Genomic DNA, 144179 nt, shown 5'->3' on the forward strand with positions numbered 1-144179 from the left:
AGGATTGATGAATATGTATGTAAATTGGTTGTGGAAATTGTATGTAATAATTAGGAGTGTTTATGTGAATATATTGTTGTATTTGGACTTTGTGAATTAGAGTTTCATTTGGTGTATTGAGAATATTTGTATTCTGCCCAAAGTGACTTTAAAGTGAAGTGATATATGGTTTTGGTAATGTACCAAATCAGAATTAGTAAGAGAAGTGGATTTATGGCAAGTAAATGTGCAATTGATAGATGTTAAGCAATATATTTAAGAGCAGTATGCATTTTAGCCTATAACTCTAAATGTGTAACTCCAATTGGTATGAGACCAATTGGAGGTGAAACTAGGCACAAAATATGCCAACTTTCATTAAGGAAGCATACCAAAATTCTGTTTGCAAGGTAGCTTGAAAAATGACCAAATCCGGATTAAGTGCAAGTGAGGCCTGAAAACTGACCATTTGGGCAGCAGTTAGTGTTTAGGCCATAACTCACTCAAAACAGGTCCAATTGACCTGCAATTTTAACCATGAATAGTTAAGACCCATATCTACAAGTCTTATGAAGACACCAAAGCCCAGAAATGACCATAAGTAAGTCAAAAAGCTTGCACAAGTTTAGGTCCAAAAACTGGCCGAACCAAAGTTGACCAAAATTAACCTAAAATGACCAAATTTGATGCCATTTGACCAGAAATAGTAAAATGACCATAACTTAGTCTACATAACTCGGAATGATCTGAAATTTTGCCCCGCGTGCAATAAGACATAGATCTACAAGTTTGTAGTTTTGACCAAAACCCGAAAATCGAGGGAACCAGGTCGTCCGGCTAGGTCAAACTAGTATCCCGGAATCCAGCAAGTTTCAATAAAATGCACTAAACAAGGAAATGAGTTTGGTAAAACGTACCAACCCTAAAATACTATCAAATGTGACATATTAATAACGATAAAACCTAATTTACCTAAAACGCATCGAGGGTCGATATATTGAGTTGATTAAGTAAATAATAGTATTCAGTGAATTATTTATCAAACATTATCGTTAGAGACAGTTTAATTAAGTACTGAAACACTTCATGTAACGATCGGGAACCAGCCACTAGAGGAATTGTCCGCTTTGGCCATAAGCCTCACGGTTTTGTCCCATAGGTGGAATGGAGAACTTCCCAGGAGGTCACCCATCCTAGGATTTCTCTCAAACGAGCACGTTTAACCCTGGAGTTCTTCCAACTCTCCAGGCCATTCCACCAAAAGGCGCCTCTAGTGATTAGTTCCCCCATCTTATATATCATTACTTTTGAACCCAAGACCATCTCCGTGCTTTGCCGATGTGGGATTTGCCTAAGGGATCATCCTTTCGCAGGACCTATTTCCCCCCCTTTCGGGACTCGTTTGCCCCATCATCGCCCAAGAGGACACGCGATACCAATTGTAACGATCGGAACCAGCCACTAGAGGAATTGTCCGCTGGCCATAAGCCTCACGGTTTTGTCCCATAGGTGGAATGGAGAACTTCCCAGAGGTCACCCATCCTAGGATTTCTCTCAAACGAGCACGTTTAACCACAGAGTTCTTCCAACTCTCGTGCCATTCCACCAAAAGGTGCCTCTAGTGATTAGTTCCCCCATCTTATATATCATTACTTTTGAACCCAAGACCATCTCCGTGCTTTGCCGATGTGGGATTTGCCTGGATCATCCTTTCGCAGACCTATTTCCCTTTCGACTCGGCGTCCCTCGAGGTTTGCCCCATCATCGCCCAAGAGGACACGCGGATACCACTAAATGTGACACCCCTACCCGTAGTATACCAGTAAGTAATGCCACCACACTCTAATATTCCTCAATTAATTTAGACAATGCTTTTGCATATAATTTATGAAATATAATCTGTTTAAGCCATTTATCAAAAGTATTATTCATTTAAGGTTCCAAAATTTTAAAGAAAATCCTAAAAATGGAGAAAACTGTTCTTGAACTGTTAAAAACACTTCCAATATTTTTATTTCATCATCTCAAACTCCAATATCCCAAAATCTCAACAATATTTCTCAAACATCCATTATCAACACCAAATTCAATATCATGATTTCCACATTTCAATTTCCATTTTCATTCATCATTCACATGTGATGTTCGCATGTAAATCACAAGTAAACATCTACTTTTCCATTAACAAAAACAATTTTCATAATTTAAATATACATCAAAATATATTACATGAGTTCCAATACATATGAGAAAATACAAATCTGTACAAAATATCAAAATGACAAAATGACACCTAGTGCCCTACCGATGCAATAGTGAGGTGACACGGACAGATAGACTCACCGGTCTGGCTCACGATCGGGATCTCCGGTACCTACGTGGCAAAGCAACGCGCTAAGCAATAATGCTTAGTGGTGCAATAATATAATAGAAGAAAATAGCAAGAAAATAAATGTGTATACAATGTGTATGCTTTCTTTGTTTGGTCTTGGTATATTCATTAAATCATTAGCTTTATTCACTTTTATTCATTTGGTTGCCCCAAGTAACCTACACTAGACATAACGGGTAAATCGGGTACCTAGTACCTCGGGCACACCATCGGTCACATATGTATCTCCGTGTGCAATAGAATAATATCGAGCACAAGGCCAAGTCTCAATACAAAGCCAGAATGGCTAAAAGCCATGAAATCACAGAATGGCATTTTTGCCATGTGCGATCGCTAACGGAACCCTATTGGCATGCCAAACTATCCAAACCAATCTTGTTAGGTATACTAGGGCATTTGAAACTTTTAAATTCTTCAATTTGTGAATTTCAACTTTTTTGGTGTCACTATTCATCATTGGTCAACCAAAAATGTTGACTTTTAGCATAAAAATGTGTACATCAACTTTGGCACTCCCAACATACCACATTTGGTGTTTAAAACTTGTTGGCATTAAGTGTTTTTGCAATTTCAAAGTGCAACCCACACTAGCAGAAAATTTCAGTTTTGGTGCCCTTACTTCACTGTTCCATTGGACACTGTTACTGTTGGAATTTGAAGAAATGTAAAACATGAAAGTTGTTCCTTATTTTGTCTAGTTGAATTTCCTTTTTTTAATCACTCCATTTGGAGTTTTTTAGCTCAGATATGGCTCAAAACCCAAGCTGTCCGGATTGCATTCTGCAGAAATTTACCATATCTACAGTGCAGGAACAGTAACTTGAGTCACTTGGTTGGTTGGGTTCTGGCCATAATTTGGGGTAGGTTCCTTCATGAAAGTTGTTTGTCTATGTCTTAAATTATTGCTGTAAAAATTTCAGACCAATTGACCAAATCTACAGTGAGTTATGGCCAAATGAACAGTTACTGTTCATTTGGTCAAATTCTGCAGAATTCAGTGCAGGGAATCCGGATTGGAGCTGGGTTTTGACCCTTTTGCTTTGGTCTTTTGGGCATGGTTTCTTCAGCAAAAATGTGCCATTATAAGCCTAGTTTCATGTCCAATTGGCCAAACTTCAATTGGACTACCACTGCCCAAGTTATGGCAGTGCAAAGGGACTGAAATTTCAGTCCCTATGCTGCTGTCCATAGGGCAGAATTTTACTTTCACTTTGCCATTCTATTTTTAAGTTCTAATTATGGTCAACATACCTAAAATGGTCACTAATTGACCCTTATAATGTTCACTTACCACTTCATAAGCCAAAACCAAATTTCACTCTCCAAAACCCTAGCTTCACATTATGTTTCCTACATAATGCCTTAGTTAGCATGCCAAATTATTATTCTTATGATTATAAACTTTCAACTTAATTCTAGTTCACTTCAAGCTCATCAAAAACACTCCTTACTATTTCTCCACTAGGGCAGCCAAAAATTCATGTACACACACACATGAATTTTGTTCATTTAAATGACATTTTCTTACTAAATTCAAGTGCTCATTCATGAAATTAAGGAGTTTTAGGTATATAGTGCACTAACCTTGTTGTATGCCAATCCAAGCTTGAGAAAGCTTCACTTTCTTTCTTCTTCTTGGCTGCCAAAAGCTTTAGCAAGGTGCTAGGGCAAATTTTTGTGAAGATGACTAAAGGTTTTATGGTGATTTGGTGGGTTGTCTCAAGCTTCCATTAAGCTCCCATGGAAGAATAGGGTTTTGGGAGAGAATGTAACGTTTTTGGGTGAGGAAGATGGCTGCTGAAATTTTGTTATTTTGGTCTTATTTAGTCTCTTTTAATAGTTAGTCAAACAATGGCTTAAGTGTGATTGGTCCAACTCCCTTAATGACATCACCATGATGCCATAATTGATCTTTTTCTTCATTTTCTTTCCTTTCCTTCACTACTCATTTTAAATTTCATTTCTAGTAATATTTCTTTATATTTTATGTCATATTAATTATTTACTCAACTGGGCAAGTCGGCCAAAAATCACCTCGGAAGGCGAAATGACCAAAATGCCCTCCGTTTGACTTAACGGGCTAAAATTGTCTGTACCGATAGAAAAATTTTTCTAGGTATTTTCTTGGCATTCTAATGCCATAGGAACCTCAATGACCCTTCTCTGGAGTCCCAAAAATTATATATTGTAATGATCGGGAACCAGCCACTAGAGGAATTGTCCGCTTTGGCCATAAGCCTCACGGTTTTGTCCCATAGGTGGAATGGAGAACTTCAGAGGTCACCATCCTAGATTTCTCTCAACGAGCACGTTTAACCAGTTCTTCCAACTCTCCCATTCCACCAAAAGGCGCCTCTAGTGATTAGTTCCCCATCTTATATATCATTACTTTTGAACCCAAGACCATCTCAGTGCTTTGCCGTGTGGGATTTGCCTGATCATCCTTTCGCAGACCTATTTCCTTTCGGGACTCCATCATCGCCCAAGAGGACACCACTAGAGGAATTGTCGCTTTGGCCATAAGCCTCACGGTTTTGTCCCATAGGTGGAATGGAGAACTTAGGTCACCCATCCTAGATTTCTCTCAAGCGAGCACGTTTAACCAGTTCTTCCAACTCCGTGCCATTCCACCAAGCGCCTCTAGTGATTAGTTCCCCATCTTATATATCATTACTTTTGAACCCAAGACCATCTCGATTTGGATCATCCTTTCGCAGACCTCTGCGAAAGGATGATCCTCAAATCCCACATCGGCAAAGAGATGGTCTTGGGTTCAAAAGTAATGATATATAAGATGGGGAACTAATCACTAGAGGCGCCTTTGGAATGGCCGAGAGTTGGAAGAACTCCAGGTTAAACGTGCTCGCTTGAGAGAAATCCTAGGATGGGTGACCTGAAGTTCTCCATTCCACCTATGGGACAAACCGTGAGGCTTATGGCCAAAGCGACAATTCCTCTAGTGGCTGGTTCCCGATCGTTACAATTGGTATCGAGCTCTTGGGCGAAAGGATGATCCTCAGGCAAATCCCGAGATGGTCTTGGGTTCAAAAGTAATGATATATAAGATGGGGAACTAATCACTAGAGGCGCCTGGAATGGCACGAGAGTTGGAAGAACTCGAGTTAAACGTGCTCGCTTGAGAGAAATCCTAGGATGGGTGACCTGAAGTTCTCCATTCCACCTATGGGACAAAACCGTGAGGCTTATGGCCAAAGCGGACAATTCCTCTAGTGGCTGGTTCCCGATCGTTACAATTGGTATCAGAGCCGCTCGCGTGTCCTCTTGGGCGATGATGGGGCAAACCTCAGCGAGGACGCTGAGTCCCGAAAGGGGGGGAAATAGGTCCTGCGAAAGGATGATCCCTTAGGCAAATCCCACATCGGCAAAGCACGGAGATGGTCTTGGGTTCAAAAGTAATGATATATAAGATGGGGGAACTAATCACTAGAGGCGCCTTTTGGTGGAATGGCCTGGAGAGTTGGAAGAACTCCAGGGTTAAACGTGCTCGTTTGAGAGAAATCCTAGGATGGGTGACCTCCTGGGAAGTTCTCCATTCCACCTATGGGACAAAACCGTGAGGCTTATGGCCAAAGCGGACAATTCCTCTAGTGGCTGGTTCCCGATCGTTACACTTCAAATTATGTTTCTCAGTTAGCAAAGACTCAGCAAAAGGGAAGGAAATACTGAGTCAAGACCAGGAGACAAATATCAGAGGTTTGTATACAACAACTATTTCTTTTGAATTATTTTCAATTGAAATAAATTATGACTATTTGTATATTGTTGTTTTAAATTATGAAACTGTGAAAAATTGTTTGAATGATATTTGATGGATACTTATTGATTGAAAAGCACTGTAAATGATTTGAAACCACAGCTATCATGTATATTGATCGTATTCCTCGCTAGCTTGTCTAGTGGGATGAATTGAATTCCCTCTCTGGCTGAAGTGTTGAGGTGTGTGCCTGTTGAGGACGAATAGAATGAGTACTCATATTTTTGCTAGCTAGCTATGTTATACCTCATTAGCCATCGGCTTTTGGGACGAATTGAATACCTCATTAGTCATTGACTTTTGGGATGAATTGAACTTTGGAACATGATTAAGCTGTGTGTGATTTATTGATATGTATTGTGAGATTGTGAAATGAATTTCAACTCTTATTGACATATACTGTCTTTTAAATTCAACCATGATCTGACTTATTGAAATTTATTGTGATATTGAGAAATGGAGTTTAAATTCTTGTTGACAATTATTGTCTTGAAATTAACTATGATTTTAAGTATCCACTATTTATATGATTTATAAATTGTGATTTAAAGTTGTATTTGGTTAATGTTGTGCACCACTGAGACATTGTCTCAGCGATAGCTTTTTATTGCTGTCGCAGGTAGAGAGACGGACAGGGCAGCAGGCTAGGCTGCTAGTATATCTAGCGAGAGATTTTCGGGTATAACGAGTATACCACATTTTGCATTTTGTACTGTAATGTATATTCACTGTATGTATATTTTGTTCTTGGTTTTGAGCAGTTGTAAATTCAAATTGTACCTTGAAGTTGTAAAATAATTATGAGTTGTTTTGGCTTGTAAAAATTGTATTATATTTCTTGTATCTTAGTATTTGAAAAATCACTGTGGATTTGAGTTGAGAAAAATGTTGTGTTGAGAAAAATGTTGGAGTTGAGATTTGGAAATATATTGAAGTGCTTTTTACAGGTTTTCTGAAGAACTGTTTTATCCAAAATACAGATGGTATTCTGCCAAAATTTTTACAGAAATTCCAAATAATTCAAATGCATTAGTTCTATCACTTCAGTTCAAAAAGGTTTTTAACACCTGTAAATAGTGCTCACCACTGTAAAAGAAGTAAGAAAAGTTTTTAAAATCCCTTGTAGTGTATTTAATGGGTTATCAGTAGATGGAGTTGGTAATTCATTAGGTATACTACGAGATCATGTTATGCCTTACAGAGGGGTAAGGTGTGACATCTTGCAACTACTCGATCCTCACATCAGAAATCTAACAATCAACTCTGTAAGAATTGTAATCAAATTGGTCATGCTTTTGCATATTTTCCTACTATAGAATGTAGATATTGTCATGGTTACGGTCATATTGTTGAATATTTTCCCACACACCCTCCAAGACCAAAAGGAGGGCATTCTAAATTCAAGAATGTCTCAAAGCCTGGATCTTCCTCTATCATTGCTATTACTGCTACTGAGGGTTCTACTGCCATCACCATGAGTGATCTTGAGGCACTATTCAAATAGGTTATCTCTTCTAATTCTCCTGCTGCCATGTTTACCACTCCAGGTAATTCTTATTGGCTTTTTGACTTTGCATGTTGTAATCATATGACCACTAATCTTAAATTCTTGTTTTCTGCAAAACCTGTATCTTCCTTACCACCAATCCATACTGCAAATGGTACTAAAATGAACATCACACATACTGGTCATGTGTCTACCTCAAATTTTCATCTCCCTGACACCTATTATATCCCTAATTTAGCACTCAATCTTATTTCTGTTGGTCAGTTGTGTGAAAAAGGACTAAATGTTACTTTTTCTTCCCATGGTGTCCAGGTACAGGATCCACAAACGGGACAGACTCTTGGGGAGGGTCGCAAAGTGGGTCGATTATTTGAGCTTGCATCTTTACATCTTCCTCAGAGATTTGTGTCTTCAGCTATAATCCCTAATTCCTCCATTCACCAATGGCATCTTCCTCTTGGCCATGCTTCTGCCAGTAAAATTCAACCTTTAATTTCTCGTGGATTATTAGGATCTACTAAGTTTGAGTCATTTAATTGTTTAAATTGTCAGCTTGCAAAACAACCTGCATTATCTTTTTCTCATAATAATACTACTTCAGACACTCCTTTTCGTTTAATTCATTCTGACATTTGGGGTCCTTCTCCTATTTCTTCAATAAATGGTTTTCGTTATTTTGTGATATTTATTGATGATTATTCTTGATTTACTTGGATATATTTTTTGAAACATCGATCTGAGTTATCACAAATTTACATCACATTTGCAAAAATGATTAAAACTCAGTTCTCTTGTGACATTAAAATTCTCTGAACAAACAATGCCATGGAATATCGGGATTCTTCTTTACTTCAATTTCTTAGTCAACAAGGCACTATTGTTCAACGTTCTTATCCTCACACCTCTCAACAGAATGGGCGAGCCGAACGCAAGCATCGCCATATTCTTGATTCTGTACGTACTCTTCTTCTTTCTGTCTCATGTCCAGAAAAATTTTGGGCAGAAGTAGCTCTTCATGCTGTTTATATTATTAACCGTCTTCCTACCTTGGTTCTTTATAATTTATCTCCTTTTGAAAAGTTGTTTGGACAACCTCCTGACTATTCCATCCTTAAACCTTTTGGATGTGTTTCTTTTGTTCTTTTACAACCTCATGAGCATACCAAATTAGAAACCCGTGCTCGTCTATGTTGTTTTCTTGGTTATGGCATTGAACACAAAGGGTATAATTGTTGGGATCCTGTTTCTAATAAGTTACGCATCTCTCGTCATGTTACCTTTTGGGACAATACTATGTTCTCTTCTCTTTCCAAATTTCATCACTCTGTCAATACTGACTCTCTATTTTTCTCTGACTCCTCCAAAGAGCTATTTCCAAGTCCTGATCCAAGTGATTGTGATGTGCTCAATATTAGCCCAACTACACCTGCCCCTGTTGAATCTGCACCAATTATTGATCTAGTATCTGCGCCTGCATCTCCTCCTAGCACTACTCTTCGTTGTTCTACCCGTCTAAGAGAAACTCCTCATTATCTTTCTTATTTTCACTGTTACTCTACTATTGCAACCCTTCATGAGAGTACTGACCCTCTTTGGCAGTAAGCTATGACTGACGAACTTCAGGCTTTAGAGAAAACTCATACTTGGGATTTAGTTGATCTTCCAACAAACAAGACCCCTATTGGTTGCAAATGGATTTACAAAATCAAGACCCATTCTGATGGAACTATTGAACACTACAAAGCTCACTTAGTAGCCAAAGGGTACACTCAAGAGTATGTTATCGACTATGAAGAAATTTTTGCTCCAGTGGCCCGATTAATATCTATTCGCAGTCTCTTAGCTATTGCTGCAGTTCGTAAATGGAAACTTTTCCAGATGGATGTCTAAAATGCTTTTCTTCATGGTGATTTAACAGAAGAGGTTTATATGCATCCTCCTCCTGGTTATCATTCTCCTCATAAGGTTTGCAAACTTTGGCGAGCCTTATATGGATTAAAACAAGCTCCCAGGGCCTGGTTTACCAGATTTAGTTCCACTCTTGCTCAACTTGGTTTTCTCTCTAGTACACATGATTCTGCATTATTCACTCACTAAACTGACAGTGGTATTGTTCTTCTGTTGCTTTATGTTGATGATATGATAATAATAGGAGATGATTCATCTGGTATTTTAGAGTTACAACATTATCTCAATCAGCATTTTGAAATGAAAGACTTAGGTTCTCTCAGCTATTTTTTTGGTCTTGAAGTTTCTCAAAATTCTGATGGCTATTATCTATCTCAAGCCAAGTATGCATCCGACTTACTTTCTCGAGCAGGCATCACTGATAGCAAAACAGTATTAACCCCATTGGAGCTCAATTGTAAGCTTACACCTCTTGATGGCACTCCTCTTGATGATCCTACTTTATATCGACAGCTTATCGGAAGTCTTGTTTATCTCACAGTTACTCGACCTGATATTTCATATGCTGTTCATCTGGTCAGCTAGTTTATGTCTGCTCCTCACTCAACTCATTTTTCTGCAGTACTTCGAATCCTTCGTTATATCAAAGGCACTCTTTTTCATGGTTTGCACTTTTCCGCTACCTCCTCCCTAATATTATCTGGCTACTCTGATGCTGATTGGGCCGGTGATCTGACAGATGGTTGCTCTACAACTGGTTATTGTTTCTTCTTGGATAATTCTCTTATCTCTTGGCGTAGCAAAAAGAAAACTGTTATTTCACGTTCTAGCATAGAATCTGAATATCATGCTCTTGCTGATGCTACATCTGAATTACTTTGGTTACGGTGGTTATTAACTGATTTGGGTGTCACTCATTCTTCTGCCACAATGCTTCATTGCGATAATAGAAGTGCCATATAGATTTCTCATAATCATGTATTTCATGAGCGTACCAAACACATCGAAATTGATTGTCATTTTGTACGTCATCATGTTGCTTATGGCACCATATGTTTGATTCCTGTCTCCTCTATCAGCCAAACCGCTGATATATTCACCAAAACACATCCAAGGGCCCAAAAATCAAAGGGAAATTAAAAGTCATTTTAAAATGTCTAAAATTATTTAGATATTGTTCTAAATTATTTTCATTCACCCAAAATATTTTTACCAACATTTTTGTTAATATTATTTATTTTTGAGAAAATAAATATTTTATTTTGGACTTTAAATTCTTTCTATCTGTGTAAAGAAATATTTCAAAACAAATATTATTCATATAATTAGAAAAGTAAATGTTTTTATAAGAATTTTTTATAATAATAAACATAATAATTTTTTAAAAAATTTACTATATTTAAAAAATAATTTGTAAAACACTTGCGTTTTATATAAGCTTATTATATTTTAGTTATAAAAGTTTTCTTGATACATTTCCTTAAATTTTTCATAATGAAAAACATAACTGTGATGGCAGTGGAATAATTAAACAAATTATAAAAACGATCATTTATGTATATATATATGACAAAATGTATAATGGCAAAGATATTAAAAATCATAAGCAGATATGTTTTTGTGTTTTAGAGCCTGTTTGATATTGTAATTGAAGAGTTAGAGTTGCTTTTCAATAATAGAAAAAAATCAGTTTATCTGTTGAAAAAATTAATTTGAAAAAGATAATTTTGTTATTTAATGTTTTATAACTAAAATTTATTAAATTTAATTTTAAATTATTTTTTAATATTATCTAAATAATATATTTAAAAATATATTTTTCTCAACAGATCCTTAATTTATAAGAATTTTAATTCGTAACTCTTAGTACTTCAGTTCTATTAATAATGATTGATAAAATATTTAAAATAATTATAATTAATTAACTAATATTGAATTTTAAATGCTATAAAATTAATTAATGAGTCATAAATTACCATGATTTAAATGAAATTTTTTAAATTCCAAACTTTTTCAAACTTATAGATGGTGAAATGACCCAAAAAAGAAATAATGGGGGAATAAAAAAATACTTCTGAGAATTATTTATTAGTAAAATTATTATATATACAATAAATATGTTTATATTTTTAATATATATATATATTAATTAGCATACTCGATTCATTATGCACGGGTGAATCATTGATTATATATAATATATATCCTAATTAAAAAAACTAATTTTGATAATTTAACATATAATTTTTGTCATAACAAAATTAAAAATGAAAAAAGAAATTATATACATTAGAGCATCAAGGTGGGCCCAAGTCACTGTCAGAAAAAGGTCCGGCTAAACTGGCCCAACAAGAGCCTGTTAATTTATAATTCTTAGAACCAATAATGTCAGCAAATTTTCATGTCCAACTCCGGAAAGGAAACCACAAAACTTCACCACCGCCCCAAGCATAGGAATCAGTTTCCAACTAGGATCTTAAATCCTATTGCTTCAATGTTAAAGTTTCCTTCAATTCTATATATATGTGCATTAATCCCTGACCTCTCTCCTTCCATTAGAAACAAGTAAGAGCAATTTCAAGAATGGAGAAACAGCATTTGAAACCCTTTGGTTCTTTCTATGCTTCCACCACTCAGGAAGCAAAGAAAGATCAATTTCTTGCAGCTGAGCCATCTGAAAAGAAGCGGAAGTACCAGCATAACTCAGACGGTGAAAAGAATAGTGGAGTTTCGACTGAGTTGACCCTTTCTTGCGGGGTTCCAAGCAAGATCAACAAGCCAAGAATCAAAGAAATCAATTCTTTTCCTGATAATGAGATCAATGCTATCGTTGTTTCAACTCGACTTGCAAATGAAGTTTCAACTGAGCTAAAACTAATTGATGAATCTTGGTTTACTGCCTTTGCTGCAACGAGAGAGGAACCTGTTGTATCCAAAGAATCATCGGATTCAGAATCGAAATCATTGGTTCAAAATATTGCGGAGACAACATCCAGCCCTGATGATGAGAGAAAAGAGAGTCCGATGCATGACGTTCCGACAATACTGATGCTTTCTGATCCATGGAAGATTAAGAAGAAGCTCACTGGTAGTGATCTTGGTAACCTGTGCAGACTTTTGGTGGCATCATTATCAGTCAGAAATCATATTTTGCCATTATTGAGCGGTGAAACGGTTGAGCAGATTGAAAAAGGTGGTGCTCCAGTTCCTATATGGGATTGCGATACTAATACCGAACAACATATGGTTTTGAAGCACTGGCGTTCATCGAAGAGTTATGTTTTCATTAAAGGCTGGATGATTCAATTTGTGAAGAGAAGGATTTTAGTTGAAGGAGATCTTATTGGGATTTATTGGGATCCATCAAATTCAAGATTCAATTTTTCTGTGCTTGAAAGAGCTTAGCAGCAGCAGAGGCTGATTATTCTTCTTATAATTTTTCATTTATTTACATTTTTTTTTCAATTATAGTATTGTTTGAATCTCATATCTATATATGTATCTAAAACTATTTCTCATTTTTTGTTAGCGTTGTTAAGAAAATTTTATTTTTATTCTATTTTTGTGACTATTAAAATTTCTCAAGTTACTGATGCTTCTGTTATTAAGATTTTCGATATCACCAAATATGGTGCTAAGGGAGATGAGAAGGCTGATTGCACAATGGTGGGTTAATTTCTTTTTACACTGCACATTTATTTATTAAAAATTCATATCTAGATTGGTTTATTATCGATTCTACAATGATGCATGATAAGACCTACATGTAAAATAAGTGATACTCACATGCAAAATGGGTGAAATTCATGTGTCTTGAATCGAAAATAAACTAACTTTTCAATGATTGACAAGGCCTTACTATAACGAAAATTTAATAATAACTTTAATAACGAAACTTTAAAAATCTCCAAAAATAATAGTTAACAGACTGCACTACCTTTTCGACCAATAATGCCAATATAGTTACTCTTAATGAGAGTCCTAACTAATAAGAAATTATTCAATACAATTGTCGTATGTACAACGTATAGATTTTGAACTTTGATTATATTGGGATTCATCACAATTAATGACTATAATAAACCTATTGTACATGCAATCATGAAAAGGAAAATTTATCTTAACTTACGTAAATATTGTTGGATTTACAAGCACCTGATTTCATTTCATATTTAGCTATAGTCCTGGAAAATTAGTATCTTAACCTTGGGAAAATTGGCAATAATAGAAAGATCCTATTAATCACTTCCACGTATAATTGTTTTCGTAAGAAGCACACCTATTATTGATCAATCTCAATAATCTTAAAGAAAATAAATAAGGAGGGAATATAGAAAAAACAAATCCAAATTAAATTCATGATTTAAAGTCGTTAATTAAATGAGATATATTAATAAGTCTCACTTTTTCTCATATTTACTCATGGATTTATAATCTTTTATTTGATATAATTCCATTTTTGTTAACTTACATAAGAGCAATTATAAAAAAATGTATCTTGTTATCATTTAAAAGATAACATTTTCATTAAATTAGTACCTTGAGATTTTACGCCATTAGATTCTTCTTCCATCCATTAGAGGAATGCAGACCAGATATTAATACTAATTGAAATAAGAAATCACTACAAGATATTAATACTAATTGACACAAGAAATTACCACATATCAACATTTTTTCTAACGAATGCAAGAATAATATGTTACATCATAAAATCTTATGGTACTAATTTATTGAAAATAAAAGTGGTCTCTTAATGCGCTAAACTAGGTGTAATTTTAAAATTACTTATAATTTCTAATTTTATAAAGAATATTCTTCTATGTTAACTAATTAGCTAATCTGATGTCATTATACAAAGAAATCAACACCAGTTTTAAATTATTAAACAAATATTAAAATATAACCAAACCAAAAACTTATTTTTTAAAAAAAAAATAAAAGAGAATAGAATTTGAACCGGCCTAATACCATGAGTCGATTTGCATGCAAAATTAATTTCTCACTTTGAATTTTAAACAGTATCTTTACTTATTCATATTTTTTTAAAACTTATTATTCTATTATATTTTTATTTTATTACATTTAAGTTAATAATTAAATTATTATTATTATATATTAACAGTTAAATTAATTATAACATATAAATTTTTGTAAAAATATAATCTAATCAAAATATAATAATTTCAAAATTAATATATATTTTTATTTATAGAATTAAACTAACCTTAAAATTACCATTTCAATATAAACAATTATATTAATATTCAATATTTAAATAATAAAATAACTGTGTTATTGCACGTGTTTCAAAGGCTAGTATTGATAAATGTATGAAAGGAGGAAATATTAGCATTGCCGATAATGTTCTTCATGATTTATATTATTTATACCATTAAAAAGTATCTATGGTGTCAATTGTATAAATTTGTTGCTACTAATATAAATTAATAACAAATTTCGCTATTACTTTTAGTAATGACAAGTGATTTTATATAAAGTCATTGCTAATAATTTTTAGTGAGAAGCTATTCCATACGAATATATTATTTATAATTTTTAGCAAGAAGTTATTCATCACCAAATATTTTTAATACAAATTTATCGCTAATAATTTTTAGCAATAAATTTATCCATTGCTAAATCTATAGATAATTTTAATTTTTAAATATTACTATAATTAATATTAATTAAAATATTAATATTATTTTAATAGTAATTATACTTATACTAAAAATCTTATTATAATTCTATATTTTTAATTCTATATGTATTATTAATTCATTAAAAATTATTTAGTTTATTACAATAAAATCAATAAACAACATTATACACCGAATCTATCTTATATTAATTTTTTTTTAATTTTTGTTAATATTTACAAATTTATAATATTAAATTATAAAATCACTATTAAAAAGTAACTATTTAATTAACATAATTATAAAATTATTGTTAAAAATAACTATTTAATTAAATAAAATTTTATATTTATATCAATAGATATAAAATTATAATCTTATACAATGAAAAATAATTGTTATAAATTTGCAGCTATTTGTTTTTAAAATATTAGTAACAGATAGTTTTATATTTACACACTATATTTTTGTATAAGAAGACTCAAGTTTAATTAATTTTGATTTATAATATGATTTTTTTCTTTTTTTCACTCGATTTTTGTGTATTTTTTTCTTTAACAGGTAAAATCTATTTGTAAGTTTTTAAATTTTTAAGTTTTTGTATGTCATAGATATCATTCCTATAAATGTAATTGCACGTGAATGTGATCACTTGAATTTTATTATCATTGCCATTATCGAATGAAACCACTATCCTCACGAATTCTAATATTTGTATAGGGTAAGATAGATTAATTTTCATTTTTAACATATTTAATATTGATGCATCCTATAATATTTGGGACTATTATTATCATTTTTACATAAAAAAATATATTTTATATGTGATTGTCTAAGATTTTAATTTTTATGGATCTATTTAGTCTAAATATAGATTAATTATAATTTATTAATATCCTTATATGCATGAATATATTTTTTTTTATTTTTAATTGATTAGTAAATCTTAGTTAAATTGTTGATTTTGACCATAAGGTTATAAAAAAGCCTAATTATATTTTTACACATATTTATATGAAAAGTTATGCTCCTCTCAATAATAATGTTAAGTTGTTATGTTTTAAAATTTTAAAATAATAAAAATAAGAGGAAGATACAAAAAGAAAAAGAAAAAAAAACAATTTGATTACTTAAGAGTTGAGAGTACTAATTATAATATTAATATGAATTATTTAAAAATGCATGATTAAATTTATATTTATATTTATATTTATAATGTATTTATAACATATATAGATATAAGTTAAAATAAACAAAAATACTTGTTAAATATATTAAATAGGATTTAAAATTATTTGTATTAAACGATATGAATCACAAATAATGTTACTAATTACATTTAGACGATGGAATGGTTTATATGAATATAGACTTACATAAGAGTTGAACCAATCTGAAAATCTTTGTTCTATTAATTCATTAGCTTTTGCATCACTGATATTACGTGATGTCTATTGTAATTCAGTATGGTACATCTTACACATAAATAAATTAGTCGATTGTCAGTGGAAAAGGCAAATTCACAGATGACTTTTAAGAGAATTAACCTATATTTAGGGTTTTTATAAACTTACTTTATATATGCGTCAATTTCAAGGCAATTTAGAAAGACGTAGATATGGGCAATCTTATATTCATCATCTCCTAACCATCTTGTTTTAGCTCTGCCATACGATCGACTAGGATACTTGAATATTGATAAATTTCCTTTGATTTCATCACTGTCTCCACCATCATCATTACGGGGAACTTGCCGATCCCGCATTATGACATGAGGCTTAAAATAATGCGTACAAAAATTAGATGCTTCAACTAAGAATGAATTACACATTGAACCTTCAACTTTTGCTTTGTTCTTTACATTTTTCTTTAGGTGTCCCAGAAATCTGAAAATATAAAACACCATATTCAAATGCAAGCTCTAGGGAAAGTTTATGATGAATTTTACAACACAAAAAGAAAATAATGATTCTCTATTACCTCTTAAAAGGATACATCCATCGATATTATACTGGTCATGCGATTTTTGCCTCATATGGTAGATGGATGGGAATATGTTCCATTGAGTCAAAAAAGGCAGGAGGAAATATACGCTCTAACTTGCAAATAATTATGGAAATTTCTGCTTTTAGACGCTCCATGTCTTACACCTTAATATTTGTAGCAGTAGGATTTTTAAAAAACAAGCTCAACTCAGTTAATGCTTGCCAAACTGTATTTGGAAGGAACTCATGAAATGCAATTGGTAATAATCTTTGCATAAACACATGACAATCATGGCTCTTCATACCAAAAAGCTTATACTTTTGCATATCAACAAATAGCCGTATTTTTGCTTTTTCTATTTATCAAGAGTATAATAAGCCTTAAGGTATTTACCTGTTCGCACATCTTTCTCTAACTCTTTTTTACAACATAAATGTGTTATATCTTCTCTTGCTTTTGCATTATCCTTTATCTTCCCTTTAATATTCATCACTATGTTAAAAGTATTCTCAAAGACATTTTTCTCGATGTGTATGACATCTAAGTAACCATCTCTCCAAAAAAACTTTTATTGCATTTCACTATTAGTACAATTTCACTGTTAATAGATAGTGAGATATCCCAATTGGTTTATCTTTAACTTTATTACGTACCTAGGGAGATCTTCTATCAATTATGCAGAAAAACCGTTTAGGTTACTCTAGAATGATAGCTCTCCCATTATACGTTAGCTTTGTAGAGTTTATATGCGTCGATCTAACATGTTTAATTTTATTAGAATTTTTTTTAAATTTCACAAGTGGCATGAGGTGCAGATTCATTTATAAGAATTGAATATGCGCAAGCTCTCTAAAAATAAGATAATTATTTATACATCAGGGTAAAAAATAGTGTTACCTTCGATATAAAAATTTAATTTTCCTTAATTTTAGAAAGAAGAGGCCATGTAATTAGAGAGATGATGCATGTGCACTAGATATAATCTCTCCTAAAAATTCACATAAGATTTGCTGAAAATTTTTTTCTTATAATATGATCCATTCAATACGGAATGTTAATGGGAATTGAAAATGAGACTTCTTGATAAAAACTTTAAATGGTTACAATAGAACAAGTAACTAAACATGTTTTATCTTGAATCCCTTATGAGAACTAATGTTTTTCCCCCGCATAGAGCATAACCAACATAGAGCATAACCAACATTTTTAATGGAGGATGAAGCATTTCTGTGAGCAGATCAACGTATGTGTATTTCTAATTAAAGCAAACTTAGGTTAAAAAAAAACTTATTGATATCAGTGAACTCATTTGGCCTTTTTTTTTTTTTCATTTCATAAACCAAAATGAATTTCATTTATATAATGAACAATATCAAATTACAACATTTTAGTAGAGAATTGGTTACATAGAAAAGTAAAATGTAACATTGTAGCAGCAATGCTCTAGCCTAGCAGCTTCCTTATCAAAAGCAATAGAGCCTTTAATAAATGGAGAAGATCACAGTAGCTTTTCCAAATGAACGCTAATTCCACTTTGTTCTTAAAACCAACTGGCACATTTTGGAGAAGATCAGACATCATTAATGATGGATCTCCTCCAGGCCAGACCTGCACCACTTTTTTAGGTTTCAAATAAGAAACCTACAAGTGAGCAGGGATGAAACTTCATTGCTGGCAGAATTAGCATCTTCAGAGCAGGAATGAGTCCATGCACCCCTAATCCACAATCTCCCCAAATTCGCTGCTTTTTGTGTCATCTATTCCGGATACAAAAGGATGAATTAATAACATCTCAATGGTGAATCTGAACTGATGATTCTTCACTAGACATCCTTTCAAGAAATCCTTGCCATCCTTTGAAATCCAAGAAGGAATTTTTGGCAATTCATATATATCAGCAATCCTCTCGCAAGCTTTTTCAGTTGTTTCATTAGGGTTCGAACCCCAAAGTGATTTCCCAATAAACATCTCAAAAACCATACATCCAAGAGCCCAAATATCAGATGGAAATTCCTGAATATATTATCAATGAGAGTCTCTGGTGCCATATATAAAGCAGTCCCAACAATAAAACAATCAAGCTTCCTCTTTTTGGTCTTCTGAACTTTCTTGGCCAATCCAAAATCCCCAATCTTGGGCACAAAGTCACCATCCCCACTAGGCACGAGCAGCACATTGTCTGGCTTCAAATCACAATGAACATAATCGTGACTGTGGATGTAATTAATACCTTTAAGAATAGGCCTTGTGTATCTCTTCACATCCGATTCAGGTAACCCACAACACCCGACCTCTTTTTAAGATTAGCTAGGGTTCCTCCAGAAGCGTACTCCAACAACAGATTGTAAAGCATCTTTCCATCCTTACTCATAGTAGTTTCTTCGCCTAACACTCAAGAATGTAGGGACAGTCACGAAGATGGTTGAAAGTCTCTTTCTCCTTCTGAAGTGAACTTGAGGAAGAGACCTCCGCTGATTTAATAGCCATAAGTGGTGGATAAAACGCTCTTCTTGATTTGAGTTTCTTCAAAAAAGCGAGATAAACAGACGCAAACCCTCCTTTGCCAAGCAACGACCCTCTCCACCATGCGACTCCATGATTATCCGAGCTATCTTCTTCGACTGCCATAACCTTTCTCTTCATTGCTTAGGTTCAAAGCAATGTAATCTCCAATGCTTCAACGATACTTGGTTACACAAAAGAAGGGATTTTACCACCATATATCATCAACGTGAAATTAAAGCTTTATTTTTCTAGTTGCCACTAGTTTGAAACCTAACTTAAACTAATAACTAATTTAATATCTTTTGACCCATAAGATAACCAAGTAGTTAATGTTAAATTACCAAAAATGAAATAATTATAAATAAAAATTATATAACATGCTAAAAATTTTATCTCGACTTTTTATTTTAAATTAAAAAAAATATCAAAAATTTTAGTCCCATGAATTTAAAAATAAAAATTTAATATAGTCAGCATGCCTAGCTAGTCAACATGCCACATTAACTAATCACTTTAACTATTAATTGGTTTATTGCTAAGTGTGAAAATAATAATAAAATTTTAAATTAAATTATTAAAATTAGAAGATTTGATTAAATTTAAAAAAATATAAAAGATTTTGACTTTTTAAGTTAATTCTGCTGTAACTAAAAGATATTTCGTATAAGAAATTATTGATAAATTTTTTCTTTTATTATTATAATAATAATAATAATAATAATAATAATAATAATAATAATAATAATAATAATAATAATAATAATAATAATAATAATAATAATAATAATTAGCTTTGAGCTGATTCAATCATCTTCAATCTAAGAGATTTAATAGTGTCATTATTCATGAGTTATTATGATGCATTGCTATTGAAGAATGTGACATTAATTGTTTCCATTCTTTCTTATAAAACATACTTGTACAGAATGTCATACATGTGTGTGTATTTGTTATCAGTTAATGCAATAATAATAGAAATTTGTCAATGGATGCCATTAGATTCTAGAAAAATAGGTTTAAATCAGTTATCTTTTGAGAGCTTTTGTTTTTCCATGCATAAATAGAACATAAGCAACATTTTTTAATGGAGGAAGCTTATTCATTTCTATGTGCAAATTTATGGATGTGTTATTAATTCATAGCAGTGAACTCATAAGGCCACCTTTTTGAGAAATTATATAGTGAAGCAGTTATATCATGTCAATACTTTACATAGAATGGCAAAGCAATTGTTGATGGACAAATATACAAATTCAGTTACTAAAATTAAAAAAATATATATAATTTTTTCAGACCCACTCAATATACATGCTTATTTTTGCTATTCTATGTAAATTATCCTACATAGAATAATTGACATATAACAAGCTCTGACATGTTATAAGTTATCCTCAGTAATCAAGGAGATCTCAGTTCTCATTTAAGCCTTGCCGTCAATTCATTTTATTCATACTTTTCGGGAGGGCAATTTGATCTTTGTTTCACTTGCAAAGCACAGGCCGATACGCTTTGAAGGCATTATTGCTTTCTTTTACTTTTAGGGTTATTGTCTATATTGTCCCCATCTGAGTTCTGCTTTCTATTTGCTTTTGGACTATTCTCCTTTATTCTTGAATTGTTTGACTCTATTTTGTTATCTTTGTTGTTCTTCGGTATCCAGGTTTTCTCTTAACATGCCTTGTCCTAGGTCGGATTAGGTGTATGGGGCAGTCTGCCGATCGAAGATAGTTGGATGAGCTCATGTAAAGTTTTTCATACCTTATGTTACTAAAATTTCCTACTTATAAAAAAAAAAGGAACCGAATGTGTGTAGGCTTTCTAAAAATAAGCTTCACAAGACTTGTTGAAAAGTTTCTTTTATAAAACATACTTGTACATAGGTTCATGTGTGTGTATCTATTATCAGTTAGTGCAATAATACTAGTAAATTTTCAAAACTAGCTACCTAAGGATGCCATATTAGTAAATTTTCAAAACTAGCTACTTAAAGATGCCATTAGATTCTATAAAAATAGTTTTCCTCCATGTTTAAGTCATTTATCTTTATTTAGTTTGCTCTTTAATACATGCAATGATCCATTCAATAGGGATTTCCCATTAGTCCTTTTGCACTGATCTTAATGGGAATTGAATTTGAGATTTCTTGATGAACACTTTAAACGGTTACAGTAAATCACGCAAGTAAACATGTTTTATCTTGAATCTATCATGAGAATTAATGTTTTTCCCTGCATAGAACATAATGCAGGATGATGCATTTTTGTGCCCAAATGAATGCATGTGTTACTAATTAAAGCAAACTTAGCTTATCAAAAAAGAAAAAAAAGCAAACTTATTCATAGCAGTGAACTCATATGGCCACCATTTTTCATTCCATAAACCAAAAAGGACTTTTATTTATATAATGAACAATATCAAATTACAACCACCATTTACTAGAGAATTGGTTGCACAGAATGTAAAATGTGTAGGCAGCGAGTCCCTGGCTTAGCAGCTTTCATGGCATAAGCAATAGAGCCTTGAATAAACAGGAGAAGATCACATAAGCTTTCCTAAATGGATGCCAATTCCACATTTATTCTGGAAACCAACCATCACATTTTGGATAAAATCAGATATCACTAATGATGGACCTCTTACGGGCCCATAGGTAGCAGAATTAGCATCTTCCTGGCCCATGGATAGCACTTTTTTAGGTCTCAAATAAGAAACCTGCAAGTGAGCAGGGATAAAAACTTCTTAGGTAGCAGAACTAGCATCTTCGTCACTCAGCAACTTGCTGCATATCATATAATATCATTATAGGCTCCAATTCACTAGGTAATTAATTCTCTTGGGGAACAATATTACGGGTAACGTTAAATAACAAGGTCAGTCATGAGCACAATATAGAGCAATTCAGAGCCATTGTTTTCCTTCCAGAGTTGCACAGAGGACAGCATTCTGATCCCAGCTCCATTGACCAACTTGGATCATATTGTTTGCGGTTGCAAGAAAATCATATCTACAATTCAATTCCTTCACATGACCAAATCTTTTCAATTCCAATTGTGTACCGCTGAAGTTGTTGTCCTGGTCTACAAATGATATAGTTAACTAAAGATCAAATTGCTGCTTAACTTGGAATTCCGCATAACAATGTTGAAAGAGTTAACATTGGTTTGAAGTTAAAAATGATATCAATGCATACCTGTAGGAATGGTGAATATAGTAGGACATTTCTCCACCATATGTGAAGAAACATATGCTGGTGAATGAATTGCAAAGAACACCTTTGCCAATGATAGCAGAGATTGGAGTACTAACTTCATTGGACTCCTGATTCTGTGGATTTAGGAAAACTTCAAAACACCCCACCATTGCTCTCTTCCACTATAGCTGACCAACAACAAGAAGAAGATCCCCATTCAAATATAGAATGCCACTATTCAGAACAGCTCGAATCGCAATGTTCATTACCTGTGACAGATGAGTTCACGCACCCTTAATCCACAATCTCCCCAAATTCACTGCTTTCTATATCATCTATTCCGGATACAAAAGGATGAATTAATAACATCTCAATGGTGAATCTGAACTGATGATTCTTCACTAGACATCCTTTCAAGAAATCCTTACTATCCTTTGAAATCCAAGAAGGAATTTTAGGCAATTCATATCTATCAGCAATCCTCTCGCAAGCTTTTTTAGTTGTTTCATTAGGGTTCGTGTAACAGCCTCCCGGTAGCAACTCCGTACATTCTACTGTTCCGGTGACCGGTGTCAGTCCGGACAGCTAGAACGTCCGGAAAAATATTTAAACTAAAGTCAGGAACCATAATTAACTCAAATATTAATAAGAAAAATTTAGAAAAAGTTTTAGAAATAAAATACAACCAAGTTAAATGAGCCGGTGCCCTAGCGATGGGTAACCTAGTGAGAAGTTGCGGTTCTCGCAACTTCAGACCCTAGACCAGGAAAAATTCATAAAATAATTTTTGGGACTCCAGAGAAGGGTCATTGAGGTTCCTATGGCATTAGAATGCCAAGAAAATATTTAGAAAAATTTTTCAATCGGTGCAGACAATTTTGACCCGTTAAGCCAAATGGAGGGCATTTTGGTCATTTCGCCTTCAGAGGCGATTTTTGGCCGACTTGTCCAGTTGAGTAAATAATTATTATGACATAAAATATGAATTAATGTTGATGAAAAATTAATTTAAAGTTAGTAGAAAAGAAAAGAAAAGAAAAATAAGGGAAATTAGGGATAATGACATCACATGATGTCATTTACTTACTCCCAACCAATCAAAATTTAACAAGCCTTCTTAAATCACTTAAAAGAGTCAAAATGGACCAAAAAAATTCTGGTCTTCTTCTTCTTCTTCAGCAGCCGAAAATCCCCTCCCTTTTCCTCCATAGATCTTATTCTCTTATACCTTAAAACCTTTGATTTCTCACCCCAAAATCTATAAAGTCATTCACTAAAATTGGTCACCCAACCTTGCTAAAGTGTTTGGCAGCCTAGAAAAGGAAAGAAAGTGAAGTTTAAGCTTGAGAAAATTCTGCCCTATTTAAGGTTAGTGCCTATTTATACACATATCTCTCTCTTTCCATGTTAGAGACCTAAAATGAGTAAGAATTTGTAAATTAAATGAATAAAATCTATGTGTATGTCCACCATAGAATTCGGCAGCCCTAAGGAAGGAATAAGATTGAGTGTTTTTGATGGACTTGGAGTGAACTAGAGATCATGTTTAAAGTATATATATATATAAGGATAATGAATTAGTTAGTTTAACTAAGGTAACTTGTGTGAACCTTGAATCTGAGCTAGGGTTTTGGGAGAGAAACTTGGACTTTGCTTATGAAATGGTGAATGAACATTTTAATGGTCAATTAGTGACCATTTGAGGGAAGTTGACCATAACTTGAAGTGAATTATGGCATTGCAAACTGGTTTGGTATGCTGCCTAGTGTAACCAGCAGGGTGGCTGTGAGTCCAGCCTGTTTGGACAGCCATAATTTTGGCTGTGTAGGTTCAATTGGTGTTTGGCCAATTGGACATGAAACTAGACACATAATGGCACAATTTTTCTGAAGAAACCATGCCCAAAAGACCAAAGCAAGTGGACTAAAAACTGGCCCAAATCTGGATGTCCTGCAACCAGATTCTGCAGAATGACCAAATGAACAGTAATTGTTCATTTGGCCATAACTCATTGTAGAATGGCCTAATTGACCTGAAATTTTTACAGCAATAAGTTAAGATATAGAAAAACAACTTTCATGAAGAAACCTACCCCAAATTATGACCAGAACCTATCCAACAAGGCAGTTGTAATCACTGTTCACTGCACTATAGATATGGTCAGTTCTGCAATTTTTCAATCTGGCCAGTTGTGGTTTTTAGACCATAACTTGAGTTACAAAACTCCAAATGGAGTGATTCAAAAAAGGAAATTCAACTAGACAAAATAAGTAACAACTTTCATGTTATCATTTTCTCAAATTCCCACTGTAACAGTCACTAATAGAACAGTAAAATTAGGGTACAAAAACTAAAAATTCTGCTCCCTTAGTTTTAAGCTTAGAAATGGTATTGGTGATTAATTCCAACAAGTTTTGAATGCAAAATGTGGTACATTGGGAGTGTTAAAACCAATGTACCTATTTTCTATGCAAAAGTCAACATTTTTGTTGACCAATGAAATGAATAGTGACACCAAAACTTGAAATTCAAAAATTGAAGAATTCAAAAGTATCAAATGCCCTAGTATACCTAACAAGATTGGTTTGGATAGTTTGGCATGCCAATAGGGTTCGATTAGCGATCGCACATGGCATTATGCCATTCTCGTGATTTCATGGCTTTTAGCCATTCGACCTTGTGTTGATATTTGGCCTTGTGCCTATTGTCATTACACTTATTAGCTGCTGCCTGCCGGGAGATGCACATGTGACCGATGGTGTGACGGCCCGAGGTACTAGATACCCAGTGCCAGTTTACCCGTTTATCCAGTCCAGTCGTCCAGTATAGGTTACTTGGGCAACCAAAAGAATGAAAGTGGATAAAGTTAACGAAATAAATGATTATAACAAGTACAAAACAAGTAAAACATCGATACATTCAATGCATATTTATTTCTGTTATTTCTTTCTATTTTATTATTTGCACCACTAAGCATTATTGCTTAGCGCGTTGCTTTTGCCACGCATAGGTTCTGGAGATACTGATCGAGAGCCCAGTAGACCGCAGACTGGGTGAGACCATCCTACAGCTCTGCATAGTATCCGTGTCACCTCACCACCTACAGTGCATTGGTAGGATACTAGGTTTCATTTTGGTATTTTGTAACTAACTTTTATTTTCTCATATGTAATTGAACTTATGTAATATATTTTGATGTTCATGTCACACCCTACCCCTCTGTAAGGCATAACATGATCCCGTAGTATACCTAATGAATTACCAACTCCGTCTACTGATAATCCATTAATTACACTACAAGGGATTTTAAAAACTTTTCTTACTTCTTTTACAGTGGTGAGCACTATTTACAGTGTGAAAGACTTTGGTGAATCAAGTGAAACAACTAACTCATTTGATTTATTTGGAATATCTGTAAAAATTTTGGCAAGGTGCCATTTGTATTTTGGACAAAACAGTTCTTCAGAAAACCTGTAAAAAGCACTTCAATATATTTTCAAATCTCAACTCCAACATTTTTATCAACACAACACATTTCTCAAGTCAAATCCACAGTGATTTTCAAAGACTAAGATAGAAAGATATAACACAATTTTTACAAGCCAAATAACTCATAATTATTTTACAACTTTACTGTACAACTTAAATTTACAACTGCTCAAAACCAAGAACAAAATATACATACAGTGAATATACATTACAGTACAAAATGCCACATGTGGTATACTCACTATACCCAAAAATCTCTCACTGGCGATACTAGCGACCTAACTGCTCGCCTGTCTATCTCTCTACTGCGACAAGAATAAAGCTATCATTGAGACAATGTCTCGATGGTGCACACCCATTACCAAATACCACATTTAAATCACAATTCATAAATCATATCAATAGTGGATACTTAAAACCATAGTTAAATTCAAGACAATAAATGTCAACAAGAATTTAAACTCCATTTGTTAATATCACAATAATTTTCAATAAGTCAGATCATGGTTGAATTCAATAGACAATATATGTCAATAAGAGTTTAAATCAATTTCACAATCTCACAATACATAATAACACAATTCGATCAAATAATCAAGAATACAGTGTTGCCAATCTATAACACAATTTAGGCCATGACACAATTTTTCCATATATGCCGTGTTGTACACCACGACAAGACATGCTCACCCCAATAATCGAAATCAATGAGGAGGAAGCTAGCTATATAATGAGAACTCATCCATACTCACCTCGGTGGGAAGTCAAAGAGGAGGAACATAATCATACTCACCCGGACTAATAAGTCAAAGAGGGAGGAATAATCACACTCACCCCATTAATGGAGGAGGAACATATTATCGATGTCATGCCAATTGTGAGTCAAAACAATTCCAAACATTTTATTCAAATGATCCGTAAGAATCCAATAAATTTCCAAAGTTATAATTTCATTCACAAAATGGCAACACAATTCGTAATTCACTTCAATTTCCACAAAACCATTTACATGCTTTTCAATCAATAAGTATCCATCAAATACCATTCAAACAATTTTTCACAGTTTCAAACCATTCACAATGTTTTTCAATCAATAAGTGTCCACCAAACACATTTCCACAATTTAAAACAATGATATGCAAATAGTCAATATTTATTTCCATTGAAAATAATTCAAAAGAAACAGTTGTTGTGCACAAACCTCGATGGTACTCCCCCGATCCGACTCGTGTTTCCTTCCCTTTTCTGAGTCTTTGGTAATCGAGAAACACAATTTGAAGTGTTTGATTACTAATTTAAACTGTCTCTATCGATGGTGTTTGGTAAATAATGCACTGAACTCAATTATTCACTTAATCACCTAATATACCGACCCTCGTTGCGTTTTAGGTAAATTAGGTTTTAGTGTCGTTAATATGTCACATTCGATAGGGTTTTAGGGTTGGTACGTGTTACCAAAGTCATTTCCTTGCTTAGTGCATTTTAATGCAAATTGCTGGATTCCGGGACACTGGTTTGACCTAACCGGACGATCTAGTTCCCTCGATTTTCGGGTCTCGGTCGAAACTACAAATTTGTAGATCTAGGTCTTATTGCACGCGGTGCAAAATTTCAGGTCAATCCGAGTTAAGTAGACCAAGTTATGGTCATTACACTATTGCTGGTCAAGTGGTACCATTTTAGGTCAATTTTAGGTCAAATTGGTCAATTCTGGTTCGGCCAGTTTTTGGACCCGAACTTGTGCAAGTTGTTTGACTTGCTTATGGTCATTTCTGGGCTTTGGTGGCTTCATAAGACTTGTAGGTATGGGTCTTAACTATTCTTGGTCAAAATTTCAGGTCAATTGGACCTGGTTTGAGTGAGTTATGGCCTAAACACTCACTGCTGCCCAATTGGTCATTTTTCAGGTCCTAATTGCACCTAATCCGAATTGGTCATTTTTAGGTCACCTTGCAAGCAGAATTTTGGCATGGTTTCTCAATGAAAGTTGGCACATTTTGTGCCTAGTTTCACCTCAAATTGGTCTCATACCAATTGAGGTTACACATTCAAGGTTATAGGCTAAAATATACACTGCCCTCAATATGCAATTCACATCCCAACTTCAAACACACACTTACCTTTGCAAGGTTTACTTCCATACCCTACCAAACTGTTTTGGCACATTACCAACAACATTTTCTACATAACATTAGCATTATTTTGGGCAGATTCCAATCACCCTCAACACATCAAATATCATTCACAATTACAATTTCTAAGTACCATTACAAACACACCTAAACATTACAAACTTTACATACACTTTACAATGTAAATTGACATACATATCATCAATCCTTCTAGGTCAATATGCTGCCCACACTCCCTTCAATATACACCATTATTCAAGTGTCCACAAGCTGCCACAATTCATTCATCAACATCACATTGCCGTACCATATGCCAATTCCCATCAAAGTGCATCATTCACCATATATACATGCATTAAATCACTAGGTTACTAAATCACCATGATTAACATTATTTCTCATCAATTATATACACAAATACCTCATCAAAAACGTGACCCATGGCTGTCCAAAATGGCAACAACAATAACCCTTCAAACTCAAAATTTTCCTTCACCAAACCAATACCCATAACATGCATAAAAACTTTAACAAAGGATTTCTCAAAAATGCAAACTTACCTTTATTTGTAACTTGCTAAACCTTGATTAAACTTCTTGATTTTGGTATCAAGTTCTTCCTTATGATGTGTAGACAATTTTTGATGAAGAAATCTAAGTGATTGGAGGTGGAATGGAGGGGTGGATCAAGCTTGAATGAAAATGGCCATGGTGATTTCTTCACTTCTTCAATTCGGCAATGTTGAGGAACCTTGGAGAAGATGAAGTTTGATGGAAGAAATCTGCCCACTTAGCATATATTTTAATCCCATAGTGCCCCACTTACTTAAGAAAAATGATTTAATAAGATTTAAGTGCTAATTACACAATTTTCACTCCACTTTTGGCTATTTACATTAGGTACCACTAAACTAATTTTTCATTTTATTTTCTAAGTGTAATGTTATTTATTTTTAATGGACATTTAGGTCAAAAGACAATTCGGGATGTCAAATGACCATAATGCCCCTGTTCGGTTTGCATTCCCGATTTTTCAGTAACACCTGGTTTTGTCCGTTTTTCGATTTCTCACTTTTCTTTGTACTAATTATTTAATTTTTCTTTGATTTTCTAATGATATTTATACTTCAATAAGGGTCTATTTAAGTCCTAAAAATATTTTCCAGGGTTCCCCGCAGTCCAGGGCTAGTCAACGGTCCATGCCGTGACTTCTCGGTGCGGTCACCCATCGCTAGGGTTTCCGGCTCGCTTAACTTGGTTACATTTCTTTGCTATGATTTTTCCTTTTTTTTTCTTGTATTTTCTTTTCTTGTATTTCATTATTTTATGTCTCCTCACTCATATTAAAGTGTGGTTCTAGGCATCCTAGCTGTCCGGACAGCATTGGTCACCGGGACAGCAGAACGCACTACTGAACTTAGGGGTGTTACAGTTCATGTAAATAATGAAAATTGTGTTTGTGAATGGAAAAGTGAATATTTATCTGTGACTTGTACATGACTATCACATGAGCTGAATGATTGAGAAATGAAATTGAAAAATATTGAGATTTTGATAATGGAGCCTGAGAAGATTGAATGTGATTTTTGGAAGTGTTTTTCACAGGTTCCGAAGAACTGTTTTCTCTATTTACAGCCGGTACTCTGCCAGATTTTTTTTTTTTAAATTTTCGGAACCTCAAATAAATTATAATTTTAATAAATGGCTTAACTAAATTATATTCCACAAGTTATATTCAAAACTATTATAAAAATTAATTAAGATAAAATAGAGTGTTCCGGATACACCGTGTGACATAGCTTACTCGAATATACTGTACACGGGTAAGGGGTGTCACATTTAGTGGTATCAGAGCACGGTTTAGGCATTTCTGGACCTAGATTGAGTCCATACCATACATTGCATTTGAAAGAGTCGAGGTGACACTAATGCAGATCTGTTTGTCTTTGTTATTTTGAATAGGATATGGACCCTACATCTCAGAGGGCAATTGAGGAGGAAGTGGAAAGTCATGCTCCACCTGCAGCAGCTGAGACTGGGGGCATGGGAGAACCTGCTCCGCCAGCTCAAGCAGAGCCTGCTCAGCCTCCACAGGCCGTGTTTCAACAAATGGCCGAATTCTTCAAACAAATGGCTGGGGTAATGCCACCACCACCACCACCTCCACAACCAAAATCACACCTGGAAAAATTGAGAAAGTTTGGAGCAGTGGACTTCTTTGGCAGGAGAGAAGATGATTCTGTTGCAGCCGAAAATTGGTTGAACAGAACAGGCAGAGTTTTAAAACAACTCCACTGCACCCCAGAGCAAAATCTAGAAGCTGCTGTATCTCTGCTACAAGATGATGCATATGAATGGTGGGATACTGTGTCCAGTGAAGTACAACCAGAAATAGTAACTTGGGACTTCTTTCTCTCAGAATTCAAGAAGAAATATGTGGGTAGTGTATACCTAGAAGAGAGAAGAAGAGAGTTCATTAATCTGAGGCAGAGACAACTGTTAGTGGCCGAGTATGAGAAGGAATTTGTCAGATTGAGCCGCTATGGAAGGGAGATAGTCCCTAATGAGGTCGAGAGGTGTAAGAGATTTGAAGAAGAATTAAATGACAATATAAAGATCATGATCACTGCCTTGGGAATCACCGACTTCACCAAGTTAGTGGAAGCTGCAATAAAAGTTGAAAAGGTTAGAATAAGTGAGCAGACCAGAAGAGAGAAACAGCAGAAGAGGGGCCCAGGTCAGTTTAGTTCATCTCCTATATTTGGAAAGAAGTTCAAGGGTCCACCTGCACAGAGTTCAGGTCAACCACAAGGTCAAGGTCAGTCTCAGGGGCCCAGGCCACAGTTTACCCCTAGGAGAGGTCAGTCCACACCATCAGTGGGCAGCTCTCTAGGGATGGGGTTCAGGGGACCAGCCCCAGCATCTTCTGCATGTCCACACTGCCTGAAGTGGCACAAGAGGGAGTGTTGGAGAGTGACTGGTGCCTGCTTAAGGTGTGGGTCAATAGAGCATCAGCTGAAGAACTGTCCACGCAGAACTACTACAGCTGCTCCAACACAAGTAGACAGACCTACTCCTGCATCACAAAGGGGTAGGAAATCTGGCAAATCTGAGGCAGTGGGACCATCTCAAAGGCCTGCATCTGAGCCAGCAGAGAGGCCAGATAACAGACCACCTGCCAGAGCCTATGCCATTCGAGCCCAGGAGGAGCAAGATGCCCCGGACATCATCAGGGGTACGTTCTCCCTCTACAATACATCTGTGCATGCATTGGTGGATCCAGGATCCACTCATTCATACATCTGCATCAACCTACCCGTAGAAAGGGGGATACTAGTAGGGGAGAGTGACCAAGACATTCTGGTCACTAATCCATTGGGCCACAGTGTAGTGGTGAACAAAGTGCACAAGGGTTGCCCGTTAAAGATTCAGGGGTATGAATTCTTGGCAGACTTAATTGAGTTGCCTTTTTATGAGTTTGACGTGATTTTGGGAATGGACTGGTTGTCACGTCATCAGGCAATAGTTGATTGCAAATTGAAGAGAATTTCTCTGAAAACTTCTGAGGGTAATGAGATCACGGTTGTGGGTGAAAGGACAGATTTCCTGTCCAATGTTATCTCAGCCACAGTTGCAAGAATAATGATGAGAAAAGGCTGTGAAGCCTACCTAGCACATGTGGTGGATACTAGGCAGGCTAAGCCAGATCTGTGTGACATATCCACAGTAAAGGACTTCCCAGACGTGTTCCCTGAAGAGTTGCCTGGTTTGCCACCAGAAAGGGAAGTTGAATTTGCTATTGAGACACTGCCGGGTACAACACCCATTTCCATTGCTCCTTATAGGATGGCACCCACTGAATTGAGGGAGTTAAAAACTCAGTTGCAAGAGTTGCTTGATAAGGGGTTCATACGCCCCAGTGTGTCACCATAGAGAGCTCCAGTGCTATTTGTAAAGAAGAATGATGGGACTTTGAGGCTTTGCATTGATTACCGGCAGTTGAATAAAGTGATTGTGAAGAACAAATATCCGTTGCCTAGAATTGATGATCTGTTTGATCAGTTGAAGGGAGCAGGAGTATTTTCTAAGATTGATCTCAGATCAGGGTATCATCAGTTGAGGGTGAAGGATGCAGATGTTCCAAAGACTGCATTCAGGACCCGATATGGGCATTATGAGTTCCTAGTGATGCCCTTTGGCCTAACAAATGCACCAGCAGCATTCATGGACCTTATGAACCGTATCTTCCATCCATACCTAGATCGGTTCGTAGTGGTCTTTATTGATGATATTTTGGTGTATTCCAAGACCAGGAAAGAACATGATGAGCATTTGAGGATTGTTCTGCAAACCCTGAGAGAAAAGAAGCTGTATGCTAAGTTGTCCAAGTGTGACTTTTGGTTGAATGAGATTGCATTCCTTGGACAAATAGTGTCAGCTGATGGGATTAGGGTGGATCCCAAGAAAATAGAAGCAATGATGGAATGGAAGCCTCCCAGGAATACAACTGAGGTCAGAAGCTTCTTGGGGCTAGCTGGGTATTACAGAAGATTTGTGAAGGGATTTTCCTTAATAGTTGCTCCAATGACCAAGTTGTTACACAAGAATGTCAGATTTGACTGGAATGACAAGTGTCAGACCAGTTTTGAGAAGTTGAAGGCTATGTTGACAGAGGCACCGTGCTAACACGATGTCGTGAAAGGACTTTGTTGTCTACAGTGATGCCTCTCATAATGGGTTAGGGTGTGTATTGATGCAAGAGGGGAAGGTGGTCGCTTATGCTTCCAGGCAGCTAAGGCCACATGAACAGAATTACCCTACCCATGATCTAGAGCTTGCAGCAATTATCTTCGCACTGAAGATATGGAGGCATTACTTATATGGTGAAAAGTGCTACATTTACACAGACCACAAAAGCCTGAAATACTTGCCAACCCAGAAGGAGCTCAACCTTAGACAGAGACGATGAATTGAGTTCCTGAAGGACTATGATTGTGTAATTGACTACCATCCTGGGAAGGCAAATGTAGTTGCTGATGCTTTGAGCAGAAAATCCATGATAACTTTGAGATCATTGAATGCCCGTCTATCTTTGGTTCGAAATGGAGCTATTTTGGCTGAGTTGCAAGTGAGGCCAAACCTGCTACAGCAGATTTTAGATGGACAAAAGGCAGATGAAAAGTTAATGGCTATTATGAGTAAATTCTCAGAGGGAAAAGCAACTGACTATGAGGTGAAAGCAGATGGGTGTCTGTACTACCAAGGAAGAATATGTGTACCAAATAATGGGGAATTAAAAGCCAGTATTCTGAAAGAGGCGCATGCCAGTGTTTATGCTATGCACCCAGGAAGTACAAAAATGTATCACGATCCAAGCTTGATATTGGTGGCACAGTATGAAGAAAGACATAGTGACTATGTGACTAAATGCTTGACATGTCGGCAAGTCAAGGCGAACATCAAGTTCCATCAGTTTGCTATAGCCTATACGCATACCGAATGGAAATGGGATCGGTCACCATGGATTTTGTAAGTGGTCTACCTCTCACCCGGAAGAAACATGATGCGAGATGGGTGATAGTGGATAGATTGACGGTCGACACACTTCTGCCGATTAGGACTAACTACTCACCGGAGAAGTTAGCGATTGTATATCGGTGAGATAGTTAGATCGCATGGAATTCCACTTTCCATCATATCCGATCGAGACCCAAGGTTTACATCGAGATTCTGGAAGAAGTTGCATGAGTCCTTGGGTACACAACTCCACTTCAGCACAGCTTTCCATCCTCAGACGGATGGGCAATCAGAAAGAGTAATCTAGGTAAACAATTGAAACCAATGAAATTGATACGAATATTGAATTAAAATGATAATAATAACATGAAATATATGTCAGGTCCTTGAGGATATGCTGAGGAGTTGTGTCATTGAATTTGAGGAAGTTAGGATAGATACCTCCCATTTGCGTAATTTGCATACAACAATAGCTACTAAGCTAGTATCCAAATGGCCCCGTATGAAGCCTTGTATGGGAGGAAATGTAGAACTCGGTGTCTTTGGGTGAATTGGGCGAAGACAAGCTGGTAGGGCTGGACACAGTGAAACAGACTGAGGAGAAAGTAAAACTAATCAAAGCCAATCTGAAGGTTGCCTCAGACAGACAGAAATCTTATGCCGACTTGAAGAGAAAACAAATAGAATATGTGGTTGGCGACAAAGTGTTCCTCAAGGTGTCACCGTGGAAGAAGGTATTGAGATTTGGAAGAAAAGGTAAGTTAAGCCCTAGGTTCATTGGTCCATATGAAGTCATTGAACGTGTGGGTCCAGTGGCCTACAGGCTAGCTTTACCACCAAAGCTAGACAAGATCCACAATGTGTTCCATGTATCTATGTTAAGAAGATACCGCTCAGATCCTTCACATGTCATCTCCAGGGAAGAAATTGAAATACAACCGGATTTGACATATGAAGAAGAACCTCTACGGATCCTGGCTCGGGAAGTAAAAGAATTGAGGAATAAGCAGATTCCACTGGTGAAAGTGCTTTGGAGGCACCACAACACCGAGGAGGCAACTAGGGAAAGTGAAGAAACTATGAGGCAACAGTTCCCTCAACTGTTTGCATCAGGTAAATTTCGAGGACGAAATTTAAATTAGAGGGGAAGAGTTGTAACACCCTCCTGGTAGCAACTCCGTACATTCTACTGTTCCGGTGACCGGTGTCGGTCCGGACAGCTAGAACGTCCGGAAAAATATTTAAACTAAAGTCAGGAACCATAATTAACTCAAATATTAATAAGAAAAATTTAGAAAAAATTTTAGAAATAAAATACAACCAAGTTAAATGAGCCGGTGCCCTAGCGATGGGTAACCTAGTGAGAAGTTGCGGTTCTCGCAACTAGGAGCCCTAGACCCGGAGAAAAATTCATAAAATAATTTTTGAGACTCCAGAGAAGGGTCATTGAGGTTCCTATGGCATTAGAATGCCAGAAAATATTTAGAAAAATTTTTCAATCAGTACAGACAATTTTGACCCGTTAAGCCAAACGGAGGGCATTTTGGTCATTTCGCCGTCAGAGGCGATTTTTGGCCGACTTGTCCAGTTGAGTAAATAATTATTATGACATAAAATATGAATTAATGTTAATGAAAAATTAATTTAAAGTTAGTAGAAAAGAAAAGAAAAGAAAAATAAGGGAAATTAGGGATAATGACATCACATGATGTCATTTACTTACTCCCAACCAATCAAAATTTAACAAGCCTTCTTAAATCACTTAAAAGAGTCAAAATGGACCAAAAAAATTATGGTCTTCTTCTTCTTCTTCAGCCAGCCGAAAATCCCCTCCCTTTTCCTCCATAGATCTTATTCTCTTATACTTTAAAACCTTTGATTTCTCACCCCAAAATCTATAAAGTCATTCACTAAAATTGGTCACCCAACCTTGCTAAAGTATTTGGCAGCCTAGAAAAGGAAAGAAAGTGAAGTTTAAGCTTGAGAAAATTCTGCCCTATTCAAGGTTAGTGCCTATTTATACACATATCTCTCTCTTTCCATGTTAGAGACCTAAAATGAGTAAGAATTTGTAAATTAAATGAATAAAATCTATGTGTATGTCCACCATAGAATTCGGCAGCCCTAAGGAAGGAATAAGATTGAGTGTTTTTGATGGACTTGGAGTGAACTAGAGATCATGTTTAAAGTATATATATATATAAGGATAATGAATTAGTTAGTTTAACTAAGGTAACTTGTGTGAACCTTGAATTTGAGCTAGGGTTTTGGGAGAGAAACTTGGACTTTGCTTATGAAATGGTGAATGAACATTTTAATGGTCAATTAGTGACCATTTGAGGGAAGTTGACCATAACTTGAAGTGAATTATGGCATTGCAAACTGGTTTGGTATGCTGCCTAGTGTAACCAGCAGGGTGGCTGTGAGTCCAGCCTGTTTGGACAGCCATAATTTTGGCTGTGTAGGTTCAATTGGTGTTTGGCCAATTGGACATGAAACTAGACACATAATGGCACAATTTTGCTGAAGAAACCATGCCCAAAAGACCAAAGCAAGTGGACCAAAAACTGGCCCCAATCCGGATGTCCTGCAACCAGATTCTGCAGAATGACCAAATGAACAGTAATTGTTCATTTGGCCATAACTCATTGTAGAATGGCCCAATTGACCTGAAATTTTTACAGCAACAAGTTAAGATATAGACAAACAACTTTCATGAAGAAACCTACCCCAACTTATGACCAGAACCTATCCAACAAGCCAGTTGTAGTCACTGTTTACTGCACTGTAGATATGGTCAGTTCTGCAATTTTTCAATCCGGCCAGTTGTGGTTTTTGGACCATAACTTGAGCTACAAAACTCTAAATGGAGTGATTCAAAAAAGGAAATTCAACTAGACAAAATAAGTAACAACTTTCATGTTTATCATTTTCTCAAATTCCCACTGTAACAGTCACTAATGGAACAGTAAATTTAGGGTAGAAAAATTGAAAATTCTGCTCCCTTAGTTTTAAGCTTAGAAATGGTATTGGTGATTAATTCCAACAAGTTTTGAATGCAAAATGTGGTACATTGGGAGTGTTAAAACCAATGTACCTATTTTCTATGCAAAAGTCAACATTTTTGTTGACCAATGAAGTGAATAGTGACACCAAAACTTGAAATTCAAAAATTGAAGAATTCAAAAGTATCAAATGCCCTAGTATACCTAACAAGATTGGTTTGGATAGTTTGGCATGCCAATAGGGTTCGATTAGCGATCGCACATGGCATTATGCCATTACGTGATTTCATGGCTTTTAGCCATTCGACCTTGTGTTGATATTTGGCCTTGTGCCTATTGTCATTACACTTATTAGGCATTACATTTGCCTGGAGATGCACATGTGACCGATGGTGTGACGGCTCGAGGCACTAGATACCCAGTGCCAGTTTACCCGTTTATCCAGTCCAGTCATCCAGTATAGGTTACTTGGGCAACCAAAAGAATGAAAGTGGATAAAGTTAACGAAATAAATGATTATAACAAGTACAAAACAAGTAAAATATCGATACATTCAATGCATATTTATTTCTGTTATTTCTTTCTATTTTATTATTTGCACCACTAAGCATTATTGCTTAGCGCGTTGCTTTTGCCACGCGTAGGTTCTGGAGATACTGATCGAGAGCCCAGTAGACCGAAGACTGGGTGAGACCATCCTGCAGCTCTGCATAGTGTCCGTGTCACCTCACCACCTACAGTGCATTGGTAGGACACTAGGTTTCATTTTGGTATTTTGTAACAAACTTTTATTTTCTCATATGTAATTGAACTTATGTAATATATTTTGATGTTCATGTAAATAATGAAAATTGTGTTTGTGAATGGAAAAGTGAATATTTATCTGTGACTTGTACATGACTATCACATGAGCTGAATGATTGAGAAATGAAATTGAAAAATATTGAGATTTTGATATTGGAGTTTGTGAAGATTGAATGTGATTATTGGAAGTTTTTTTCATAGGTTCCGAAGAACTGTTTTCTCCATTTATAGCCGGTACTCTGCCGGATTTTTTTTTTTTAATTTTCGGAACCTCAAATAAATTATAATTTTAATAAATGGCTTAACTAAATTATATTCCACAAGTTATATTCAAAACTATTATAAAAATTAATTAAGATAAAATAGAGTGTTCCGGATACACCATGTGACATAGCTTACTCGAATATACTGTACACGGGTAAGGGGTGTCACAGTTCGAACCTCAAAGTGATTTTCCAGTAAACATCTCGAAAACCATACATCCAGGAGCCCAAATATCCGAGGGAAATTCCTTAATATTATGAACGAGAGTCTCTAGTGCCATATGGAAAGCAGTCCTAGTAATAGAACAATCAAACTTCCTCTTCTTGGTCTTCTGAACTTTCTTGGCCAATCCAAAATCCCCAATCTTGGGCACAAAGTCACCATCACCACTAGGCACGAGCAGCACATTATCTGGCTTCAAGTCACAATGAGCATAATCATGACTGTGGATATAATCAATACCCTTAAGAATAGACCTTGTGAGTCTCTTCACATTCAATTCAGGCCACCCACAACCATCCGATCTCTTTATAAGATCAGCAAGGGTTCCTCTAGAAGTGTACTCCAACAACAGATTGTAAAGCATCTTTTCATCCTTACTCATAGTGGTTTCTTCACCATAACACTCAAGAACGTAGGGACAGTTACGAAGATGGTTGAAAACCTCTTTCTCCTTCTGAAGCGAACTTGAGGAAGAGACCTCCGCTGATTTAACAGCCATAAGTGGTGGATACAATGCTCTTCTTGATTTGGGTTTCTTCATGTTAGCATAATTATAGCAATTATCATGATTATAGGAGATTTGTGTAGCATAATTAGAGCATTAGCATGATTATAGGAGATTTGTATAGCATAATTACAACAATTATTTTTCTTGTCTAAATTAGCTCATATTCTCATGTATAAATAAATGTAATATCTCTGTAAATAAATCACAGACAAATACACAATCCTTTCCTTCATTACTTGTATTCTTTCTTCTAACATGGTATCAGAGCCGTAAAGCTTTTATTTCTAGTTTATGGGGTTTCTCTTCTCTCTCTACAACCTGTTCTAGTTCATTCTTTCATTCCTGTTATTATACCATTTTTTTTTCCTCCTCATCTTGTTATCAATGGAGAAATCTGATATTTCAAAACCTATTGCAACAGTTCTAACTGGTTCCAACTATAATCTTTGGGTTCAAGGAATGAAAAGTTTTTTAATAGGTCGCAAGCTTTAGCGTATTGTTATCAGAGATATCACTACGCCGACAAGAGAGAACAATGAAACTGATGCAAAATTTGTTGACCGTCTTGAGGATTGGGATAGTAAAAATCATCAGATCATCACCTGGTTTCGCAATACCTCTGTCTCGTCCATCCACATCCAATTTGCTAATTATAAATCTGTAAAAGAAATCTGGGATATTTTGGCTAATCGATATCAGACCACTGGACTTGCCCACTATTATCAGTTGTGGACTATTCTTCATAATCTGAAACAAGAAGTAGGTCAATCTATGAATGATTTTCTTGCCCAGGTCCAACCCATTTGGAATGAAATATCTCAGGCCAAAATCAATGAAGATCATCTTCATCTCATTTAAGTTCTAATGGCTCTTTGATCAGAATACGAGGCCGTTCGAGCGTCCCTGCTACATTGAAATCAACTCCCATCATTGGATACTGCTATTCAAGAGATTATTTTTGAAGAGACTCGTCTCACTTTGGATAAAATTCCTCAATTTGAAACTGCTCTTGCAACTACTCGATCCTCACATCAGAAATCTAGCAATCAACTCTGTAAGAATTGTAATCAAATTGGTCATGCTTTTGCATATTTTCCTACTATAGAATGTAGATATTGTCATGGTTACGGTCATATTCTTGAATATTTTCCCACACGCCCTCCAAGACCAAAAGGAGGGCATTCTAAATTCAAAAATGTCTCAAAGCCTAGATCTTCCTCTATCATTGCTATTACTGCTACTGAGGGTTCTACTGCCATCACCATGAGTGATCTTGAGGCACTATTCAAATAGGTTATCTCTTCTAATTCTCCTGTTGCCATGTCTGCCACTCCAGGTAATTATTATTGGCTTTTTGACTTTGCATGTTGTAATCATATGACCACTAATCTTAAATTCTTGTCTTCTGCAAAACCTGTATCTTCCTTACCACCAATCCATACTGCAAATGGTACTAAAATGAACATCACACATACTGGTCATGTGTCTACCTCAAATTTTCATCTCCCTGACACCTATTATATCCCTAATTTAGCACTCAATCTTATTTATGTTGGTCAGTTGTGTGAAAAAGGACTAAATGTTATTTTTTCTTCCCATGGTGTCCAGGTACAGGATCCACAAGCGGGACAGATTCTTGGGGAGGGTCGCAAAGTGGGTCGATTATTTGAGCTTGCATCTTTACATCTTCCTCAGAGATTTGTGTCTGCAGCTACAATCCCTAATTCCTCCATTCACCAATGGCATCTTCCTCTTGGCCATGCTTATGCCAGTAAAATTCAACCTTTAATTTCTCGTGGATTATTAGGATCTACTAAGTTTGAGTCATTTAATTGTTTAAATTGTCAGCTTGCAAAACAACCTGCATTATCTTCTTCTCATAATAATACTACTTCAGACACTCCTTTTCGTTTAATTCATTCTGACATTTGGGGTCCTTCTCCTATTTCTTCAATAAATGGTTTTCGTTGTTTTGTGATATTTATTGATGATTATTCTTGATTTACTTGGATATATTTTTTGAAACATCGATCTGAGTTATCACAAATTTACATCACATTTGCAAAAATGATTAAAACTCAGTTCTCTTATGACATTAAAATTCTCTGATCAAACAATGCCATGGAATATCGGGATTCTTCTTTACTTCAATTTGTTAGTCAACAAGGCACTATTGTTCAACGTTCTTATCCTCACACCTCTCAACAGAATGGGCGAGCCGAACGCAAGCATCGCCATATTCTTGATTCTGTACGTACTCTTCTTCTTTCTGCCTCATGTCCAAAAAAATTTTGGGGAGAAGTAGCTCTTCATGCTGTTTATATTATTAACCATCTTCCTACCTTGGTTCTTTATAATTTATCTCCTTTTGAAAAGTTGTTTGGACAACCTCCTGACTATTCCATCCTTAAACCTTTTGGATGTGTTTCTTTTGTTCTTTTACAACCTCATGAGCATACCAAATTAGAAACCCGTGCTCGTCTATGTTATTTTCTTGGTTATGGCATTGAACACAAAGGGTATCATTGTTGGGATCCTGTTTCTAATAAGTTACGTGTCTCTCGTCATATTACCTTTTGGGACAATACTATGTTCTCTTCTCTTTCCAAATTTCATCACTCTGTCAATACTGACTCTCTATTTTTCTCTGACTCCTCCAAAGAGCTATTTCCAAGTCCTGATCCAGGTGATTGTGATGTGCTCAATATTAGCCCAACTACACCTGCCCCTGTTGAATCTGCACCAATTATTGATCTAGTATCTGCGCCTGCATCTCCTCCTAGCACTACTCTTCGTTGTTCTACCCGTGTAAGAGAAACTCCTCATTATCTTTCTTATTTTCACTGTTACTCTACTATTGCAACCCTTCATGAGAGTACTGACCCTCTTTGGCAGTAAGCTATGACTGACGAACTTCAGGCTTTAGAGAGAACTCATACTTAGGATTTAGTTGATCTTCCACCAAACAAGACCCCTATTGGTTGCAAATGGATTTACAAAATCAAGACCCATTCTGATGGAACTATTGAACACTACAAAGCTCACTTAGTAGCCAAAGGGTACACTCAAGAGTATGTTATCGACTATGAAGAAATTTTTGCTCTAGTGGCCCGATTAATATCTATTCGCAGTCTCTTAGCCATTGCTGCAGTTCGTAAATGGAAACTTTTCCAGATGGATGTCTAAAATGCTTTTCTTCATGGTGATTTAACAGAAGAGGTTTATATGCATCCTCCTCCTGGTTATCATTCTCCTCATAAGGTTTGCAAACTTTGGCGAGCCTTATATGGATTAAAACAAGCTCCCAGGGCCTGGTTTACCAAATTTAGTTCCACTCTTGCTCAACTTGGTTTTGTAACACCCTCCCGGTAGCAACTCCGTACATTCAACTGTTCCGGTGACTGGTGACGGTCCGGACAGCTAGAACGTCCGGAAAAATATTTAAACTAAAGTAAAGAACCATAATTAACTCAACTATTAATAAGAAAAATTTAGTAAAAATTTTAGAAATAAAATACAACCAAGTTAAATGAGCCGGTGCCCAAGCGATGGGTAACCAGAGGGAAGTTGCGGTTCTCGCAACGAGGAGCCCTAGACCCTCCCGGTAGCAACTCCGTACATTCTACTGTTCCGGTGACCGGTGACGGTCCGGACAGCTAGAACGTCCGCAAAAATATTTAAACTAAAGTAAAGAACCATAATTAACTCAACTATTAATAAGAAAAATTTAGTAAAAATTTTAGAAATAAAATACAACCAAGTTAAATGAGCCGGTGCCCAAGCGATGGGTAACTAGAGGGAAGTTGCGGTTCTCGTAACGAGGAGCCCTAGACCCTGGGAAAAATTCATAAAATAATTTTTGGGACTCCAGAGAAGGGTCATTGAGGTTCCTATGGCATTAGAATGCCAAGAAAATATTTAGAAAAATTTTTCCATCGGTATAGACAATTTTGACCCGTTAAGCCAAACGGAGGGCATTTTGGTCATTTCGCCTTCAGAGACGATTTTTGGCCGACTTGTCCAGTTAAGTAAATAATTATTATGATATAAAATATGAATAAACATTACTAAAAATTAAATTGAAAATGAGTAGTGATGAAAAGAAAAGAAAAATGAAATAAAAAGCAAATTATGACATATGATGATGTCATTTAAAAAGCTACCACCAATCACATTTAAACAAACATTCAATTAACAAATAAAAAGAGATAAATATGGCCAAAAAATTAAAGAAAGCAGCAGCCTTCTTCTTCCCCAAAATCAGCCGAAACCCATTCCCATAGCCACCCACCATTAAAGCTTTTTCAAGCTTTAGATTTCCATCATTTCCACCATATTTCCCTACCCTCTAAGTACAAAAATTAATTATTTCACCTTGAGAAGAAGATTGATAGTAAGAAGAAGAGAAGAAAGTGAAGAATTGAGCTCTTGAAAAGCTCTCAAGAGAGGTTAGTGCACCTATCTACTTAAAACCCTTATTTTCCATGTTAGGGACTAGAAATCAACATGAATTTGTGAATTAAATGAACCAAATTTGTGTGTATGCCTACCATGAATTTCGGCAGCCCTAAGGAAGGAACAATGATGGAGTGTTTTTTATGGTTTTAATGGACTTATAATGAATTAGAGATTATGTTTAAGGTGTATATACACATATATAATGAATGAAAGTGCTTAACTAGGTGTATGGGTGAATTGAAAGGGAAAATTAGGGTTTTGGGAGTGAAAAATTGGACTTGGCTTATGAAATGATTAATGGACATTCTAATGATTAATTAGTGACCATTTGAGGCAAGTTAATCATAATTTGAAGTGAACTAATGCATGGCAAAGTGAAATGTGTAGGCTGCCTAATGACAAGAAAGAATGAGGTGTGATTCCAATTTCACTTAGACAGCCATATCTTTGGCTGTGTTGGTCCAATTGGTGTTTGGCCAATTGGACATGAAACTAGACTTATAATGGCACATTTTTTCTGAAGAAACCATGCCCAAAAGACCAAAGCAAGAGGACTAAAAGTTAGCCCCAATCCGGGTACCCTGTAAGCCAATTCTGCAGAATGACCAAATGAACAGTTCATTTGGCCATAATTCACTGTAGATTTGGTCAATTGACCTGAAATTTTTACAGCAACAAGTTAAGACATAGACAAACAACTTTCATGAGGAAACCTACTCGAAATTATGACCAGAACCTAACCCAAATGGCAGTCACAGTCACTGTTCATGGTACTATAGATTTGGTAATTCTGCAGTTTTTCCAATCCGGCCAGTTGTGGTTTTTGGACCATATCTGGAGCTACAAAACTCCAAATGGAGTGATTCAAAAAAGGAAATTCAACTAGACAAAATAAGGAACAACTTTCATGTTTTCCATTTCCTCAAATTCCCACTGCAACAGTGCCCAATGGAACAGTAAAGTTGGGCTACAAAAACTGAAAATTCTTCTTCCCTTGGTTTAAGCTTAGAAATGGTATTAATGCTTAATGCCAACAAGTTTTAAATGCAAAATGTGGTACAATGGGAGTGTTAAAACCAATGCACCTATTTTCTATCCAAAAGTCAACATTTTTGTTGACTAATGAAGTGAATAGTGACACTAAAACTTGAAATATAAAATTTGTAATTACATAAATAGATTCTTGAATGTATAAATGAGAAAAGAAAAATATTTTGAATACAATGGTACATGTGAACCTTTGTTTAGAATTGTGATCAATATGAATAACATAATGAATGAATAAATGAACCATATTAATGTATGAATGAGACATTAGTTCTCATTATTGTAGAGAGGAGAAGTATTTTGAGTACAATGATATAAAAAGATAATTGATGTGAATTGTGATCATATAAATGATCAAATGAATGTATGAAGTATAATTGAAATTTATAATGAAATAATAATGTCATAAAACACAATATATTAATATTTAATGATATTATGTGCCCTTGTATTGCCTAGACATGTGTGTCAGATTGGATAGTTTGGCATGCCAATAGGGTATTGTTTTAGCAGTACTGCGAAAGGCTTTATGCCTGTATTCATGGCTTTATGCCCGCATTCATGGCTTTATGCCCGCACTCATGGCTTAATGCCCGATTATGTGTTATCATGGCTTTTTAGCCATATTGACTGCATACGTGGTTGACGTTTTGCGTCCCATAGTATGACGGCCCGAGGCACCGCGGTGTCCAGTGCCAACGACCCGTTATCCAGTTTAGTCAGCCTGTCATAGGTTACTTGGGCAGTGTAATTTATTGAAATAAATTAAGACTATTAGTAATTAAAAATTGTTAAGTAAAATAATAAAAGAGTTGCAAAAATAGGTATAACTTAACTAAATATTTTAAATGTACCTTCTATTGCCATATGAATATAAACTGAGTATTTTTATTAATTCTGTATATTGTACATTATCACTGTGCTTTATTTGTATATTTTATTTTCTTGTTCTATTATTGCACCACTAAGCAGCAATGCTTAGCGCGATGGATTTGTTTCCTCGCGCAGGTACTTTGACTAAGATTTTTGGAGTCTAGATCTGCAGAAGTGCCTGAAGTATTCAAGGTTGTCACCTCCTCAGCAATGCATGTAGATAGGGCCTATATAGATCATATTTTGTATTTAGTATAAAATATTAGATATTGTATTATAATGTAGATTATGAGCAGGTAATTAATAGAAATGTAATGTAATTTAATAAATTAGCTTTTTCATATATAATTAATTTATATATCATGTAAATTATAAAATTATGTAAATTAAAGAAATTTGAAAAGTTTACTTATGTGATTTGAGCATGAATGAGATTGTATGGATTCGAAGACAGATTTGAAATATATAGATAATGCATGGAAATGAATATGAAATTGAGATATATGAATGAGATGGTTATGAAAATAATTGATGAGATTTTATTTGTAAAATATTATTGAAATTTTCAAACAGGTAAAATACGTCAACTGGTAATAAAATAGGGGAAACTTCGCTGGCACCATATGTTTGATTCCTGTCTCCTCTATCAGCCAAACCGCTGATATATTCACCAAAACACATCCAAGGGCCCAAAAATCAAAGGGAAATTAAAAATCATTTTAAAATGTCTAAAATTATTTAGATATTGTTCTAAATTATTTTCATTCACCCAAAATATTTTTACCAACATTTTTGTTAATATTATTTATTTTTGAGAAAATAAATATTTTATTTTGGACTTTAAATTCTTTCTATCTGTGTAAAGAAATATTTCAAAACAAATATTATTCATATAATTAGAAAAGTAAATGTTTTTATAAGAATTTTTTATAATAATAAACATAATAATTTTTTAAAAAATTTACTATATTTAAAAAATAATTTGTAAAACACTTGCGTTTTATATAAGCTTATTATATTTTAGTTATAAAAGTTTTCTTGATACATTTCCTTAAATTTTTCATAATGAAAAACATAACTGTGATGGCAGTGGAATAATTAAACAAATTATAAAAATGATCATTTATGTATATATATATGACAAAATGTATAATGGCAAAGATATTAAAAATCATAAGCAGATATGTTTTCGTGTTTTAGAGCCTGTTTGATATTGTAATTGAAGAGTTAGAGTTGCTTTTCAATAATAGAAAAAAATCAGTTTATCTGTTGAAAAAATTAATTTGAAAAAGATAATTTTGTTATTTAATGTTTTATAACTAAAATTTATTAAATTTAATTTTAAATTATTTTTTAATATTATCTAAATAATATATTTAAAAATATATTTTTCTCAACATATCCTTAATTTATAAGAATTTTAATTCGTAACTCTTAGTACTTCAGTTCTATTAATAATGATTGATAAAATATTTAAAATAATTATAATTAATTAACTAATATTGAATTTTAAATGCAATAAAATTAATTAATGAGTCATAAATTGCCATGATTTAAATGAAATTTTTTAAATTCCAAACTTTTTCAAGCTTATAGATGGTGAAATGACCCAAAAAAGAAATAATGGGGGAATAAAAAAATACTTCTGAGAATTATTTATTAGTAAAATTATTATATATATAATAAATATGTTTATATTTTTAATATATATATATATATATTAATTAGCATACTCGATTCATTATGCACGGGTGAATCATTGATTATATATAATATATATCCTAATTAAAAAAACTAATTTTGATAATTTAACATATAATTTTTGTCATAACAAAATTAAAAATGAAAAAAGAAATTATATACATTAGAGCATCAAGGTGGGCCCAAGTCACTGTCAGAAAAAGGTCCGGCTAAATTGGCCCAACAAGAGCCTGTTAATTTATAATTCTTAGAACCAATAATGTCAGCAAATTTTCATGTCCAACTCCGGAAAGGAAACCGCAACACTTCACCACCGCCCCAAGCATAGGAATCAGTTTCCAACTAGGATCTTAAATCCTATTGCTTCAATGTTAAAGTTTCCTTCAATTCTATATATATGTGCATTAATCCCTGACCTCTCTCCTTCCATTAGAAACAAGTAAGAGCAATTTCAAGAATGGAGAAACAGCATTTGAAACCCTTTGGTTCTTTCTATGCTTCCACCACTCAGGAAGCAAAGAAAGATCAATTTCTTGCAGCTGAGCCATCTGAAAAGAAGCGGAAGTACCAGCATAACTCAGACGGTGAAAAGAATAGTGGAGTTTCGACTGAGTTGACCCTTTCTTGCGGGGTTCCAAGCAAGATCAACAAGCCAAGAATCAAAGAAATCAATTCTTTTCCTGATAATGAGATCAATGCTATCGTTGTTTCAACTCGACTTGCAAATGAAGTTTCAACTGAGCTAAAACTAATTGATGAATCTTGGTTTACTGCCTTTGCTGCAACGAGAGAGGAACCTGTTGTATCCAAAGAATCATCGGATTCAGAATCGAAATCATTGGTTCAAAATATTGCGGAGACAACATCCAGCCCTGATGATGAGAGAAAAGAGAGTCCGATGCATGACGTTCCGACAACACTGATGCTTTCTGATCCATGGAAGATTAAGAAGAAGCTCACTGGTAGTGATCTTGGTAACCTGTGCAGACTTTTGGTGGCATCATTATCAGTCAGAAATCATATTTTGCCATTATTGAGCGGTGAAACGGTTGAGCAGATTGAAAAAGGTGGTGCTCCAGTTCCTATATGGGATTGCGATACTAATACCGAACAACATATGGTTTTGAAGCACTGGCGTTCATCGAAGAGTTATGTTTTCATCAAAGGCTGGATGATTCAATTTGTGAAGAGAAGGAATTTAGTTGAAGGAGATCTTATTGGGATTTATTGGGATCCATCAAATTCAAGATTCAATTTTTCTGTGCTTGAAAGAGCTTAGCAGCAGCAGAGGCTGATTATTCTTCTTATAATTTTTCATTTATTTACATTTTTTTTTCAATTATAGTATTGTTTGAATCTCACATCTATATATGTATCTAAAACTATTTCTCATTTTTTGTTAGCTTTGTTAAGAAAATTTTATTTTTATTCTATTTTTGTGACTATTAAAATTTCTCAAGTTACTGATGCTTCTGTTATTAAGATTTTCGATATCACCAAATATGGTGCTAAGGGAGATGAGAAGGCTGATTGCACAATGGTGGGTTAATTTCTTTTTACACTGCACATTTATTTATTAAAAATTCATATCTAGATTAGTTTATTATCGATTATACAATGATGCATGATAAGACCTACATGTAAAATAAGTGATACTCACATGCAAAATGGGTGAAATTCATCTGTGTCTTGAATCGAAAATAAACTAACTTTTCAATGATTGACAAGGCCTTACTATAACGAAAATTTAATAATAACTTTAATAACGAAACTTTAAAAATCTCCAAAAATAATAGTTAACAGACTGCACTACCTTTTCGACCAATAATGCCAATATAGTTACTCTTAATGAGAGTCCTAACTAATAAGAAATTATTCAATACAATTGTCGTATGTACAACGTATAGATTTTGAACTTTGATTATATTGGGATTCATCACAATTAATGACTATAATAAACCTATTGTACATGCAATCATGAAAAGGAAAATTTATCTTAACTTACGTAAATATTGTTGGATTTACAAGCACCTGATTTCATTTCATATTTAGCTATAGTCCTGGAAAATTAGTATCTTAACCTTGGGAAAATTGGCAATAATAGAAAGATCCTATTAATCACTTCCACGTATAATTGTTTTCGTAAGAAGCACACCTATTATTGATCAATCTCAATAATCTTAAAGAAAATAAATAAGGAGGGAATATAGAAAAAACAAATCCAAATTAAATTCATGATTTAAAGCTGTTAATTAAATGAGATATATTAATAAGTCTCACTTTTTCTCATATTTACTCATGGATTTATAATCTTTTATTTGATATAATTCCATTTTTGTTAACTTACATAAGAGCAATTATAAAAAAATGTATCTTGTTATCATTTAAAAGATAACATTTTCATTAAATTAGTACCTTGAGATTTTACGCCATTAGATTCTTCTTCCATCCATTAGAGGAATGCAGACCAGATATTAATACTAATTGAAATAAGAAATCACTACAAGATATTAATACTAATTGACACAAGAAATTACCACATATCAACATTTTTTCTAACGAATGCAAGAATAATATGTTACATCATAAAATCTTATGGTACTAATTTATTGAAAATAAAAGTGGTCTCTTAATGCGCTAAACTAGGTGTAATTTTAAAATTACTTATAATTTCTAATTTTATAAAGAATATTCTTCTATGTTAACTAATTAGCTAATCTGATGTCATTATACAAAGAAATCAACACCAGTTTTAAATTATTAAACAAATATTAAAATATAACCAAACCAAAAACTTATTTTTTAAAAAAAAAATAAAAGAGAATAGAATTTGAACCGGCCTAATACCATGAGTCGATTTGCATGCAAAATTAATTTCTCACTTTGAATTTTAAAAGATCTTTACTTATTCATATTTTTTTAAAACTTATTATTCTATTATATTTTTATTTTATTACATTTAAGTTAATAATTAAATTATTATTATTATATATTAACAGTTAAATTAATTATAACATATAAATTTTTGTAAAAATATAATCTAATCAAAATATAATAATTTCAAAATTAATATATATTTTTATTTATAGAATTAAACTAACCTTAAAATTACCATTTCAATATAAACAATTATATTAATATTCAATATTTAAATAATAAAATAACTGTGTTATTGCACGTGTTTCAAAGGCTAGTATTGATAAATGTATGAAAGGAGGAAATATTAGCATTGCCGATAATGTTCTTCATGATTTATATTATTTATACCATTAAAAAGTATCTATGGTGTCAATTGTATAAATTTGTTGCTACTAATATAAATTAATAACAAATTTCGCTACTACTTTTAGTAATGACAAGTGATTTTATATAAAGTCATTGCTAATAATTTTTAGTGAGAAGCTATTCCATACGAATATATTATTTATAATTTTTAGCAAGAAGTTATTCATCACCAAATATTTTTAATACAAATTTATCGCTAATAATTTTTAGCAATAAATTTATCCATTGCTAAATCTATAGATAATTTTAATTTTTAAATATTACTATAATTAATATTAATTAAAATATTAATATTATTTTAATAGTAATTATACTTATACTAAAAATCTTATTATAATTCTATATTTTTAATTCTATATGTATTATTAATTCATTAAAAATTATTTAGTTTATTACAATAAAATCAATAAACAACATTATACACCGTATCTATCTTATATTAATTTTTTTTAATTTTTGTTAATATTTACAAATTTATAATATTAAATTATAAAATCACTATTAAAAAGTAACTATTTAATTAACATAATTATAAAATTATTGTTAAAAATAACTATTTAATTAAATAAAATTTTATATTTATATCAATAGATATAAAATTATAATCTTATACAATGAAAAATAATTGTTATAAATTTGCAGCTATTCGTTTTTAAAATATTAGTAACAGATAGTTTTATATTTACACACTATATTTTTGTATAATAAGATTCAAGTTTAATTAATTTTGATTTATAATATGATTTTTTTTCTTTTTTTCACTCGATTTTTGTGTATTTTTTTCTTTAACAGGTAAAATCTATTTGTAAGTTTTTAAATTTTTAAGTTTTTGTATGTCATAGATATCATTCCTATAAATGTAATTGCACGTGAATGTGATCACTTGAATTTTATTATCATTGCCATTATCGAATGAAACCACTATCCTCACGAATTCTAATATTTGTATAGGGTAAGATAGATTAATTTTCATTTTTAACATATTTAATATTGATGCATCCTATAATATTTGGGACTATTAATATCATTTTTACATAAAAAAATATATTTTATATGTGATTGTCTAAGATTTTAATTTTTATGGATCTATTTAGTCTAAATATAGATTAATTATAATTTATTAATATCCTTATATGCATGAATATATATTTTTTTTATTTTTAATTGATTAGTAAATCTTAGTTAAATTGTTGATTTTGACCATAAGGTTATAAAAAAGCCTAATTATATTTTTACACATATTTATATGAAAAGTTTTGCTCCTCTCAATAATAATGTTAAGTTGTTATGTTTTAAAATTTTAAAATAATAAAAATAAGAGGAAGATACAAAAAGAAAAAGAAAAAAAAAACAATTTGATTACTTAAGAGTTGACAGTACTAATTATAATATTAATATGAATTATTTAAAAATGCATGATTAAATTTATATTTATATTTATATTTATAATGTATTTATAACATATATAGATATAAGTTAAAATAAACAAAAATACTTGTTAAATATATTAAATAGGATTTAAAATTATTTGTATTAAACGATATGAATCACAAATAATGTTACTAATTACATTTAGACGATGGAATGGTTTATATGAATATAGACTTACATAAGAGTTGAACCAATCTGAAAATCTTTGTTCTATTAATTCATTAGCTTTTGCATCACTGATATTACGTGATGTCTATTGTAATTCAGTATGGTACATCTTACACATAAATAAATTAGTCGATTGTCAGTGGAAAAGGCAAATTCACAGATGACTTTTAAGAGAATTAACCTATATTTAGGGTTTTTATAAACTTACTTTATATATGCGTCAATTTCAAGGCAATTTAGAAAGACGTAGATATGGGCAATCTTATATTCATCATCTCCTAACCATCTTGTTTTAGCTCTGCCATACGATTGACTAGGATACTTGAATATTGATAAATTTCCTTTGATTTCATCACTGTCTCCACCATCATCATTACGGGGAACTTGCCGATCCCGCATTATGACATGAGGCTTAAAATAATGCGTACAAAAATTAGATGCTTCAACTAAGAATGAATTACACATTGAACCTTCAACTTTTGCTTTGTTCTTTACATTTTTCTTTAGGTGTCCCAGAAATCTGAAAATACAAAACACCATATTCAAATGCAAGCTCTAGGGAAAGTTTATGATGAATTTTACAACACAAAAAGAAAATAATGATTCTCTATTACCTCTTAAAAGGATACATCCATCGATATTATACTGGTCATGCGATTTTTGCCTCATATGGTAGATGGATGGGAATATGTTCCATTGAGTCAAAAAAGGCAGGAGGAAATATACGCTCTAACTTGCAAATAATTATGGAAATTTCTGCTTTTAGACGCTCCATGTCTTACACCTTAATATTTGTAGCAGTAGGATTTTTGAAAAACAAGCTCAACTCAGTTAATGCTTGCCAAACTGTATTTGGAAGGAACTCATGAAATGCAATTGGTAATAATCTTTGCATAAACACATGACAATCATGGCTCTTCATACCAAAAAGCTTATACTTTTGCATATCAACAAATAGCCGTATTTTTGCTTTTTCTATTTATCAAGAGTATAATAAGCCTTAAGGTATTTACCTGTTCGCACATCTTTCTCTAACTCTTTTTTACAACATAAATGTGTTATATCTTCTCTTGCTTTTGCATTATCCTTTATCTTCCCTTTAATATTCATCACTATGTTAAAAGTATTCTCAAAGACATTTTTCTCGATGTGTATGACATCTAAGTAACCATCTCTCCAAAAAAACTTTTATTGCATTTCACTATTAGTACAATTTCACTGTTAATAGATAGTGAGATATCCCAATTGGTTTATCTTTAACTTTATTACGTACCTAGGGAGATCTTCTATCAATTATGCAGAAAAACCGTTTAGGTTACTCTAGAATGATAGCTCTCCCATTATACGTTAGCTTTGTAGAGTTTATATGCGTCGATCTAACATGTTTAATTTTATTAGAATTTTTTTTAAATTTCACAAGTGGCATGAGGCTGCAGTATTCATTTATAAGAATTGAATATGCGCAAGCTCTCTAAAAATAAGATAATTATTTATACATCAGGGTAAAAAATAGTGTTACCTTCGATATAAAAATTTAATTTTCCTTAATTTTAGAAAGAAGAGGCCATGTAATTAGAGAGATGATGCATGTGCACTAGATATAATCTCTCCTAAAAATTCACATAAGATTTGCTGAAAATTTTTTTCTTATAATATGATCCATTCAATGCGGAATGTTAATGGGAATTGAAAATGAGACTTCTTGATAAAAACTTTAAATGGTTACAATAGAACAAGTAACTAAACATGTTTTATCTTGAATCCCTTATGAGAACTAATGTTTTTCCCCCGCATAGAGCATAACCAACATAGAGCATAACCAACATTTTTAATGGAGGATGAAGCATTTCTGTGAGCAGATCAACGTATGTGTATTTCTAATTAAAGCAAACTTAGGTTAAAAAAAAACTTATTCATATCAGTGAACTCATTTGGCCTTTTTTTTTTTTCATTTCATAAACCAAAATGAATTTCATTTATATAATGAACAATATCAAATTACAACATTTTAGTAGAGAATTGGTTACATAGAAAAGTAAAATGTAACATTGTAGCAGCAATGCTCTAGCCTAGCAGCTTCCTTATCAAAAGCAATAGAGCCTTTAATAAATGGAGAAGATCACAGTAGCTTTTCCAAATGAATGCTAATTCCACTTTGTTCTTAAAACCAACTGGCACATTTTGGAGAAGATCAGACATCATTAATGATGGATCTCCTCCAGGCCAGACCTGCACCACTTTTTTAGGTTTCAAATAAGAAACCTACAAGTGAGCAGGGATGAAACTTCATTGCTGGCAGAATTAGCATCTTCGGAGCAGGAATGAGTCCATGCACCCCTAATCCACAATCTCCCCAAATTCGCTGCTTTTTGTGTCATCTATTTCGGATACAAAAGGATGAATTAATAACATCTCAATGGTGAATCTGAACTGATGATTCTTCACTAGACATCCTTTCAAGAAATCCTTGCCATCCTTTGAAATCCAAGAAGGAATTTTTGGCAATTCATATATATCAGCAATCCTCTCGCAAGCTTTTTTAGTTGTTTCATTAGGGTTCGAACCCCAAAGTGATTTCCCAATAAACATCTCAAAAACCATACATCCAAGAGCCCAAATATCAGAAGGAAATTCCTGAATATATTATCAATGAGAGTCTCTGGTGCCATATATAATGCAGTCCCAACAATAAAACAATCAAGCTTCCTCTTTTTGGTCTTCTGAACTTTCTTGGCCAATCCAAAATCCCCAATCTTGGGCACAAAGTCACCATCCCCACTAGGCACGAGCAGCACATTGTCTGGCTTCAAATCACAATGAACATAATCGTGACTGTGGATGTAATTAATACCTTTAAGAATAGGCCTTGTGTATCTCTTCACATCCGATTCAGGCAACCCACAACATCCGACCTCTTTTTAAGATTAGCTAGGGTTCCTCCAGAAGCGTACTCCAACAATAGATTGTAAAGCATCTTTCCATCCTTACTCATAGTAGTTTCTTCGCCTAACACTCAAGAATGTAGGGACAGTCACGAAGATGGTTGAAAGTCTCTTTCTCCTTCTGAAGTGAACTTGAGGAAGAGACCTCCGCTGATTTAATAGCCATAAGTGGTGGATAAAACGCTCTTCTTGATTTGAGTTTCTTCAAAAAAGCGAGATAAACAGACGCAAACCCTCCTTTGCCAAGCAACGGCCCTCTCCACCATGCGACTCCATGATTATCCGAGCTATCTTCTTCGACTGCCATAACCTTTCTCTTAATTGCTTAGGTTCAAAGCAATGTAATCTCCAATGCTTCAACGATACTTGGTTACACAAAAGAAGGGATTTTACCACCATATATCATCAACGTGAAATTAAAGCTTTATTTTTCTAGTTGCCACTAGTTTGAAACCTAACTTAAACTAATAACTAATTTAATATCTTTTGACCCATAAGATAGCTAAGTAGTTAATGTTAAATTACCAAAAATGAAATAATTATAAATAAAAATTATATAACATGCTAAAAATTTTATCTCGACTTTTTATTTTAAATTAAAAAAAATATCAAAAATTTTAATCCCATGAATTTAAAAATAAAAATTTAATATAGTCAGCATGCCTAGCTAGTCAACATGCCACATTAACTAATCACTTTAACTATTAATTGGTTTATTGCTAAGTGTGAAAATAATAATAAAATTTTAAATTAGATTATTAAAATTAGAAGATTTGATTAAATTTAAAAAAATATAAAAGATTTTGACTTTTTAAGTTAATTCTGCTGTAACTAAAAGATATTTCGTATAATAAATTATTGATAAATTTTTTCTTTTATTATTATTATAATAATAATAATAATAATAATAATAATAATAATAATAATAATAATAATAATAATAATAATAATTAGCTTTGAGCTGATTCAATCATCTTCAATCTAAGAGATTTAATAGTGTCATTATTCATGAGTTATTATGATGCATTGCTATTGAAGAATGTGACATTAATTGTTTCCATTCTTTCTTATAAAACATACTTGTACAGAATGTCATACATGTGTGTGTATTTGTTATCAGTTAATGCAATAATAATAGAAATTTGTCATTGGATGCCATTAGATTCTAGAAAAATAGGTTTAAATCAGTTATCTTTTGAGAGCTTTTATTTTTCCATGCATACATAGAACATAAGCAACATTTTTTAATGGAGGAAGCTTATTCATTTCTATATGCAAATTTATGGATGTGTTATTAATTCATAGCAGTGAACTCATAAGGCCACCTTTTTGAGAAATTATATAGTGAAGCAGTTATATCATGTCAATACTTTACATATAATGGCAAAGCAATTGTTGATGGACAAATATACAAATTCAGTTACTAAAATTAAAAAAATATATATAATTTTTTCAGACCCACTCAATATACATGCTTATTTTTGCTATTCTATGTAAATTATCCTACATAGAATAATTGACATATAACAAGCTCTGACATGTTATAAGTTATCCTCAGTAATAAAGGAGATCTCAGTTCTCATTTAAGCCTTGCCGTCAATTCATTTTATTCATACTTTTTGGGAGGGCAATTTGATCTTTGTTTCACTTGCAAAGCACAGGCCGATACGCTTTGAAGGCATTATTGCTTTCTTTTACTTTTAGGGTTATTGTCTATATTGTCCCCATCTGAGTTCTGCTTTCTATTTGCTTTTGGACTATTCTCCTTTATTCTTGAATTGTTTGATTCTATTTTGTTATCTTTGTTGTTCTTCGGTATCCAGGTTTTCTCTTAACATGCCTTGTCCTAGGTCGGATTGGGTGTATGGGGCAGTCTGCTGATCGAAGATAGTTAGATGAGCTCATGTAAAGTTTTTCATACCTTATGTTACTAAAATTTCCTACTTATAAAAAAAAAAAGGAACCGAATGTGTGTAGGCTTTCTAAAAATAAGCTTCACAAGACTTGTTGAAAAGTTTCTTTTATAAAACATACTTGTACATAGGTTCATGTGTGTGTATCTATTATCAGTTAGTGCAATAATACTAGTAAATTTTCAAAACTAGCTACCTAAGGATGCCATATTAGTAAATTTTCAAAACTAGCTACTTAAAGATGCCATTAGATTCTATAAAAATAGTTTTCCTCCATGTTTAAGTCATTTATCTTTATTTAGTTTGCTCTTTGATACATGCAATGATCCATTCAATAGGGATTTCCCATTAGTCCTTTTGCACTGATCTTAATGGGAATTGAATTTGAGATTTCTTGATGAACACTTTAAACGGTTACAGTAAATCACGCAAGTAAACATGTTTTATCTTGAATCTGTCATGAGAATTAATGTTTTTCCCTGCATAGAACATAATGCAGGATGATGCATTTTTGTGCCCAAATGAATGCATGTGTTACTAATTAAAGCAAACTTAGCTTATCAAAAAAGAAAAAAAAGCAAACTTATTCATAGCAGTGAACTCATATGGCCACCATTTTTCATTCCATAAACCAAAAAGGACTTTTATTTATATAATGAACAATATCAAATTACAACCACCATTTACTAGAGAATTGGTTGCACAGAATGTAAAATGTGTAGGCAGCGAGTCCCTGGCTTAGCAGCTTTCGTGGCATAAGCAATAGAGCCTTGAATAAACAGGAGAAGATCACATAAGCTTTCCTAAATGGATGCCAATTCCACATTTATTCTGGAAACCAACCATCACATTTTGGATAAAATCAGATATCACTAATGATGGACCTCTTACGGGCCCATAGGTAGCAGAATTAGCATCTTCCTGGCCCATGGATAGCACTTTTTTAGGTCTCAAATAAGAAACCTGCAAGTGAGCAGGGATAAAAACTTCTTAGGTAGCAGAACTAGCATCTTCGTCACTCAAAGAACTTCTTTGCATATCATATAACATCATTATAGGCTCCAATTCACTAGGTAATTAATTCTCTTGGGGAACAATATTACGGGTAACGTTAAATAACAAGGTCAGTCATGAGCACAATATAGAGCAATTCAGAGCCATTGTTTTCCTTCCAGAGTTGCACAGAGGACAGCATTCTGATCCCAGCTCCATTGACCAACTTGGATCATATTGTTTGCGGTTGCAAGAAAATCATATCTACAATTCAATTCCTTCACATGACCAAATCTTTTCAATTCCAATTGTGTACCGCTGAAGTTGTTGTCCTGGTCTACAAATGATATAGTTAACTAAAGATCAAATTGCTGCTTAACTTGGAATTCCGCATAACAATGTTGAAAGAGTTAACATTGGTTTGAAGTTAAAAATGATATCAATGCATACCTGTAGGAATGGTGAATATAGTAGGACATTTCTCCACCATATGTGAAGAAACATGTGCTGGTGAATGAATTGCAAAGAACACCTTTGCCAATGATAGCAGAGATTGGAGTACTAACTTCATTAGACTCCTGATTCTGTGGATTTAGGAAAACTTCAAAACACCCCACCATTACTCTCTTCCACTATAGCTGACCAACAACAAGAAGAAGATCCCCATTCAAATATAGAATGCCACTATTCAGAACAGCTCGAATCGCAATGTTCATTGCCTGTGACAGATGAGTTCACGCACCCTTAATCCACAATCTCCCCAAATTCACTGCTTTCTATATCATCTATTCCGGATACAAAAGGATGAATTAATAACATCTCAATGGTGAATCTGAACTGATGATTCTTCACTAGACATCCTTTCAAGAAATCCTTACTATCCTTTGAAATCCAAGAAGGAATTTTAGGCAATTCATATCTATCAGCAATCCTCTCGCAAGCTTTTTTAGTTGTTTCATTAGGGTTCGTGTAACACCCTCCCGGTAGCAACTCCGTACATTCTACTGTTCCGGTGACCGGTGTCGGTCCGGACAGCTAGAAGGTCCGGAAAAATATTTAAACTAAAGTCAGGAACCATAATTAACTCAAATATTAATAAGAAAAATTTAGGAAAAGTTTTAGAAATAAAATACAACCAAGTTAAATGAGCCGGTGCCCTAGCGATGGGTAACCTAGTGAGAAGTTGCGGTTCTCGCAACTCGGAGCCCTAGACCCGGGGAAAAATTCATAAAATAATTTTTGGGACTCCAGAGAAGGGTCATTGAGGTTCCTATGGCATTAGAATGCCAAGAAAATATTTAGAAAAATTTTTCAATCGGTACAGACAATTTTGACCCGTTAAGCCAAACGGAGGGCATTTTGGTCATTTCGCCTTCAGAGGCGATTTTTGGCCGACTTGTCCAGTTGAGTAAATAATTATTATTACATAAAATATGAATTAATGTTGATGAAAAATTAATTTAAAGTTAGTAGAAAAGAAAAGAAAAGAAAAATAGGGGAAATTAGGGATAATGACATCACATGATGTCATTTACTTACTCCCAACCAATCAAAATTTAACAAGCCTTCTTAAATCACTTAAAAGAGTCAAAATGGACCAAAAAAATTCTGGTCTTCTTCTTCTTCTTCAGCAGCCGAAAATCCCCTCCCCTTTCCTCCATAGATCTTATTCTCTTATACCTTAAAACCTTTGATTTCTCACCCCAAAATCTATAAAGTCATTCACTAAAATTGGTCACCCAACCTTGCTAAAGTGTTTGGCAGCCTAGAAAAGGAAAGAAAGTGAAGTTTAAGCTTGAGAAAATTCTGCCCTATTCAAGGTTAGTGCCTATTTATACACATATCTCTCTCTTTCCATGTTAGAGACCTAAAATGAGTAAGAATTTGTAAATTAAATGAATAAAATCTATGTGTATGTCCACCATAGAATTCGGCAGCCCTAAGGAAGGAATAAGATTGAGTGTTTTTGATGGACTTGGAGTGAACTAGAGATCATGTTTAAAGTATATATATATATATAAGGATAATGAATTAGTTAGTTTAACTATGGTAACTTGTGTGAACCTTGAATTTGAGCTAGGGTTTTGGGAGAGAAACTTGGACTTTGCTTATGAAATGGTGAATGAACATTTTAATGGTCAATTAGTGACCATTTGAGGGAAGTTGACCATAACTTGAAGTGAATTATGGCATTGCAAACTGGTTTGGTATGCTGCCTAGTGTAACCAGCAGGGTGGCTGTGAGTCCAGCCTGTTTGGACAGCCATAATTTTGGCTGTGTAGGTTCAATTGGTGTTTGGCCAATTGGACATGAAACTAGACACATAATGGCACAATTTTGCTGAAGAAACCATGCCCAAAAGACCAAAGCAAGTGGACCAAAAACTGGCCCCAATCCGGATGTCCTGCAACCAGATTCTGCAGAATGACCAAATGAACAGTAATTGTTCATTTGGCCATAACTCATTGTAGAATGGCCCAATTGACCTGAAATGTTTACAGCAACAAGTTAAGATATAGACAAACAACTTTCATGAAGAAACCTACCCCAAATTATGACCAGAACCTATCCAACAAGGCAGTTGTAATTATTGTTCACTGCACTATAGATATGGTCAGTTCTGCAATTTTTCAATCCGGCCAGTTGTGGTTTTTGGACCATAACTTGAGTTACAAAACTCCAAATGGAGTGATTCAAAAAAGGAAATTCAACTAGACAAAATAAGTAACAACTTTCATGTTTATCATTTTCTCAAATTCCCACTGTAAGAGTCACTAATGGAACAGTAAAATTAGGGTACAAAAACTAAAAATTCTGCTCCCTTAGTTTTAAGCTTAGAAATGGTATTGGTGATTAATTCCAACAAGTTTTGAATGCAAAATGTGGTACATTGGGAGTGTTAAAACCAATGTACCTATTTTCTATGCAAAAGTCAACATTTTTGTTGACCAATGAAATGAATAGTGACACCAAAACTTGAAATTCAAAAATTAAAGAATTCAAAAGTATCAAATGCCCTAGTATACTTAACAAGATTGGTTTGGATAGTTTGGCATGCCAATAGGGTTCAGTTAGCAGTACTGCACATGGCATTATGCCATTCTGTGATTTCATGGCTTTTAGCCATTCTGACCTTGTGTTGATATTTGGCCTTGTGCCTATTGTCATTACAGCTTATTAGCTGTTCTGTTGCACACCGGGAGATGCACATGTGACCGATGGTGTGACGGCCCGAGGTACTAGATACCCAGTGCCAGTTTACCCGTTTATCCAGTCCAGTCGTCCAGTATAGGTTACTTGGGCAACCAAAAGAATGAAAGTGGATAAAGTTAACGAAATAAATGATTATAACAAGTACAAAACAAGTAAAACATCGATACATTCAATGCATATTTATTTCTGTTATTTCTTTCTATTTTATTATTTGCACCACTAAGCATTATTGCTTAGCGCGTTGCTTTTGCCACGCATAGGTTCTGGAGATACTGATCGAGAGCCCAGTAGACCGCAGACTGGGTGAGACCATCCTGCAGCTCTGCATAGTATCCGTGTCACCTCACCACCTACAGTGCATTGGTAGGACACTAGGTTTCATTTTGGTATTTTGTAACTAACTTTTATTTTCTCATATGTAATTGAACTTATGTAATATATTTTGATGTTCATGTAAATAATGAAAATTGTGTTTGTGAATGGAAAAGTGAATATTTATCTGTGACTTGTACATGACTATCACATGAGCTGAATGATTGAGAAATGAAATTGAAAAATATTGAGATTTTGATAATGGAGCTTGAGAAGATTGAATGTGATTTTTGGAAGTGTTTTTCACAAGTTCCGAAGAACTGTTTTCTCTATTTATAGCCGGTACTCTGCCGGATTTTTTTTTTTTAAATTTTCGGAACCTCAAATAAATTATAATTTTAATAAATGGCTTAACTAAATTATATTCCACAAGTTACATTCAAAACTATTATAAAAATTAATTAAGATAAAATAGAGTGTTCCGGATACACCGTGTGACATAGCTTACTCGAATATACTGTACACGGGTAAGGGGTGTCACATTTAGTGGTATCAGAGCACGGTTTAGGCGTTTCTGGACCTAGATTGAGTCCATACCATACATTGCATTTGAAAGAGTTGAGGTGACACTAATGCAGATCTGTTTGTCTTTGTTATTTTGAATAGGATATGGACCCTACATCTCAGAGGGTAGTTGAGGAGGAAGTGAAGAGTCATGCTCCACCTGCAGCAGCTGAGACTGGGGGCATGAGAGAACCTGCTCCGCCAGCTCAAGCAGAGCCTGCTCAGCCTCCACAGGCCGTGTTTCAACAAATGGCCGAATTCTTCAAACAAATGGCTGGGGTAATGCCACCACCACCACCACCTCCACAACCAAAATCACACCTGGAAAAATTGAGAAAGTTTGGAGCAGTGGACTTCTTTGGCAGGAGAGAAGATGATTATGTTGCAGCCGAAAATTGGTTGAACAGAACAGGCAGAGTTTTAAAACAACTCCACTGCACTCCAGAGTAAAATCTAGAAGCTGCTGTATCTCTGCTGCAAGATGTTGCATATGAATGGTGGGATACTGTGTCCAGTGAAGTACAACCAGAAATAGTAACTTGGGACTTCTTTCTCTCAGAATTCAAGAAGAAATATGTGGGTAATGTATACCTAGAAGAGAGAAGAAGAGAGTTCATTAATCTGAGGCAGAGACAGCTGTTAGTGGCCGAGTGTGAGAAGGAATTCGTCAGATTGAGCCGCTATGGAAGGGAGATAGTCCCTAATGAGGTCGAGATGTGTAAGAGATTTGAAGAAGGATTAAATGACAATATAAAGATCATGATCACTGCCTTGGGAATCACCGACTTCACCAAGTTAGTGGAAGCTGCAATAAAAGTTGAAAAGGTTAGAATAAGTGAGCAGACCAGAAGAGAGAAACAGCAGAACAGGGGCCCAGGTCAGTTTAGTTCATCTCCTGTATTTGGAAAGAAGTTCAAGGGTCCACCTGCACAGAGTTTAGGTCAACCACAAGGTCAAGGTCAGTCTCAGGGGCCCAGGCCACAGTTTACCCCTAGGAGAGGTCAGTCCACACCATCAGTGGGCAGCTCTCCAGGGATGGGGTTCAGGGGACCAGCCCCAGCATCTTCTGCATGTCCACACTGCCTGAAGTGGCACAAGGGGGAGTGTTGGAGAGTGACTGGTGCCTGCTTAAGGTGTGGGTCAACAGAGCATCAGCTGAAGAACTGTCCATGCAGAACTACTACAGCTGCTCCAACACAAGCAGACAGACCTACTCCTGCATCACAAAGGGGTAGGAAATCTGGCAAATCTGAGGCAGTGGGACCATCTCAGAGGCCTGCATCTGAGCCAGCAGAGAGGCCAGATAACAGACCACCTGCCAGAGCCTATGCCATTCGAGCCCAGGAGGAGCAAGATGCCCCGGACATCATCAGGGGTACGTTCTCCCTCTACAATACATCTGTGCATGCATTGGTGGATCCAGGATCCACTCATTCATACATCTGCATCAACCTACCCGTAGAAAGGGGGATACTAGTAGGGGAGAGTGACCAAGACATTCTGGTCACTAATCCATTGGGCCACAGTGTAGTGGTGAACAAAGTGTACAAGGGTTGCCCGTTAAAGATTCAGGGGTATGAATTCTTGGCAGACTTAATTGAGTTGCCTTTTCATGAGTTTGACGTGATTTTGGGAATGGACTGGTTGTCACGTCATCAGGCAATAGTTGATTGCAAATTGAAGAGAATTTCTCTGAAAACTTCTGAGGGTAATGAGATCACGGTTGTGGGTGAAAGGACAGATTTCCTGTCCAATGTTATCTCAGCCACAGTTGCAAGAATAATGATGAGAAAAGGCTGTGAAGCCTACCTAGCACATGTGGTGGATACTAGGCAGGCTAAGCCAGATCTGTGTGACATATCCACGATGAGACTTCCCAGACTTGTTCACTGAAGAGTAGACATGTTTGACACCAGAAATGGAAGTTGAATTTGCTATTGAGACACTGCCGGGTACAGCACCCATTTCCATTGCTCCTTATAGGATGGCACCCAGAATTGAGGGAGTTAAAACTTCGATTACAAGAGTTGCTTGATAAGGGGTTCATACGCCCCAGTGTGTCACCATGGGGAGCCCCAGTGCTGTTTGTAAAGAAGAAGGATGGGACTTTGAGGCTTTGCATTGATTACCGGCAGTTGAATAAAGTGACTGTGAAGAACAAATATCCGTTGCCTAGAATTGATGATCTGTTTGATCAGTTGAAGGGAGCAGGAGTATTTTCTAAGATTGATCTCAGATCAGGGTATCATCAGTTGAGGGTGAAGGATGCAGATGTGCCAAAGACTGCATTCAGGACCCGATATGGGCATTATGAGTTCCTAGTGATGCCCTTTGGCCTAACAAATGCACCAGCAGCATTCATGGACCTTATGAACCGTATCTTCCATCCATACCTAGATCGGTTCGTAGTGGTCTTTATTGATGATATTTTGGTGTATTCCAAGACCAGGGAAGAACATGATGAGCATTTGAGGATTGTTCTGCAAACCCTGAGAGAAAAGAAGCTGTATGCTAAGTTGTCCAAATGTGACTTTTGGTTGAATGAGATTGCATTCCTTGGACACATAGTGTCAGCTGATGGGATTAGGGTGGATCCCAAGAAAATAGAAGCAGTGATGGAATGGAAGCCTCCCAGAAATACAACTGAGGTCAGAAGCTTCTTGGGGCTAGCTGGGTATTACAGAAGATTTGTGAAGGGATTTTCCTTAATAGCTGCTCCAATGACCAAGTTGTTACACAAGAATGTCAGATTTGACTGGAATGACAAGTGTCAGACCAGTTTTGAGAAGTTGAAGGCTATGTTGACAGAGGCACCAGATAACACGCCAAAGGTCGTGAAAGGACTTTGTTGTCTACAGTGAAGCCTCTCATAATGGGTTAGGGTGTGTATTGATGCAAGAGGGGAAGGTGGTCGCTTATGCTTCCAGGCAGCTAAGGCCATATGAACATAATTACCCTACCCATGATCTAGAGCTTGCAGCAATTATCTTCGCACTGAAGATATGGAGGCATTACTTATATGGTGAAAAGTGCTACATTTACACAGACCACAAAAGCCTGAAATACTTGCCAACCCAGAAGGAGCTCAACCTTAGACAGAGAAGATGAATTGAGTTCCTGAAGGACTATGATTGTGTAATTGACTACCATCCTGGGAAGGCAAATGTAGTTGCTGATGCTTTGAGCAGAAAATCCATGACAGCTTTGAGATCATTGAATGCCCGTCTATCTTTGGTTCGAAATGGAGCTATTTTGGCTGAGTTGCAAGTGAGGCCAAACTCACATGCAGATTTTAGATGGGCAAAAGGCAGATGAAAAGTTAATGGCTATTATGAGCAAAATCTCAGAGGGAAAAGCAACTGACTATGAGGTGAAAGCAGATGGGTGTCTGTACTACAAAGGAAGAATATGTGTACCAGATAATGGGGAATTAAAAGCCAGTATTCTGAAAGAGGTGCATGCCAGTGTTTATGCTATGCACCCAGGAAGTACAAAAATGTATCACGATCTGAAGCTTCAGTATTGGTGGCCTGGTATGAAGAAAGACATAGCTGACTATGTGACTAAATGCTTGACATGTCAGCAAGTCAAGGCAGAACATCAAGTTCCATCAGGTTTGCTATAGCCTATACGCATACCTGAATGGAAATGGGATCGGGTCACCATTGATTTTGTAAGTGGTCTACCTCTCACCCAGAAGAAACATGATGCAGTATGGGTGATAGTGGATAGATTGACGAAGTCAGCACACTTTCTGCCAGTTAGGACTAACTACTCACTGGAGAAGTTAGCAGAATTGTATATCAGTGAGATAGTTAGACTGCATGGAATTCCACTTTCCATCATATCCGATCGAGACCCAAGGTTTACATCGAGATTCTGGAAGAAGTTGTATGAGTCCTTGGGTACACAACTCCACTTCAGCACAGCTTTCCATCCTCAGACGGATGGGCAATCAGAAAGAGTAATCTAGGTAAACAATTGAAACCAATGAAATTGATACGAATATTGAATTAAAATGATAATAATAACATGAAATATATGTCAGGTCCTTGAGGATATGCTGAGGAGTTGTGTCATTGAATTTGAGGGAAGTTAGGATAGATACCTCCCACTGGCAGAATTTGCATACAACAATAGCTACTAAGCTAGTATCCAAATGGCCCCGTATGAAGCACTGTATGGGAGGAAATGTAGAACTCCAGTGTGCTGGACTGAATTGGGCGAAGACAAACTGGTAGGGCCAGACCTGGTGAAACAGACTGAGGAGAAAGTAAAACTAATCAAAGCCAATCTGAAGGTTGCCTCAGACAGACAGAAATCTTATGCCGACTTGAAGAGAAAACAAATAGAATATGTGGTTGGCGACAAAGTGTTCCTCAAGGTGTCACCGTGGAAGAAGGTATTGAGATTTGGAAGAAAAGGTAAGTTAAGCCCTAGGTTCATTGGTCCATATGAAGTCATTGAACGTGTGGGTCCAGTGGCCTACAGGCTAGCTTTACCACCAGAGCTGGACAAGATCCACAATGTGTTCCATGTATCTATGTTAAGAAGATACCGCTCAGATCCTTCACATGTCATCTCCAGGGAAGAAATTGAAATACAACCGGATTTGACATATGAAGAAGAACCTCTACGGATCCTGGCTCAGGAAGTAAAAGAATTGAGGAATAAGCAGATTCCACTGGTGAAAGTGCTTTGGAGGCACCACAACACCGAGGAGGCAACTTGGGAAAGTGAAGAAACGATGAGGCAACAGTTCCCTCAACTGTTTGCATCAGGTAAATTTCGAGGACGAAATTTAAATTAGAGGGGAAGAGTTGTAACACCCTCCCGGTAGCAACTCCGTACATTCTACTGTTCCGGTGACCGGTGTCGGTCCGGACAGCTAGAACGTCCGGAAAAATATTTAAACTAAAGTCAGGAACCATAATTAACTCAAATATTAATAAGAAAAATTTAGAAAAAATTTTAGAAATAAAATACAACCAAGTTAAATGAGCCGGTGCCCTAGCGATGGGTAACCTAGTGAGAAGTTGCGGTTCTCGCAACTAGGAGCCCTAGACCAGGGGAAAAATTCATAAAATAATTTTTGAGACTCCAGAGAAGGGTCATTGAGGTTCCTATGGCATTAGAATGCCAAGAAAATATTTAGAAAAATTTTTCAATCGGTACAGACAATTTTGACCCGTTAAGCCAAACGGAGGGCATTGTGGTCATTTCGCCTTCAGAGGAGATTTTTGGCCGACTTGTCCAGTTGAGTAAATAATTATTATGACATAAAATATGAATTAATGTTGATGAAAAATTAATTTAAAGTTAGTAGAAAAGAAAAGAAAAGAAAAATAAGGGAAATTAGGGATAATGACATCACATGATGTCATTTACTTACTCCCAACCAATCAAAATTTAACAAGCCTTCTTAAATCACTTAAAAGAGTCAAAATGGACCAAAAAAATTATGGTCTTCTTCTTCTTCTTCAGCCAGCCGAAAATCCCCTCCCTTTTCCTCCATAGATCTTATTCTCTTATACTTTAAAACCTTTGATTTCTCACCCCAAAATCTATAAAGTCATTCACTAAAATTGGTCACCCAACCTTGCTAAAGTATTTGGCAGCCTAGAAAAGGAAAGAAAGTGAAGTTTAAGCTTGAGAAAATTCTGCCCTATTCAAGGTTAGTGCCTATTTATACACATATCTCTCTCTTTCCATGTTAGAGACCTAAAATGAGTAAGAATTTGTAAATTAAATGAATAAAATCTATGTGTATGTCCACCATAGAATTCGGCAGCCCTAAGGAAGGAATAAGATTGAGTGTTTTTGATGGACTTGGAGTGAACTAGAGATCATGTTTAAAGTATATATATATATATAAGGATAATGAATTAGTTAGTTTAACTAAGGTAACTTGTGTGAACCTTGAATTTGAGCTAGGGTTTTGGGAGAGAAACTTGGACTTTGCTTATGAAATGGTGAATGAACATTTTAATGGTCAATTAGTGACCATTTGAGGGAAGTTGACCATAACTTGAAGTGAATTATGGCATTGCAAACTGGTTTGGATGTAATTAATACCTTTAAGAATAGGCCTTGTGTATCTCTTCACATCCGATCCAGGCAACCCACAACACCCGACCTCTTTTTAAGATTAGCTAGGGTTCCTCCAGAAGCGTACTCCAACAACAGATTGTAAAGCATCTTTCCATCCTTACTCATAGTAGTTTCTTCGCCTAACACTCAAGAATGTAGGGACAGTCACGAAGATGGTTGAAAGTCTCTTTCTCCTTCTGAAGTGAACTTGAGGAAGAGACCTCACGATTTAATAGCCATAAGTGGTGGATAAAACGCTCTTCTTGATTTGAGTTTCTTCAAAAAAGCGAGATAAACAGACGCAAACCCTCCTTTGCCAAGCAACGGCCCTCTCCACCATGCGACTCCATGATTATCCGAGCTATCTTCTTCGACTGCCATAACCTTTCTCTTCATTGCTTAGGTTCAAAGCAATGTAATCTCCAATGCTTCAACGATACTTGGTTACACAAAAGAAGGGATTTTACCACCATATATCATCAACGTGAAATTAAAGCTTTATTTTTCTAGTTGCCACTAGTTTGAAACCTAACTTAAACTAATAACTAATTTAATATCTTTTGACCCATAAGATAACTAAGTAGTTAATGTTAAATTACCAAAAATGAAATAATTATAAATAAAAATTATATAACATGCTAAAAATTTTATCTCGACTTTTTATTTTAAATTAAAAAAAATATCAAAAATTTTAGTCCCATGAATTTAAAAATAAAATTTAATATAGTCAGCATGCCTAGCTAGTCAACATACCACATTAACTAATCACTTTAACTATTAATTGGTTTATTGCTAAGTGTGAAAATAATAATAAAATTTTAAATTAAATTATTAAAATTAGAAGATTTGATTACATTTAAAAAAATATAAAGGATTTTGACTTTTTAAGTTAATTCTGCTGTAACTAAAAGATATTTCGTATAAGAAATTATTGATAAATTTTTTCTTTTATTATTATAATAATAATAATAATAATAATAATAATAATAATAATAATAATAATAATAATAATAATTAGCTTTGAGCTGATTCAATCATCTTCAATATAAGAGATTTAATAGTGTCATTATTCATGAGTTATTATGATGCATTGCTATTGAAGAATGTGACATTAATTGTTTCCATTCTTTCTTATAAAACATACTTGTACAGAATGTCATACATGTGTGTGTATTTGTTATCAGTTAATGCAATAATAATAGAAATTTGTCAATGGATGCCATTAGATTCTACAAAAATAGGTTTAAATCAGTTATCTTTTGAGAGCTTTTGTTTTTCCATGCATATATAGAACATAAGCAACATTTTTTAATGGAGGAAGCTTATTCATTTCTATGTACAAATTTATGGATGTGTTATTAATTCATAGCAGTGAACTCATAGGGCCACCTTTTTGAGAAATTATATAGTGAAGCAGTTATATCTTGTCAATACTTTACATAGAATGGCAAAGCAATTGTTGATGGACAAATATACAAATTCAGTTACTAAAATTAAAAAAATATATATAATTTTTTCAGACCCACTCAATATACATGCTTATTTTTGCTATTCTATGTAAATTATCCTACATAGAATAATTGATATATAACAAGCTCTGACATGTTATAAGTTATCCTCAGTAATCAAGGAGATCTCAGTTCTCATTTAAGCCTTGCCGTCAATTCATTTTATTCATACTTTTTGGGAGGGCAAATTTGATCTTTGTTTCACTTGCAAAGCACAGGCCGATACGCTTTGAAGGCGTTATTGCTTTCTTTTACTTTTAGGGTTATTGTCTATATTATCCCCATCTGAGTTCTGCTTTCTATTTGCTTTTGGACTATTCTCCTTTATTCTTGAATTGTTTGACTTTATTTTGTTATCTTTGTTGTTCTTCGGTATCCAGGTTTTCTCTTAACATGCCTTGTCCTAGGTCGGATTGGGTGTATGGGGCAGTCTGCTGATCGAAGATAGTTGGATGAGCTCATGTAAAGTTTTTCGTACCTTATGTTACTAAAATTTCCTACTTATAAAAAAAAAGGAACCGAATGTGTGTAGGCTTTCTAAAAATAAGCTTCACAAGACTTGTTGAAAAGTTTCTTTTATAAAACATACTTGTACATAGGTTCATGTGTGCGTATCTATTATAAGTTAGTGCAATAATACTAGTAAATTTTCAAAACTAGCTACCTAAGGATGCCATATTAGTAAATTTTCAAAACTAGCTACTTAAAGATGCCATTAGATTCTATAAAAATAGTTTTCCTCCATGTTTAAGTCATTTATCTTTATTTAGTTTTCTCTTTGATACATGCAATGATCCATTCAATAGGGATTTCCCATTAGTCCTTTTGCACTGATCTTAATGGGAATTGAATTTGAGATTTCTTGATGAACACTTTAAATGGTTACAGTAAATCACGCAAGTAAACATGTTTTATCTTGAATCCGTCATGAGAATTAATGTTTTTCCCTGCATAGAACATAATGGAGGATGATGCATTTTTGTGCCCAAATGAATGCATGTGTTACTAATTAAAGCAAACTTAGCTTATCAAAAAAGAAAAAAAAAGCAAACTTATTCATAGCAGTGAACTCATATGGCCACCATTTTTCATTCCATAAACCAAAAAGGACTTTTATTTATATAATGAACAATATCAAATTACAACCACCATTTACTAGAGAATTGGTTGCACAGAAATGTAAAATGTGTAGGCAGCGAGTCCCTGGCTTAGCAGTTTTCGTGGCATAAGCAATAGAGCCTTGAATAAACAGGAGAAGATCACATAAGCTTTCCTAAATGGATGCTAATTCCACATTTATTCTGGAAACCAACCATCACATTTTGGATAAAATCAGATATCACTAATGATGGACCTCTTCCGGGCCCATAGGTAGCAGAATTAGCATCTTCCTGGCCCATGGATAGCACTTTTTTAGGTCTCAAATAAGAAACCTACAAGTGAGCAGGGATAAAAACTTCTTAGGTAGCAAAACTAGCATCTTCGTCACTCAGCAACTTGCTGCATATCATATAATATCATTATAGGCTCCAATTCACTAGGTAATTAATTCTCTTGGGGAACAATATTACGGGTAACGTTAAATAACAAGGTCAGTCATGAGCACAATATAAAGCAATTCAGAGCCATTGTTTTCCTTCCAGAGTTGCACAGAGGACAGCATTCTGATCCCAGCTCAATTGACCAACTTGGATCATATTGTTTGCGGTTGCAAGAAAATCATATCTACAATTCAATTCCTTCACATGACCAAATCTTTTCAATTCCAATTGTGTACCGCTAAAGTTGTTGTCCTGCTCTACAAATGATATGGTTAACTAAAGATCAAATTGCTGCTTAACTTGGAATTCCGCATAACAATGTTGAAAAAGTTAACATTGGTTTGAAGTTAAAAATGATATCAATGCATACCTGTAGGAATGGTGAATATAGTAGGACATTTCTCCACCATATGTGAAGAAACATGTGCCGGTGAATGAATTGCAAAGAACACCTTTGCCAATGATAGCAGAGATTGGAGTACAAACTTCATTGGACTCCTGATTCTGTGGATTTAGGAAAACTTCAAAACACCCCACCATTACTCTCTTCCACTATAGCTGACCAACAACAAGAAGAAGATCCCCATTCAGATATAGAATGCCACTATTCAGAACAGCTCGAAACGCAATGTTCATTGCCTGTGACAGATGAGTTCACGCACCCTTAATCCACAATCTCCCCAAATTCACTGCTTTCTATATCATCTATTCCGGATACAAAAGGATGAATTAATAACATCTCAATGGTGAATCTGAACTGATGATTCTTCACTAGACATCCTTTCAAGAAATCCTTACTATCCTTTGAAATCCAAGAAGGAATTTTAGGCAATTCATATCTATCAGCAATCCTCTTGCAAGCTTTTTTAGTTGTTTCATTAGGGTTCGAACCCCAAAGTGATTTTCCAGTGAACATCTCGAAAACCATACATCCAGGAGCCCAAATATCAGAGGGAAATTCCTTAATATTATCAACGAGAGTCTTTGGTGCCATATGGAAAGCAGTCCTAGTAATAGAAAAATCAAACTTCCTCTTCTTAGTCTTCTAAACTTTCTTGGCCAATCCAAAATCCCCAATCTTGGGCGCAAAGTCACCATCGCCACTAGGCACGAGTCGCACATTGTCTGGCTTCAAGTCACAATGAGCATAATCATGACTGTGGATATAATTAATACCCTTAAGAATAGACCTTGTGAGTCTCTTCACATCCAATTCAGGTAACCCACAACCATCCAATCTCTTTATAAGATCAGCAAGGGTTCCTCCGAAAGCGTACTCCAACAACATATTGTAAAGCATCTTTTCATCCTTACTCATAGTGGTTTCTTCACCATAACACTCAAGAATGAAGGGACAGTCACGAAGATGGTTGAAAACCTCTTTCTCCTTCTGAAGCAAACTTGAGGAAGAGACCTCCGCTGATTTAACAGCCATAAATGGTGGATACAATGCCCTTCTTGATTTGGGTTTCTTCATGTTAGCATAATTATAACAATTAGCATGATTATAGGAGATTTGTGTAGCATAATTACAACAATTATTTTTCTTGTCTAAATTAGCTCATATTCTCATGTATAAATAGATGTAATATCTCTGTAAATAAGACACAGACAAATACACAATCCTTTCCTTAATTACTTATATTCTTTCTTCTAACATGGTATCTGAGCCGTAAAGCTTTTATTTCTAGTTTCTGGGGTCTCTCTTCTCTATCTACAGCCTGTTCTGGTTCATTCTTTCATTCCTGTTATTATACCATTTTTTTTTCTCCTCATCTTGTTATCAATGGAGAAATCTAATATTTCAAAACCTATTGCAACAGTTCTGACTGGTTCCAACTATAATCTTTGGGTTCAAGGAATGAAAAGTTTTTTTATAGGTTACAAGCTTTGGCGTATTGTTACCGGAGATATCACTACACTGACAAGAGAGAACAATGAAACTGATGCAAAATTTGCTGACCGTCTTGAGGATTGGGATAGTAAAAATCATCAGATCATCACCTAGTTTCGCAATACATCTGTCTCGTCCATCCACATCCAATTTGCTAATTATGACTCTGTAAAAGAAATCTGGGATTTTTTAGCTAATCAATATCAGACCACTGGACTTGCCCACTATTATCAGTTGTGGACTACTTTTCATAATCTGAAACAAAAAGTAGGTCAATCTGTGCCCAGGTCCAACCCATTTGGAAACAAATATCTCAGGCCAAAATCAGTGAAGATCATCTTCATCTTATTCAAGTTCTAATGGCTCTTCGATCAGAATATGAGGCCGTTCGAGCATCCCTGCTACTTCGAAATCAACTCCCATCATTGGATACTGTTATTCAAGAGATTATTTTTGAAGAGACACGTCTCAGTTTGGATAAAACTCCTTAATTTGAAACTGCTCTTGCAACTACTCAATCCTCACATCAGAAATCTGGCAACCAACTCTATAAGAATTGTAATCAAATTGGTCATGCTTTTGCATATTGTCCTACTATAGAATGTAGATATTGTCATGGTTACGGTCATATTCTTGAACATTGTCCCACATGCCCTCTAAAACCAAAAGGAGGGCATTCTAAATTCAAGAATGTCTCAAAGCCTGGATCTTCCTCTGTCACTACTGTTGCTGCTACTGAGGGTTCTACTGCCATCACCATGAGTGATCTTGAGGCACTATTCAAATAGGTTATCTCTTGTAATTCTCCTGCTGCCATGTCTGCCACTCCGAGTAATTTTTATTGGCTTTTTGACTCTGCATGTTGTAATCATATGGCCACTAATATTAAATTCTTGTCTTCTACAAAACCTGTATCTTCCTTACCACCAATCCATACTGCAAATGGTACTAAAATGTACATCACACATATTGTTCATATTTCTACCTCAAATCTTCATCTCCTCGACACCTATTATATCCCTAATTTGGCACTCAATCTTATTTCTGTTCGTCAGTTGTGTGAAAAAGAACTAAATGTTTTGTTTCTTCCCATGGTGTCCAGGTACAGGATCCATAAACGAGACAGATTCTCGGGGAGGGTCGCAGAGTGGGTCGATTATTTGAGCTTGCATCTTTACATCTTCCTAAGAGATTTGTGTCTGTAGCTATAATCCCTAATTCCTCCATTCACCAATGGCATCTTCGTCTTGGTCATGCTTTTGCCAGTAAAATTCAACCTTTAATTTATCATGGATTATTAGGATCTACTAAGTTTGAGTCATTTAATTGTTTAAATTGTCAGCTTGCAAAATAACCTGCATTATCTTTTTCTCATAATAATACTACTTCAGACACTCCTTTTTGGTTTAATTCATTCAGACATTTGGGGTCCTTCTCCTATTTCTTCAATAAATGGTTTTCGTTATTTTGTGATATTTATTGATGATTATTCTCGATTTACTTGGATATATTTTTTGAAACATCAATCTGAGCTATCACAAATTTACATCACATTTGCAAAAATGATTAAAACTCAGTTCTCTTGTGACATTAAAATTATCTGAACAGATAATGCCATGGAATATCAGGATTCTTCTTTACTTTAGTTTCTTAGTCAATAAGGCATCATTGTTCAACGTTCTTGTCCTCACACCTCTCAAAAGAATGGGCTAGCCGAACACAAGCATCGCCATATTCTTGATTCTGTACATACTCTTCTTCTTTCTAGATCATGTCTAGAAAAATTTTGGGGAGAAGTAGCTCTTCATGCTGTTTATATTATTAATCGTCTTCCTACCTTGGTTCTTCATAATTTATCTCCTTTTGAAAAGTTGTTTGGACAACCTCTTGACTATTCCATCCTTAAACCTTTTAGATGTGTTTCTTTTGTTCTTTTACAACCTCATGAACATACCAAATTAAAACCCTGTGCTCGTTTATGTTATTTTCTTGGTTATGGCATTGACCAGAAAGGGTATCGTTGTTGGGATCTTGTTTCAAATAAGTTACACATCTCTCGTCATGTTACCTTTCGGGACAATACTATGTTCTATTCTCTTTCCAAATTTCATCACTCTGTCAATACTGACTCTCTATTTTTTACTGACTCCTCCAAAGAGCTATTTCCAAGTCCTAATCCAGGTGATTGTGATGTGCTCAATATTAGCCCAACTACACCTGCCCCTGTTGAATCTGCACCAGTTGTTGATCCAGTACCTGCGCCTGCATCTCCTCCAAGCACTACCCTTCGTCGTTCTAACCTTGTAAGAGAAACTCCTCATTATCTTTCTGATTTTCACTGTTACTCTACTATTACAACCCTTTATGAGCCTCGTTCTTATCGTGAGGCAAGTACTGACCCTCTTTGGCAGTAAGCTATGACTGACGAACTTCAAGCTTTAGAGAAAACTCATACTTGGGATTTAGTTGATCTTCCACCAAACAAGACCCCTATTGGTTGCAAATGGATTTACAAAATCAAGACCCGTTCTGATGGAACTATTGAACGCTACAAAGCATGCTTAGTAGCCAAAGGGTACACTCAAGTGTATGGTATCGACTATGAAGAAACTTTTGCTCCAGTGGCCCGATTAACATCTATTTGTAGTCTCTTAGCTATTGCTACAGTTCGTAAATGGAAACTTTTCCAGATGGATGTCAAACATGCTTTTCTTCATGGTGATTTAACAGAGGAGGTTTATATGCATCCTCCTCCTGGTTATCATTATCCTCATAAGGTTTTCAAACTTCAGCGAGCCTTATATGGATTAAAACGAGCTCCCAGGGCCTAGTTTGCCAAATTTAGTTCCACTCTTGCTTAACTTGGTTTTCTCTCTAGTCCATATGATTCTGCGTTATTTACTCGCTGAACTGACAGTGGTATTGTTCTTCTATTGCTTTATGTTGATGATATGATAATAACAGGAGATGATTCATCTGGTATTTTAGAGTTATAACATTATCTCAATCAGCATTTTGAAATGAAAGACCTGGATTCTCTCAGCTATTTTTTAGGTCTTGAAGTTTCTCAAAATTCTGATGGCTATTATCTATCTCAAGCCAAGTATGCATCCGACTTACTTTCTCGAGTAGGCATCACTAATAGCAAAATAGTATCAACCCCATTGAAGCTCAATTGCAAACTTACACCTCTTGATGGCACTCCTCTTGATGATCCTACTTTATATCGATAGCTTGTCGGGAGTCTTATTTATCTCACAGTTACTCGACCTGATATTTCATATGCTGTTCATCTGGTCAGCCAGTTTATGTCTGCTCCTCGCTCAACTCATTTCTCTGCAGTACTTCGAATCCTTTGTTATATCAAAGGCACTCTTTTTCATGGTTTGCAATTTTCTGCTACCTCCTCCCTAGTATTATCTGGCTACTCTGATGCTGATTGGGCTGGTGATCTGACAGATCATCACTCTACAACTGGTTATTGTTTCTTCTTGGGTAATTCTCTTATCTCTTGGCGTAGCAAAAAGCAAACTGTTGTTGCACGTTCTAGCACAGAATCTGAATATCGTGCTCTTGCTGATGCTACTGTCGACACCATATTTTGGCCGACCCAATAGGCTTTGAAGTCGACATTTTTCACCAAGTTTCTAGTCATTTTTTATCTCTCTTTGCCAGCTAATCATATTTTCGATCCCTCAAAAGAAATCAAGCCGATACTAAGTCTACATATCGTTCAATTCATTTTCGATCTCTCTTCATAGGGGTCAAACTGACGCCAAGTCTCCCTATCGCTCAAAGCCTCATCGATCTCTCAAACCAATTGTCAAGTCTCCTGGCCAGTTAATCACATTTCCAATCTCTTATCTGACGAAACCAAACCAACGTCAGGTCTTCATGCCACCAGTCTTATTGCCATCTCCCTTTTAAAAGTTTGGGGATAATCGTTTGATAAAGTTAAGGTTCTAACTCGGTTTAATGATGATTCCGATCTTAAGTGTTCAAATCAAGTTTCTAATTTTAATCAAGTCCCGTTTAGCGTTTTTTCCCAGCCAATCTCATGCTTACAATGTTTTCCGACCTCTTACACTTAGATTAATAATCACTTTTAGTTGTTGTTCTAATACGTTCAGGCAATCAAGTGCTTATTCAACTTAGATACTTTCCGATCTCATCCAATCATTGAACAAAAAAAGGAATTTCATTTCATTTCAGATTAAAATATATACAAGTCATTCGGCTGGAGGTGATCCTCCAGCCCGTTCTACATTTTGTTCACCCCCTCCATCACCCTCGGCCTCCTCCTCGATATCCTTTTCGTCTTGGCGAGCCAAGTCCACCATCCAGGAGAAGTCCTCCTCGGGGTAATGCTTCCTGAACTCGGCCAAGAGATCCCCATGAGCGTTCACATAAGCGCCGGCCTCCCTTGTCACTACCTCTTCTTCTTTTGCTTTGAGCTCCTCAGTGAGGCTAGCGACTTCAGCGGCTTGGAGCGCCTGAACCTCTTCAAGAACATGAGCTTGCTCGGCCAGCTTATCCTCGTAGAACTTCATCCACCCCTCAATTTCAGATATATAGTTTTGGGCGGACGAAAGTTGAGATCGGAGGGAAGTAGCTTCCTGACCCACTTTCTCGACCTCCTGCCTCAAGCGGTAAACCTTCTCCCGGACTATGTATTGGTTCACCAAACTCTCCACGCTCAGGCTCATAGTTTGGGTCAGGATATCATCGAGATTGTTTGGTGTTAGCCTATCCCGATCCTCCCGAAGGCGGGTGGAAGCCCCTAAAACCTTAGCCAAACCCAGATTCTCCCGAACAGTTCAGTTCTTCTCTAGGGAATGGATCAATACTTGAGCGCCACGGGAGAGGGTCCTCGAGGAAGGTTGGGAAGGACCCCCTTCCACACTCGGAGCAACTGGAGGGGGTGGTGGCGGCTCTTCTTGACGAGGAGGAGACCGGACCACTTCTATGTCAGGGATCGGCGGTCCCGAGGGTTGAGACGAGCCTCCTTGCATCTCCCTGGGATCATGCCTGGGCGTCTGAAGCAGCTCGGAACGCTTCATCTCCCCCACTTTTCGGGAGACCTCTCTCTTCCACTTCCGGCTCTCCTTGGAAGCCTCGCCGCTCGCCATACCTGTACAGAGAAAAGGTCAGTGAGATCGCTAAGGCCCAAAGATCAGAGATATAGAAAGTACCGAGACCGAGGTCAGAGAGCTGAAGCCCGCGTTCTTGGTCGGTGATCAGTTGCATGGTCCAATGATGCAGTTCGGCAGTCACCTCATCTAAACAAGAGAACTTCTCTCTGACCGCCTGATCTTTCAGTTCCATCACCATTAGGCCTTCTTCCCTATTCAGGGTGATGCGCTTCAGAAGTAAGGGACCCTGGTGCAGCCAGCTACGTGGGAAACCCTCAAAGCTGTTTGGAATTTTGCTCCTCAGAATAAAGAAGCGATTCTTTCAATTCTTCAGGGAGGAGGGCAGATCGATAAAAAGCCCACAATGTGGTTTCGCCTGAAAGAACCAATACTCATCATCCTTTCGACGAGTTAGCCTATGTAGTTCGGCGAACACCTTAGCTGTAGGACTGAGTCCTTTGGCTCGGCAAAGGCCTCTGAAGGCTACTAGGATCCGCCATGAGTTCGGGTGAACTTGGGCTATGCACACTTGGTGAAATTTTAGAACTTCCTTGAAGAAGTCATCGAGAGGGAACCGCAACCCGGCTTTTAATTGCTCTTCATATACCATGATCATATCATTCTCTTCGAAGAAGTGATCGGCTCAAAGATCGCCGTGACACTTAATGAGTTCGTATGAATCGGGCCGAATGTTATACTCCTGGCTGAACGACTGCAGGTCGGTTTTTTGAAGGATTAATGGCAGCTCGTCCATGGGAGGTTTTCTCTCCCTGAAGAATGTGTTTGCCTCAAGGGTGCTGCTTGACCGCGGGCTGGAATGGAGGTCCTAGGAGGTTCAGATCGCCCGCTTGTTCTGACTACTTCTACCTCATATGACGACCACGAGATCTGAATGGAACGGGGGCTTGCTGCTCTCAGACCCTCGGCGCCGCTCATTTTCAAAGAAAAGAGGAGATTTAAACTAAAAGAAAGATCAAAACCCTTACCGGAGTGTGATCGGTGTCGAAAGAACTTGAAAAAATGAGAGAATTTTGGAATCACTCGCAAGAGGCTGAAAATGGCATAAGGAAGCAACTGGCTGACCCATCCCCTATTTATACCCGTCCGAGCATTTAATGCTCACGGTGTCCCAAGCGACGCATCGGTTAGCGGGATTCGCCAGCCTTTTCTGATACGTCTCACAAATATTCCGGAGATTCCCTAAGGAGATGGGCTAGCTAGAGATCGGTAGATTGAGATAGATATTTTGAATTACAGATCGGTTAAGGGTCATTCAAATTAAGAGTCGGATCGGGAAAATACTTCAGAGATCAAAAAATAACCAATGCAATAATAACAAAATAATAATTGACGAAATAAAAATTTTATTTCCAAAAGGTCGGATTACATCATTTGGGCGATCTCTAGAGATCGGATTACATTAAAAGTCGGATTACATCATTTGGGCGATCTCTAGAGATCGGATTACATTAAAAGTCAAATTACATTATTTGGGAAATCTCTAGAGATCGGCAATACATCCCATCTAATGAAGGCCTATGTCAAAGCCTAGTCTCGTGGCTGAATCAAAAGATGTGTCAGACCAACCATCGATTTCGGACAGATGTACAGCTCAGATGGGGGGATTATGACTCTCATGAGGATGAGAGAGGTCGTCATCAATGTTACTGCTCGGAACCGAGCCGCTGTCGGAACACCCAGTGTGGTGAGAAGCCAAAAAAGCTTCGAAGGACGATCACCAATAATAGGAGGAAAATTAGCAGTCTTCTTGCCCGAAATCAGTCCGTCGATCATATCGGTCGACCGACTCGGGGTTGACACGATCGATATTCTCGGTCTGAATAAGGTGAACAGCCGGAAAAAGATCGAAGGCCGCCATTATGGCCGAAATTATTGCCGGAGTGACTAGAACAGGAAAAGTGAGAGAGAAATAGGAAAAATGAAATGCGGATTTCCCATCGGAGGTATATATAGAGAAGGTCTGAGCATTTATTGCTAGCAGAAAATGAAGCGGATGCCTCGGAAATCGAAGGAATAAATGCTTTGACTGAGCCGGACCAGATAAAGGAGAAGACTGGAGTATGAGAGATCAGAAGAGGGGGGCCCGGCATGAGAGATCGGAAAAGGATCGTGTTAGAAGGATCGGAAGGGATGGGAGATCGGAAAGCAAGGAGAATAAGACAACTTCCAATAACTGTTGTCATAATCAGAGCCGAGGTAGTTAAAGCATCGCAGACAAGATCTCCACTGCACGCCTCATTTGCAGAATCGCCCACATTATTGACAGGTGTCAGAGTATGTCATGACAGTCCTGTACATCCCAATCTCCACCGTTGATCTTTTAACACCCCTATTGGTATAGCCTGGTATATTTCACTGTTCCGGTGACCGGTGTCGGTCCAGACAATTATTGGGATTAGGGCCACACTTAAGACAATTTGAGAAGCCATAAACACAAATAATTAGTAATGTTTAATTAGTTAACTATTAATAAGAAAAACAGAACATAAGAGGTTAAGCAGTAGAGTCACAATGATGAGTGACCTCCTCGAGAACAGCTGAAGTTGTTTTAAACTCAAATTTCGAACCATAAAAAGTGACGCTGCGGTCCTTAGGACCCTTATGGACACAGTGGAAAAGAGAAAATCACGAAAAAGAACTGTTAAGTCAGTCAAATAATTAGGTCAGGGAACCGAAAGAAATATGGAATTATTTGCAAACCGGGATGAACCGGCGAGGGGCAATTTGGTCAATTGACCCCGAGAGCTGACTCCTGACCTAACTGTCAAATAAAATCGGAGAAAAGAAAATTTTAGAATCGAGAATTAAATTAAAGAACTAATAGAAAAAAATAAATAAATAAAAAGAAAGAAGTTAGAAAAGTCAAAAGTGATGACATCATGAAGGATGTCATAAAAGATTAATTAAATTATTTGATTAATTTGGGAATTTTGGTCTTCAAAAAGGGATAAGATTAAACAAAAAGAAAAGAAAAAAAAATGATTTCTTCTCCCAATTTCCGTCAACCCTCATTTCCTCTCTCATTTCTCTCATTTCCTTAACCTCCTCCATTGAAGCTCACTAAAAAGCTTCTTAAACCCAAGATTTGAGCCATAAAATTTATAAGTTTCTTAATTAAAACTTGTGGTTGAGTCTTGTTAAGAAGATTGGGAAGAGAAAAATTTTAAAAAGCTTGAAGAATCAAGAAGTTGGAAAGCTCTCTTCCTTAATTTTGATTGAATTATAAGTATAGAAGTAAGATGAAAGTGGCTAGAAATACATGAAAACATGCAAAATCATGCCTATCTATAACCCTAGGAATTTTGGCCAGCAGCAAACTAATGTTGAAATGGGTAATTTTGATACAAATAATGAAGTGGTTAAGTGTAAGTGAGGGTATGAGTACTAAAAATGCAATTAGAATTCAACAAGTGAGTAAGATGGATGAGTTAGGGTTTTGAATATTAGGGTTTGTGAACCAAAAATGTGAGAAATGAGCAAATGATATCTTTGACCTATTGTGAAGTGAAATAATGGTCAATTATGACCAAATGAATGTGTGGGAGTTGTTGGAATGAAAACCAAATTCGTAGGTTTAATGGTCATGCTGCTGGCAGCATGACCAAACCCACTTTGAAGGACCAAAACTTAAATTTTACAAGTCTAATTGATATGCCACCAATTGGGGATGAAAATAGACATAAAATAGCACAATTTTCATTAAGGAACCATTGCCAAAAACTGACCAAAACTTGGTGAAACAATTGACCAAGGTGAAACAATTGACCAAAGTGAAATGAGAGCAGGCTGCCACTGCACCAAACTGACCAAATGAACAGTAACTGTTCATTTGGTCATAACTCGAGTTAGGAAGGTCAAAATGACCTGAAATTTTACCAGCAATTAGATATGATATAGACCTAAAACTTTCATGAAGAACACCAACCCAAATTAGGCCATTAACCCATTCAAATTATTGAGCAAAGTTGAATTACCAAACCTGCGATTCTGCAGAATTCTATTTGAGCAGTAATGTTTGAAGGGTTATAACTCTCTCTAAAAAACTAGGATTTAGGTGGTTCTTGAACCGATGGAAACATAAGACATAGTAGAACATTTCATATGAAGAAAGTGAGACCAAATTATGAACTTAACTTGACCAAATTACTAAACGAAGTTGGATCAAAATCTGCCAGAACTCAAAATCTCAGCATGAACAGTGCACGTGAACAGTAAACTTATTTTGGCCATAACTTGAGCTAAAAAACTCCGATTGAGGTGATCCAAAAATGAGAATACACTTAAGACAATACGGAACATTTTCTATGAAGGAAGTTTTGTCAAATTCCAACAGTAGATCGACCAATGGAACAGTGCAACTTCGGAGCACCAAAACCGAAAATTGGCAATTTTGCCAAAATGACCTAAGCTTTGAGAAAATGACCAAAACCAATAAGTTTAATGACCAAAATGTGGTATGTGGGTGAAGTTGGAGTTCCCATACCTATTAAGCCTTAAAAAGTCAACTATTTGACTTGAATAGTGCAGTGAATAGTAACCCGAAACACAAATTTTAAAGAACGTCGAATTTAGCACGTTAGAGCTAGATAATTGTGAAGCTAAATTTATTTTTGGATTTATTTTAAGTTCTAGTACTGAAACATTATAAAATTATGTGTTTCAGTTGAAAAGAATATCGGGAATGAACCCGAGGAACCGAGTCGAGGCTAAGGGACGACTCGTATGAGGTTTGTGCACAACATCACTATGCTTTAAAATGTATTGATAAAGTGAATGAAATATGTATTTTACATTTGCTTGAATTGTTGAAAATTTATTTGTGACATTAGTTATGATGTTTTGACTTAAATTGTTGAAATTTATTATGTATATTTGAAATGACAATGTTTAGCAAATTGTTAAGATATGTTTTGAAACCACAGTGTCATGACCATATATTTGAACACCTCACTAGCACGACTAGTGGGGGTAATTAGTTTCGAATTTTGATTCCTTCTCTGGAGAAGTGTTGAGGTGTGCCAGTAGAAGAGGATGTGAATGGATATCCATATATTTGAGCTAGCTAGCCTTGTAATGTGATTTCTCTTTAGCCTCTGGCTATTGAGATTCTATTTGTTTCGAATGGCATGATCTAACTGTGGGTTTTATGAAATGTGTTTTGATACTTCGAAATGAACTTGGTTTGCATTAAAACCTCATAATTCATGTTTTGTGTTTAATGCTCATGATTCATGTTTTGTGTTTAATGCTCATGATTCATGTTTTGTGTTTAATGCTCATATTTAGTCAAATTTTTTAATAAATGTGATTTATATTTTGCATAAAGATTATTTTAGTATGTTGTGCACCACTGAGTCCTAGTACTCAGCGATAGCTTCTATTGCTGTCGCAGATACAGAGACTAGAGGAGCGTGACAGATTTCTTGAGGTGTGAGGAGTCATCAGCTAGAAGTCTTCGGGTATAATTTATACCCTAACTGTAAAACTTCTTTTGATGTATATATATTGCACATAAATGTATGGACATGTAAAAATGGGTCTTGAGCAGTTTGTATAAAAATTTGTATAAAGTTGTAATACATATTGCAATTTGGAATTCTCTTAATGTAAATGTTGTAATGATGTATCTAAATTGTTTTGTTTCAAATGAAATATGAATGAAATGGATTGCGAGTATTTTGATAGTGGATTTGAAATTTGAAAGTTGATAAATGTGTTGAGAAATTGATTGACATTGAGTTTGAAATTGAAGCAGTTATTGGGAAAAATTTTTAGAAGTGCTTTTTACAGGTATTCGAAGAACGGTTTTCTCAAAATACAGAGGAAACTCTGTCAAAATTTTTATAAAATTTGCGGAAAACTAAAATGGACAAAAAATATTAACTAGTTTTAATTTTAACTAAATGTTTTAAATACTTATTAGAAAATGCTCACCACTTATCAAAAATAAGAAAATTGTTTTAAAATCCCTTGTAGGGTACTTAATGAGTTATCGGTAGGTGAAGTTTGGTAGTTCATTAGGTATTCTACGGGATCATGTTATGCCTTACAGAGGGGTAAGGTGTGACATGTTTTAGTGGTATCAGAGCAAGTTTTTGAAGTATGTTTTAAATTGTGAATTTGTGTCTTTTCTATGTTAAGTACAACTGCTCAATGTCCATAATTGTTACATACAGTGCATTACATCATGAATATGAACTAACGGAGGGAAATCTCCTTGTGTTACTTGTTCAGGAGATACCCTACTCTAGACTGTTATGGAAGAAGGGGATCGCTCAGTTGAGCAGTCTGTTGAAGCTGAGGCACAAAGGGAAGCCCCAGCTTTACCAAATGTCAGTGGATCAGTAGCACCAGCCCCGCAAATGCCGCAGTTCCTTACACAGTTTGCACAGCAGATGGCGGCAATGTTTCAACAAATGGCTGGGGGTGTGCCTGTTCAAGCTCCACCCCAACCACCTGTGGCACAACCACTGCCTCCAGCCAGACAGTATGATAAATTATTGAAGTATGGGGCTGCAGAATTTAAGGGTACAGTGGACCCTTTAGAGGCAGAGCAATGGCTTGAAAGAATGGACAGAGTGTTTAAGAAATTGCACTGCCCAGATGAGCTGAAGTTTGAATACTCTGTGTCACTACTGCAAGGGGATGCGTATGACTGGTGGAAGACCATCCCCACGGCTTTGAACCACGATCTTGACACAGGATGACTTCATCAGAGAGTTCAGACAGAAATATATCCCAGATGCATATGTTGATCAGAAACTGCAAGAATTTTTTAGTTTGAAACAAGGAAATCGATCAGTGGCAGAGTATGAGAGGGAGTTCTCCCGCTTGAGTCACTATGCGGAGAGTCTCCTTACTACTAGTAAGGCAAGATGCAAGAGATTTGAGACGGGTTTGAAGCCCAGCATAAGGATGCAAGTTGTGGGATTTCGACACAGCAACTTCTCAGAACTTATGTCTCAAGCACTTGAACTGGAGAGAGTTGAAGCAGAAGCAACCCCAGTGAAGGAAAAGCTGAGAAATCAGAAAAAGATAAGGGGGAAAAATCAGTTGAACAGAGTTCTGGTGCTACCTCTGGAAAGAGAAAGAAATTTAGTGGACCCAGCAGGGGTCGAGGTGGAAGATTTGGTAGGGGCAGATTTTCCGGACAGAGACCCCTTAGGTCCAGTCGTGATCGCGAGGGTTCACATTCTGCCCGCCCCTGTGAGACTTGTGGCAAGATTCATGGGGGGGAGTGTTATTGGGCCACTGGAGCCTACTTTAATTGCGGAGGCAAGGGCCATATGGCTAAATACTGTACTAGTGCTCCGAGATATGGTCCAGCTCCTACTACTGCCGAGGGATCTATTCAGAGTCCTGCTCCCAGAGGTTCACAGTCATTTGGCAGAGGAAGAGGCGATAGAGGCACCGCTTCAGCACAGTGGCATTGGTCAATCAGCACAAGGAAGTGCTTCAGCCAGAGTATACACGATGAGACAGCAAGAAGAGGCTGAGACTTCTGATGTGGTAGCTGGTACATTCTCTATCTCTGATCAAGAAGTATTTGTATTGTCTGGGTACTACCCATTCATATGTTAGTGCTAGCATAGTCAGTTCACTTGTTGTTCCATGTGTGCAAATGGATTTTGAAGTGCTAGTAACTAGTCTGTTAGGACAAGAAGTCCGGGTCATCAGAATTTATAGAGACTGTCCTTTGGTGATCCAAGGACATGTTTTCCTGTCAGACTTGATTGAAATGCCCTTCAGAGAGTATGATATTATCTTGGGCATGGATTGGTTAGCCAGGCATCATGCCATGATTGATCAGATCAAGACAGTCACTTTTGGTCTCCCTTTGTACGGTGATGTGGTCATACATGGGGAGAGGCATTTACTGCCATCAAACATCATTTCGGCTGCACTAGCCAGAAGAATGATTAAAAAGGGGTGTGAAGCATACTTGGCACATGTAATAGACACCCAAGTGGGGAGTCCAGCACTGAAGGACATCCCTACTGTATGTGACTTTCTGGATGTATTTCCTGAAGAATTGCCAGGATTACCTCCAGAAAGAGAAGTGCAGTTTGAAATTGACGTTATGCCTGGTGTGGACCCAATCTCCATAACGCCATATAGAATGGCACCTGCAGAATTGAAAGAGTTGAAAGTGCAGTTGCAAGAATTACTTGACAAGGGCTTTATCCACCCTAGTGTGTCACCTTGGGGAGCGCCAGTGTTGTTTGTAAAGAAGAAAGATGGCACTCTCTGCTTGTGTATTGATTATCGGCAGTTGAATAAGGTGAAAATAAAGAATAGATATCCATTGCCCCGCATTGATGACTTATTTGATCAGTTAAGGGGTGCAGCTGTGTTCTCCAAAATTGACCTGAGATCAGGTTATTATCAGCAGGTACAAGAGCAAAGTATTCCTAAAACTGCCTTCAGAACCCGCTATGGCCATTATGAGTTCTTGGTCATGCCATTCGGGTTAACTAATGCTCCGGCTGCTTTTATGGATCTGATGAACACTATCTTCAGACCATACCTCGACCAGTTTGTTGTGGTATTCGTAGATGATATATTGGTCTATTCGAGGAATGCAGAAGAGGATGATATACATCTGCGGATTGTACTGCAGACTTTGAGGGAGAAACAGCTATATGCCAAATTGTCGAAGTGTGAATTTTGGCTGAAGGAAATATCTTTTTTGGGGCATGTAGTATCAGAAGAGGGCATTAAGGTAGATCCAAGTAAGATTGAAGCTGTCCTTAATTGGAGGCCACCCAGAAATGTCACAGAGATTCGTAGTTTTCTAGGTTTAGCTGGATACTACCGTAGATTTGTGAAGGGATTCTCCATGTTGGCATCTTCATTGACCAAGCTGCTTAGAAAAGATGTAAAATTTCAGTGGACGGATAAATGCCAACAGAGTTTTGATGAATTGAAGAAATGTTTAACTGAAGCTCCAGTCCTGACTTTACCTACCCCGGGTAAAGAATACACAGTTTATAGTGATGCTTCTCACAATGGGTTAGGCTGTGTATTGATGCAAGATCGAAACGTCATTGCCTATGCATCACGTCAACTAAAACCGCATGAGAGGAATTATCCGACGCATGATTTGGAGCTTGCAGCGATAGTGTTTGCTCTTAAGATCTGGAGACACTATTTGTATAGGGAAAAGTGTTACATCTACACAGATCATAAGAGTTTAAAGTATTTGGGCACCCAGAAAGAACTGAATTTGAGACAGAGGAGATGGTTAGAGTTGATAAAAGACTATGATTGTCTAATAGACTATCAGCCAGGGAAAGCTAATGTTGTGGCTGACGCCTTAAGTCGCAAGACTATGGCAAGTCTACAGGTTACTCCTTTGTCTTTAGTGCATGAGTTAAGGTCACTGCATGCCAGCTTAGAGATTAATGATGATGGGCAGACAGCAGTTGCATGGCATGTACAACCAGTGTTGATTGATCAGATTAGAATGACTGCTCAGAATGATCAGAAGTATCAGAGGCTGTTGGAAGAAGTCCGGCAGGGCAAGAAACCAGAATTCTCAATCAGAGATGATGGTCTACTGCTACACCAGGGCAGAATATGTGTTCCTAGTGATGTTGATTTGAGGCAGATCATTTTGAAGGAAGCACATGAGTCTCCTTTTGCCATGCACCCTGGTGGCACAAAAATGTATAGGGGGCTAAAGGAGCATTATTGGTGGATGGGTATGAAAAGAGATGTGGCAGAGTTTGTAGCCAAATGCCTAACTTGTTAGCAAGTAAAGGCAGAGCATCAAGTACCCGCTGGGTTGTTACATCCACTACTAATGCCGGAATGGAAATGGGAAAGAATAACGATGGATTTTGTGATGGGACTTCCGAGGACACAGAAGAGTCATGATGCAGTTTGGGTCATTGTTGATAGACTGACTAAATCTGCTCATTTTCTGCCAGTCCGGATGGACTACAGTTTAGAAAGATTGGCCAAGATATACATCGATGAGATTGTGAGACTGCATGGAGTGCCAGTATCTATTGTGTCAGACAGAGATCCTAGGTTCACTTCTAGATTCTGGGGTAGTCTTCAGAGAACCCTAGGAACTAGATTGAACTTCAGTACTGCATTCCACCCATAGACAGATGGCCAGTCTGAGAGGGTAATTCAGATCTTGGAGGACATGCTACGGGCTTGTGTGATTGAGTTTGAGGGTAGTTGGGATACACACTTGCCTTTGATTGAGTTTGCTTACAACAACAGCTACCAATCAAGCATTGGAATGCCTCCATATGAAGCTTTGTATGGCAGGAAATGTAGAACCCAATTGTGTTGGGATGACGTGGGTGAAAGAAAGATGATCAGACCCGAAATTGTTCAACAGATTGAAGAGAAAATCAGGGTGATCAGAGATCGACTTAAAGCTGCATCAGACCGTCAAAAGTCCTATGTTGATTTGAAAAGAAGAGACATTGAGTATGCAGTGAAGGAACGGAAGCGTGAAAAACACAAGATTATACCATTGAATTCAAAAATTTTCACCTAGGGTCACATGCACCATGCAAGATTTATTTTTATCTATTTGATTTCAATAATAAACAACATATTAAAACTCTTTTAATATGTTTTTGGATCTGTATTTGCCATTTAAGATTTTAAAATTAATCAGATTAATTTTAGAACCCTAGATTAAATCAAGAACGATTACACTAACCTCTTGATGTGCTGCAGCGTGTCTGCGCCTTTGAAATTCGTCTTCAGGACACCAGATGTTGTCCCTCTAGCTTGTCCACACCAAGAACACCTATGGCAGCCCTTGAACAGCTTCTAAAGCCTTTTCTATTAATTAGAAATTCAAGTTCTGCCTTTTAAGCGATTAGAGATGTAAACAGGACACTAGAAACAATTTCTAGCGTTCTTAATTCAAGAGATTGATGGCTAATCTCTTTGAATTGATGAGAGATGAAGAAGAATGGCTGGAGAGGCTCAAAGTGGTGTGACAATTGAGAGGAGAGGCTACTGGTTATGTTTTCTTTTCATAACCACACTTAAATAGCTAGGTTAACACATTAAACCCTAGCCACATGTCACCTTTTGATTAGCTCTAGGTTTAAGTGACCCAATCACATTGTGCCAAGTGTCAAACCTATATTTAATCTTGATTTTAATCATCTTACATGATTAAAAATATTTGGCAAGCTTATGTGTTAAGCCATGTGTCACCATCTCATGGTGCCACGTGTCACACTGTGAAATGACCAAAATGCCCCTGTGTCTTAATTTTGAGTTCTTAACCCAAAATAATTATTTTCTTCTTCTAATTAATTTATATCAAATATAAATTAATTAATTAATCTCTATTAATTAATTTCTCATTAATTAAATTCATATTTAAACACTTTAAATATAAATTTAACTTATATTATACATCCAATAATCTAGATTTGGTTTCAAGTCATGCTAGGGACTTTGCAATCTAATTGCAAACCAAACCTATTTAATTAATCAATTAAACTCTTTAATTAATTAATTAAATCATATTTAAATAGGTGATAACTTGTGTATGTGTGTGACTTACTAGGCTCATCACTAATTGGCAATGAGACATGATATCAACTCTTAATATCATCGAACTCTTTCTTACCATAAATGATTTCTCTAAATCATTTTATGAACCTCATAGACCATGGTTAACACCTAGCATAGCATGCCATGGCCACCCAATTAGTAATAAGGTTTACCTTAAATGAACCTATAATCATATGTTACCATGCACTAGAATCTCTCTGTTACAAAATCCCAACTCAAGCCGAGTCATGGTTTATGTCAAACTCCATTTGCTATGAATATTATGTTCTCTTTTAATTCCAGTTCTTGATTAAAAGATTTTTCTCATCGAAACTCTTTCTCAATAAATCTATCTGTCTGGCCAGAACTTGAAACATCAAGAACAATTAAATGAACATAGGATTTTATCTCTATTTACTTAGAGGAACAGATTCCATCTTGATCAACACCTACCTCCATATATAACTAGCGAGAGCCAACACATGCCCATATACCCATACATAGTACAAGTATGAAAGCAGATCAAACTCAAACTACTTATATACAAGATAACGTGCTATCTCGTGTCTAAAGATTATATGCATTGATATGATTTATGACAAAACATTGACAAGAGTAAACTCCATGTGCTTGTCATAAGTGTCACTAGTTCGACCTACTTATCATTTATAAGGGCCTATCATGTTTGTTATATGGCATGAGGCTCACCATTCCATCTTATTTATATCTCATATAAATAATTTGGGAACAAACATGAATACAATCTTTCGGATAAGTCATGTCCTTATTATGAAGTATCCTCGATTGTGAACCTATTTATGATACTTTGTGCTAGAAATATTGTCACTCATATTCTTAACAACTTAAGAATAATATTTCTAACAAAATATCAATGGACCTTTTCTATTACACATAAATATATTATGTAAACGGAAAAGTGGAAATGCCTTTTATTATTAAAAATATGTACAAGATACATACTAAATGATATGCTCTAGGGCATACTACTAACAATCTCCCACTAGCACTAGAGCCATTCATTACAATACCTTAGACCTATCTTCTCAAGATGTCGGTCTAACTGAACTTGTGACAAAAGCTTAGTGAATGGATCAGCTGAATTTTTTAGCTGATGTTATTTTTCTGCATGGCTATAATGCCTTGCCCAACTATATCTCTGATAATGTGGTAGTGCCTTTCTATGTGTTTGGATTTTGGGTGAGACCTTAGTTCCTTAGCCTGTATGACTGCTCCATTGTTGTCACAGTGTAATGGAACTGCTGACTCAATGGAAGGAACTCTTGTAAGTTACATCACGAACTTCTTTATCCAAAGCGACTTCCTTTGCGACATCGATGCGAGAATATACTCGACCTCGATGAGTGGAATCTGCAGTCGTGCTCTGTTTGGAACTCTTCCAACTAACTGCACCTCCATTACAACTGAACACATATCCAGAGGTAGACTTTCTATCATCGATATCTGATTGGAAATCAGAATCAGTATAACCATTCAATTGCAAGTCTCCACCTCCATAAATCAAGAATAAATCCTTAGTTATTCTCAAGTACTTAAGGATATTCTTGACAGCTATCCAGATGTTCCAAACACTGGATTGGATTGATACTGCTAGTCAAACTAACGACATATGCGATATCAGGCCTAGTACACAACATTGCATACATTAAACTTCCAATAATGAAGCATATGGAATCCTGGCCATCTTATCTCTTTCTTCAGGTGTCTTTGGAGACATCTCTTTAGAAAGGTGGATACCATGTCTCACTGGTAACAATCCTCTCTTGGAATCAAGCATGTTAAACCTCTTTAACACCTTTTCCAAGTATAGACTTTGGGATAAACCAATTATTCTTTTCGATCTATCTCTATAGATGCGAATCCCAAGAATATAGGTTGCCTCCCCTAAGTCTTTCATGGAGAATGTATTTGACAACCATACCTTTATAGTCGTCAACATACCTGTATCATTACCCATCAACAGTATGTCATCCACATATAAGACAAGGAAAGTGATAGCACTGTCACTAACCTTCTTATATACACATGGCTCATCCTCATTTTTGATAAAACCAAAGGATTTAATGGCTTCATCAAAACGGATGTTCCAACTCCTCGAAGCTTGTTTCAACCCATAAATGGATCGCTTTAGCTTGCATACCTTGGAACTATCTTGGGATTCAAATCCCCTAGGTTATTCCATGAAAATGTTTTCTTCAATGTATCCATTGAGAACAGCTGTTTTGACATCCATCTGCCAAATCTCATAATCATAGTATGCAGCTATTGCTAATAAAATCCTAATTGATTTAAGCATGGCAACAGGTGAGAAAGTCTCCTCATAGTCTATTCCTTGCCTTTGGTGAAACCCTTTCGCTACTAGCCTTGCCTTATAGGTCTCTACCTTTCCATCAGAACCAATTTTCTTCTTGAAAACCCATTTGTTCCCTATAGGTACAATACCTTCAGGTGGGTCAACAAGATCCCAAACTTGATTCTTATACATGGAATCAATCTCGGATTTCATAGCATTAATCCATTTTGAAGAGTCTATATCTGATATAGCTTCTTCATAGGTAAGTGGATCATCTCCATGATCTACTTCTTCATGAGTAGACAACTCTTGTTCTTCTTCATGAAGAAAACCATATCTCACTAGTGGGTGAGATACTGGTTGTTCTACGAGGAGCAGTGTAGATGTTTCATCAACGGGTATTGGTTGACTAGATGGATCTATATCCATCGATATGTTGGTTGGTCGAATTCTCCAATTCTAACTCTATTTGCCTTCCTTTGCCTCCTTCTTGAACAAAGCGTTGTTCAAGAAATGTGGCATCTCTACTTATCACAACCTTTTGTGAAGTAGGCAAATAAAAATAATATCCAAAACTATCTTTTGGATATCCAACAAATCGACCCTTTTCTGATCTGGTCTCCAATTTATCAGTGTTCAGCTTTTTGATATAAGCTGGACAACCCCAAATCTTAACATCCTTAAGACTTGGTTTTCTTCCATGCCATATCTCATAAGGTGTGGAAGAAACTGATTTTGATGGAATCCTATTCAGAATATACAAAGCTGATTCTAATGCAAATCCCCAAAAGGAGATTGGCATATCAGTATAGCTCATCATACTACGTACCATATCCAATAAGTACGATTTCTCCTTCAGATACACCATTCATTGTGGCGTTCTGGAGAGTCGGTGAGAAACAATGCCATGCTCTCTCAAGTATTCATCAAATTCAGTACTCAAATATTTACCTCCACGATCTGATCGAAGAGCTTTAATACTCTTTCCTGTTTGATTTTCTACTTCAGATTTAAATTCTTTGAACTTTTCAAAAGATTTATGTTTGTATTTCAGCAAATACAAATACCCAAACCTTGATTTATCATCAGTAAAGGTAATAAAATAATGAAAGCCCCCTCTAGCCATTTCTTTAAATGGACCACATACATCACTATGTATTAGCTCCAAAATATTTTCAGCTCTTAGACCTTGTCCAACAAAGGGTGATCTAGTCATTTTGCCTTGAAGGCAAGATTCACAAGTTGGAGTAGGCTCAGAGCCCAATGAGGATAAAATCCCAATTTTCTCCAATTTTGCAATCCTATCTTCTGCAACATGACATAACCTTAAGTGCCAAATATATTTTGAACTTGAGTTGGTTTTCACCATGGCATTGTATTCTTTTAGATTACTATACTCTGGCCAGTGGAAACACTTTCTTACTGGCAATGGAAACACTTTCCTATTGGCAATGGAAACACTTTCCTGTTGGCAGTGGAAACACTTTCCTGTTGGCAATGGAAACACTTTCCTTTGCCTTCATCAGCTTTAGTCTTCCTTTTCTGTTTAGCTATTTTCTTAGAAGGACCAGGAATCTGAGGTTTCTTTTTCTTATTGCCCTTCTTCTTGTTGGACTTTCCAGCAGATGAAAATGCAACCAAAGCTACCTCTTTTCCTTTATTGCACAGCATATTCTTTTGGGCAATAACCGGTATGTTGAGTAATTCACTAAGGTGCATTCTGTTTAGTCATATGGAAATTTGTCACAAAATTCCCAAAAGACTCGAGGAAGGGACTAAAGGATCAAATCCGTTTGTAGTTGGAAATCCATGTTGAAGTCAAGATATTCCAAGCTGCTCAACCAACGAATCATCTTGTGGACATGATCCCCAACATTACATCCCTCGGAGATCTTCATGCGGCAGTGCCTAGATATCTCATACCTAGCATTCCTCTGTGCTCACCATACAACTCTTGTAGGTGAAGGAGGATCTCACTTGCACTCTGCAAGTTTTCATGCTATACGTAACTCATTACTCATGGAAGCAAACATGTAACACTTAGCTCTCATATCATGCTCCTTCCACTTGTCCAAAGTTTCATGTTCCTCTTAAGTGGCTTCGGAGGTAAGGGACCAGGAACATTTGAATCTAGAACATATCCTATATGTTCAAGGTTCAGACAAGTTTCAATTTCTTAGCCAATCGAATGATTAGGTCTGTCAACTGTTGTGATCAAGTATGCTTGCAAGGATATTGGATGGTGGTGGTTGTTACGTGCTCATTATTATCGAAAATTAATTGCGAAATAACCAGATTAATTAGCAAATGTATCATGTAATTAACCAAATATGATTATGGTCTTTTAATCAAATTGGTCCTCCCACTAACTTAGCGAATCCTACACTTCCAAAGTAAGCGGAAATCCTAGTTGGATGGATTTCTAGTGGGTGATTGAATTCTTATAATTCTATTGATCATCCTCGTACATCCATTATTGGAATTACAATAAACTATAAGTGAGCAACTCCTTGCCCATCACATCTCATGTGAGGTTCAATCCTTTACCTAGCCCCTAATGCTCAAAATCTGGTACATCCATTATTGACTTATCTTGCATTAGTTAAGTTGATCCCATTGAGCCAGTAATTATGCAAATAATTTTAATGTCCTCAGGTACATCCAATATTGGAAACCAAACCATTTACATATTTACAACATCTCATGCTTAACAATTATTCTTAAGAAAATCTCTTAAATTAATTGCATCTCATGCAACTATTTAAAATTTCTTAAAATAATTGCCCCAATGGAGGGCTTATGTTATAATTACTTTAATTATAGCATTTCCAACTTAATCATTTGTTTGGAAGATTTTATAGCCATCCTAATTACTATTAAGGTCTCACTTTGCACATTATCCATTTAGCATGCATATATCATATAATTGCATACATTCCCATACATCTCATGCATTCATGGATAAGTAATAAATATGGTATGATCATGGACTTTCTAAGGGATTCAATTCTGAGCCACCAAGAATTGAATCAGGGCATTCCTAGGTGCATTTCATTCATTCATTTTACAAGAGTTGCTGAAGGAGTACATAATCAACACTTGATATTGAATTCCTCCCACCGTCCACCAATGCTCTTGACCTCCTTGAACTTCTTGCAATCCAATATTACATAGTAATCCTTGGCATACCAAGCGAATTTACAAGAACTTAAATAAATGAAATTACAACCCAAAAATATTACAAACTTAATAATACATGCCCAAAATAAATTAAAATAAATTAATTAATTTACAATCCCAAAGAAACATAAAAGAAATAAATCCAATCACATTGGTCTTTTATAGTCCATGATCATCCATCATGCATATCACTATTTAACAATTAAATAAAACATACATACTTAAATTAAATTGAATATCTCATATTCAACTTAAAAATCCAGATTTGAATATGATTCAAATAAATTTAAAAATTCAGATTTGAATCTCATTCAAACAAATTTAAAAATTCAGATTTGAATCACATTCAAACAACTTCAAAAATTCAGATTTGAATCACATTCAAACATTTTTTAAAAAATCATATTTGAATCACATTCAAATATTTTTTAAAAAATCAGATCTGAATTTTATTGAATCAATTTTAAAAAATCAGATTTAAATATGATTCAAACAACTTTAAAAATTCAGATTTGAATCACATTCAAACAACTTTTAAAATTCAGATTTGAATCACATTCAAATATTTTTAAAATTCTGATTTGAATCATAATTTAATTGTGTGATTAAAACAACTAATTAAACACTTTAATTAGTCAAAGAATAGCCTTAGATCATACAACAATTGCAGAATTAAAAGCCAAACCTTGAACCACCCATGGAACCATTGTTGCCGCCACCTATGGTGGCTTCACCATGTGTGACGCCACACCTTGCTTTGCAACCAGCAATAATCTCTTGATCTCATGATCATACACACAATTAAATTATATAATCAACAATCTAAATGGCAAATATAGTGGCTCGATACCAATTGAAGGCAGGCGTGAAAAACACAAGATTATACCATTGAATTCAAAAATTTTCACCTAGGGTCACATGCACCATGCAAGATTTATTTTTATCTATTTGATTTTAATAATAAACAACATATTAAAACTCTTTTAATATGTTTTTGGATCTGTATTTGCCATTTAAGATTTTAAAATTAATCAGATTAATTTTAGAACCCTAGATTAAATCAAGAACGATTACACTAACCTCTTGATGTCTTTGCGGCGTATGCGCCTTTGAATTCGTCTTGAGGACACGGATGTTGTCCCTCTAGCTTGTCCACACCAAGAACACCTATGGCAGCCCTTGAACAGCTTCTAAAGCCTTTTCTATTAATTAGAAATTCAAGTTCTGCCTTTTAAGCGATTAGAGATGTAAACAGGACACTAGAAACAATTTCTAGCGTTCTTAATTCAAGAGATTGATGGCTAATCTCTTTGAATTGATGAGAGATGAAGAAGAATGGCTGGAGAGGCTCAAAGTGGCGTGACAATTGAGAGGAGAGGCTGCTGGTTATGTTTTCTTTTCATAACCACACTTAAATAGCTAGGTTAACACATTAAACCCTAGCCACATGTCACCTTTTGATTAGCTCTAGGTTTAAGTGACCCAATCACATTGTGCCAAGTGTCAAACCTATATTTAATCTTGATTTTAATCATCTTACATGATTAAAAAATATTTGGCAAGCTTATGTGTTAAGCCATGTGTCACCATCTCATGGTGCCACGTGTCACACTGTGAAATGACCAAAATGCCCCTGTGTCTTAATTTTGAGTTCTTAACCCAAAATAATTATTTTCTTCTTCTAATTAATTTATATCAAATATAAATTAATTAATTAATCTCTATTAATTAATTTCTCATTAATTAAATTCATATTTAAACACTTTAAATATAAATTTAACTTATATTATACATCCAATAATCTAGATTTGGTTTCAAGTCATGCTAGGGACTTTGCAATCTAATTGCAAACCAAACCTATTTAATTAATCAATTAAACTCTTTAATTAATTAATTAAATCATATTTAAATAGGTGATAACTTGTGTATGTGTGTGACTTACTAGGCTCATCACTAATTGGCAATGAGACATGATATCAACTCTTAATATCATCAGAACTCTTTCTTACCATAAATGATTTCTCTAAATCATTTTATGAACCTCATAGACCATGGTTAACACCTAGCATAGCATGCCATGGCCACCCAATTAGTAATAAGGTTTACCTTAAATGAACATATAATCATATGTTACCATGCACTAGAATCTCTCATTACAAAATCCCAACTCAAATTTGAGTCATGGTTTATGTCAAACTCCATTTGCTATGAATATTATGTTCTCTTTTAATTCCAGTTCTTGATTAAAAGATTTTTCTCATCAGAAACTCTTTTCTGAATAAATCTATCTGTCCTGGCCAGGAACTTGAAACATCAAGAACAATTAAATGAACATAGGATTTTATCTCTATTTACTTAGAGGCAGATTCCATCTTGATCAACACCTACCTCCATATATAACTAGCGAGCCAACACATGCCCATATACCCATACATAGTACAAGTATGAAAGCGATATCAAACTCAAACTACCTATATACAAGATAAGCGTGCTATCTCGTGTCTAAAGATTATATGCCGATATGATTTATGACAAAACATTGACAAGAGTAAATTCCATGTGCTTGTCATAAGTGTCACTGGTTCGGCCTACTTATCATTTATAAGTGCCTATCATGTTTGTTATATGGCATGAGACTCACCATTCCATCTTATTTATATCTCATATAAATAACTTGGGAACAAACATGAATACAATCTTTCTGGATAAGTCATGTCCTTATTATGAAGTATCCTCGATTGTGAACCTATTTATGATACTTTGTGCTAGAAATATTGTCACTCATATTCTTAACAACTTAAGAATAATATTTCTAACAAAATATCAATGGACCTTTTCTATTACACATAAATATATTATGTAAACGGAAAAGTGGAAATGCCTTTTATTATTAAAAATATGTACAAGATACATACTAAATGATATGCTCTAGGGCATACTACTAACATGCAGTGGGTGAGAAAGTTTTCCTCAAAGTTTCTCCTTGGAAGAGAATTATGAGATTCGGCAGAAAGGGGAAACTGAGTCCTTGTTTCATTGGGCCATATGAGGTTCAGGAAAGAGTGGGTCCTTTGGCATATCGGTTGGCACTACCTCCAGAGTTGGACAAGATACATAATGTGTTCCATGTGTCTATGTTGAGGAGGTATCGATCAGACCCATCTCATGTACTACCAGTAGAAGAAATAGAAGTGAATCCAGACCTCACATATGAAGAAGAACCCATAAAGATTCTGGCTTATGAGGTGAAGCAGCTACGGAACAAACAAATACCATTGGTAAAAGTGTTGTGGAACCATCATTCAGGCCAAGAAGCTACTTGGGAACGAGAGGAGGACATGAGGAGACAACATCCACAGCTGTTCAGAGATTGATACCAGGTAAAATTTCGAGACGAAATTTATTTAAGGGGGGGAGAATTGTAACACCCCTATTGGTATAGCTCAGTATATTTCATCGTCTGGACTGTTTCGGTCCAGACAATTATTGGGATTAGGGCCACACTTAAGACAATTTGAGAAGCCATAAATACAAATAATTAGTAATGTTTAATTAGTTAACTATAAATAAGAAAAACAGAACATAAGAGGTTAAACGAGCCGAGAGTCACAGCGATGAGTGACCTCCTGAACGATCGCGGTTGTTTTAAACTCAAATTTCGAACCGTAAAAAGTGACGTTGCGGTCCTTAGGACCCTTATGGACACAGTGGAAAAGAGAAAATCACGAAAAAGAACTGTTAAGTCAGTCAAATAATTAGGTCAGGGAACCAAAACAAATATGGAATTATTTGCAAACCGAGATGAACCAGCGAGGGGCAATTTGGTCAATTGACCCCGAGAGCTGACTCCAACCTAACTGTCAAATAAAATCGGAGAAAAGAAAATTTCGGAATCGAGAATTAAATTAAAAAACTAATAGAAAAAAATAAATAAAAAAAAAGAAAAAAGTTAGAAAAGTTAAAAGTGATGACATCATGAAGGATGTCATAAAAGATTAATTAAATTATTTGATTAATTTGGGAATTTTGGTCTTCAAAAAGGGATAAGATTAAACAAAAAGAAAAGAAAAAAAAAATGATTTCTTCTCCCAATTTCCGTCAACCCTCATTTCCTCTCTCATTTCTCTCATTTCCTTAACCTCCTCCATTGAAGCTCACTAAAAAGCTTCTTAAACCCAAGATTTGAGCCATAAAATTTACAAGTTTCTTAATTAAAACTTATAGTTGAGTCTTGTTAAGAAGATTGGGAAGAGAAAAATTTTAAAAAGCTTGAGGAATCAAGAAGTTGGAAAGCTCTCTTCCTTAATTTTGATTGAATTATAAGTATAGAAGTAAGATGAAAGTGGCTAGAAATACATGAAAACATGCAAAATCATGCCTATCTATAACCCTAGGAATTTTGGCCAGCAGCAAACTAATGTTGAAATGGGTAATTTTGATACAAATAATGAAGTGGTTAAGTGTAAGTGAGGGTATGAGTACTAAAAATGCAATTAGAATTCAACAAGTGAGTAAGATGGATGAGTTAGGGTTTTGAATATTAGGGTTTGTGAACCAAAAATGTGAGAAATGAGCAAATGATATCTTTGACCTATTGTGAAGTGAAATAATGGTCAATTATGACCAAATGAATGTGTGAGAATTGTTGGAATGAAAACCAAATTCGTAGGTTTAATGGTCATGCTGTTGGCAGCATGACCAAACCCACTTTGAAGGACCAAAACTTAAATTTTACAAGTCTAATTGATATGCCACCAATTGGGGATGAAAATAGACATAAAATAGCACAATTTTCATTAAGGAACCATTGCCAAAAACTGACCAAAACTTGGTGAAACAATTGACCAAGGTGAAACAATTGACCAAAGTGAAATGAGAGCAGTCACATCGCATTAAATCGACCAAATGAACAGTAACTGTTCATTTGGTCATAACTCGAGTTAGGAAGGTCAAAATGACCTGAAATTTTACCAGCAATTAGATATGATACAGACCTAAAACTTTCATGAAGAACACTAACCCAAATTAGGCCATTAACCCATTCAAATTATTGAGCAAAGTTGAATTACCAAACCTGCGATTCTGCAGAATTCTATTTGAGCAGTAATGTTTGAAGGGTTATAACTCTCTTTACAAGACTGGGATTTAGGTGGTTCTTGAACCGATGGAAACATAAGACATAGTAGAACATTTCATATGAAGAAAGTGAGACCAAATTATGAACTTAACTTGACCAAATTACTGAACGAAGTTGGATCAAAATCTGCCAGAACTCAAAATCTCAGCATGAATAAAGGCACGTGAGCGAGAAACTTATTTTGGCCATAACTTGAGCTAAAAAACTCCGATTGAGGTGATCCAAAAATGAGAATACACTTTTGACAATAAGGAACATTTTCTATGAAGGAAGTTTTGTCAAATTCCAACAGTAGATCGACCAATGGAACAGTGCAATTTCGGAGCACCAAAACCGAAAATTGGCAATTTTGCCAAAATGACCTAAGCTTTGAGAAAATGACCAAAACCAACAAGTTTAATGACCAAAATGTGGTATGTGGGTGAAGCTGGAGTTCCCATACCTATTAAGCCTTAAAAAGTCAACTATTTGACTTGAATAGTGCAGTGAATAGTAACCCGAAACACAAAATTTAAAGAACGTCGAATTTAGCACGTTAGAGCTAGATAATTGTGAAGCTAAATTTATTTTTGGATTTATGTTAAGTTCTAGTACTGAAACATTGTAAAATTGTGTGTTTCAGTTGAAAAGAATATCGGGAATGAACCCGAGGAACCGAGTCAAGGCTAAGGGACGACTCGTTTGAGGTTTGTGCACAACATCACTATGCTTTAAAATGTATTGATAAAGTGAATGAAATATGTATTTTACATTTGCTTGAATTGTTGAAAATTTATTTGTGACATTAGTTATGATGTTTTGACTTAAATTGTTGAAATTTATTATGCATATTTGAAATGACAATGTTTAGCAAATTGTTAAGATAAGTTTTGAAACCACAGTGTCATGACCATATATTTGAACACCTCACTAGCACGACTAGTGGGGGTAATTAGTTTTGAATTTTTATTCCTTCTCTGGAGAAGTGTTGAGGTGTGCCAGTAGAAGAGGATGTGAATGGATATCCATATATTTGAGCTAGCTAGCCTTGTGATGTGATTTCTCTTTAGCCTCTGGCTATTGAGATTCTATTTGTTTCGAATGGCATGATCTAACTGTGGGTTTTATGAAATGTGTTTTGATACTTCGAAATGAACTTGGTTTGCATTAAAACCTCATAATTCATGTTTTGTGTAATTCATGTTTTGTGTTTAATGCTCATGATTCATGTTTTGTGTTTAATGCTCATATTTAGTCAAATTTTTGAATAAATGTGATTTATATTTTGCATAAAGATTATTTTAGTATGTTGTGCACCACTGAGTCCTAGTACTCAGCGATAGCTTCTATTGCTGTCGCAGATACAGAGACTAGAGGAGCAGCAGACTGAGCTGCTGAGGTGTGAGGAGTCATCAGCTAGAAGTCTTCGGGTATAATTTATACCCTAACTATAAATACTTCTTTTGATGTATATATATTGCACATAAATGTATGGACATGTAAAAATGGGTCTTGAGCAGTTTGTATAAAAATTTGTATAAAGTTGTAATATATATTGCAGTTTGGAATTCTCTTAATGTAAATATTGTAATGATGTATCTAAATTGTTTTGTTTCAAATGAAATATGAATGAAATGGATTGCGAGTATTTTGATGGTGGATTTGAAATTTGAAAGTTGATAAATGTGTTGAGAAATTGATTGAGATTGAGTTTGAAGTTGAAGCAGTTGTTGGGAAAAATTTTTAGAAGTGCTTTTTACAGGTATTCGAAGAACGGTTTTCTCAAAATACAGAGGAAACTCTGTCAAAATTTTTATAAAATTTGCGGAAAACTAAAATGGACCAAAAATATTAACTAGTTTTAATTTTAACTAAATGTTTTAAATACTTATTAGAAAATGCTCACCACTTATCAAAAAATAAGAAAATTGTTTTAAAATCCCTTGTAGGGTACTTAATGAGTTATCGGTAGGCGAAGTTCGGTATTTCATTAGGTATTCTACGGGATCATGTTATGCCTTACAGAGGGGTAAGGTGTGTCAGATCTTACTTGTAAGGACGAGCCCAGAGCCCTTGGATCAAAGAAGAAGACGACAAGACCGGCGCCTTTTATTCCCAGCCCTTGGATCGCCCTGGACAAGAAAATTTGGAACCGTCAGATCAGAAGAGAAAAAGGACAAATATTCTAAAAAGGATCTCAGCCGCTCATTTTGATTCTCTTTGATTCCCAAGCATCAGATCATGTCCTTTAAAATCCAAACCTTCCATCTCCCTCAAGGAGGATCCTGACCCTTCATTGGGAGCACACGTTCCCTATAAATACCTGCATGAAAACTGTTGAAAGGAAAAAAGGTGGTGACTATAGTGGAGAGGCTCTGAAACTTAATTCGGTTTTGCCACTCTGCTATTTTTAAGCTAGAAAAAACTTCAGAAACCATTTTCTAAATTATTTTCTTTGAAGGAGTGTTAGACACTGGAACTCTTGATTTTCAGTTTGTTCATTGCTCTGCGTTTCAATTCTGTTTTCATCACTCTTATATCCACTTCTACTTTCCAAGCTCAGTCTCATTTATTGTCATTCCGCCCCGATTACGTTCTAACTTGGTATTCCTCATTTCAAGACAAACATTGATTCCCGGACTATTAGCACGCAACTCTGCAACATTCGTGGCTCCATAGTTAGTTTAATAGGTTCAACTTCCTACAGGTGAGTGTCTGAACCGATTTCCTATCCAGTGTTTGCCTTTATTTTCCTTTTATTTTTTTATTTATGCTAGTAATTTTTGTTAAAGTTTGTTTTGTGTCAGAAGGTCCCAAGTAGGTGGTTGTTCTCACGAGTTCATCTTTTGATACAACAGTTCATGTTATCTATTTATTTTTGGTCTTTGTTTATCTCCTAATGTGGGTATTCTGGTTACGGGTAACATATAGGCGGTTAGATAAAATGCTTATAGCCGTATCTTAACACAAGTTTTTTTAATATATAAAAAGTTCGGATAATAAATCAGAGAAAATTATGAAGACGAGCCACTAGAGTAGCTCAAGAAGACGACTGGGTACGGGAGGGGGTCGGAATAAAATTGAATTTCAGACTAGTAAATGAAATAGAGTAAATGTTACCAGCCGAAAGGTACTGGTAAGGCAATGACATAGGAGGTCGGTAAAATTCAGTCTAGTTTTCCTTATCTAGTCATGATGTATTGATGAGTTAAAAGAAGTCTTATTCGGGTCCCTGGCATCTTCGAATGCCAGAACCCTTAGTCTTAGGCGCTTATGATGTGTAGCTGTAACCAAATTTCAAGAGGTCGAAAGAGTCTTTATCCGGCTCTCATTCGAATAAAAGAGATCGGAGGAGAGTTCTTATCTGATTCTCAATCCCAAATTTTAATACATATTTAAAAGAGATCGGAGGAGAGTTCTTATCCGATTCTCAATCCAAAATTTTAAATATTTAAAAGAGATCGAAGGAGAGTTCTTATCCGATTCTCAATCCCAAATTTTAATACATATTTAAAAGAGAACGGAGGAGAGTTCTTATCCGATTCTCAATCCCAAATTTTAATACATATTTAAAAGAGATCGGAGGAGAGTTCTTATCCGATTCTCAATCCCAAATTTTAATACATATTTAAAAGAGATCGGAGGAGAGTTCTTATCCGATTCTCAATCCAAAATTTTAAATATTTAAAAGAGATCGAAGGAGAGTTCTTATCCGATTCTCAATCCCAAATTTTAATACATATTTAAAAGAGAACGGAGGAGAGTTCTTATCCGATTCTCAATCCCAAATTTTAATACATATTTAAAAGAGATCGGAGGAGAGTTCTTATCCGATTCTCAATCCCAAATTTTAATACAAACTTAAAAGAGATCGGAGGAGAGTTCTTATCCGATTCTCAATCCCAAATTTTAAATATTTAAAAGAGATAGGAGGAGAGTTCTTATCCGATTCTCAATCCCAAATTTTAATACATATTTAAAAGAGATCGGAGGAGAGTTCTTATCCGATTCTCAATCCAAAATTTTGATAAATATTTAAAAGAGATCGGAGGAGAGTTCTTATCCGATCTCTAATCAAAATCTTAATGAACATCTAAAAGAGATCGGAGGAGAGTTCTTATCTGATTCTCAAATCGAATTTTAACAGATACGCAAAATAATCCCATAAATGAAAAACCGCTACACGACATCAATTCACTAAGGTTGTCTCATTTACTTGTGTATCTGGGTAATCCGAATTAGTGAAAAATCAAACGTTCCTTTTATCAAAAGGATTAACATCCCCATTTGAACCCCCTAACTATCAATTTTAATTCATAAAAAGCGTAAGGTTAAATCTGCTCACTCTCATTGAGTGACGAGGTGGGGTGCCTAACACCTTCCCCACCCGTTTACGGACCCCGAACCTAGAATCTCTGCATTTGAAGTGGTTTCATTTTAATTTGTATTTCACAAATGGTTTTCTTTGATTTTCCTCAAAATTAAAGTGGCGACTCCTCACTCTTTCCCACTTCGGTGAGTGTTCATCCAGGCGACCGCAAAACCCCTTGCGACAGCTACATCTTAATTACTTTGGTTACGGTGGTTATTAACTGATTTGGGTGTCACTCATTCTTCTGCCACAATGCTTCATTGTGATAATAGAAGTGCCATATAGATTTCTCATAATGATGTATTTCATGAACATACCAAACACATCGAAATTGATTATCATTTTGTACATCATCATGTTGCTCATGGCACCATATGTTTGATTCCTGTCTCCTCTGTCAGCCAAACCGCTGATATATTCACCAAAACGCATCCTCTCACTCGCTTTTAGGATCTCTTAAGCAAACTCAAGTTGGCACCTGTGCTACCACCTTGAGTTTGAGGGGGGGGGGGTGTTAGCATAATTACAACAATTAGCATGATTATAAGAGATTTGTGTAGCATAATTACAGCAATTAGCATAATTATAGGAGATTTGTGTAGCATAATTACAGCAATTATTATTCTTGTCTAAATTAGCTCATATTCTCATGTATAAATAGATGTAATATCTCTGTAAATAAGGCACAGACAAATACACAATTCTTTTCTTTATTACTTGTATTCTTTCTTCTAAGACATCAAAAAGGCGAGATAAACAGACGCAAACCCTCCTTTTCCAAGCTATGGCACTCTCCAGCATGCGACTTCATGATTATTCGAGCTATCTTCTTCGACTACCATAACCTTTCCCTTCTTGCTTGGGTTCTTCAACGACACTTAGTTACACAAGAGAAGGGATTTTACCACCATATAACATCGACGTGAAATTAAAGCTTTATTGTCCTAGTTGCCACCATTTTGAAAACTAACTTAAACTAATAACTAATTTTATATCTTTTGACCCATAAAATAACTAAATAATTATAAATAAAAATTATATAACATGCTAAAAATTTTAACTCGACTCTTTATTTTAAATTAAAAAAATATTTTATAAAAAATTTTAGTCCCATAAATTCCAAAATAAAATTTTAATCTAGTTAGCATGCCTAGCTAGTCAACATGCCACATTAACTAATCACTTTAACTATTAATTGGTCTATTGGAAAATATGAAAATAATAATAAAATTTTAAATTAAATTAATAAAATTAAAAGATTTGACTAAATTTAAAAAAAATAAAAGATTTTGACCTTCTTAAATCAATATAAGAAATTATTGATAACTTTTTCGTTTTATGTTGTAAATGCTTAATAATAATAATAATAATAATAATAATAATAATAATAATAATAATAATAATAATAATAATTAGCTTTTAGCTGATTTGATCATCTTTAATCTGAGAGGTTCAATAGTGTCATCATTCATGAGTTATTACAATACATTGCTATTGAAGAATGTTACATTAATTGATTCCAGTCTTTCTTATAAAACATGCTTGTACATACTTTCATGCATATGTGTGTATTTGTTACCAGTTAGTGCAATAATAACAGAAATTTGTCAATGGATGTCATTAAATTCTACAAGAATAGGATTAAATTGGTTATCTTTATTTACATCTACTCTTTCACATTACTCATTTTGCTCTAATCTTAATCTTGAAGAAAACTTTAAATTGTTGCAATTAATAGGAAATGCATGTAATTAAACATGTTTGGTCTTGAATCCCTTCTGAGAGCTTTTGTTTTTCCATGCGTATATAGAACATGAGCAACATTTTTTAATGGAGGAGATTTATTCATTTCTATGTGCAAATCAATGGATGTTTTACTAATTCATAGCAGTAAACTCACAAGACCACCTTTTCGAGAAATTAGATAGCGAAACGGTGATATCATATCAATACTTTGCACAGAATGGCAAAGCAATAGGAGACGGACAAATATACAAATGCAGTTACTGAAATTAAAAAAAAAATTATAATTTTTTGGGACCCACTCTATATACATGTTTATTTTTTCCATTCTAAGTAAATTATCTTACATAGAATAACTGATGTATAACAAGTTCTGACATGTTATAAGTTATTCTCAGTAATCAACGAGATCTCAGTTCTCATTTAAGCCTTGCCATCAATTCATTTTGTTTATACTCTTCGGGAGGGCAATTTCATCTTTGTTGCACTTGCAAAGCAAGGCTTGATCTGCTCTAATGGCGTTAATGCTTTCTTTTAGTTTTAGGGTTCATGTCTGTATTGTCCTCATTTGAGTTCTCCTTTCTGTTTGCTTTTGGAGTACTCTACTTTGTTCTTGGATTGTTTGAATCCTATTTGTTATTTTTGTTTTTCTTCGGTATCTAGGTTTTCTCTTAGCATGCCTTGTCTTAGGTAGGGTTGGGTCTATGGGGCGGCAATCTGTTGATCGGAGTTAGTTGGATGAGTTTATGCTAAGTTTTTCCTACCTTATTTTATTAAAATTTCCTATTTATAAAAAAAGGAACCGAATGTGTGCAGGCTCTCTAAAAATAAGCTTCATAAGACTTGCTAAAAAGTTTCTTTTATAAAACACACTAATACATAGGTTCATGTGTGTGTATCTATTATCAGTTAGTGCAATAATAATAGTAAATTTTCAAAACCAGCTACTTAAGGATGCCATAAGAGTAAATTTTCAAAACTAGCTCCTTAAGGATGCCATTAGATTCTATAAAAATAGTTTTCCTCCATGTTTAAGCCATTTATCTTTATTTATTTTCCTCTTTGATACATGCAATGATCCATTCGATAGGGATTTCCCATTAGTCATTTTACTCTAATCTTAATGGGAATTGAATTTGAGACTTCTTAATGAAAATTTTGAACGGTTACACTAGATCACGCAAGGTAAACATGTTTTGTCTTGAATCCCTCATGAAATCTTATGTTTTTGCCTGTGTAGAACATAATGGAGGATGATGCACTTCTATACCCACATCAATGCATGTGTTAGTAATTAAAGCAAACTTAGCTTATCAAAATAATAATAATAATAAAATAAAATGTATCCATAGCAGTGAACTCATATGGCCACTTTTTTTCATTTCATAAACCAAAAATGACTTTTAGTTATATAATGAACAATATTAAATTACAACCACCATTTAGTAGAGAATTGATTGCATAGAAATGTAAAATGTGTAGTCGGCAAGTCCATGGCTTAGCAGCTTCCATGGCATAAGCTGTAGAGCCTTGAATAAACAGGAGAAGATCGCATCAGCTTTTCCAAACAGATGCTAATTCCATGTTTATTCTTGAAACCAACTGGCATATTTTGGATAAAATCAGACATCACTAATGATGGACCTCTTCCAAGCCCATAGGTAGCAGCATTTGCATCTTCCAAGCCCATGATAGCACTTTTTTAGGTCTCAAATAAGAAACCTGCAAGTGAGCAGGGATAAAAACTTCTAAGGCAGCAGAATTAGCGTCTTCGTCACTTGGCAACTTGCTGCATTCCATATCATATCATTGTAGGCTCCAATTCACTAGGTAATTAATTCTCTTGGGGAACAATATTGGTGGTAACGTTAAATAACAGGGCCAGTCATGAGCACAATATATAGCAATTCAGAACCATTGCTTTCCTTCCAGAATTAACAGAGGACAGCAATCTCATCCCAGCTCCAATGACCAACTTGGATGATATTGTTTGTGGTTGCAAGAAAACCACATCTTCAATTCCTTCACGCGCCCAAATCTTTTCAATTCCAATTGTGTACTGCTGAAGTTGTTGTCCTGCTCAACAAATGATATAGTTCACTAAAGATCAAATTGCTACTTAACTTGGAATTCCGCATAACGATTTTGAAAGAGTTAATACTGGTTTGAAGTTAAAAAGGATATCAATGTATACCTGTAGGACAGGTGAATATAGTAGGACATTTCTCCACCATATGTGAAGAAACATATGCTGGTGAATCAATTGCAAAGAACATCTTTGCCAATGATAGCACAGATTAGAGTACTAACTTCATTGGACTCCTGATTCTGTGGATTCCGGAAAACTTCAAAACACCCCACCATTACTCTCTTCCACAACATCTGACCAACAACAAGAAGAAGATCCCTATTCAGATTTAGAATGCCACTATTCAGAACAGCTTGAATCACAAGGTTCATTTGCTGTGACAGATGAGTTCAAGCACCCTTAATCCACAATCTCCCCAAATTCGTTGTTTTCTGTGTCATCTATTCCGGATACAAAAGGATGAATTAATAACATCTCAATTGTGAATCTAAACTCTTGATTCTTCACTAAACATCCTTCCAAGAAATACTTGCCATCCTTTGAAATCCCAGAAGGAATTTTAGGCAATTCATATCCATCGGTAATCCTTTCGGAAACTTCTTCAGTTGTCTCATCAGGGTTTGAAGTCGAACCCAAAGTGATTTCCCAGCGAACATCTTCAAAACCTTGCATCCAAGGGCCCAAATATCAGAGGGAAATTAAAAATCATTTTAAAATGTCTAAAATTATTTAGATATTGTTCTAAATTATTTGCATTCACCCAAAATATTTTATCCAATATTTTTGTTAATATTATTTATTTTTGAGAAAATAAATATTTTATTTTGGACTTTAAATTCTTTCTATCTGTGTATAGAAATATTTCAAAACAAATATTATTCATATAATTAGAAAAATAAATGTTTTTATAAGAATTTTTTTATAATAATAAACATAATAATTTTTTTAAAAATTTACTATATTTAAAAAATAATTTGTGAAAAACTTGCGTTTTATATAAGCTTGCTATATTTTATTTATAAAAGTTTTCTTGATACATTTCCTTAAATTTTTCATAATGAAAAACATAACTGTGATGGCGGTGGAATAATTAAACAAATTATAAAAACGATCATTTATGTATATATATATATGACAAAATGTATAATGGCAAAGATATTAAAAATCATAAGTAGATATGTTTTCGTGTTTTAGAGCCTGTTTGATATTGTAATTGAAGAGTTAGAGCTGCTTTTCAATAATAGAAAAAAATCATTTTATCTGTTGAAAAAATTAATTTGAAAAAGATAATTTTGTTATTTAATGTTTTATAACTAAAATTTATTAAATTTAATTTTAAATTATTTTTTAATATTATCTAAATAATATATTTAAAAATATATTTTTCTTAACGGATCCTTAATTTATAAGAATTTTAATTTGTAACTCTTAGTACTTCAATTCTATTAATAATGATTGATAAAATATTTAAAATAATTATAATTAATTAACTAATATTGAATTTTAAATGCAATAAAATTAATTAACGAGTCATAAATTACCATGATTTAAATGAAATTTTTTAAATTCCAAACTTTTTCAAACTTATAGATGGTGAAATGACCCGAGCAAGAAATAATGGGGGAATAAGAAAATACTTCTGAGAATTATTTACTAGTAAAATTATTATATACACAATAAATATGTTTATATTTTTAATATATATATTAATTAGCATACTCTATTCATTATGCACGGGTGAATCATTGATTATATATAATATATATCCTAATTAAAAAACTAATTTTGATAATTTGACATATAATTTTTGTCATAACAAAATGAAAAATGAAAAAAGAAATTATATACAATAGAGCATGAAGGTGGGCCCAAGTCAATGTCAGAAAAAGGACCGGCTAAACTGGCCCAACAAGAGCCTGTTAATTTATAATTCTTAGAACCAATAATGTCAGCAAATTTTCATGTCCAACTCCGGAAAGGAAACCACAAAACTTCACCTCCCCAAGCATAGGAATCAGTTTCCAACTAGGATCTTAAATCCTATTACTTCAATGTTAAAGTTTCCTTGAATTCTATATATATGTGCATTAATCCCTGACCTCTCTCGTTCCATTAGAAACAAGTAAGAACAATTTCAAGAATGGAGAAACAGCATTTGAAACCCTTTGGTTCTTTCTATGCTTCCACCACTCAGGAAGCAAAGAAAGATCAATGTCTTGCAGCTGAGCCATCTGAAAAGAAGCGGAAGTACCAGCATAACTCAGACGGTGAAAAGAATAGTGGAGTTTCGACTGAGTTGGCCCTTTCTTGCGGGGTTCCAAGCAAGATCAACAAGCCAAGAATCAAAGAAATCAATTCTTCTCCTGATAATGAGATCAATGCTATCGTTGTTTCAACTCGACTTGCAAATGAAGTTTCAACTGAGCTAAAACTATTTGATGAATCTTGGTTTACTGCCTTTGTTGCAACGAGAGAGGAACCTGTTGTATCCAAAGAATCATCGGATTCAGAATCGAAATCATTGGTTCAAAATATTGCAGAGACAACATCCAGCCCTGAAGATGAGAGAAAAGAGAGTCCGATGCATGATGTTCCGACAATACTGATGCTTTCTGATCCATGGAAGATTAAGAAGAAGCTCACTGTTAGTGATCTTGGTAACCTGTGCAGACTTTTGGTGGCATCATTATCAGTCAGAAATCATATTTTGCCATTATTGAGCGGTGAAACGGTTGAGCAGATTGAAAAAGATGGTGCTTCAGTTCCTATATGGGATTGCGATACTAATACCGAACAACATATGGTTTTGAAGCACTGGCGTTCATCGAAGAGTTATGTTTTCATCAAAGGCTGGATGATTCAATTTGTGAAGAGAAGGAATTTAGTTGAAGGAGATCTTATTGGAATTTATTGGGATCCATCAAATTCAAGATTCAATTTTTCTGTGCTTGAAAGAGCTTAGCAGCAGCAGAAGCTGATTATTCTTCTTATAATTTTTCATTTATTTACATTTTTTTTTTCAATTATAGTATTGTTTGAATCTCACATCTATATATGTATCTAAAACTATTTCTCATTTTTTGTTAGCTTTGTTAAGAAAATTTTATTTTTATTCTATTTTTGTGACTATTAAAATTTCTCAAGTTACTGATGTTTCTGTTATTAAGATTTTCGATATCACCAAATATGGCGCTAAGGGAGATGAGAAGGCTGATTGCACAATGGTGGGTTAATTTCTTTTTACACTGCACATTTATTTATTAAAAATTCTTATCTAGATCGGTTCATTATCGATTATACAATGATGTATGATAAGACCCACATGTAAAATAAGTGATGCTCACCTGTGTCTTGAATCGAAAATAAACTAACTTTTCAATGATTGACAAGGCTTTACTATAACGAAACTTTAATAATAACTTTAATAACGAAACTTTAAAAATCTCCAAAAATAATAATTAACAGACTGCACTAGCTTTTCGACCAATAATGCCAATATAGTTACTCTTAATGAGAGTCCTAACTAATAAGAAATTATTCACTATAATTGTCGTATGTATAACGTATAGATTTTGAACTTTGATTATATTGGGATTCATCATAATTAATGACTATAATAAACCTATTGTACATGCAATCGTGAAAAGGAAAATTTATCTTAACTTACGTAAATATTGTTGGATTTACAAGCACCTGGTTTCATTTCATGTTTCGCTATAGTCCTGGAAAATTAGTATCTTAACCTTGGGAAAATTGGCAATAATAGAAAGATCCTATTAATCACATCCACATATAATTGTTTTCGTAAGAAGCACACCTATTATTGATCAATCTCAATAATCTTAAAGAAAATAAATAAGAAGCACACCTATTATATTCATCATCTCCTAACCATCTTGTTTTAGCTCTGCCATACGATCGACTAGGATACTTGAATATTGATAAATTTCCTTCGATTTTATCATTGTCTCCACCATCATCATTACGGGGAACTTGTTGATCCCGCGTTATGACATGAGGCTTAAAATAATGCGTACAAAAATTAGATGCTTCAACTAAGTATGCATTACATATTGAACCTTCTACTTTTGCTTTGTTTTTTACATTTTTCTTCAGGTGTCCTAGAAATCTGAAAATACAAAACACCATATTCAAATGCAAGCTCTAGGGAAAGTTTATGATGAATTTTACAACACAAAAAGAAAATAACGATTCTCTATTACCTCTTAAAAGGATACATCCATCGATATTATACCAGTCATGCGATTTTTGCCTCATACGGTAGATGGATGGGAATATGTTCCATTGAGTCAAAAAAGGCAGGAGGAAATATACGCTATAACTTCCAAATAATTATGGAAATTTCTGCTTCTAGACGCTCCATGTCTTACGCCTTAATATTTGTAGCAGTAAGATTTTTGAAGAACAAGCTCAACTCAGTCAATGCTTGCCAAACTGTATTTGGAAGGAACTCACAAAATGCAATTGGCAATAATCTTTGCATAAACACATGATAATCATGGCTCTTCATACCAAAAGCTTATACTTTTACATATCAACACATAGCCGTATTTTTGCTTTTGCTATTTATAAAGAGTATAATAAGCCTTAGGGTATTTACCTGTTCGCACATCTTTCTCTAACTCTTTTTTACGACATAAATGTGTTATATCTTCCTTTGCTTTTGCATTATCCTTTGTCTTCCCTTTAATATTCATCACTATGTTAAAAGCATTCTCAAAGACTTTTTTCTCGATGTGTATGACATCTAAGTAACCATCTCTCTAGAAAAACTTTTAACGCATTTCACTATTAGTACAATTTCACTATTAATAGATAGTGAGATCTACCAATTGGTTTATCTTTAACTTTATTACATACCTAAGGAGATCTTCTATCAATTATGCAGAAAAACAGATTAGGTTACTCTAGAATGATAGCTCTCCCATTATACATTAGCTTAGTAGAGTTTATATGTGTTGATCTAACCTGTTTAATTTTATTAGAATTTTTTTAAATTTCACAACTGGCATGAGGCTGCAGTATTCATTTATAAGAATTGAATATGCGCAAGCTCTCTAAAAATAAGATAATTATTTATACATTAGGGTAAAAAATAGTGTTGACTTTGATATAAAAATTTAATTTTCCTTAATTTTAGAAAGATGGGGCCATGTATTTAGAGAGATGATGCATGTGCACTAAATATAATCTGTCCTAAAAATGAGCTTCACACAAGATTTGCTGAAAATTTTTTTCTTATAATATGATCCATTCAATACGGAATGTTAATGGGAATTGAAAATGAGACTTCTTGATGAAAACTTTAAATGGTTACAATGGAACAAGTAACTAAACATGTTTTATCTTAAATCCCTTATGAGAACTAATGTTTTTCCCCCGCATAGAGCATAACCAACATAGAGCATAACTAACATTTTTAATGGAGGATGAAGCATTTCTGTGAGCAGATCAACGTATGTGTATTTCTAATTAAAGAAAACTTAGGTTAAAAAAAAACTTATTCATAGTAGTGAACTCATTTGGCCTTTTTTTTTTTTCATTTCATAAACCAAAATGAATTTCATTTATATAATGAACAATATCAAATTGTAGCATTTTAGTAGAGAATTGGTTACATAGAAAAGTAAAATGTAGCAGCAATGCCCTGGCCTAGCAGCTTCCTTATCAAAAGCAATAGAGCCTTCAATAAATGGAGAAGATCACAGTAGCTTTTCCAAATGATTACTAATTCCACATTTGTTCTTGAAACCAACTGGCACATTTTGGAGACGATCAGACATCATTAATGATGGACCTTCTCCAGGCCAGACCTGCACCACTTTTTTAGGTTTCAAATAAGAAACCTGCAAGTGAGCAGGGATGAAACTTCATTGCTGGTAGAATTAGCATCATCAGATCAGGAATGAGTCCACGCACCCTTAATCCACAATCTCCACAAATTCACTGCTTTTTGTGTCATCTATTCCAGATACAAAAAGGTGAATTAATAACATCTCAATGGTGAATCTGAACTGATGATTCTTCACTAGACATCCTTTCAAGAAATCCTTGCCATCCTTTGAAATCCAAGAAGGAATTTTAGGCAATTCATATATATTAGAAATCCTCTCGCAAGCTTTTCAGTTGTTTCATTAGGGTTTGAACCCCAAAGTGATTTCCTAGTAAACATCCCATACGCCCAAGAGCCCAAATATTAGAGGGAAATTCCTAAATATTATCAACGAGAGTCTCTAGTGCCATATAGAAAGCAGTCCCAGCAATAGAACAATCAAGCTTCCTCTTCTTGGTCTTCTGAACTTTCTTGGCCAATCCAAAATCCCCAATCTTGGGCACAAAGTCACCATCCCCACTAGGCACGAGCAGCACATTGTCTGGCTTCAAGTCACAATAACCATAATCGTGACTATGGATATAATTAATACCTTTAAGAATAGACCTTGGGTATCTCTTCACATTCGATTCAGGCAACCCACAACCACCCGATCTCTTTATAAAATCAGCTAGGGGTTCCTCCAAAAGCGTACTCCAACAATAGATTGTAAAGCATCTTTCCATCCTTACTCATAGTAGTTTCTTCGCCATAACACTCAAGAATGTAGGGACAGTTACGAAGATGGTTGAAAGCCTCTTTCTCCTTCTGAAGTGAACTTGAGGAAGAGACCTCCGCTGATTTAACATCTATAAGTGGTGGATAAAATGCTCTTCTTGATTTGAGTTTCTTCAAAAAGGCGAGATAAACAAACGCAAACCCTCCTTTGCCAAGCAACAACCCTCTCCACCATGCGACTCCGTGATTATTCGAGCTATCTTCTTCGACTGCCATAACCTTTCCCTTCATTGCTTGGGTTCAAAGCAATGTAATCTCCAATGCTTCAACGATACTTGGTTACATAAAAGAAGGGATTTTACCACCATATATCATCGACATGAAATTAAAGCTTTATTTTCCTAGTTGCCACTAGTTTGAAACCTAACTTAAACTAATAACTAATTTTATATCTTTTGACCCATAAGATAACTAAGTAATTAATGTTAAATTACCAAAAATGAAATAGTTATAAATAAAAATTATACTAAAATTTTATCTCGACTTTTTATTTTAAATTAAAAAAAATTATCAAAAATTTTAGTCCCATGAATTTAAAAATAAAAATTTAATATAGTCAGCATGCCTAGCTAGTCAACATACCACATTAACTAATCACTTTAACTATTAATTGGTTTATTGCTAAGTGTGAAAATAATAATAAAAATTTAAATTAAATTATTAAAATTAGAAGATTTGATTAAATTTAAAAAAATATAAAAGATTTTGACTTTTTAAGTCAATTCTGCTGTAACTAAAAGATATATCGTATAAGAAATTATTGATAAATTTTTTCTTTTATAATAATAATAATAATAATAATAATAATAATAATAATAATAATAATAATAATAATAATAATAATAATTAGCTTTGAGCTGATTCAATCATCTTCAATCTGAGAGATTTAATAGTGTCATCATTCATGAGTTATTATGATGCATTGCTATCGAAGAATGTGACATTAATTGATTCCATTCTTTCTTATAAAACATACTTGTATAGACTGTCATACACGTGTGTGTATTTGTTATCAGTTAGTGCAATAATAATAGAAATTTGTCAATGGATGCCATTAGATTCTACAAAAATAGGTTTAAATCATTTATCCTTTGAGAGCTTTTATTTTTCCATGCATATTGTAGACACCATATTTTGGCCGACTTTCAAAAGCAAGGATCTTTTAAAATTGAAACTTTGCTATCCATTCTCAACTGATGTCCCGATCACAGGTAGCTTTTCTGAACTTACCGATAGCTCGTCCCTGGAACAAATCAATCTCACGCTCAAGTTAGATTGTTTTCCTGATCTCTTGGTCTTTATCAGATGAGTTCGAGTCAATATTGGGTCTCCGGACCATCCAGTCTTGCCTACTGTAATTCTTTGATCTCTCTATGTACAAATATCGCAGAATTTCATTCGACTAATGTTGTGATTGGATTTCTCGCTGGAATTCCCCAGATATTCCTTGAAAAAAAGTTAAGATTTTTATCCGGTCTAATAATGGTTCCGACCTTAAAAGTTCAAGTCAGTGCAATGCTAATATTCTAAAGTTCCATTCAATATTTGGTCATAAATCAGTCCAATCTCATGTTTGCGTGTAATGTCTTTCTAATCTCTTTAAATAATTTGATTAATAGTCGTTCTCAGCTTTAATTCAATTAAGTACTCAGACAATTTGGTTTGGATGCTTTTCGATCTTTTCAAGAAATTGAACATAAAAGACTCTAATTCATTTCAAAATAAAAATGTACAAGTCATTTGGCAATAGGGTCTCCCCTAACCTGCTCTCTGGGTACATTATCAGTTCTATCATCCTGTTTCTCTCTCTCAGGCTCCTCCTCGCTCTCCTCTTCACCTCTAGGGACAAGATCCACCATCCAGGAGAAGTCTTCCTCAGGATAGCGCCTTATAAGCTTGGCCAGAAGATCACCATGAGCATTCACATAAGCACCAGCTTCCCTCGTCACGGCCTCTTCTTCTTTCACTTTGATCTCCTCGGTAAGGTGAGTGACATTGGCAGTTCGGCGAGCCTGAGCTTTTTCGAGTTCCCACTCCAGTACGGTTATCCTATCCTCATAAGATTTCGTCCGACCCTCAATCTCGATGATGTAGTCCTGAGTAGACAAAAGTTGGGTTTTGGCGAAAGTAGCATCCTGGACCGCCTTCAGAATTTCTTGTCTTAAGATATGACACTTTTCTCTGATTATATGATGATTCACAAGGCTCTCTATGCTCAAGCTCATCGTCTGAGCTAGGAGGTCGTCAATGCTATCCGGAGTTAGCCTATTCCGGTTGTCCTGGAAGTAGATGGTGGCACCCAAAACCTTAGCCAGGACAGGATTCACCTGAACTGAGCGATTCTTCTTTAGTGAGTGAATGAGGACCTGGGCACCACGGGAGAGGGTCCTCACAGTGGATTGGGAAGACCCTCCTTTCACACTTAAAGAAACTGATGGAGGCGACGGTTCATCTTATTGAGGAGGGGAAGGAGCAATCTCTATGTCTGGGGTCGGCTGTCCTGAAGGTCGGGATGAAGAGCTTGGCACTTCTACCGAGTCTCGCCCTGGCATCTACAATACAAGAGCAATCTTCATTTCTCGTACTTTCCAGTCGACCTCCCTTTTTCACTTACGACTCTCCTTCACGCCCTAGCCACCAGCCATACCTGCATAGAAAATAAGTTAGTGAGATCACCTAAGTTAGGAGGCTAAAGATTTAGGTTATACCGATCCCGGATCTGAGGTCAAAGAGCTGCAGCTCATAATCCTCAGGTGCGATCATCTGCATTAGCCACCATTTCAGTTCGGCCATAATTGCATCTAGACATGAATACTTGTGAGTAGCCGCCTGATCCTTCAATTCCTTTACCATGACGTCCTTATCTCTAATTAGGACAATCTTCTTTGGAACTAAAGGGACCAGGTACTGCCAATTGCGTGGGATACCCTCGAAGCCATTCGGAATCTTACTCCTCAATATGAAGAACCAGTTCTTCCATTTCTTCAACGAAATAGGGAGATCGGTAAAAAGCCCACTATGCGGTTTGGCTTGGAAAAACCAATACTCATCATCTTTTCGTTGAGTGAACCTATGCAACTCAGCGAAAACCTTTACTATAGGCTCGAGCTTTTTAGCTCGGCATAAGCCTCTGAAAGCCACCAGAATCTGCCAAGAGTTCGGGTGCACTTGGGCTATGCATGCTTGATGGAACTTCAGAACGGCTCTAAAGAATTTGTCCAAGGGGAACCGAAGCCCGGCCTTCAATTGTTCTTCATATACCATGATCATGTCGTTTTCTTCAAAGAAATGATCAGCTCGGAGATCGCCATGACATCTAATAAGCTCGAAGGAGTCAGTTCGAAGGTTGTACTCTTGACTAATGGACTGCAGATCGGTTTCCTTGAGGACCGATGGCAACTCATCCACGGGTAAGTTTTCTTTCCCTCAAGAAGATGCTTGTTTTGATTGGGTCGCTCAACCATAGGCTGAGACAGAGGTTGTAGAAGGTTCGGATCGCCCGCTCGGCCTGACCACCTCAACTTCATCCGATGTCCATGAGATATGAATGGAGGGAGGACTAGCAGCTCTCTGACCATCGGTACCACTCATTTTCAGAAAACAAAAAGGAAAATTAACCGAGAAGAGATCAAAACCCTTACCGGAGTATAAATCGGTGCCTGAAAACTTTAGAAAGTGAGAGGAAGTGTTGAAATCACTATGGGAAGGTCTAAAAATGACATAAGGAAACAAATGACTCACCTTTCCCCTATTTATACTTGTTTGAGCATTAAATGCTCACGAAATCCGAAGTGACGCATCGGTTAGCAGAACCGGGCCGCCTCCTTGACATGTCACAAAAAGGTTCCAGAAACATAGTAAAAAAATCGGATAAGTGAGATCGGTCAACTAAGGTCATCGGATTGAGCAAACTTCCAAACCCATGGATCGGCAAATGGCGATTCATCTAGGGATTAGATTGAGTACACTTATCATAGATCGGAAAAAAAAACAATGCAATAACAAAACAAAAACATTCAAAGTAAAAATTTCATTTTATTTCCAAAAGATTAGATTACATCGTTTGGGCGATCTCAAAAGATTTGATTATATCAGTTGAGCGATCTCAAAAGATCCAATTACATCAGTTGGGCGATCTCAATTACATCATTTGGACAATCTCAAAAGATTTTATTACATCATTTGGGCGATCTCTCAAAATCAGCACTACATTCTACCTAGCTTAAGACTACTCCGAAGCCCAGAATGCTGGCCTATGTCAAAGACTAGTCTTATGGCTAAATCAAAAGATGTGTTTGATCAGAAAGCCAGCCACATATATTGGACAGATGTGCAGCTCAGATAGGGTGACTATGACTCTCATGATATTGAGCGGAGTCATCGCCGATGTCATTGACAATAATCGAGCTACAGTCGGGACGCCCGATATGGTTGGAAGCCAAATGAACTTCAAGAGGTAGTCACTGACATCAAGATTGAAATTAGCAGTCCTCTTGTCCGAGATCGATCTACCGATTGTGCCGATAGACCGATTCGAGATCGGCACGGCCGTCACTTTTTATCTTGATCGTCAAATTGGTCCCGTCCCCTCACTGTCATTAGATGACGTTCTCATAGCTCTCCAATCGCCGTGGTCATAAATTTTCAGGTGAGGGGCGAAGGAAATAGTAGAAAAAAGATCAAAATGGCCATCATAATTAGAATTATCAGCGGAAAAGCTAGAATTGGGGAAGTGGTGCATTGAAAATAAACTGAAAAAGGAAAAGCAAAGTGTCAAGGTGATTTCCTATTGCTGCATATATATAGGGCCTTAGCATTTATTGCATACAGAACCTGAAGCGAACGCATCGGTAACTGAAGAATTTATTACTTTGACCAATGCAAGTTAGATAGAGAGGAAAGATCAGGAATGAGAGAGATCAGGAAATAAGAGAGGACCCGATGCAAGAGATAGAGATCAGAATAATGACCCTAAAAGGGGATGGTCATAATGGGAAGATCGGAAGAAATAGGATATGACCTATAGAGATTGGAGAGCGTAGAGGGGTTAAATAACTTCCGGTCAGAACTTTCAATTAACTCTCTTCATCGTCAGATCTGAGTTAGTTAAAGCGTTGCAGGCATGATCAGATCCTCACCACACATCTCATTTGAAAGGACACCCTCCTAGTTGTCATACGCCAAAACGGTTGAAGCAGCCCTGTACATCCCGATCTACACCGTTGATTATAATTGTAAGGATGGATCTAGAGCCCTCGAATCAAAAGTAGATGACAGATTCGACACTTTTTATTCCCAGCCTTTGGATCCATTTAGTAAGGCGAGACCCTTGACCGTTGGATTGAGGGGAGAAAGGACAGATATTCTGAACGAAATCCCGACCCTCTATTTTGATTCTCTTTAATTCTCAGGCATCAGATTATATCCTTTTGAATCTAAGCCATCCGTCTCCCCCTAATAAGATCCTGACCCTTTATTTTGGACACCTATTCCCTATAAATACCTGCATGCAATACTGTAGAGGGAGGAGAAGGTGGTGATTATCGTGGAAAGACTCTGAACTTTGATTCAGTCTGGTTACTTATCATTCTGAGCTTTCAAAGCATTGAGAAAGTTTATAAACTAGTTTTCTAGAGTGTTTCATCAAAAGGAGCTCTAAATCCTGAGATTTTCATTTTTAGTACCTGTGCTTTGCCCTATGAAACCATCTTCACTCCACCTCATTCCCACTGCCCTAGTATCTGTGCATTACTGTAACACCCCAAAATTTTAAATTTTATGAGCATTTTTGGTATTTTAATTTTATTTAAATTTTAGGAATTTTTTTGAGATTTTTTGAATTTTAAAAATCGGGTTCGATTTTCCGAAAATATAAACTTTGATGATTTTTAAAAATTAATTTAAAGACCACGTGGCAAAACTAAAAATATATTTGGAGTCTACGTATTTTTCTGAGTTTTCTGAAATTTTTTCGGAATTTTTGGACCCCGTTTTCGGCCCCGAGGCAGAGTAAAAAATTCAAAATTTTGTATTTCGAATCGAACTGACCGAATCAAACTGGACCGGATCGGACCGGTCGAATCGGATCTGCCTTTTTCTTTTTCTTCTTTCCTTCCCCGCACGCGTCGACCTCTCTCCCTTCTCTCTCTCTTTTCTCTCTCCTCCCTCCTCCCCTCGCCGCGCAGCCGCCTCCCCTGCCTTCCCACCTCGCCGGCGCCTCACCTCGGTCCTCCCCCACGGCCGGCCACCGCCTGGAATGCCGGAAAACGGCCTCTGAAGGGACGCGCAGCGCGCGCGATGTTTGGAATTCCCGGCCAAAATTCGGCCGATCCGGCCACCAATCGGACCGGGTCTTGTGTCTAAAATCATTTACTCGGCCAGAGCTTTCCATAGACACCAAGAACACCGAAATCCATCGAGCGGTTTGTCCAATTTTTGCTCGGGAAGTTTTTAGCCCATTTCAACTTTTGGGCTAGATTTCTCGAAAACCGTGAACCCCACGAGAAAACCGAGAGTACCAGAGCGCTCCACTCGTCGAGAGCTTCGCGGGGATATAAATTTCAAAATTTTCCGACGCCGTTTTTCGATGGGCCCCACGGAACTTCGCAGTGTTTTTCCGAGCATTAAATGAGCTTAGAAAATTCTGAAAAATTTATGTACTAACCCCCGTGTTGTGGGCTTCGTGTAGATATCCTCAATTCGCAGAAATTCGACAGTTGTCCGGGTCTGTGAATTTCCGGCCAGACAGACCCGTTGCCGGAAAAGTCTCCGAATTGGATCGAGGTTTTGGCTATCCCCCCATTGTCAGACGTCCCGAGCGCATTCCCGAAGTCAGAATCGGCAAAGATAAACCCGAACCTTGCTTTTTCATAATTTTCTAGTGCCTAAATAGGATTAAAAATCCATAAAATATTGGTGGTAGCTTGAAAAATTATGATTCTTTTTGCAATAGCCTAGTAATATTGCTAAGGACCGCGGGGCAAAGTTTTAGAATTTTTAGAGCTTATTTGGGCAGTTTTTGCAAAAATGGCCAATTATAAGGACTAAATTGAAATTTTACATATTGTGATGGATGATTGATTTGATGGGCCCAGGAGGGGCTGTGTGATGTGATTGAGTTGTGGACATATGGATTGTGAATATAGAAGTGTGTTTTGAGCCCTTTTCCAGGTTGGGTAGGTCCTAGGTATAGGGGAGACTCTGCCGGATTTTCGGCACGACTTACGACGTATTTGGTCTTTTTTTGTTTGTATTGAGTCAAATTTATTAAATGATTATAATAAAATTGTCAGGTGAGCCGGGACAGCCTTCTTCCTCCGCCCAGCCGCCTCAGTGACCACCGTCAAGTCTGTGAGTAAAATATTAATTTTAATTGTAATTTCGATATTATTATATGTTCAAGCATGCCCATGCATCACTTATATGCATATATTTATGTAGTTAAACTCTAGGCACGATTTATGTTGCATTCATAACTGTTAGCGTGCCATGGATGTTGTTGTGGTAATTTGGAGCAGTGTGCGTGCGTTGGCGTGCGTGTGATGTGGTGTGGACTATGGATAGGACGGGTAGGCACGGCTTGAGATCTTCGCTGGGACCCGGTCCTTCAGGGTAGACACGGCTTGAGTTCTTCACTGGGACCCCGATTTGGTTATTAAGTGGAAGTCCGAGCTGAGTTCTTCGCTGGCACCAGGTTGGATTTAAGAGAGCTGTATAGGGGATCAACTCCCATATATTATTATTGATATTACAGGGTGTGTGAGTGCTCCAAATTACCTTTTGCTGTTATGATGTGAAAATATTGTTGCTGTTGCATTTCACTCCACATGTTGCATTAGTTCTAGATAGTTATAGAGATTATGGTTAAAATTGATATTTTACTCTCTGAGTCGAACGCTCACTCCTGTTAAATATTTTTTCAGGCCACAGGAGGATATTTTTGAGGTTAACCTGCTTTCTTCCTCGCAGGTCGATTATTAATGTTTGTATAATCTTGTTAAATCTTAGAATTTTCGCATGTGTTAGAATGTTTATTTGAGTTGGGCCTGTAAACTAAATTATTATTTTGGACCTGTAAACTTAATATTCTATGCATGTTTGATGGATTGGATGAGGGAGCTGTGCTCCCATTTATTTTTATATTGATGAGTATGTGGAGGGTGAGCTGAGCTCCCCAATTGAGTATTGACTGTGTTTACAGGTCAGGTGAGTCAAAAACTCTCCGTTGGTAGGTCCATTTTATGGCCGGACTCTGTCCAGTTGGTTTCTTGAAATTGGGCCCAAATGGGCCTTAGAGTTGGGTAAATGAACAGTTAGGCTTACTACGGGCCTCGGGGGCTTTAGGCTGGCCCAGGTCCTAGTGCCGGTCCAGCCCATAGGTTGGGTCGTGACAAATGTGGTATTAGAGCTTAGGCTCCAGATTCTTAGGGAATGTTTGTCTAAAGTGTTGGGAAGAGTCTACTAGGAGTCACATGCGGAAAAATAGGGTCCACATTCGTCTTGCATTGTCGTCTTTGCTTCTAGTTTCTGCTTCATATATTGTGTGTAAATATGAGTCTATAGAGTCATGTAATGTGCGCTTTGAATTTTGTGGGCTAATCTTGCTGAATTTCGTGAAAATGCATAGAAGCAAGAGAGCTGCCCGCACGAGAACTGCATGTGCTGACGAGGTGTCGGCAGATGAGGCGCCGCCAGGAGGCGGGGTAGGAGGCCTAGAGTCGCTCAAGTAGAAGAGCACCGCCACGGTCAGATCGATCTTTCATGGCACAGGGTACCATGGACCCCATGGCAGCTACTCTAGCTGGGTTGCAGAGAACCATCGACATGATGGCGCAGTATATGGTCCACCCTCCACAGCAGCAGCAGTCCACCGCACCAAGAGGGGAACCTTATAAACAGATAATTAATTTCAAGAAGTTGGTGCCTGGTACTTATGATGTGTCAGACGATGCATATCAGTTTTTGGATTCCTGCATGTGCAGAAATGTCTGATTGGTGATAGAAGACTGATAGAGTGTATGCAGCATGTCATGGGGCCTATGCCTAGACAATGGATGAATGACTACGTGTTACCTCGGATGGAGGGTTTGTCATGGGCTCAGTTTGTGAAACTTTTCATCAATCGGTTTGTGCCAGAAAGCTTCAGAGATCAGAAACAGTGGGCCTTTGAGGCCTTAAGATAGAATGGCAAGTCTGTAGATGAATATGCTACAGAATTTCTGGAATTGAGCAGATATGCCCCTACAGCAGTTGCTACAGAAACTATAAAAGTGAAGAGGTTCCTAAAGGGGCTTGATAGGAGGTATGCAAACCTGGCCATGATGTCTGATCAGTTTTTTGACGTGGTAGTTGATCGAGCCAGACAGATAGAGATTAGCTATGCTGTGAATGACAGCGGAAGAGCAAAGAAAAACAAAACAGAGGGTTCTTCAGGTGTTCCCCACATGGGTACTCCGGATAGTGGTGGCCAGACTAATTACAGAGAAAGAAGCAGGAATAAGAGAAGTGGTTTCAGACACAAATCCCGAGGGTTCAGACCAGGGTACGGATCCAGCAGTGGTCATAGTTCGAGGTACAGCAGTTCTGGGTCTGGTTCAGGATCCTCCTTGGCACCTTGTGCACAGTGTGGAAGAGGACATTCAGGACCTTGTTTGATGGGTTCAGGAGTATGCTTCAGGTGTGGGCAACCAGGTCACTTTGCTAGGGAATGCCCCGTTTTCAGTGAGCCACAGATGGGGTCATAGGGTTCTGTTGCAAATGTTCCTCGCCAATTGTATCCGGGTGCTTCCAACATGGCAGGCAGTCAGTTCAGTGGCCAACAGGGCCGAGGACAAGGGGGACGTGGATTTGGAGGCAGATCAGGAGGTAGAAGTCGATCGTGGTTACGCCACTCAGGGTAGGGGTCAACCTCGGGTTTTCACCCTGACCCACCAGGATGCTCAGGCTTCAAATGCAGTTGTGGCAGGTATTCTTCTGGTCTGTTCCTATGAGGCTCGTGTTTTGATAGATCCGGGTGCTACGCACTCATTTTTCTCCCCCGTGTTTGCCATGAGATTGGGTAGAAACCCTACCACTTTAGGATGTCCTTTGTCGGTAGCTACCCCACTTAGTGACAACATAGAAGTAGATATGGTTTTTCCGGGTAGCCCAGTAGTAGTGGATGGAAAGATCCTCCCAGCAGACTTGGTTCCTCTACCAGTAATGGATTTTGATGTAATTTTGGGGATGGATTGGTTGGCAACTCATTATGCCACCTTAGACTGCAGGAACAAAAAGGTGTATTTCCACATACCTAGTGTGGAAGAGTTTAGCTTTGATGGTGATAGAAGCGTGGCTCCATATAACTTGGTGTCAGCAATTAGTGCTAGAAAAATGTTGAGGCGTGGATGTCAAGGGTATTTGGCATTGGTGAGAGATACATCTGTAGAAGGTGTCAACATGGAAAATGTTCCTGTTGTCAGAGAATTTATGGATGTCTTTCCAGAGGAGCTTCCAGGGTTGCCACCAGGAAGGGAAATAGAGTTTTGCATTGATGTTGTGCCGGGTACAAACCCCATTTCAATGCCACCTTATAGGATGGCATCAGCAGAATTGAAAGAGCTGAAGGAGCAACTACAGGAGCTTTTGGACAAGGGTTTCATACGTCCGAGCACTTCACCCTGGGGTGCTCTTGTTCTATTCATGAGAAAGAAGGATGGGTCATTGAGGTTGTGTATTGACTACAGACAGCTGAACAAGGTGACTGTGAAGAACAAGTATCCACTTCCTCGGATCGATGATCTGTTTGATCAGCTCCAAGGGGCTAGATTCTTTTCCAAGATAGACCTGCGATCAGGCTACCATCAGTTGAGAATCAGGAATGAGGACGTGTCCAAAACGGCATTCAGGACAAGATATGGTCATTATGAGTTCTTGGTGATGTCTTTTGGACTCACTAATGCACCAGCAGCCTTCATGGACTTGATGAACAGGGTGTTCAAGCCATTTTTGGACCGTTTTGTCATCGTATTCATTGATGACATTCTGGTATACTCTCGGACCGAGGAAGAACACGTGTGGCACTTGAGGATGGTGTTGCAGACTTTGAGGGAGCACCAGCTATATGCCAAATTTTCAAAATGTGAATTTTGGCTAGAAAGCATCTCATTCTTGGGACATGTGGATTCTAGTGACGGTATTCAAGTGGATCCCAAGAAAATTGAAGCTATAACTGATTGGCTTAGGCCTACAACAGTCACTGAGGTGCGAAGTTTTCTGGGTTTAGCTGGCTACTATAGGCGTTTTGTGCAAGATTTCTCCAGGATAGCGGCTCCCCTAACTAAGTTGACTAGGAAGAATGTTACATTCATTTGGATAGATGACTGTGAGGAGAGTTTCCAGAAGCTTAAGGAGTGTCTAACCACTGCCCCTGTGTTAACACTACCTGTGAGTAGTGAAGGATACACCGTGTATTGTGATGCCTCCAGAGTTGGCCTAGGGTGTGTTTTGATGCAGAATGGAAAGGTAGTGGCTTATGCTTCAAGGCAGCTGAAGAGGCATGAGCAGAACTACCCCACCCATGATTTGGAAATGGCGACTGTAGTCTTTGCACTAAAAATCTGGAGACACTACCTGTATGGTGAAGTGTGCGAGATATACACCGACCACAAGAGTTTGAAGTACATCTTCCAACAGAGGGACTTAAACTTGAGACAGAGAAGATGGAGGGAGCTTCTGAAAGACTATGATTGCACCATCCAGTACCACCATGGGAAGGCCAATGTTGTAGCAGATGCTTTGAGCAGAAAATCTTCTGGTAGTTTGGAGCACATTTCAGCAGAGAAGAGACCGTTGATTCAAGAAGTACATGAGTTGATGGATCAAGGTTTAATCCTAGATCTGTCAGATGAGGGGGTATTGTTGGTTCACTTTTCAGTGAGGCTAGACTTGAGAGACAGAGTCAGAGTTTCCCAGCACAGAGACCAACAATTGATGAAGATCATAGAAAGAGTACAGCAAGGTGAAGGTGGTGAGTTTGGATTTGCCAATGATGGCGCCCTAGTGCAAGGTTCTAGGATATGTGTGCCCGATGTGGACAATCTCAGGAATGAAATCATGCAAGAGGCACACTATACACTATACAGTGTCCACCCAGGTTCCACCAAGATGTACCATGATGTGAAAGATAGCTATTGGTGGAATGGCATGAAGAGAGACATAGCAGACTTTGTGTCTAAGTGCTTGACTTGTCAGAAGGTGAAGTTTGAACACCAGAGACCGTCAGGGAAGCTGCAGGAGCTCCCTATCCCAGAATGGAAGTGGGAAATGATCACTATGGATTTTGTGACTGGGTTACCTCGTACCACGCGAGGATGTGATTCGATATGGGTAATTGTAGACCACTTGACCAAATCACCACTTACCCGTGAAGACTACATATTCTGGGCACAAGATGCCCGCTCTACATTCGAGAAATAGTCGATTGCATAGAGTTCCGCCCATAATATCCGAGAGGGCCCCGCTCACTTCTCGGTTTTGGAGAAAGTTGCAGAGGCACTTGGCACGCAGCTGAACTTCAAGACGCTTTCCACCCTCGCATGCACGGAAGTCCGAAAGGACAATCCAAACACTGGAAGACATGCTTCGCATGAGTGTCTTGGATTTTGGAGGTCAATGGGATGAGCAATAGCTTTGGTGGAGTTTGCCTACAACAACGATTATCACTCCAAAGATAGGGATGGCACCCTATGAGGCGCTATATGGAAGAAAGTGTAGGTCTCTCCGTGTTGGACAGAAATGGGGAAGCGAAGGTGCATGATGTAGACCTAGTGCAGACACTTGAGGTAGTTCCTTTAATCGTGGAACGATCAAAATTTTCAAGAGATGTAAGAGTTATGCACCCATTTGAGGGATGTGGAGTTTGCAGTGGGCGACTATGTATTCCTGAAGGTTTCTCCAATGAAGGGAGTCATGAGATTTGGAAAGAAGGGCAAGTTGGCACCTCGGTATATCGGACCTTTTGAGGTTACTGATAGAGTTGGAGCAGTTGCCTACCGGTTGGAGCTACCACCCAACCTTTCTCATGTTCATCCCGTATTTCACATCTCCATGCTCAGGAAATACATTCCCGATCCTTCTCATGTACTACAGCCGGATGTAGTAGAGCTAAAAGAGAACTTGACGTTTGAGGAGCAACCTGTAGCCATAGTGGACTACCACGTGAGACAGCTGAGATCCAAATAGATCCCTATGGTTAAAGTTTTGTGGAGGAGTCAGTCAGTGGAAGAGTGCACCTGGGAGTCAGAATGGGACATGCGTAGCAAGTACCCTTATCTGTTCAATGTATAATCATGTGTTTTATTCTGCCTTGTGTAAAAATTCGAGGACGAATTTTCTGTAAGGGGGGAAGAATGTAACACCCCAAAATTTTAAATTTTATGAGCATTTTTGGTATTTTAATTTTATTTAAATTTTAGGAATTGTTTTGAGATTTTTCGGATTTTAAAAATCGGGTTTGATTTTCCGAAAATATAAACTTTGATGATTTGTAAAAATTAATTTAAAGACCACGTGGCAAAACTAAAAATATATTCGGAGTCTACGTATTTTTTTGAGTTTTCTGAAATTTTTTCAGAATTTTTGGACCTCGTTTTCGGTCCCGAGGCAGAGTAAAAAATTCAAAATTTTGTATTTCGAATCAAACCGGCCGAATCGAACCGGACCGGATCGGACCGGCCTTTTTCTTTTTCTTCTTCCCTTCCCCGCGCGCGTCGACCTCTCTCCCTTCTCTCTCTCTTTTCTCTCTCCTCCCTCCTCCCCTCGCCGCGCCGCCGCCTCCCCTGCCTTCCCACCTCGCCGGCGCCTCACCTCGGTCCTCTCCCACCGCCGGCCGCCGCCTGGAACGCCGGAAAACGGCCTCTGAAGGGACGCGCAGCGCGCGCGACGTTTGGACTTCCCGGCCAAAATCCGACCGATCCGTCCACCAATCGAACCGGGTCTTGTGTCTAAAATCATCTACTCGGCAAGAGCTTTCCATAGACACCAAGAACACCGAAATCCATCAAGCGGTTTGTCCAATTTTTGCTCGGGAAGTTTTTAGCCCATTTCGACTTTTGGACTAGATTTCTCGAAAACCGTGAACTCCACGAGAAAACCGAGAGTACAAGAGCGCTCCACTCGTCGAGAGCTTCGCGGGGATATAAATTTCAAAATTTTCCGACTCCGTTTTTCGATGGGTCCCACAGAACTTCGCAGTGTTTTTCCGAGCATTAGATGAGCTTAGAAAATTTTGAAAAATTTATGTACTAACCCCCGTGTTGTGGGCTTCGTGTAGGTATCCTCAATTCGCGGAAATTCGACAGTTGTCCGGGTCTATGAATTTCAGGCCAGACAGACCCGTTGCCGGAAAAGTCTTCGAATTGGATCGAGGTTTTGGCTATACCTCCATTGTCAGACGTCCCGAGCGCGTTCCCGAAGTCGGAATTGGCAAAGGTAAACCCGAACCTTGCTTTTTCGTAATTTTCTAGTGCTTAAATAGGATTAAAAATCCATAAAATATTCGTGGTAGCTCGGAAAATTATGATTCTTTTTGCAATAGCCTAGTAATATTGCTAAGGACCGCAGGGCAAAGTTTTAGAATTTTTAGAGCTTATTTGAGCAGTTTTTGCAAAAATGGTCAATTATAAGGACTAAATTAAAATTTTACATATTGTGATGGATGATTGATTTGATGGGCCCAGGAGGGGCTGTGTGATGTGATTGAGTTGTGGACATATGGATTGTGAATATAGAAGTGTGTTTTGAGCCCTTTTGCAGGTTGGGTAGGTCCTAGGTATAGGGGAGACTCTACCGGATTTTCGGCACGACTTAGGACGTATTTGGTCTTTTTTTTGTTTGTATTGAGTCAAATTTATTAAATGATTGTAATAAACCGCTGTGTGAGCCGACCTTTTTCTTCCTTCTCCCACTACCGGTGACCACCGTCAAGTCTGTGAGTAAAATATTAATTTTAATTGTAATTTCGATATTATTATATGTTCAAGCATGCCCATGCATCACTTATATGTTTATATTTATGTAGTTAAACTCTAGGCACGATTTATGTTGCATTCATAACTATTAGCGTGCCATGGATGTTGTTGTGGTAATTTGGAGCAGTGTGCGTGCATTGGCGTGCGTGTGATGTGGTGTGGACTATGGATAGGACGGGTAGACACGGCTTGAGATCTTCGCTGGGACCCGGTCCTTCAGGGTAGACACGGCTTGAGTTCTTCGCTGGGACCCCGATTTGGTTATTAAGTGGAAGTCTGAGCTGAGTTCTTCACGGCACCAAAGTTGGATTTAAGAGAGTCAGATAGGGATCAGCTCCCATATATTATGATTGATATTATAGGGTGTGTGAGTGCTCCAAATTACCTTTTGCTGTTATGATGTGAAAATATTGTTGCTGTTACATTTCACTCCACAGGTTGCATTAGTTCTAGATAGTTATAGAGATTATGGTTAAAATTGATATTTTACTCTCTGAGTCGAACGCTCACTCCTGTTCAATATTTTTCTAGGCCACAGGAGGATATTTTTGAGGTTAACCTGCTTTCTTCCTCGCAGGTCGATTATTAATGCTTGTATAATCTTGTTAAATCTTAGAATTTCCGCATGTGTTAGAATGTTTATTTGAGTTGGGCCTGTAAACTAAATTATTATTTTGGACCTGTAAACTTAATATTCTATGCATGTTTGATGGATTGGATGAGGGAGCTGAGCTCCCCAATTGAGTATTGACTGTGTTTACAGGTCGGGTGAGTCAAAAACTCCCCGTTGGTAGGTCCATTTTATGGCCGGACTCTGTCCGGTTGGTTTCTTAAAATTGGGCCCAAATGGGCCTTAGAGTTGGGTAAATGAACAGTTAGGCTTACTACGGGCCTCGGGGGCTTTAGGCTGGCCCAGGTCCTAGTGCCGGTCCGGCCCATAGGTTGGGTCGTGACAAATACTTTCTGAGCTCAACTTCGTCCCGATCTGTTCTCATTACGTCGGGTAAGCTCAAGTTCTTCGGCCATCAGCTTTCACCTTGGCAAGATTTGGGGATACCAGAGTCAGCTCACCTGTCTCCTCAACTTTCACAGGTAAGCGTCTAAACTGTCATTTTATTGAATACCCTTGGTTTGTTTTCTCCAGTTTTCTTTTAAAGTCTCTTTTATATTCAATCACATTAAGTCTCAGAATAGGTTATCTAGGCTCGAAGTTATTTCCTATGGCTTTTTTTTCTATTCATTCTCAAATTCCATTTATCATCACTTAGCTTTCATTCCCTTCGAGAGTAGACATTCAAGTCATAGGCAACTTGTAAATACTCTAAAGAATATAGGCAGGGGTACTTTAACATGAGAGTTTTTGGTCTGAATAAATGAAAAAATGATAAAGGAAGATAGATGTAACAAAGGTCGGATAGGTTGGGAACAAGATTATGTTAAATAAATAAGTTGAGATCGGGCCTTAGAACGAACCCAGTCGATAAGACAATAGATCGAGAATTAAGATAAGTTTGGGTCCCGGGTGAGCAACTAAAAAGAGATCGGATGTCGCAAATCAAAGCGTTCTGATAAAGCGATCATGCGGAAGATCGGCAAGGAGTTCGGTCTTTCGTCATCTAGTTATAAGGTCCCGTAGGCTAGGAAAAGCTTTACACGGGTTTCTTGCGCCTTCGGTACTTCATTCCCATGTAAAAAGGGGTCAAGAAGGACCCTTTACCAGAATCCTTAGTTCAAAGTTCTTATAAAACGCCATTCTAATAAACACATTAAGATATCGGGGGAGAGTTTTTACCCGAACTCAGTCTAATTTTTAATGTAACACATTAAGAGATCGGGGGAGAGTTCTTACCCGAGTTCTCAATTTAAATTCTTAACACTAAGAGATCGAGGGAGAGTTCTTACCCGATTTCTCAACTTAAATTCTTAACACTAAGAGATCGAGAGAGAGTTCTTACCAGAGTTCTCAACTTAAATTCTTAACACTAAGAGATCGGGAGAGAGTTCTTACCCGAGTTCTCAACTTAAATTCTTAACACTAAGAGCTCGAGCGAGAGTTCTTACCCGAGTTCTCAAGATCGGGGGAGAGTTCTTACCTGAGTTCTCAACTTAAATTCTTAACTCTAAGAGATCGGGGGAGAGTTCTTACTCGAATTCTTGGTTAAAATCTTAATAAAATTTGTGGAGAACGGGGGAGAGTTCTTACCTGAAATCTTCCGCTTAAATTTTAACAGAATATATTAAGAGATCGGGAGAGAGTTCTTACCCGAATTCTCTTAGCTTAAATCTAAACTAAAATATCATGACTTCAACATTCATATCAACCCCAACAAAAATCCATTACACAACACCTACTCACTAAGGGTCATCTCATGTACTCACGTTCTTGGGCAACCCAAAATAGTGAAATATCAAATATTCCTTTTATCCATCCAAAGGATTAACATCATCATTCCAACCCCCTAATTATCAATTTTAATTTATAAAGAGCACAACATTAAATCTGCTTACCCTCGCTGAGGGACAAGGTGGGGTGCCTAATACCTTCCCCACCCGTATACGGACCCCGAACCTAGAATCTCTATTTTTAAAGTGTTTTTTTTTTTAATCTTGACAAATGGTTTCCTTTAATTTTCCTCAAAATTAAAGTGGCGACTCCTCACTTTTCCCACTTTGGTGAGAATTCGTCCGGCGACCGCAAAACCCTTGCGACAGCTTAGCGACTCCACTGGGGAAGTTTTTTTTTTTTTTTTCACCTTAACCCTGGTTTAGGGGTCCAAAAGCAGATTTAATTTTGTGCTTTTGTAAATTAAAATCGTAATTAGGGGGCTTAACTTACAAAACTTGAAAAGTCTTGATATATTAATTATTTTTATTCTTTCTAACCATTTTGCTTATTTTGATTATCTTATTTATTATAGCAATCTTCGTCTAAAACTCTCCCATACAGGGAAGAGGTAAATATGTCCCTTCACACACTCCAGCCCTATTCCCGAGCTTTCTTACTCTTTTAGGAAATAGGAGGGAGTCATGTAGCGGTACCCGTGGGTTTTACCCTGTTAGTATCCATGAAGGCTTCTGCTTAGATTGGAACTTATTTCATCTATCATGATAACTGTGGATTTTTCTCGTCATTATCATGATGATGAAGTGAGGCTCTACTGTTTACAGTAGGGACGATTTGGGAACCTGTGGCTTTAGAAAATTAGACCTTAAGCTAAACCGTCACATTAGTCGGAGCCTATGATAAGCCATCCTTGAAGGTAGGACCATTCGATTAGATAGTACCCACCCAGTGTCATGGTTACCCTATTTTAGGACAAAAGGGACTTACTCTGTTTATATTTCAAAATTTTTCTTAAATAACATGAGTGTAATTTTGAATCATAATCTCAGGATGATCTAAACACCTTCCTACTTTGATAGGTGTATAGATATTGCCACGCTAGTAATATAATTGAAAATTACCTGAATTTATTTTGCTGACCTAATTTCCACAGGAAATCAACATTGCTCCAAACAAAGAAAACCCGATCGAGCAAGCAGTTCAACCAAAAAGAGTGTACTTAATAAGGTCTCGAATGAAGAAGATAATGGAAGACCAGGAACAAGTGCATAACCTACAAGGACAAGTTTCAAAATTGAGAGACCAAGTCTCAGAGTTGATGAAATTGATGAAGGAGATGTCCCAGAGTAGAGAAACCATTCGACCTACACCAAAACTAAATTTACCAGTACTTCCCCCACTAGCAACAACGGTTGATTCCCATCAAACTTCAACCTCTTTCACCTTTCAACCTCCTATTCCTGATCCGACAATTATTATCAGTCCAACATTCCCAAATAATGATTTACCTGTTTCCTATTGTCCGACTGTCTCAAACGCCGAATTTCACCCTTCCATACTAATCCCTTCAGTTTACCCTGCAAATAATTTCCCAACTAGAGGCATGGCTTGTGTAGCAGGGGGTGATAGTAAAGAAAAAGAAAATGAGAACTTGTCTGCTCTAGAGGAAAGACTAAGAGCTATAGAAGGTCTAAACATGTATGGCTCAGTTGATGTATCTTCATTAAGATTGGTACTGGATGTAGTGGTACCACCAAAGTTCAAAGTTCCAGACTTTGATAAGTATACCAGAAATTTAAACCCCCACATCCATTTGGCCACTTACATAGCCAAGATGTTTGCCCTCATAGAAGATGACAGACTTTTGGTCCATTTCTTTCATGAAAGCCTCTCCGGGGTAGCCTTGCAATGGTGCATATTACTGGATAGGAGCAAACTATGCTCCTGGAAAGATTTGGCTAATGCTATCCTCAAGCAGTACAAGTTCAACTGCGATGTCTCCCCGACATGAAGGTACCTTCAAAATCTAGTGCAAAAAGAGAAGGAGAGCTTTAAGGAATATGCACAGAGATGGAGAGAGAAGGCAGCTGAGGTATATCCTCCAGTTACTGATAATGAGCTTTGCTCTCTGTTCATCGAAACCCTGAAGGCCCTGTATTTCAATTTAATGATCGAAAATACGTCCAATAGCTTTTCTGACATTATCTAAGCTGGCGAAAGAATTGAAGCTAACCTTAGGTTAGGAAGGTTGCAGGAGTTGACTGGAGAAAACTGTGTAAAGAAAACAACAAGTTTCAGGAAAAAGAAGGAACGTGATGTACACTCTATCACCCGACAAGCTCAACCACCACTCCCTCAAAATAACTTTTGACCATACCCTCCAATGCAAGGCCCAATAATAGCAAATGTTCCACTCCCTTTTCCAAATTATCCTCACCCTCGCCAAAAATATCCACATCAAGCTGCTTACCACCCCAGATCGCTTGCCCAACCTAATCAGTTGAGACCACCTACTCCTCAAACCAACCCAAGACCACTAAGGAATCCTGATCCACCTCTCCCTCTTTCGCTCAGTGAAATCTACCGATACCTGCTGGGTATAAATCAGATAGTGCCCATCCTCCTTGACCCGGTTTAGCCACCATATCCTAGGTGGTATGATGCTAATGCCCGATGTGAATATCATGGTGGGGCACTGGGGCATTCAACTGATAATTGTGAAGCTCTTCGGGGAAGGGTGCAAGCTCTAATAAGGAATGGATGGCTAAAAATTGAGGGAAATAGCTCTCTTCCCAATGTCACTTCAAACCCATTACCTAATCATAGTACAGGCAATGGTGTGAATGTGATAAAACCTGGGGATGAAAGCGAAGAGTCTCCTTTGGAGCCATCCATCGATGTCATACAGCTAGACTCCATGTTCGAGGCTCTGATTTCACCAATCGTTGAAGGGCAAGAACTTGATAATTGGGAAGCAGAAGATATCCCCGTGCTTAATCTCGAGTAAAGTGCACTTTGTTATCAACACTTGATCATTCTATCCATGGTGACAAGTGTAATGTTGTAAATGAACCCTTTTTTTATGATAAATGTATTAATTAATTAATAATGCATTTTGTATCCGATTCTCTTTTCCTTTTGCCATTAGAATCCATTTTTTTAATATACTCTACTTTTATTTTTCCAGGACCATTAACCAATCCACACCTAATAATTTAATTGACTCTTAAGTTCCTTATGTTAACTTTGAAACTCCCATAACTGCCATTGGTTCAAGTGAATCCAGATAAGAGTCTGTAGAAGAACAGGGCGAAAGAGATGAGCCTTCCCTGGTGCCTTGTGGGGATGAAATGCACACCATAAATCTAGGGACTGAGGAAATAAAGAGGGAACTTAAGGTCGTGAATAACGAAGAATTAGAGAGTATGGTCATTTTGCTCAAGGAATTCATTGATGTATTCTCGTGGAGCTATGATGACATGCCCGGATTGGATCCTCAGATAGTAACGCATAAAATCCCTCTAATTCCTGGGATGATTCCAGTGAAACAGAAGTTGAGAAGAATAAACCCCGACATGCTGCTCAAAGTTAGAGATGAAGTCAAAAAGCAGTATGATGCTGGATTCCTGGAAGTGGTCAAATACCCTCAGTGGATAGGTAATCTTGTTCCTGTAATGAAGAAGGATGGAAGAGTAAGGGTATGTGTTGATTACAGGGATCTCAATAAGGCAAGCTTGAAGGATGATTTCCCTCTCCCACACATAAATGTGGTGGTAGACAATGCTGCAGGGCTGAGAAGATGTTCTTGTATTGACAGGGCATCGGGGTATAACCAAATCCCCATGGATGAGGGGGACAAAGACAAAATAACTTTTATCACCCAGTGGGGGGTATTTTGCTATCGGGTGATGCCCTTCAGATTAAAGAATGTCGGAGCTACCTACCAACGTGCCATGGTCACATTATTCCATGAAATGATGCACAAGGAAGTAGAAGTATATGTGGCTGATATGATTATCAAATCCAGAGAGGCAAAAAGTCACGTACAGGTGTTGAGAAAGGTGTTCGAAAGGCTCAGGAAGTATCAATTAAAACTGAACCCGGCTAAGTGTGTGTTTGGGGCCAGGTCTGGTAAGCTATTTGGATTCATATTAAGCGAGAAGGGAATAGAAGTGGATCCAGATAAAGTTCAAGCCATTCAAGAAATGCCATCCCCAAAGACAGAAAGGGAGGTGCACAGTTTCCTAAGAAAACTGAACTACATCTCGAGGTTCATCTCCAATCTCACTGCTAAAGCTGAGCCCATTTTTAAACTACTCAAGAAGAATAACACCACTTAGTGGGATCAAGTTTGTCAAGAGGCTTTTGAAAAGATTAAATAGTACCTATCAAATCTGCCAATATTGGTTCCTCCAGTGATGGGAAGGTCGTTGATTCTGTATATGACAGTTCAGCTGAGCTCGATGGGTTGTGTTCTGGGACAGCACGATGACACGGGGAGAAAGGAAAGAGCCATTTATTATTTAAGTAAGAAATTCAATGATTGTGAGTTGAGATACTCATTCTTAGAAAAAACTTGTTGTGCATTGGCATGGACGGCAATTGACTCAAGCACTACATATTGAATCATAAAACATGGCTCATCTCCAGAATGGACCAATCAAGTATGTAGTTGAAAGCCCGTTGTGCCAGGGAGGATAGCAAAATGGCAAGTCATACTTTCTCAATATGACATTGTCTACATGACCAGAAAAGTCGTGAAAGGAAGCGTGATTGTTGATCTCCTAGCAGAAAACCTGATCCAGGATTATGAAGCCCTAGATTTCGAATTCCCCGATGAGTATATTAATGAAGTCAGTAGCGATGACAAAGAATCGAATGACGTATGGGAAATGTATTTTGACTTAGCAGTCAATTTGTTTGGTAATGGGATTGGAGCATTTTTGATATCCCCAGATGGAAAACACTACCCAATAGCTATCAAGCTAAGGTTCGACTACACCAATAACATTGTAGAGTATGAGGCTTGTGTGATGGGTTTACAAGCTACCATCGAAATGAAGATCAAGAAATTAGTTCGGCCTTGATCATTTACCAAGTCAAAGGGGAATGGCAAACTAAAGACCCGAAACTGATCCCGTATCAAAAGTATCTCCTAGATTTGATCAAGAAATTCGAAGAGATTTCCTTCACTCACCTCAACCATGACAAGAACCAATGCGCCGATGCCTTAGCCACTTTAGCTGTCATGACTCAGATGGAAAGGGGATAGACAAAGCAGGTATTACAAATCAAAACAAGGAGTGAGCCGGCGTACTGCTTCATGATCGAAGAAGACACAGATGGTAAACCCTGGTATCATGACATCCAGGTCTATATCAAAACAAGGGAATACCCTCCTGGGGCAAGCAGAAATGAAAGAAGAATAATCAGGAGAGGGAATTGCGCTACTCACACTAATGGGCATATGATGGCCAAGCAAATCATGAGACAGGGTGTAACACCCCTCACCCGTCTATAGTGTAGCCGAGCAAGGCGTGCTACATGGCGTGCCGGAGCACCTAGTCTATGATTATCTTATTTTTAGAATACTCAATTTGGTTTAAGAAGCCTTTATGTAAAATTCATATCATGTTGGTTATATTTGTATCTTGTAATAACATTTAGTGTTGCAAAATTTTTAACCATAATCCGACAAAGTGCCGTTTGTAATTTGGACAAACAATCCTTTTTCACCTGTTAAAAATAGTTCAATATAATATTCTTAAAATCTCAACTATTTCACAGTCTCAATATTTCAATACAGTCTATTGCTTTTTACAATATTTAAATAGTTTCAAAATACAGTCCATTATAACTTAAATACATCCAGACATTCTCTATATAAAGTTAATATGTACAAATTATTACAACCTTAAAGTTTTATGATATACATATTGCATAACAAAATGTCAAAATACAACTGATAGTAATTACACAAGATACTATGTCCTACCATGTATGCAGTGTAGTGCAGATGACTCTGGACTCCTGTGCAGATCTAATGTCTCACCCAGTCGTAGGTCTGCTGGGCTTCCCAGCTGTGTCTCCAATACCTACGTGTAGCAAAAGCAACGCGCTAAGCAATTCTACTTAGTGGTGCCATTTGTAAAGAAATATACACTAAAATAAAATAAATGAATTGTTTATGAATTTATGACATCGATATTCTTTGCAGTTGTTGTTTCTACTTTTATTTGCTAACCTTTCTTTTTTGCTAATTTTGGTGGTGTTGTATGTCAATAAACTGAATTTAGCAATTTAAATTTAATAGTGCTTAAATTAACTACCCGTGTAGCCTATATACTGACCATACTAGATAAACGGATATACTAGCACTGGGTACCTAGTACCTCGAGCCGTCACACCATCGGTCACAAAGTGTCTCCCGGTGTGCAAATGATGTAGCTAAAAAGCCATATAATCAATCAGGCAATAAGCTGAATATAATAATAAAATCCGCATAGCCATAGGCTATTAAAATCACAGTGTGGCATAATAATCCATATAAACACAATATGACATAAAGCCATTTACAGAATAGCTGTCAGAATCCTATTGACATGTCAACCTATTCAAACTAGTCAACTAGGCAAACTAGGGCATATTACATATTGATTGTTTAATTCTTTATTTTTAGGGTTTACTAGTTATTATGCAATTCACAAGTCAATGCAAATATTGACCTTTTTATACATCATGGATAAGTTGATTCTAGTATCAACATGTCACAATTTGTAATTCAATATGCTGCTAATATAGTGCAATTTACCCTTTTCACAAGTTGGCATTTATTACCAAATTATTTCTAGGCTTTATTGTATAATATTGTCAATTTTTCAGTTTTAGTGTGCTAGATTAGACTAGCTTAATGTTTCATTTCTTTTGGTTTTTAGCTTCTTGTCAAAGAAGCAAAATTGTAGCTCTATGTCTTATTGAACTTTTGGCACAAATTTCAGGTCATTCTGGGTTGTATAGACCAAGATATGGTCAATTTACTAAAGCTGGACAGATTGCATCTTTAGTGCAAAATTTGATCAATTATAGGTCCAATTCAGTTCTGGCAATTTTGGTACCCTAACTTGGGCAAGCAATTTAACTTGGTTTTGGTCATTTCTAGGTTTTGGTGCCTTCATAAAAATTGTATCTCTATGTTTAAGCTTTCCATGGTATTAATTTCAGGTCATTTGGACTTGTTTTGAGTGAGTTATGGTCATTTTAGTGACTATTATTCATATGGTCAAAAATCTGGGTTTGCTCATTACCAATTTCGGATTAGGTTATTTTTAAGGTCAGTTTCTAGGCAGAATTTTAGCAACATTTCTACATGAAAGTTGGCCTATTTTGTGTCTAGTTTCACCTCCCTTTGGCCTCATACCAATTGGGGTCACCAATTTTCACTTATGGTTCAATTTACCTACTGCCTTCAACACACACAACCTGCACATAAAAGAACACTCCCAATTGACATTTCTCCTCCTCCCAAAACTATAATTATACATTCCTAGAACTTCTATACCATTCATCATATCTCAATCATGTCCATTTAGGTAGAATATACAAGTGCTCCATGTATATTATACAACCCTAATTCACAAAGTTAAATTCAACATAACATATATATGAAATCACTTAATTATTACATATACTTCCCAACCATTACTTCACATACACTGCCCTCAATTCATCTTCTCCATAATTCATCAAAGAAATTCATGAAACCAAACATTAATTCATGAATTTAAAGGCTACCAAAAGTGGCAGTTTGTTAAGGTATTCAATTTTCTTTCCAAACCCTTAAGTTCAAGTACTCAAAATACATATATATGGAAACTAATTTACTACAACTTTAGATTGACTAAATCAATATTAATTTCCATCCATTAGAGATAAGAAAAACTCAAGCAACTTATGTTCTCATGGCTGCCTAAATTGAATAATTCAATAACTCAACAAATCCTTCCATTCTTTTCACCATTCAACTTACCTCAACCTAATAATCAAGTTTGCTAAAGAAAGGAAGAAGAAATGGACACTTACCTCAACTTGACCTTGATAAAACCTTGGAATTTTCTCTACTTTTTGCTACTTATAGGTTTCCCAAGATGTGTAGATCAAATTTAATGAAGAACAATTGTAAAAATTATGGCTTGATGATGGAGAGAGAAAGCTTCATGCATGGTGCGGCCATGGAGGATTTTGTTTGAGAGCTTCAATTCGGCAAGAAGAAGAATGAAGAAGAAGAAGATGAGGTTAGTGGAATTTTCTGTCCCAAAGTCTCATATATGTGTCCCAATTCATGAGTTAGTAGAGCACTTAGGTTACTTTTATTGTTTAATTATTCAAAGTTTCATAATTTACATTTTATGCCTCATTTCTTTCACTATTAATATAATGTACCTCATTTTAATTTTTCATGACATTCAAAGTGTAATATCATTTATTTTTAATGGAAATTGAGGTCAAAAAGTAACTCTATGTGTCAATTTACCAAAATGCCCCTCTTCGGGTTGTATTCCTAATTTTTCGGTAACACCGAATTTTGTCTGTTTTTCAATTTTTCATTTTTTCTTTGCACTAATTCATAAATTTTCTTTGATATTTCTAATGTCAATTACATTTCAATAAACCTATAATTATATCTCGAAATTTAATTCCGAGGGTATTTCGTGGTCCTGGGGTCAGCAATTGTCTTCGCCGTAACTTTTCAATGTGGTCACCCATCGCTACGGTGCCGGCTCGTTTAACCTATTTTCATTTTCTCTCTTTTATTTTTCTTAAATTTTTCTTGTATTTTCTTTTTATATATTTCATCATTATATGTCTGTTTACTATCACTGAAATGTAGTTCCAGACATCCTAACTTGTCCGGACAGACATTAAGTCACCGGAGCAACAGAATGTACAGACTATGTACAGTAAGGATGTTACATGGGGATACTTCTGGACTACTTTAGAAAAAGACTGCATTGAGTACTTTCGGAAGTGTCAAAAATTTCAAATTTATGCTGATCCGATAAATGTCCCGCCCCATCAGCTTTTTTATCTTGTCTCACCATGGCCTTTTGCAATGTAGGGCATCGACGTAATCGGTCCTATTAATCCCAAAGCATCCAATGGGCACAGGTTCATCTTAGTGGCTATTGACTACTTTTCCAAATGTGTTGAGGCAACGTCATATGCTCATATCACTCAAAATACATTCATCAAATTTTTCAAGAACAATGTCATCTGCCAATATGGCCTTCCTAGCGAAATTGTCACCGACAATGCTAAGAATTTGAATGGCCCAAAGATCCAAAATTTGTGTGAACAATACAAAATCCGGCATCTCAATTCTTCACCATACCGTCCCCAAATGAACGGAGCAGTGGAAGCCGCTAATAAAAATCTCAAGAGAATAATCAGGAAAATGATCGTTAGTTATAAAGATTGACATGATATGCTTTCCTTCGGCCTTCATGCTTATCGGACCTCTGTAAGGACATTGATTGGGGCAACCCCATATTCATTGGTCTACGGAATGGAAGCTATTTTACCTATAGAGGTGGAAATTCCCTCCCTGAGAATTCTAAAAGAGTCAGGAGTCGACGAGTCAGAATAGATTCAATCGAGGTTAGATCAGCTGAATCTAATGGACAAGAAAAGACTGATAGCAGCGTGCCATGGGCAATTATACCAAAGGAGACTGGCTAAAGCATTTAATAAAGACATTCGCCCGCGTGAATTCCAATCGAGAGATTTGGTTTTGAAAAAGATCCTCCCAAATCAAAACGATCCTCGGGGAAAATGGTCACCAACTTACGAGGGACCCTATGTGGTTAAAAAGACATTTTCTGGTGGTGCACTGATCTTGACTCTTATGGACGGCGAAGAATTCCCAAGACCCTTGAATGCAGATCTGTAAAAAAGATATTAGGCCTAAAAAAAAAAAGTAGGAGTGAAAACCCGAAAGGGTGCTTTCTGCAAAATGAGTAAAGGGTGAAAACTCAAAAGGGCATCCTGAAAAAATGAGTAAAAAAAAAAAAAAAAAGAGGTGGGGGGGGGGGGTGGAGACTATCCCCTAGGGTGAAACCCAGAAAGGGCGCCCTAGGACCAGAAAACGGAGAAATAAGAACTTCAATGAAAACTACTATTTTTTCCACTTCTATACCTAAACCTATTTATTCTAATCCAGAAGAACAGCTAAAGCCTGTTTCTCCAACTTTCTCCTCTATGACTGAGAATATAAATGCTGAAATAAATATTCTTCAAAAGGAAATTCAAGTCAATAAAGCATATCTCCAAAAGGATTTTTAGGCTCCTCATAATTATGAGAAAAAACTTTGGTTTTTCAAACATTTCTTGAACCAAAGGCATGAAATCCAAGAAAAGTTTTATGCATTCATTCATGAGCATTAAGTACACATTTTCTTTTTTGATTGGTTTGAAGTTTATGCTTTTGGGAATAATCTATAATACCCTTTTGTTGGAAAATCCCTAAATCTACCATCTCAAACCCCTTCTTAGCAAACTCCAAAGAATGAATGATTTAGCTTGTTCATCCACCACTCAGAGAACTCCAATTCAAACACCACAAAGCTATACTTATAGCCTCTCCCTTTAAAGTCAAAAGTGAGAAGAGTGTTGAAAGATATCTTGAGAATATCATTCAGCCGAACAACTGGACCAATAACCACCTTAATACTATCGGAAACCAATTAAATGATATTTAGAAACAAATCCAGCATCCCACTGTGATTATATCATTTGGAGAATCAAAGATGAAAGCCCTAGTTTTTAAGCCTTTTGATGTTTCAAAGACTTCTTTGTCCCAGTTCTAGCAGAGAAACAAAGAAGAATTCCTTCAAGCCATACAGGATCGCTTAAACCAACTTAGCCCCTCAACTTTAACCAAGTCCAATGTTATGATCCCAGATACTCCTGAAGCCTCTGTCAATGTTATGGAATAATCTTCTAATGAAGAAAATGCCTTCTAAGAAGATTCGTCTCTAGAAGTTAACAAAGTTCATTGGTAAAACTCCCAATAGCTCCATTATTCGAGAGCTACCGCTATGGATATCAACAACGAAGATAAGCCAAGTGCTCTTTCACAAAGTTGTTATAATGCTTCATCTTTCGATGAAGGGAACATAGATGGAATGTCTGAGTATAACATCTTTAATATCTTTTAGCAAATGACTATAGTAGCAAATGCTTATCGAACCCAGATAGGCACTTCTGGCTAAGCCATTGCAGAACTTCTTATTACAGGATTCTCAAGGCAACTTAAAGGATGGTGGGGCTATTATCTCACTTCCCAATAAAAGCTAAAAATTTTAAAGTCCATAGAGCTTGATGAAGACCAAGAGCCAATCCTTAATAAAAATAACAGACTAATTCAGAATGTTGTTGCTACCCTCATCCTTGCACTTACACTTCAATTTGTTAGAGATCCATCACACCTTAAAAACAAAAATGCTAAGCTTCTCTCAAATCTTAGGTGTAAGAAGCTTAGTGATTTTAAATGGTATAAGGACACCTTCCTTACAAGGTTTATGCTTTGTGAAGACTCCAACAAACCCTTTTGGAAAGAAAAGTTTATTGCTTGCCTCCCTCCTCTTCTTGTAGAAAAGGTTAGAAATAAGATCAAGGAGCATTATAATGAGAAGATTCCTTATGGTCAATTGACTTATGGTAAACTTATTAGCTATGCTTAGAAAGAAGGCTTAAAGCTTTGTCAAGATCTTAAGCTTCAAAAGTAGTTGGAATAAGAAATGCACAAGACCAAGAAAGAGCTCAAATCTTTTTGCTAATAGTTTGATATCTCTTACTAAAAGCCCTCTTCTTCAAACACCAAACCTTATCAAGACTGCCAGACCAAAAGATATCGAA

General features: G+C 36.2%; 2 protein-coding genes and 5 pseudogenes across 2 annotated transcripts; 2 read left to right on the forward strand and 5 right to left on the reverse strand.

The window, feature by feature from the left end:
- The first annotated feature begins 12144 nt into the window (after positions 1-12144).
- Positions 12145-12966, forward strand: LOC110638460 (B3 domain-containing protein At2g33720-like). Its single transcript, XM_021789023.2, has one exon. The coding sequence runs from the start codon at positions 12145-12147 to the stop codon at positions 12964-12966; it is 822 nt and encodes a 273-aa protein (XP_021644715.2).
- A 5939-nt stretch (positions 12967-18905) lies between these two features.
- Positions 18906-19832, reverse strand: LOC110638474 (mitogen-activated protein kinase kinase kinase 20-like; annotated as a pseudogene).
- A 3205-nt stretch (positions 19833-23037) lies between these two features.
- LOC131180977 (mitogen-activated protein kinase kinase kinase 20-like) lies at positions 23038-38857 on the reverse strand (annotated as a pseudogene).
- An 8503-nt stretch (positions 38858-47360) lies between these two features.
- LOC110638450 (B3 domain-containing protein At2g33720-like) lies at positions 47361-48182 on the forward strand. The gene has a single exon (XM_021789013.2). The coding sequence runs from the start codon at positions 47361-47363 to the stop codon at positions 48180-48182; it is 822 nt and encodes a 273-aa protein (XP_021644705.2).
- A 5942-nt stretch (positions 48183-54124) lies between these two features.
- LOC131180636 (mitogen-activated protein kinase kinase kinase 20-like) lies at positions 54125-71354 on the reverse strand (annotated as a pseudogene).
- Positions 71355-71386: 32 nt separating this feature from the next.
- LOC110638427 (mitogen-activated protein kinase kinase kinase 20-like) lies at positions 71387-105293 on the reverse strand (annotated as a pseudogene).
- Positions 105294-108682: 3389 nt separating this feature from the next.
- On the reverse strand, positions 108683-115145 carry LOC131180637 (mitogen-activated protein kinase kinase kinase 20-like; annotated as a pseudogene).
- Positions 115146-144179: the final 29034 nt, after the last annotated feature.

This window comes from Hevea brasiliensis, chromosome 6 (genome assembly GCF_030052815.1).
Source record: "Hevea brasiliensis isolate MT/VB/25A 57/8 chromosome 6, ASM3005281v1, whole genome shotgun sequence".
Taxonomy (NCBI): Eukaryota; Viridiplantae; Streptophyta; class Magnoliopsida; order Malpighiales; family Euphorbiaceae; genus Hevea; species Hevea brasiliensis.

What these genes read in the sequence shown, in the direction of transcription:
- LOC110638460 (XM_021789023.2), top strand. Translation starts at nt 12,145, where the DNA reads ATGGAGAAACAGCATTTGAAACCCTTTGGTTCTTTCTATGCTTCCACC.
- LOC110638450 (XM_021789013.2), top strand. Translation starts at nt 47,361, where the DNA reads ATGGAGAAACAGCATTTGAAACCCTTTGGTTCTTTCTATGCTTCCACC.